This window comes from Periplaneta americana, chromosome 1, assembly GCF_040183065.1.
Source record: "Periplaneta americana isolate PAMFEO1 chromosome 1, P.americana_PAMFEO1_priV1, whole genome shotgun sequence".
NCBI classification, from domain to species: Eukaryota; Metazoa; Arthropoda; class Insecta; order Blattodea; family Blattidae; genus Periplaneta; species Periplaneta americana.
The window spans coordinates 160,140,771-160,284,949 of record NC_091117.1 but is presented as its reverse complement, the minus strand read 5'-3'; the positions used below and the strand labels follow the sequence as shown (position 1 = coordinate 160,284,949).

The 144,179-nt window shown below is 35.1% G+C and overlaps 3 protein-coding genes and 2 long non-coding RNA genes across 14 annotated transcripts in view; 3 read left to right on the top strand and 2 right to left on the bottom strand.

Annotated features, from left to right (window-relative positions):
• Window positions 1–24,396, top strand: part of rg (A kinase anchor protein rugose) — an 809,394-nt gene extending 784,998 nt beyond the window's left edge. For all 7 annotated transcript variants that reach the window (XM_069830427.1, XM_069830419.1, XM_069830410.1 and 4 more), the window contains 11 exons: window positions 15–167; window positions 5,342–5,414; window positions 5,974–6,068; window positions 8,409–8,498; window positions 11,621–11,798; window positions 12,981–13,061; window positions 15,696–15,863; window positions 16,072–16,335; window positions 18,439–18,635; window positions 20,748–20,899; window positions 23,336–24,396. In XM_069830427.1, the coding sequence (XP_069686528.1) occupies window positions 15–167; window positions 5,342–5,414; window positions 5,974–6,068; window positions 8,409–8,498; window positions 11,621–11,798; window positions 12,981–13,061; window positions 15,696–15,863; window positions 16,072–16,335; window positions 18,439–18,635; window positions 20,748–20,899; window positions 23,336–23,426 (1,542 nt within the window). In that variant the 3' untranslated portion in view covers window positions 23,427–24,396. The remainder of the gene's footprint in view (window positions 1–14; window positions 168–5,341; window positions 5,415–5,973; window positions 6,069–8,408; window positions 8,499–11,620; window positions 11,799–12,980; window positions 13,062–15,695; window positions 15,864–16,071; window positions 16,336–18,438; window positions 18,636–20,747; window positions 20,900–23,335) is intronic.
• A 658-nt stretch (window positions 24,397–25,054) lies between these two features.
• Window positions 25,055–31,028, bottom strand: LOC138702999 (uncharacterized). Its single transcript, XR_011332936.1, has 6 exons — window positions 30,590–31,028; window positions 29,470–29,626; window positions 29,113–29,363; window positions 28,725–28,850; window positions 28,291–28,498; window positions 25,055–28,093 (listed from the first exon to the last, which is right to left on the bottom strand). It is a non-coding gene; the product is annotated as an uncharacterized lncRNA (long non-coding RNA).
• Window positions 31,029–44,721: 13,693 nt separating this feature from the next.
• On the top strand, window positions 44,722–69,684 carry LOC138702958 (uncharacterized). 2 transcript variants are annotated; one of them, XR_011332927.1, is made up of 4 exons: window positions 44,722–45,044; window positions 61,025–61,262; window positions 65,392–65,546; window positions 69,592–69,684. It is a non-coding gene; the product is annotated as an uncharacterized lncRNA (long non-coding RNA). The 2 variants fall into 2 exon arrangements; XR_011332926.1 differs by lacking the exon at window positions 44,722–45,044 and adding an exon at window positions 54,404–54,575.
• On the bottom strand, window positions 69,555–83,313 carry MCTS1 (malignant T-cell-amplified sequence 1 homolog). Its single transcript, XM_069830382.1, has 6 exons — window positions 83,119–83,313; window positions 80,263–80,415; window positions 76,573–76,673; window positions 74,977–75,110; window positions 73,302–73,369; window positions 69,555–69,911 (listed from the first exon to the last, which is right to left on the bottom strand). The coding sequence occupies exons 1-6, from the start codon at window positions 83,127–83,129 to the stop codon at window positions 69,830–69,832; spliced, it is 549 nt and encodes a 182-aa protein (XP_069686483.1). The 5' UTR covers window positions 83,130–83,313; the 3' UTR covers window positions 69,555–69,829.
• A 6,383-nt stretch (window positions 83,314–89,696) lies between these two features.
• Window positions 89,697–134,287, top strand: LOC138702938 (WD repeat-containing protein 18-like). 3 transcript variants are annotated; one of them, XR_011332925.1, is made up of 7 exons: window positions 89,697–89,892; window positions 113,925–114,106; window positions 116,499–116,801; window positions 119,371–120,001; window positions 120,644–120,791; window positions 122,035–122,372; window positions 130,572–134,287. XR_011332925.1 is itself a non-coding variant. In XM_069830365.1 (6 exons), the coding sequence occupies exons 2-6, from the start codon at window positions 113,958–113,960 to the stop codon at window positions 122,133–122,135; spliced, it is 1,332 nt and encodes a 443-aa protein (XP_069686466.1). In that variant the 5' UTR covers window positions 89,697–89,892; window positions 113,925–113,957; the 3' UTR covers window positions 122,136–128,556. The 3 variants fall into 3 exon arrangements, 2 of the variants coding, with proteins under 2 accessions (XP_069686466.1, XP_069686456.1); XM_069830365.1 differs by lacking the exon at window positions 130,572–134,287 and having other exon boundaries at window positions 122,035–128,556; XM_069830355.1 differs by lacking the exons at window positions 113,925–114,106; window positions 116,499–116,801; window positions 119,371–120,001; ... (1 more) ...; window positions 122,035–122,372; window positions 130,572–134,287 and adding an exon at window positions 90,309–96,267.
• The last annotated feature ends 9,892 nt before the right edge of the window (window positions 134,288–144,179 follow it).

Genomic DNA, 144,179 nt, shown 5'->3' with positions numbered 1-144,179 from the left:
TTGTCTGTTGGCAGGAACTGATTCCTGAGTTCTTCTTCCTACCGGAGATGCTGGTGAATGCAAATCGGTATCGCCTGGGTCAGCAGGAAGATGGAACAGCTGTTGGAGACGTCGAACTTCCACCCTGGGCTTCATCTCCTGAGGAATTTGTTCGAATCAATCGTATGGTATGTGAAGTGTTTCAAGAATACTGTTCTCTGTCATTAGAACTAAGCTAGCAAATGCATGTTGCATTTGGCCTATTTCATATTTCGTTTCAAATACAGCACGAAAATAATTAAAAAGTATCGAGAACCAAAGCTAAAGCATAGGTTTTCTATGCTGGTAACTTGGGTTCGAATCCCGGCGGATCCAAGTGGAATTCGTGGTGCCTGATGGTAAGCCTTCATGGGGTACTCCTCTACCGATATTCCACTATTGCTCTATTAAACACCATCATTATCATGTAGTGGTATGTAGATCGCCTCCTATGGTACACTGAGGACAATGCTATGACAGAAAAAGATCTACAGTTACGGTGCATCACTCCTAGAAGGGACGCTTGGGTGAATGATGTTAAGTCAATCAGTACACACCATTAAATTAAATAAAAATCATCGTGACTTTCTTCTTTGTAGATTGTATCATAATGGAATAGCACTCTCTTGTGGTTAGAGTTAGAAAGAGAGTGATTTATTTATTATTATTATTATTATTATTATTATTATTATTATTATTATTATTATTATTTGGAATAGCACTCTCTTGTGGTTCGAGTTAGAAAGAGAGTGATTTATTTATTTATTTATTATTATTATTATTCCACACCTGTGGAGTAATGGTCAGCGTGTCTGGCCGCAAAACCAGGTGGCCCGGGTTCGAATCCCGGTCGGGGCAAGTTACCTGGTTGAGGTTTTTTCCTGGGTTTTCCCTCAACCCAATACGAGCAAATGCTGGGTAACTTTCGGTGCTGGACCCCGGACTCATTTCACCGGCATTATCACCTTCATTTCATTCAGACGCTAAATAACCTAGATGTTGATACAGCGTCGTAAAATAACCCATTATTATTATTATTATTATTATTATTATTATTATTATTATTATCAGGGAACGGATTTATATGGACTAAAAATATATGAAATATGTAAATATATATGTAGTTATTTTTACCAAAATATGGAATTAAATATGGATTTTTACCAAAATATGGAATTAAATATGGACTTAAAATTATAAAAAAATGACTATGTACGTTAAATATTGGTACATTTTAATCAAACTAAACAAAAAATATAATGGACGTACCTTATCTTCCAATGTAGTTTCAACAAAACACAATTTTTATTGTCTGTTACCATAACAATAGGTTACAAACATTTCTTTCAAGTGCTGAAAAGTGAATCTTCTTCTATTGTCTCTGAGGATAGATTTATACTGACTAAAAGAGCGTTCGACGTCACAAGAAGTAACTGGTACATAATTCAATTTCACAATGTCTGCTGGGGATAAGTCCAAGTTAATCTTCACTGTTGATTCACCACTCATCACAGCAACAACCTTTTGTAGTTCTTCATATCCAGGGTTTTTTGAAAGTACAGTGTCCACCTTAGCTCTTACTGCATCTGCAACTTTACCTCTACCACGATTCAGTTGTTCCACAGTACTATTTATAATTTCAAAACTTTCAGATAGTGAAAGGTGCCTATTTTGGAGACTTTTGAGCGTTTTTATGATGCATGAAAATGTATGCTGAATGTGAGCTAAGTCATTCTTCACACTTATGTCACAGGTAACTGTTTTCGCAGTATCAATTGAGACTGCATCTTCAGAGTCCAATGCAAGGAGAACATTGTTAATAGAGTCTATATGTTCGGCATAATATTCAACTGCTTCTAGCCATGTACCCCATCTAGTTAAAATTGGCTTTGGTGGCAATGGAATTTCAGGGTACATTTCTTTCAACACGTTAACTCTACTGGGAGCTTTGAGAAATACTTTTTTCACTGATGAAATCAACAAATCTACTTTAGGGAAATTGTCTCTGACCACTTCTGCCACACGATGAAATGCATGCGCCACACAAGTAAAATGAGTCAATTTAGGATATACAACAGATAATGCTTGTCCAGCTTTGACCATATAAGGGGCAGCATCGCTAATAAAGAATAACACATTATCGTACATAATACCCTTTGGCCACAGGATACCCATAGCTTCGTTGAACAGTTTAACTATAGTTTTGTTATTGCACTTTTCTAGAACATCACAATGTAAAAGAATTCGTTCAGAATATTGTTCACTTAACAAACCGATAACTACATTACCAACAAGTCTACCTTCTTTGTCGGGAGTCTCATCAATGGAAACCCAAATTGAACTATCTTTAATTTCATCTCTTATCTTCTGTATTGTCTCATCGTAGATGGATGGAGCATACGTCTTCCTAAGTGTTGACTCATCCGGGATTGTATGTTGAGTATATTTTTCAAGGAATTCCCTGAAGACCTTATTCTTTAGTTTGTAGAGAGGAATATCAGCAGAGATGAGAGAACGGCACAGGTCGATGTTAAACTCAGATCTTACATTCGATGTTGTTGGTTGTGTTAAAAACAATTGTCTCTGCTTGGAATTTAGTTGTTTGTTGGCCTGATGTTTACTAGTTGTAATGTGTTGTTGCACCAGGAACTTTTGTGTAGATGATACTGCACACTGACACAAATTACAAAATAATATTTTATTGTCAGTTGATAAACCATCTTCTTTAAATTCTGAAATGTAACTTGTTAGTTTTGATTTTAAATTGACTGAATGACGTACTTTTGGCATATTTACCGTCTTTATAGTATGATTTACAAAACTGAACCTATGTGTACTCTGACTGGCATTTAACTGTTGAGCTGCACAACTGAAGTCTGTTAAAAATTTTAAATTAAATTAATACAGTTTTGTAACTTACTTTCCCATTGTTGATAGGACTGCTAATTTTCAAATAACTCTGATGTTAAAGGGATTACTGAACATGTGTTTAAATCTCTATTGTTGAAATGTATTTTTAAAAGTTAATGGAATTTTGTTTTGTTTTATTGTTAAACCTAATATAATATGGACTGTTTTATATGAAATATGGAAAATATATGGAAATTAACGAAAATATGTACTAAACTCTAAAATATGGAAAAATATGGAAAATAAAAGTAGGATTTTTCAACCCTACACATTGTGAAACATAAAGATAATGCAAAATATAAATTATATTAGCTTTATAAGTAAATATGTATTTACATATAAATCCTTTCCCTGATTATTATTATTATTATTATTATTATTATTATTATTATTATTATTATTACATTTTGTATTACTCGAAAATGGTTCGGATGCAACAACTATTGTACTGTTAACAATTACTTCTTTCGTGTTGCAAGTATTCTAAGTAAGCAACAAAAAAAAAAAAGGAGAGAGAGAGAGAGGATAACTTACGTGAAAGAGCATGGCAGAATACTAATGTGATCAAAACATATGATTGTCTATAAACCTCTTATCACATTAATAGTTTAATGCGTGTGACGAGCCAGTGTCACGAGAATGAGATAAGCACACGTATTTTCTTAGACACAAAAAATGACCGATATCCTGTAGTGTGAGTCTAAGTCCACTTCAGGCAGCGCTTGGTTCACACAACTAGAGAAAGAATGTTTAATTTACTCCTTGATTATATCTTTGTTGTAGAATACTTATAACCAGAGATTTGTAATAAAAATGGCTAAATATGTACATGCATATGGGATAAACATTTTCAAAATATGGACAAAAATTTTATAAAATTAATGTAAAGAATATCTGTATTGTATCAGATTTTCATACTTATAAAAGATCTTTCATACTTACATGATTACAACTTACGATCTGATGGCATTTTAACTGCTTAACACTCCAAATGAACAAATATATAAACCACACTGAAGACGCACTCTAAGCTCATGCACGACTATTGATGGTTCGTGAACTACTCATATAGAGCAGAACATGTTACTCTTAAAACAAAATCCCTCTATCAATGGTAAATGAACTTGACCAGGCGACAATCGTAGATTGATTATTGTTAGTTACAATTGTTGCATTAACTCGCAATACGCAGGAAGAGCATTTGACTATTCTCGTTATACAAAGTAAGAGTTTCACATTTAATAAATATGAATTTATTTGTAATTAATTACATATTTTAAGGAGCCGGGCTCTCGTCAGAGGGTCGCAACTTCAAATCCCCAGAATACCAGAATCTAGCTTTGAAATACTGATGCTAGTAAATTAAATTTTAAATATAATTTTCTGACAAGAATAACTTTGAAACCATAAAATATGGAACATATTTAAAATAAAATGTTAAATTATGTCAAGATATGTGAGTTTTCCTCAATTATGTAAAAATATTCACTATACTCGGAAATATGGACAAAATATGAAAAAATAAAATATATTTTAAATTACTCCAAATATCTTAACTTGCAAACATATGGAAAGTCCACTGTAAAAAGGGGGAATATCGAATATATTGCATTTTGCAGGAAATGCAATTTAAACTTTGACATTCCCACTCTTTGTGTGGTATACCAATTCATCAACACTATGTAGATCTGGAACTGTCATCGTAATTGCAGTCCAACAAAGTGTATTACATTCTACTCCCTAAATATTGGAGTGCAAGAGGTCAAATGACTTTATTGTCAAACGCCTGGCATTAGAAAACAACAACAACATATTCTACTCCCTTTGATCTATAGTACTGAACCTTCATCTCATTTTTCACAAATTTACGACATTCACCCTTTTTGCAGTGGACTCTTCATATGACAAAATTTTAACTGTAGGTAATGAAAAAACAAATAAGCATTTACATACACAGAAATCCCAGCCCTGCTTATAACACTTGATCTATAAATAGACAGAAAAAACAACAAACAAACAAAATAAAAGAAAAACAGAGCGGAGTCTTGCATAGAAATTCGTTCATGTGTAAACCTAAGCAAGCTCTCATGAAATCAACCGAAGCTTTTGAAGGGGACTTAACATATGGCAACTGGTAATTTTTTTTTCGGAAATGATACCGTACAGAAACAAAATTTATTCGTTTTTCATTTTGTAGAAAAAAAAATTACACTGTTTTTTTTTTTTTTCAGCATGCTTGTACTACCATCCCCTGCCCAATATGAATGTCTTTCCTACAGTCTGCTATAATTCAGCAATCTGCCTTCGTCCATCTTAAAGTAGAAAATAAATAAAATGTGCTCTTACAATTTAGTCGCTTTTTTACAGTGCTAAAATGTCACATTTTCATGTAATTAATTTTTGTTTTATTCAGGCACTGGAGTCAGAGTTTGTGTCCTGTCAACTGCACCAATGGATTGATTTAATATTTGGCTACAAACAGAGAGGTGAGCTCATATCTAAAAATAAAATATCAGACTCATTACTTACCGTACTGGTATATCTGGACATAGCTACTTATATGAGGCCTAAGTATAGAGCTGGTTATTTCTTCAGAAAGTACTATTATATGTGCTTTTCCTAGGTTTATAAGATCTCCTTATGAGAGTGATGTACTGTAGGTACATCAATCATCCTACTGATGATGTTTAAAGAAATACTACTGTACACAGTCTTCAACAAGAGTGTATCTTGGTTTTGAGGTATAGACGTTCAGTTTAAAAAAAATAGGCTTAAAGATACTTCTCCGTCATGCCCACATAACACAATAAAGACATAAAATTTGTCATTAAAATGTTTCATCTCTCCAGCAATATTGAGGTAATTGGTTTCAAAACTAAAATAATATATTTTAGAAATAACGTACAACCGCATAACCAATGCAATTTTAGCCCATATAATCACCTTTTGACGAAAAAATAAAGAGGCTAAAACAAGAGTCCCCCCTCCCCAAAAAAAATTATTTACTTTTTGATTTGCTGATTATTTTATGATTTTTTCTTTCAGGTCCTGAGGCTGTCAGAGCTACCAACGTGTTCTACTACCTCACATACGAAGGCAGTGTAGATATGGATAACATTTCTGATCCTGTCATGAAAGAAGTAAGATTATGTTTTTCACACAATTTATTCACTGTGCAGTATATATGGTTTATTCGGTTTCTTTTCCATTTTTATCTGAACAAATTCCAAACTTTGTGCTACCATCCAACTCTTTGGCTCACAGTTCACATCATTACGTTATATATCAGTTTAAAATAAAATTAAAGCGATAAGATATGCCTAGAAATTCGCTCAAAAATAATATTAATAGCGGTACATTGATTATACCACCAGATCTGTTCTGGTTTCTCATTTATAAATTGGTCAATCCAGAATTTCTTTGGTCTTATACTATTTTCTCGTCCTATTATGGTGTAAAATAGTAATTCATGTAACTAATGTATAATTTTGGGTGATTATGGCATGAATGAATGTTTAGTGCGGGAGCATAAGCGAGCATGGTAATTTTCACGCGTGTTTATAATGAAGATTATATACCTGTTACATACAACTATTCTAACATTAAAATATGTAAAAAAAAATATATTATAAATTTACAAAATATAATGTTATGTCGTAGATAGTAGAGACATGAGTACTGGATATGACGTAATATATTGCATGGTTGCTAAGTAACCGGTTATAAGACAATGTTATTTTGTTGTTGTTTTGAAGCTTTTTCTTACAGGTACGTTGTATAAAATTGTGTTGTGAAGACAGTGATGACATCATGGAATACTAGTTGCTAGATAATCTTTTCTGGCACCAGTTCCATAATTAGGCCAATTTTGCACGATTTATAGCATCCATAACAAGCGTGTTTTAATGCTAGGATTGCATAAAGGAGATTTTTTATGTCTATTTAGTTCCATTTGTAACAATTAAAAACGATTTTAATTAAATTACCGTATCTTTTAAGATGTAAATTAGAGCAATGACTGTGGAATTACACTAGTACTGTTTTTAGGACTTGCATTCGATGCCTGTTATAAATATAGAAGTTGAAGACCTCAGAACAATAAGTGGGTTATCGACCAAATGTGGCATTTTCGGATTTTCTAACTTTCTTACTATTCCCGCCTCATAGAATCAGAATCTGTCATTGGTTCCCTCATAAACCCATTTGCAGTATTAGAAACTAAAGTTCATCTAATATGCTGTTCCAAAAAATAAAGTGAATAGAAACTTTGTTTTTGCTCTCCTGAAAAGTTGCCTTTTGGCTCATAACCCACTTATTGTACTGAGATCTTCATGTTCTATAGCCTTTGTTCGTGTACACATTATATGTACCTGTGTTGTATGCTTTAAGAGAATGGCCATTGGTCAAGTTCTAAGCTGCATTAGATATAAAAAATATCTTTCTATAGAGTATGGGTGTGTCCCTTGTCTTAATGTTACACTACTTCTTCATGTCTTAATTTGCTTAATAATTTTCACAAGGGTCCATACTTTCATGAGTAATGGAAGGATGCCAGTACTATAATGACTAGATAGACAGGTAGATAGATAGATTTATTCGTTCCATAATATTCTTACATTTGCTTTATAGCATAGAATAAAGAACATGTCCAATTCTTATGTTTAACATATAAAATGAAAATATGAAATATGTACAGAATTAATATCTTAATAACATATTATACAATGCAATATGTTTACCATTTAATAGTATTAAAATATTTACACAGTACTGTGAAATGTCAAGAATTCATCTATAGAATAGAAAGTGTGAGATATTAAGTAATTTTTTAGTTTTACCTTAAATAATGCAGGGTTCTGGTTATGATTCTTAATGTCTTCAGGAAGACGAACATTTTTATCGCCATGTAACGTACTCCCCTTTGATAGCATGATAAATTTGATGATGGCATATGAAAATCATTCTTTCTGCGGGTATTTGTATTATGTATGGCTGAATTAGTTGGAAAATTTTCTTTATTACATAATAGAAAATTTATTAAAGAGTATATGTTCTGATTTGTTAAGGTCAGAATCTCCAATTTTTTTTTAAATAATCTACACGATACTCTAGCCTTTGCTCCAACTATTATTGTAATAATAACGAGATGGAGAAATAGAAGGGTAAGAAGAAAGATAAAGAGAAGGGATGAGGAGGAGATGAATGAGAAAATAAGAAACGAAGATAAGACATTGATCACAGCAAATTCAGTATAGTTTTGTGAATTTGTTAATTCAAGGTGTTGAATCTATATTTTACGTACCCGGTACCGGTACTGTAAGTTATCTTCGAAGATTATGGTTACATTTCTGATCCAGGTGAAGTATTAATCTTAATTGAAATATCATAATCAATAAACTTGTGTTGATTGCCTACTGGTTCCTGAAAATAAGTTCTTGTAGTATGGCAATTATTTAATTTTTTATATTTATCTCTTACAGGCCATTGAAAATCAAATACGAAATTTTGGTCAGACTCCATCACAATTGCTAATGGAACCACATCCTCCCAGAAGTTCAGCAATGCACTTGGTAAGTAATAAGATACATATTACAGTTCAGTTCATTCAGTATAATAATAATTACGATGTAAGTAAATATCCCACATGTCTCTACATTTATTGAGATTGGTTATTAACCTACATAATAGTGTACTGTACGTATTACAGTAAAATCCCTCGTATCCAGCACCCAAATAACTGGCAATACCAAAACAACAGCACTTTTGGCTAGGCCAAAAAAAATTGTCATTCATGCGAAAGGGAAGAGTCAGACAAAGATGTGGGTAGTTTTCGTGGATCACACATGCCGCATATTGTGTTTACTCTTTACATTGTTCACGTGTGAAAACATAGACAGAAAACCCTGTTATGTCCCTGGAGTAGATCGGGTAGCATTGGTAAACTGTCACTTGGGCCTTGCAAACAATGCGCAGAGACAATATCTTTAAATTTACCACTTTAACTCGCCCGTTTCGAAAGGTGTTGGATGAGTCTAAATAGAAAAGTGTGAAATTCTTTGTTACACTGTAGTGTGTAAATGTTTCATTGGAGTGATATATATAAGCAAGCAGACATTAGAGATATGTTGAAGACGTTCAAATCATTGAGCGTCACTTCATGATCTTCATAATTGTGATGTTGGCTACACTGCTCTTCAGGTCACATGGTCGCCATTTAAAATTGTCATAAGGTGACGAAAACTTTTAATATTTTTTACGCTATTATGTATTACTGTATTGCATGAACTGATGAATGTACCTACGTTACTGTATTCAGTACAGTACTAAAAATAAACATTGTACATATTTCAAAACTTTATTTTTAAATATCTATACGAAAATTACTAAATTTCAACATGGAAAAAAATGTTTGTGCAGTACAGTATGTTTTTACAGAATCTATAAACATATTTTCGAATTATCCGGCAAAATCAGTTATCTGGCACTGGCTTTGTCCCACAGTTCCCGGATACGAGAAATTCTACTGTATATGGAATTGGGCATAACGTCAGATTTAAATCGTGCAGAATGATCTGTATGACATCCCATATTTGGTCTTCGTTACTATTAGTATGGGAATAATTTATTTCAGTTATTGTTTGTAAGACGTCAAATCAGGGGCGGCTCTACAATAAGAACTACAGAGCTGCAGAACCGCCATTTAAATGGATCTGAAAAAATTAAAAATATAAAACGTGCTTTCATGTAATCTAGTTCATTGTTTCATTTATTTTTCCAATTCATTCTCCTTCGATTCGAGATTTTACTGTCTGTAGGAGCCTTGAACTGCTCGAGAATTTTAGCTGTAGTGTACTTTTCGGATCTGTGATCGGCAGTTCCTGAAGCTCAACGTAAGGTAGTCGGCAGCAGAAAACTGGTTTTCTTCACCCTCCCATAAGACTACATTAGAGCTGCAACCGAAGCAGCTCTCTCAGAATATACAAAAGAACCGTCAACACCCTCATTTCTTTATGACCTGCGATAAAATACATAGGCTTCTGGACTATTGTATATCATTACAGTTCCAGTGTGTTATAGGGTACTGTGGGTGGTGCAATGTGATTAATCAGTGTGTCTAAGGAAATATTTTATATCAAAAATGAATGAAATGAAAACCTAATCGACCAACCCTTTTCGAAATTAAAAGAGAAATTGCATGTTAACTTAAAAAATTAGGACGTCCTACACAGAATTTAAATATTGAAATTTCTGGAAAAAGTCGAGGAAATCATGTAGCCTACTAGTCATTTTAATACCGAAATGTGTAATGGAAACGATTGGTTTTTTCTGCGCTCATGAAAACGCTTTCTCCTCCCACACGTGTATTCTGTTTAGAGGAGAAAATACATGGACAAACACCGGAGTGAAGGATTTAGTTAATTTGACTTAAAAACTAGAAAAGCATGTGGGGCACATCTCCACTATGTGACAAGTTGTACCAGGTGGGAGAGGTGTAGCGCCCGGATGGTTGGAGTACAATTTCGGGTACACAATCAGCTTCGAGAAGGCACTGTAATTACACGCATTATCTGATTTAGATGCAATAAACAGCATGCGTTTGCACTCTTTTTCATGCAGAACTGCCAACCTTTGTAACTGTGGGCCGCTACTGCGTCAAGTGGACATGTATCAGAAAATGATGTATGCTATACTGAGGAATAAAGAATGTTCGTAGTGGTACTCACATGAAGAGCAAATGACAGAGATGATTCTAAGGACAATTTTATAGAAAATTTACAGTTATTTCATGCAGACAACCAATCTTGCACAAGATACGAGGTATACTCCAAGAGGGAGCCGTAAGTTGAAGTATATTCGAAGGCTATTTTATGTCCAGAAAATCGACCACCAGTTTATTTGGCAATGAAGTATCACTTTACACTACTGAGGCAACTGTGAATCGGCAGATAAACTTCATGTGAAAGGAAAGTCATTCACTTGAGTAGTTGAAATGTAATTCCTCATATAAGTATTTATTTTATCTCTTGAAACAATTATAAGCTAGTAGCAAGATGATTACCGTATCAAAATGTAATATAATTTACAGAGCATCTAGAATTTAGCTTTATAGTAATGCAATGATATAGGCCTATATAACGAATTCCGAATACAATAGCCAAAGAAACTTCAAAATTGTTACTTGTCCCAAAGAAATTTGAACGAAGTAGCTCCATGAACAAAATAAATAAATAAAAAATGTGGATACCGTTGTGACAAAATTGTGCTTTCAGAAGTGTATTGCATGTTAAAAGAATTCAACATTCTGAGCAAAGCAAGAATTGGACATACAGTAACAGAACTCTATCTTTACAGATTTTACATAGTCCACTTTATTATCAAATAGGAGCCAAACTCTCGAACAATATAGGCCTACTATTGAATGCTCAGTACAAAATATTCACAGAAATATATAAAGAAGTTAATTAACGTAAATGAGCAAACCAATTTTATTTCGCTTTTAACTAACCCAAAATTCTGGACAGTAACAGCAGTGGTATGTAAGGAATAGCGTGATATCATTTTCATGATCAGAAGTGAAAGCGTACAGCAAGAAGAAACAAACTAGCAAAGATTTATTATACTGATATTGGTAATGTTGTGCAGGTGTTGTGACGTACGGTACCATATTTTAATTGTGAAATCTTATTTGCAGTCTCCGATGATGTTCTCCAGTGTGCCTGAAGATGTGTGTATGACCATGAAGTTCCTGTCCAACTCCCCAGTTTGCCATATCTCAGCCAACACTTACCCTCAGTTACCACTCCCGTCCGTGGTCACCGTCACCACCAGTCAACAGTTTGCAGTCAATCGATGGAATTCCAGTTATGCAGGTATGTTATTACTTGTCTCTACTCATGTCATTGCAAGAAATAGTTGAAGTACAGTTTAGGCAGTGGTTGCGTACATAAAGAAATAACACCAGCCAGTGTGGAAATTGTTCACGTATTATCAAATGAGACTAAAAGTATAAAAAAGCTGATTAAAATTTATCGTCATTCTGATAAAGTTACAGAAATTAAAATTTAATTCTTTCACGCACCTAACTCTCACTATGTCTATGAGTGCGATTACATTACGAAGTTATAATTGCTTATGTACAGAGTATTCAGCTCAGCTCCTGGCCAGGGATACGTGCATCAGACATGCTTGCATGGTCGGTGTAGACTGCGTCATTATCAAGCGTATTTTTACTGATATAACTTGCACAGTTATCGTGATACTCCTGAATCTTTACTTCATTTACCCACTTAGCTCTATAAATTAAAAAAATGAGAGTTACTATTGTTTTTCCCCATGCTCTTCTTGAATTGTGATTGTGTTACATGACTAAAAGTGTTAAAAAAGTTTCGTGACATAATTTTTTTAAAATACCTGTTTGCTTGGTGCTTCACATTACATTTTGGGAGTCCACACCTGTGGAGTAACGGTCAGCGCGTCTGGCTGCGAAACCAGGTGGCCCGGGTTCGAATCCCAGTTGGGGCAAGTTACCTGGTTGAGGTTTTTTCCGGGGTTTTCCCTCAACCCAATACGAGCAAATGCTGGGTAACTTTCGGTGCTGGACCCCGGATTCATTTCACCGGCATTATCACCTTCATATCATTCAGACGCTAAATAACCTAGATGTTGATACAGCGTCGTAAAATAACCCAATAAAATAAAAAAAAAATACATTTTGGGTAAGTTCCCCCTCCTCCCAATTCTTTCATGATGTCCTGTATTTTGCTATTCGTGATCATTGTTCTCCCACTGTCATGTTGAAGACGTTTGACCTATGATGTCTTATATTTCCTGCCTCCTCTTTCCTGTCCATGGATGTCACAGTGTTATTATTGTGCAACTTCATCGTTGTGTCTCGTGTGTACTTTTTACTCATATGTTTTCCATTCTTGTCGCTTAATTATCAATATTATATTCAACAAATAAAAGAGACATTGTAGTCTTTCTCAAATACACATTGATAGTTTTTGTATTGAAGGTCTGAATTTGTTACTTATCACATCACTCATTTTCAGCTTCTGTCCAGTCGCCGAGTTATGCTGATACACCACAAACACCAACGGCCAATTTGCCACTCTCAATGGACCCAGTTCTTTGTAAGTATAAACATAATAATCTTTCGAGTACTCCCATTTTCCATTCCTACCGCATTCTAGCATTATCATCTCTTTACTATTCCACTGATTATGAAAAGCCTCGATTGTTTCAAATGATCATTTATATAATAAAGTATTTATTCATTAGGTACTCTGCACATATCTTGCTTACAAATCATACGAGTTTTTTTATAAGTAGAAAAATTGTTTCATTTTCTTATATCTGCATACATTTCAAGCATTTAATTGTACATCTTGATTACACAACTTTTAACACTATATCACTTCGGAATATGTATTATAATGAAAAAAAAATCCACAACACTCCTCACTTTTCACCTACTTGCGTTTGTTGTTCTTTTTGTTTTCCTTTTTCTCCCAATTAGTTTTATAAAAATTTTCCGCAACATCTTTCGAAGTTTGTTTCCTGGTTCCTAACATCTCCAGACAGTCAACAAGTACTCTCCGGTATTCTGCTGGGCTATTGAGGTAACGTGAAGAATTCCATTTCTGGGATCGGGCATACACATTCATGAATTCATAACTCCGATGATCTGCTGAATAGGCAAATAATGATTATAGAGCTTTTCACACGACTTAATTCATCCATCTCATCTTCTTCGTGCATCCAGTATTTTGTCTGGACGCATGTAATACTTAACTTATTATAATTAAAGGCCAGTGTTTGGTCTCTGAGTGCAGAAAACAGGTTAGCTGTGCTATGGAGTATAGATGATAGCACACCCAAACAGCACATTCGGTTAGCTTTCACGTGTTAAATATTATAGTACCTGGTTGATTAGTTTCATCCTGTTAATGGCGAAAGCCAAATAATACATATTCCATTTATTTGTCTTTAATCGTCGTCGTCATCGTTATCATCATCACCATCATCATCAATCATCATCATAACTTTTATATTTGACAAGCGAAGCACTACATAGTCGGCTTTGAACTTATGAATTTGTCTGCAGTATGCGTGAAAAGAAACAAAAACAGTTCACAAAAGAAGATCCAGAGAATTAATAGTACACAGTATGATAATTAAATTGGAGAAAAATTAGAATAAAATAACATAATATCGATAAGAATAAAATGATTGTAATTAATTCAACTGAATAAATGAGCTAAGAGACAAAGAAAAGTTTAATAAGCATATTCAGTAGGATAGTGCAACCAATTAAGTAGTACACATACTGCCACTAAATAGTAGGCCTACACATACTGCCATCTATTTCCTTTGTGTCGGAATATGCTTCAGATCATAATATGTAGACTTTCTTTTATCTGTGGCGAGATCTGAAATGCAGTGTCTTTAAAATAAACCTTCACGCATTGCAGAATCTACAAAAACAAAATTTACAATTAGACTAGTTACTTAGATATGCTTAGCTGCAGCTTTCTCTATCACTGACAGCTGTCACCTTCAGTAGTTCCTACACTCACTTTTCATATCAGTCCTACCATTCTTTTTTTTTTTTTTTTTCAAGTAATGTTGAATTCTTTTCTATGTGTTTTAACACTTAAGTTAGGGCAATGAATTGTACATATAGATGTTACTCGTACATACCCGACCATCACACACCACAACTATAACAACAACAACAACAACAACAACAATAATAATAATAATAATAACAATAATAATAATAATAATAATAATACCAACAGCAGTCACCACCGGCAAGATAGTGGAGATTTACTACCCTCTCATTGGTATGTGTCCCTTGTCATGTAAGACAGCTTGATTCAACGTTATTGGCTCTTGTCTTTTGTTGTTTGGCTAGTGTTAAATGTTATGTTTTATTTAACGATGCTCGCAACTGCAGAGGTTATATCAGCGTCGCCGGATGTGCTGGAATTTTGTCCCGCAGGAGTTCTTTTACATGCCAGTAAATCTACTGCCATGAGCCTGTCGCATTTAAGCACACTTAAATGCCATCGACCTGGCCCGGGATCGAACCCGTAACCTTGGGCATAGAAGGCCAGCGCTATACCAACTCGCCAACCAGGTCGACTTGTTTGGCTAGTGAACGAGCCGTATGTTGCATCATAAGAATGAAAATAACATCTATGCTCGAAGCTGAGGGACACTCATGTCTAGAAAATATGTCATCATGACATTGTTTAGTCAAAGACTTAGTGGTTAGTGACGAGATGTGTGGAAGAATATTGTGTTTTAAGACTGAGTGTACTGCGACATGATAAGAAGGAAGTGTTAGTTGTTATGACTGTGCAGCCATAACACGCGACCCAGCCCACCAGTAGTAATGAGTAACTCGCTGTTAGTCTATTTACTTTTTACAAGGGCCAAAATCCCTGAATCAAGCTGTACGTGAGTTGTCTTAAGTAGTGGCCTTGAGTCACGCTGACAACATGACCAAGGAGTCTCTAGTTACATAATTGTCCGAGTTAGTTTATAATGCTCTATGAGATTAGAATGTGGCATAAGTCCTGGACCTTGAAAGCAGATAATGATGATAGTTTGAGCATAAATGTAGCCAATGTAATGTATAAATGTCTTATTGATGTACTAACAAATTTTTAACCCACTATATTTCTAGAACATGGTGAATATTGATAATGTTTCTACTGAAAAATAATTACATATCGGTATATTTTCTTTTATTACAGCCCAGACAGGAAACAGTTCAAATCCCACACAGCGGCGTCATCTAGGCGATAATTTCAGCCAAAAGATACGAATCAGGTCCAATTGCTTTGTTACAACTGTTGACAGCCGGTTCCTTGTAGCATGTGGCTTCTGGGACAACAGCTTCCGGGTCTTCTCTACTGAGACAGGTTTGCAAATAATACTCATTTACATACGGCATACTAATTTGTCTGTTTGCATTAGAGCAACATATCATTAACCATTGGGTTAAACAAAGAAGTGTATAAGTGACTATCGATTAATAATAGAGACAAGGCAAAACATGTTACGTTGAATTCTTATTACAAGCAATAGAGCTTTGCTGTTACGTCATACGTATGTATTTTCTTGTTGCAGCTAAGATCGTACAGATAGTATTTGGTCACTATGGAGTGGTGACCTGTCTGTCCCGATCGGAATGCAACATAACATCTGACTGCTACATTGCGTCTGGCTCTGCTGACTGCACAGTTCTTCTCTGGCACTGGAACGCCCGAACCCAGACTATTGTAGGCGAGGGAGAAGTGCCCACACCTCGTGCCACCCTCACAGGGCATGAGCAGCCTGTCTCCAGTGTTGTCATTTCAGCTGAGCTGGGACTCGTGGTTTCTGGATCACATAGTAAGTTCTGTTTCCAGCTTCGTCTTCTTCCCCTTCTCTTCCTCCTCCATCTTCACATTCTTCTCGTTCTTTTTCCTTCTCCTTTATTCTGTTCCTTTTCTTTCTTTTCCCCGTCACTATCCATCTTCTATTTCTTCCTTTCCTTTCTCTTCCAATTTTTACCCTGATTTTTTAAATCCTGCTTCTTCGTCGTCCTAACATATATTAGACTCCAGGGGCTTGTTAGTCTCGTTACACCTTTCATTAGGTCTTCTAATTACCGTCTTTGTTTGGTACCGGTATATAATTTAGAATTTAATGTGAACCATCCAATCAAAGCACATGCTTTTTTCCTTTGAATTCTATATTCATATAGTATATGGCAAAGTGGTGCAATTTTTAATTCCTGAAGAATGCCATAATTCTTTATATTTGCCCTGATATTATGTTTTATAGTTTCCTTAAGAATTTAATTTGAAATTGAAAAGGGAGAAAGTTGTTGCAAATAGGCAATTTTCAATCTAATGCGCTTGGATTTGCAACATAGAATACACCATTGAGACTGTACACTAGTACAATACACTCACTAATCAATTAAAGCACAATAGATTCAAAACTACATACCGGTGGCTGACAACGTTTTTCACCTTTTTCCGTTTTTCGCTATCTGCACTAATAACCGAGTTTGTCTATGTCACCGGACTTTTGAATCGCTTGAAAATTACTATAATGCTCATACTACATAATTATGTACGCTTATAAAATGCTATATAGTAGACCCATACCGATTGTATAAACTCATTTTCTGAAATACGAATTTTCTGATAATTGTTTAAAATAGTTTATTTCAATCTCCTTTAAAGCCTATTAATTTTATTTATTGTTGAGAGAGTGATATGATTCCTATTATATCCATGCGCAATAGAATTGCGAAAATTGTAAGAAAATATTCGATGGTTTCGAAGGCAGCTGGCATTCTCCTTGTTTATTATTATTATTATTATTATTATTATTATTATTGTTATTACTATTATTATTATTATTATTATTATTATTATTATCATCATTATTATTATTACTATTATTATTATTATTATTATTATTATTATTATTATTATTATTATTATTATTAATTTTTGTATAATTATTTATTGTCGCTTTAACTTATATCTAAAGTCATATCGCGACTATTATTATTATTATTATTATTATTATTATTATTATTATTGTTATTATTATTACTATTATTGTAGTAATAGTAATTTTAGGGAGGGTAGGCCTACGTTCCTCTACACCTAATAATGCCGACCTCCCATGAGTGAATCTCAAACTATATATACAGGTTGTTTCCGAGGTGGTGTTACAAACTTTCAGGAATGATGGCGAAGGGTACATGTATCAATTTGAGATAAGGAACCCTGGTCCGGAAATGACCGAGTCGAAAGTTACAAGCAAAAATAGTTCTGTGGAAATGAAATAATTTTATTCCTCTGTACACCTTATTTATGTGTATTTATCTGTACACCTTACACATACTGTATTCATCTGACATTGTTTACGTTGTCTGTATTCCATTCAATGCGCTGTCTGAGGGATGGGGACAGGAAACTACACTAATGCAATGCAGATAGCGTAATGTGTAACGGACATGGTCAGTCCTGATATGCATGTCTCTAGACAGCAGTGTATGTGTACAAGTTGCAGTGTCCAGTCGATCAGTCCTAGTGAAATGGAGGAGTACACGAGAGCGGAATAAACAGACCTGATTTTCGAATACCGATGAGCCAATGGGAGCAGTAGACAAGCTCACAGATTGTATCGGGCCAAGTACCCACGTAGGAGACATCATTTTTCCACGACTGTTCCAAAAGTTAAGGGAAGAATGGCACGTGGTGCAAAATTACAATTCCATTTCCACACAAGTATTTTTGCTTATAACTTTCGACTCAATCATTTCTGGACCATGGTTCCTTATCTCAAATTGATACATGTGCCCTTCGCTATCATCCCTGAAAGTTTGTAACACCACCTCGGAAACACCCTGTAGAATGTGATTATGTAATTTCTTCAGATCTCCTTATGTTTATCAAATGAACGTTAATACAATATATGTTACTATTTCAGATGGACCTGTTCTCGTGCACACAACATTTGGGGACCTTTTACGATCTCTTGAACCACCTCCCAGTTTCTTGTCGCCAGAGAACATTGCCATGTCTCGCGAAGGTGTCATTGTTGTCAACTATGAACGTGGCCATGTGGCAGCATTCACCATCAATGGCAAACGATTGCGACATGAGTCTCACAACGACAACTTGCAGGTAAGAAAGACTGGAGATCTTTCAGAGAAATGTCTATGCTATTAATCACATATTATGTAACTTCATGTTACGTTAATGTTAGAGTTCTGATTTGAACCTAGGCAGCATTCTTGAGAAGCGCCGTTAATGAATGACTAGAGTATTAGCTTTTCTTGTCAAAGACCCAGGTTTCAGTGAAATTGATGGAATTTTTGATAGACAAAGACAATATTGAACAAGTTTTCTCTTGGTATTCCCGTGTCCTGTCATCTTTTGTTAATCATTATTATCATCCATTCTTAATTGAGAAAAGAAAGAAAAGTATTTGACCTAATGTTAAATTGTACATGATTCCAAATTTAGACAAAATTTACATGTTGCTGGAATAATTGCTATGTTAGTTGTTAGATTAAAGATTAATGAATTTAAATTGTGCTTGAAGAGTGATAAAAATTGTTGACAGATTCCTTCGGAAGGAAGTAAAACTTAGGGTTCCATGCCATAGATTTACGGTGTGCAAAAGACCTTTGTTCTTCAATAAGAGGGGTCTAGAAAAAAAATACACTGTATTAATCATCATATTAGACTATTATTCTATCATTGGAATAATGAATTTCGCCTTACAGGTGTCCCACCTCAAAAATAAAATTCGGCACTGCCAGACTTAACAGATTGCAGAAAAATCCTAAATGAGACATTGACATAAACCCACCTGCCAGCTATAGGGGAACAACTCAAAAAACTCCGTTGGTCTACACATGCGTCAAACTTAAAGAGAGACACAATTATACTATTCACCTCCTTCTTCCTAATTGTCAGCCAATAACGGGAGAAGGCGTTATTTACATAGGCTTTCAATGAATCAGAATATTTTCGTATTATTTTATACTTAATAATAACTCAAAAAGTAGTAGTCAAATTCTAATAAGGAAAAAAGCATGCTGAAGAGTATTGTTTGCAGATTTTTAAGATGTTTGAGTCACTGTAATGTGACAAATGTAAGACTTCTTAATTGAGGTTTGTTTTATAATACTGTAGTATGAGAAAATATGTTTTTGAAGTAGAAAATCGATCAGCAATAAACTTTTTTTCTTGAAGAAATAAGTGGATAGTTGCAGTGTATGAAATCGTCTAAATAGATTCTACTTCATGTTGAAAAAACCCCATGTTAATAGAATGAGTCAACAAGATATCATTACTTGTTAAGTTTATGTCTGACTGCTCGCGGTCTGTCAAGTAGCACATACATAAACATTACTTATCTTCAAAACCCAACCAGGCTTTAAAAATAAGCATTTATTGTTTTGATTCGTTTCATTTACTTAAAGGGACAGACTGAAATGTTTAGTCAGTTGTCTCCAGTTTTTTAAATTGGATTTTTTGTAACAGAAATTGGATCTCCACTTAACGTAAAGGAATGATTGTGTTGCCGCCTTTTCGCAGAATATGAAAAAGACAAGTGGAAGAAAAGTATTGAGCACGCTAAAAATAATAAAGAACAATATTTTTCTAGTGCTAATGTAGTAGACCTTGAAACTGATAGAATAATTTCGTTAGAAGAATGTTTAACCAATAGCATTGATGCATCAGATGATTTGTCAATCAGTAGCAACAATGATTTAGATTAATGGAGGGGAAACTCCGACTTCACCCCTAGCACAGTTGTAGTAACCTCCTAGAACGGAGTTTTCCCAGTTGTTAACCTATAGCATAAACTGTTAAGGGGGATATTATAATACAGTATTACTATCTGTGCCTGGTAACTGTAGTCCTAAACAGAGCAGCACTGTGAGCTCACTATTTCACTGATTTTATCGGTAGAAGGATACTATTGCTACTGTGCTACTAGTAATGAAAACAATTCACTAATTATTGTAAAATAATGGAGAAGTAGTGAGTTACTAAACAAATGTTTTAGGTAGATTTTTTTTTATTATTTATTTATTCTGGTGTAGTTAAGACCATCAGGCCATCAGATGTACACAACTCTGAATGAAAGACCATAAAATCTCACATTGAATGCTACTACTACAAATATTCCTAGAGTGTCTGTTTCCCCTTCTAACTTGTTCCAGCTGCTAGGGCTGCATATCCCAGTGACATACACTAAAATGCATATTCCCTGTTTTGCAGTGTTTACTGTTGAGTCGCGATGGAGAATACCTGATGACTGGAGGAGACAAGGGCATTGTAGAAGTGTGGCGCACCTTCAACCTGGCTCTTCTGTATGCTTTTCCTGCTTGTGACAGCAGTGTGCGCTCTTTGGCACTCTCACACGACCAAAAGTGAGTATTCACATAAAGAGAAGAGAGAAGGATTCAATTTTAGTGGAATCGTGACATTTATTATCAGTTCTCTCTATATTTGAAATTTGAAATCTGAAATTTTGAAATTTATTCATACATTACATTTGAAATGGTTCATTTTAATAGATACCCGAAATGAGCATATGCTCGTGCTCAGGTACAGTCCAGTAGAGTCTACATAAATTTTAGAGACATCAATAATAATGTTAATGAAAGAAATAATAGTAACAATAATAATAATAATAATAATAATAATAATAATAATAGAATAACAGTGACGGAGATAATACAAAGATAGTAATACAAATTAATTAATTAATAATAATAATAAAACATAAATATTAACAATAATAAAACTAATAACTAAGACTGATAAAATACCACTTAGCGAGAGTTAACACAACTTATATAAGCATATAATAATCAGGAAAAAAAAATAACGAACTCGAAAATCAACAAAAAAGTTCGTTGTATCTACTCATTTTATTTCCTTCCACTACATCGTCCATTTGCCCGCTTATCCATTTCTTCCTCCTCCTCATCATTGATGATGATATAATAATAATAATAATAATAATAATAATAATAATAATATAATACAATGATGATGATGACATAAAGATATTTCTGTCGTTGTGGATCATTTCTAAAGAACTTCTTCCAGAATTCTCTGTCTTCATGTGCCATTTCTTTTTCAGTTACCCTCCTATTTCTTCCTCTACTGTCCAACGTGTTTTTGATCTTCCTATGGATCTTTTCTTCTTCTCCTTTTTTTCCTCTTTCAAATCATACGAATTCATTCATTCATCGTTTTTTGCCCAAGGAAAAATCCTTCACTGCAAACTCATTATTCACCAATCTTCCTTTTTTTCCACCATCTCCTTTCATCTCTATATACTGTCCATATTCATTCATTCATAGTATTCTGTCCAAGGGCAAGGCTTTCACTGCAAACCCAACATTCTCCAATCTTTCCTATTTTTTGCCTTCCTCTTACGATCCATATATCTCAATGTTATCTTCTGCTCCGTACTTTTTTCCCATCCATTCCAGTGCATCCTTCAGTAGGAGTTTGTTCTTAGCCAGTGACTCGCCAATTTCTTTTTCTTTTCCAGGTCAGTTTCAGTATTATTCTTTCTTCACATGCTCTGTTCTTCTCCATATTCACATTGTAAATGCCTCCAGTCGTTTCTCTTCACTTCGTCGTAATGTCTATGTTTCTGCTCCACACAATACTACATTACACACAAAGCACTTCACTAATCTCTTCTGTAGTTCCTTTTCCAAAAGTCTTTTAACAGCTACCTTTGTTATTGCTCCTCTTTTTGACTTCTTGGCAGCAGCTCATGCTACTGCTTAATGTATACTGGGTGTTCATTTCAAAGTGTGTCATGACGTCACTGTTGTGAATCAGTGATTTGAAGCGAGTTTCAGCTTTTATGTCAGAGAAGTTGCCTATTAATCAAGGCGTTCAATCTGAACTTGAGAACGTGTACGGTATAACTTGAACGTCGTAGCAACAGATGGCGGTCTGTACGGTCTGTGTGCTACCATAACCTCTTTCGAACTGTGTTTTGCTCGGGCAAGTCGTATGCAGGGTATTTGTTATCATCAGTTGCGTATGGCAACATTCCACAATACAAATCAAATGCTCCGTGTCCATGCTGACTGTCGAAGTTAATGTCAACAAATACGTAAGTAATCGTCTTAACCCTCTCCACATATCCCGACAGTAAGAAAAAAAGTCACCTCAGTACGTGTTTCCAAACAGATCACATTCCTGCCACTACAGGCGTTACCATATGTATCAGTAAGTACTTTTCAGTATGAACGCCATACTTGCTAGGCAACTTCTCTGGCACATAGGTAATACGCCTCTGCAGAAGTGTAGGAAGATTGAATTCTCTAGGCTCATCGACTAGCCACATGACGACATACAGCGACCCATGACACACTTTGAACTGAACACGCAGTAGTACACCCACACCCCAAGTACTGTATCTGAAGCTGTCCAGTTGTTTCACTGCCTCATCTCGAATTCGCAAGTTTACCTTCTTTACTTTTCTTCCTATGACCATGGTCTTCGTCTTGTTTGCAATTATCTTCATCCCATACTGCTCAGAGCTGACATTTAGCTTCAGTAATATGTCCCTTAGTATCATCTCTTCTGTTGAAAACAGCATATCATCAGCAAATCTTATTCTTCTTCCTCCTACTATCACTCCGTCTATATTCTGGAATTGTTCTTCATTAAATCCTCTAAGTAGATGTTGAACAGGGTAAGTGATTATAGATATCCTTGTCATACTCCTTTCCTCTCCTCTCTATTCTACATCATATGAATAATATGACTAAATCGTTTTGACTTATTTTTATGGAAATAGCTTACTACGTGCTTTTGTTTTCCTCTCACAGGTTTTTGCTGGCCGGCCTTGCCACAGGATCGTTGGTTGTATTCCACATTGATTTCAACAGATGGCATCACGAGTTCCAACAAAGATACTGAGTTGCATGTATTGGGTTGTGCATATTCAAAGCGATCGTCATGGAATGTAGGAGACATATGTCTGTGGGAGAAGAGAAATTTTACTTGAAAGGTGCTCTTTTCAGAAATTGGAGCTGTCCTTTGTTTGACCGACTGATTCAGGTGCTTATGTGTGGATTTGTATGGATACTTTTATAATTTGAATGCATTTTTAATCACACTAGTCAGTAATATCTTGGGCCATGTACTTCATTTCTTGTGCGTTGATTCCTTGTTAAGAAGTGAAATATTTTCTCATTCCAAGGTACCAGTAGAGATAAAATATTTGACAGAAGAAATTATCACCACAAAAAATTTTGTTCATTGACTTTGCTAACATTAATTAGTATCTTTGTGTACTGATAAGTTAATGAAATTTGTCATAGTTATGGTGACAAAACATACATTTTGAATAGTTTTTATTCTCACTCTTGAAACAATGAAACCTGCATTTGTTGACTTTCCATATTCCACTTACATGCAAAGAATGTTTATATTTCCGAAGTTTCCGTAACATTGTATATACTCGTAGACATGTTACATAGGTAATTATTTACATATTACTATTCATACTTAAAAATGTGGTATTTATAAAATTAATGTAACTTACTGATAAATTTGTTTCCATTTAAAACATATGCAATTATCTTTTAAGTAAAATACAAATAATTGATAAGATCTCTGTTTTATAAGATACATTGCAGCAAAGAGTAATTAGGTGCTGTAACCTGAAAGGAGAATGATGTCAAAAGATCTTGGAACCGGTATTTATCTGTTAGAGATAGTATGCCGTCTAATATGGTTTTTTGCACTGAACTAAAAGAACATTAAATTCATCTTACATTTCTACCTGCCAAGAGTTGCAAAGAGCAATGTTTTGTTTGTCAATAGTACAGTTAAACCTCTATGTATACTATTCATGCACTTAAACAAGCTCCATGCAATACCAGTACTATAGTGAGGATCACGTAAGTTCAGTTCCCAAACAGCAAATATTTCCGCCTTGTCAGTGTTGCCAACTGTTACCAGATATCACCACATGTAGTAAAATCACGATCCTATGTACTGAATGACTTCTTTACTCACCGTACTTTACCTTAATGTTGGAAGGTTATTCTAAATAGTTTCAATAATAATGAGAAATGTATTGCTATGTTCTATTCTTTTATTCCTTTACATTATTATTAGTATTAGCATTAATAGGTTACTAGACGTAAATATACAACAAAGTATAGTATATAATATTCAAGAATCAAATCTGTTCCAAGACCAATTAAATTATTGTCACTTCACTTCAAAGATTCCAGCGTACATATACTGTACTTCCTAAAGGTAGATAAATTAATAACCAATTGACTTTTGGTTGGAATTCGAATGAACTTCTGATTATCTTTTGAAATTAGTAAGGAAATGGATAATACAACTATGCTAAAACTGAAATAATAATAAATCAACTTACAAAAATAATTTTGGTCCTTAAAAGCCATAAGTAATTTCACTTCTAGATACCTTTTTAAAGATTTCATTTGTTTGTAAATTGCTTAATAATGCTACACTTACACTTATTATTTCTGGAACTCCACGTCTGTCATTGAAAAAATGTATGATACATAACTGTGAAGTCTCTTTTTGGCTCTTGTGTCCTAAATTTAAATAAGAAAAAGCAAATGATTCAAGAAATGTGAGCTGGTGAAAATTAAATACTCAATTAATAAAATAATTACTACCAAAAGAATATTTTATTAATTCTATACAAAAGATGGATTACACAGAACAGATGGCCCGAAATCATAGATTTATACACAACATACAGCATGAAACGATCATCAAAAAATGCTTTTTGTACACAATAACATCTTTCAAACGAAGTGAAATAGCCAATAAGTTCAATAAATATTATGCTAATAAGTAATAACTATAATTAATAATTATCTACAAGCTGTAAAAGGGAATAAAATAGTATATTGTTGAAATTAGGGGGTTATGGTTTATTACGTGAATTTATAATTTTAATTACTTTTACTACATTTAATTATATTTTAATTTCTATTAGATTAGTTGGTGGTGTGGTTGTTAGTTTTATCTGTGTACGTCAGACTATTAAGGAAAAACTGAAAGAAATATTAAATCTACTATCTACTTTATATAACAATATTTAATCAAGAACTGAATATTACTATTAATTTAATAACATAAGACCCAAAACATCTCCAAATCCAGACAATACACATGCTGATTTTCTTAAATATGTTGGCAAACAAGCAAACTCACTACTTTTATCTTGTAATCTCATCTAAAATACAATATCTGTCTGGAGAAAATCTATCATAACATCAATTTTGAAAAGCAATTATTCAACTAATATCTTTTCGAGTTATCGACAGATACCACTTACTAGTATGATAGCCAAAATTATGGAAGAGATGATTTCATAGATTGAATTGGTTCCTGGAATCTAGTAACTAACTTTCATTTTATTGGGTTGACTTTAGAGAATTGCATTCAACAAATGGACAGATTTTAAATTTTAGTCAAGATATTAAAGATATTTTAAACAGAAAACAAAACAACCTAACAATTTTAATTTATTTTCAAGGATCATATGGCTCTGTAGATATAAATCACTTAAGAAATTGCAAACTTAGGGTGTCCATGATAAAGTGTTACACTGGGTCAGTGACTTGATTATTTGATTCATTGTCACAAATATGTAAATAGAGACAGATTCATCTGGGCTTCCCACATTGTTGTTTTCAGGAATACATTTTCCAATATTAATGTCGATGGTCTAACTAAAGAAATAGATCTTATGATAATCTCATAATTTGCAGATAATATGGTTGTCTAGAACAAAAAATCACAGTCCACAAATATTAATAAACTGAGCCAAAATCCCAACAGACTTTTTGACTCTACTTGGAGAACTCAAACTTGCTCAATTAAGGGAAACTTTACTAATAAAACACAATCCCAAGTTATTTCAAAATGAATAGTAAATAAGTTAACTTTAACAGATGATGTTAAGAAATGTGATACTTCTCCAGACATTTTAAAAATCATTAGAAACGATAAATGATCTGGTCAGTGAGTGACTACATACAGTATTTTTTATAGATGGATCCTGTTTACCAAGCCATAGATGTAGTGGTGTTGTAGTACAATACCAGTATATTCCCTTTTACAGGGAATTATATTCAAACACTTGTTTGCCCCATTTTAACCGTGACAACGCTTTTTAGCTTTTTAAACATTCTGGTTATTGTATTGTGTTTGTGTTTAGTGAAAGATTTTAGATAAGGGCGCAAATAGCCATAGTAGCTGACGCGCCCTTTTTAAACGCCACTAACTAACTAACTTCAAACACTGACTAATTTTGATAGTGAAAATTTAGATACACTTTTAAGCTTACAAAATCTCCAGTATCGACTTCATAAATCTGAGAAGGCTGTCATACTATCAGATTCAAAATCAGATGTTCTTGCTGCAGTAATGGACGTAACAGCATGAAATCTCAATATTTTACAGTGTTTTAATATTTTAAGCAAAATGGTCGAATTACATCGACGACTGGTACTTCCGTGGATCCATGAACTTTATGGAGTGGGAGGTAATGAGGTAGCTGAAAGGTAGCAAAATTACTTAAGGTTATCTATACCTGCATCTTACCACACTGTTAAAAGAATAACAAGATCAGAACATGACAATGTGGTAACAAAAATCGGAATGATTCTAAAGCAAATGAAAAAATTGCAATAGGCCATCCGGCGTCTGCTCCACGATGGAGGAAAATCCTCAGAAGAAACCAACTAATCAGACCAAATGGGGGATCCAAACTACCCTCGAGTGCAGCTCTGAATTTGCAGGCCAACGAGTCTACCGACTAAGCTACATTGGTGGCTCCACTAAAAATATGAAGTACATGGCACTCAGATTATTAAATTGACAAACCTAAACAATTATTCATCAGTTAAGCTATAAAATATAATACATAGCAAGCAAGTTAATTCAATTTAAAAGTATAAACAATTCAATCAGTTGAAATATACAGAAACTGATAATAAATATCATGCAAATTACTTCACATTACAAGCATAAACAATTCATCACTTGTGGTATACAGCCTACTATTTAATTTACAGCACATACAATTCATCAGTTAAGCTATAGACCTACAGTCTACTATTCAATTTACAGCATATATAATTCATCAATTAAGCGAAACAAAAATATAGTACAATACATAGTAAAAATAATACACCTAATTTAATAACTGAACTTCTATGAAAATCTACAGTGGCAGTACTCATATTATCACAGGCCATGATTGTCTCAAATATTTACAAAGAACTGATATTTCAGAATCTCCCCATGCCATTTCTGAAATCTCAATGAAGATATGGATCATTGTCTTGACTGTTTAACTTTACACAGCTTTCAATCATCTGGTTAAATATTGGAGTGCAAGATAACAAATGACATCAACTGCTGAACACTTGGTATCAATCAACCAACAACTTCATTGCATTAAAGGGGAAAAAAAACTGAAAGAATTAATTGTATATAGACACAACACATAAGACAAGGCAGCTTCAGAACAGTAATTGGCAAGGCTCTGTTGTTTTAGGATTCTTATGTAGATTCAATTTCACCTGAAAGAAAAAAGTAGCATCTATAAGTAGTAGTAGTAGTAGTAAAGATAATAATAATAATAATAATAATAATAATAATAATAATAATGACTGTAAAGTATGGAAATTAATATTGCAATGTAATATCAAAAGGTGATTTCACACCATCAACTCTTATCATTTAGTACAACAAATCTATTATATTCAGTTGCAATCACCAGTAGCTGTTCTTTCCTCCATTTTGTTGTTGGCTGATTTTTCACAAGTCTGCTATGATATGCAGCACTATCCATGACAATAACGCATTGCCCTAATGTTCTCAGGTCAACAACTGTGTTTGCACCCACTTCTCAACTACAGGGCTATTCATAGCACTATGGTAGTCCTGACTTTTCTTTCAATTGCATGAAAAAATTAAATCAGCACCTGCAATAAAAATTATACCTGGGCATATAATTACGTCACATGAATTCACAGCATTTAAATAAAGAAAATAAAACATAACATAACATAACATGACATGACATGAGATCCTCTTTGGTGAAAGGCTTTCCCACGTTTTTATTTAGTCACCAATTTTTATATTTTTGTACCCTGATTTAAAAAATTACTCTTGCCAAATTTATGTAAAATATAAATCAATATAACTTACCGAGTATAAATCCACCTTTCGTTCCGGCATCTAATCTTCCACCCTCATTTGTTGGTCTATGAATAACACCATTCATGTCACTGGAAACTTCACCTGGTTTATTTCATGAATAAGTGGGTGATCATACTTAAAAAAACAGAGAGAGAAAAGCAATTCACATTGACACTCTAAGAGACACAAAAATTTTAAAGACAGGAAAACCGTTCAAGAATTTTATAACTAACCTCTAGTTATAATATGAAACTATTAATTGCAAAACATGTTGTTCCCATCTGAATTCATTACTAGTAGCCTATATTAATTGCAATTTCATATTCCACATAAGTGTTAATCTATTTGTTAGTAAAAAATTCAATCACTCAATGTCTCACAATACATTGAAATTTACCATTCATAAAAATCCAAGTCTCATCCAAGAATACTACGGGTTTAGAGTTCTCATGCTCCACATTTCTTATATATTCTCTTAAAAACGAATAACATCACTTTCTCATACATGTGTATAAGGATCCCCTTTGCTCCATAGAAATTTCATCTCTTTCAAAATTTTTTTCACCGATGATAAGGATACTCTAAATAAATATGTTTCATAATCATCATTCATATGTTCCAGAACTTTTGCTGCTGTTAGTACTTCCCCTGTAACAGTAAATGAAAATTATGCCATATTTTTATACATAGGCCTATGACTAATATCAGAATTACATTGCATAAATCAACACAATAATTCCTGTAACTTCCCTACCTTTATGTAACTTGTCATAAATAAATCTCGCAATTGCATCTTTCGTAAAATCATCAGCATCAGTCACTGGATGTTTACGTAGTCTATGTTTTCCTGGTGTCACGAGTGGGGTCCCCTTGTGTGAATTGATCACTTTCGTGGCTGTAGTTAAGCCAAGCTGTAATAACAAACAATAACATAATACTTCTAAAAATTGTTATATCATAAAATTCATGCATAATACCAACATTTACAGCTATATGAATAGAAAATGATCAACATGTTAGGTTGGGTCTACGATAGGTTTAAGTAGGCTAATATTTAGGTAATTCTCCAGAAAAGCTACACCAAAGAAGGCATAATTTTATTTTGTTTAATTGATTTCTGTGATATTTACATAGTGATGAACACGTGGTTTTAGTGCACAGCCACAAATACTTTCAGCACAAAAATCCTTTGACACTTACCTGTATATTCTAATGCATTGTTGTAGTCCCTCCCTCAAACTTGTTACTAATTACCAATATAACATGCGAGAGGTCCAGGACGAAGAGAAATGGTTAGTTTCCCAGTAGTGCGTCCTCGTCCTCTCGAGTGTTATATCTTAACAAGTACTTTGGGTGGGGTAGCTTTTCTGAAGAAACACCATATTTAATATTACTTAGACCAGTCATGAATAAATTATTCAGCCAGAGTCAACGTTCCTATGCTTTATAGAGTATGTTATATAGTTATTATATAAAACTGAATTATTTTTAAGCACCATAACAGGCCAACATTCATGTAATATTTGCTGCAATATCAAGTTAATAATTACAATATGACTTGTATTTTCTTCGGCCGATGTTGCATGTAAATTGTGATCTGAACGGTTAATTTAATACCAAAAGAGAAAACTGGAAATTTACTTTCGTGCTGTTTGATTACTTGTTCGTCTAATTTGTAAATGTATTTAAGCTATCACCTACTGCAGTATTACAGTATCTTAAATGTATTTAGTTTGGCAATATGAAAATCACTGACTTGATTAAACATTACGCCTAACCTAAAAATTTGTTTTGTTTGACCACAATCATGAAATTATTAGTGCAAACTCCTAAAACTGAATACCACTTTGAAATGTATGCTTAAGAATACTTACTCCTAATAATTGTCCTATTCTGGTTGTAATTGCTGTCTCCGTTAGCATAATTCCTTCTTCATTATCTTCTTTCTTCAACTCATTATACACGTGAACTACAGATTTCTGAAGCGTACTCTGAATGCCACACATTTTCTTCCTTGGAGGAGTCACTGCAACACTATTTCATTTTTTTGACATAGTAATAAAAATCTAAACACGAAAGAAATTCATTAAAATTTGAAATAATATTTCTATCCATTACCCACGTGCATTATCACGCCCAAGTATATTATATTCATTCGTACTTATCTGACTATTCTTGAATTATAACCACAACGCAACACATAACATAACTATTATGTATTAATATTAATACTAATATTAATTAATTATGAATAAGTTCGAATTTCACTACCTTCCAGTAACCGGCTGAGAAATCTAGTACAATTTTAATTTCATGGAACTCCAGTACCGGCAAATATTGTCGATATTTGCCTCAGCTGCCAACATACCGGTTACAAAATCACTACCATTTATAGTATTTTTCAGTATCGAAATTCGAAACGAAGTTGGCAAAAGAAAATTCAACCTTCAAACTAGAAAATCACCATAATCCACTAGCATTTGTAGTAATGGGGGAAAAATGGTTAGGTTTCACCCTTAGGGTATCAAGTTACCTGGTCTTCCCTTTATAAAGGTTACTGCTGTCAGCTTACAATTTACTTAGTATAGCCATTACTACGAACATCGTTGAAGGGTTCACAAATGACGAAGTAAAAAAAATAAGATTACAAGCGCGTCAAAAACAACAGTACCGGTAATTGACTATCATCAGAATTGGTTTATGTGTGTGGAATAATTTCAAAGGTGGCCAACATTACAGGTTTCAACATCTCTTTCACTTGTAAAGCACAGTAGAGTTTAATAATATCAGCAAGTTTCATGGTCAATGAACAAATATTTTTATATCAGTTGCCATAACTTTAAATTGTCATATATTTTCATGAAATAAGCTTCTTAGCTCCGAGACATTGCTTTATGGCATAGTACTTGATTACTAAGTGCCCCAGATATCTTCATACGCAATTGATGATTAAGTTTGTGTTCTCGTTGCCAAAAAGGTGATGGAAATGATTATAACATATTATGTATTCGTATGTTTGTTTTATGGGGCCTCAATTGATTCTTGTCTCTTTATGGGGTACCATAATTTTTGTAAACATTCAATATATTTTAACTTCTGATTTCTTAAAATTAATTATAAGACAGTAAGAACTTATTGTCAAATTGCAACGTAATATAAATTGTTTTATTTGTCAATAAATAAGAGTGACTATAATTGTTACAAGAATAATGGAACAAATCAGAGTTGCATCTCTCTCCCATTACTACCAGTATGGTCCTACCAGTATATTCTTTTTTCCATGATGCTTAAAAATATATAATTTATATTGGAATATGTTTATTATGAATTATTTTACGTTAATGGATAATAAGTGATACTGCTTAAATTAAAATAGATGGTAAAACATTTACCGGTACTAAAAAGGAAGAAAGAACGTTTTCATTAAGATATCGAAATTGATTTGTTGTATTTCTAGTTCTAACATGGAATAAATGTATATTAGATAATGAAATCCCGTAAATAGTGACAATATTATAAGTTAGAACAAAATTTCTTAGGAAATGGGATGAAATGCAGTGCAGCTAATGTACCATTTGAAACAGAATATACAGTATAGTCACTCTTATCACAAAATGAAGTAATTTTGTATACATATTAGCATAAAAATATCATACACTCGTATAATTATTTCAAAACAATATTTCTATTATTATTTAATAGTATGAATACAAATTAAATTAATTACGTATTTGTGACTTCTACAAAGATGCACTATTTTTATGATTATTTTCGCCCATTCTTATGCAACAACCTGTGCTTCCTGTATCAAGTTTTGTTACCTTAATTTGGGCGTAGTACCTAAGACACTTACTAAGTATTAGTATTATCATCTTATATTTGATAATGTTTATTTTGAAAGTAACTTGCTACTCACGGATTGTTAGTTTTGTGTGTTTTTATTTCAGTTTATTTAATTTAGATTTCTTTTTGATGTTTAATTGTTTTTCAAACATAGAGATGGACCCATTAAGTTAGGGAACACACACACATAAACATAAGTGTATGGTTGAAGACTTTTTTAAGTTACCACATAGTTCTTGCAGTTTTATTCTAGGTTGTACTGTGGTAACTGAAACCAAGTGATGTTTATACATTCCAGATACTGTGATTTCTTTATCAAGTCTGACCAAGAGTTCTTATTATAAAGAGTCTGGGAGATGACGATGCTTGACAACCTGAATGTGATGAAACATGTAATATCCAATAACCCTTGTTCCACATTTCATCACTTCGTTTTAAATATATAATATAAAACACAAAAAAATTATAGACTTTCTAAATCTTTGAATATATCTGTGTGACCCTCATGTTAAAACACCTGTTTATTTCTAAACGTCACCTTTGTTAACTGAGTTGCGAGAAGATTGCCTTAAATTTCTGTGTAAAATTGCAAAAGATTTCCATGTTCCATCATGAGTTTTGGTTTGTCCTTGCTGTATGCTATGTTATTTCCCTTGTAACATCTGAATATTTGAGGTTGGAATTGAAGAGTATTAGTAAACTACTGTACTTAAAAAAAGCGAAGTTATTGTCTGCCAATGTACATAATTACTGTTGCTTAATTTTCAGAAACATCAAAATACTTTTTATATAGAGACTGTATATTTAGCCACCATTTTCTTCTCCCATGAGATGATACAGATTAGTGACAATGTCAAGGAAGATGGATATGAAATAGTATTGTTTTATAGCGGCCCTTTCCCTTTCATTGTTAATATTGGTACTTAACAACTGCAAGTTTGTTGTAATAACGTAGATAGAGATCTCAACTCATGGGTTCACAATTTGTTATAATAGATTTCATAGCACATTAAACATGGATATGAAGAAAAAAAGTACTTAAACCATTTTGTGATTTTTAGAGGTTGAATTTTAATTAATCAACCAAATTGTTTGCTCAGAAAAAAAATTGTAAACAAAGCACTATATTGCATTATGCTGCTATGTATAACTGTAGATCTATTCCCATAACGTCCCGCCAGGGGGCTGGGACTTGACTATCCACCCTGCTAACAACTCTGCGGCGCAAACAGTGTGACGTCACCACAGTGCGCGAGCGACCATTGAGACTCGACGGCGGAGTGGCAGGTGTCAAGGACTATTCACCCACCTGCCGGTTCAAACAGCCGCGTCGTTCATCTAGTCATATAAGTCACTCTGATGCGCACGCACTCGCTCGGCTTCGTTTTTGAGTAATTCCCTCCAGACTGAAGAAGAATTTATGTAAATTATATATTGTCCATTTTACATCGCAAAGAAAAAGAGAAACTCCTTATTGTAAATAAGAGAATGAAAGTGTCTATCTTAGAGTGCAGCACAGATTTTCTTTCCCAGTTTATTTTTTTGAATTATTATTTTGTATATGTGAGTTTGATGTTGGCAATAATTGAAACTTAAAAAAAAAAGTAATCCGGTCCATATTTTGTCAGCTAAGTAAAATGATGATAACACATTTTGAAGGACTTGATGTACATGTTATAATCTGCAGACATGACTACTTGTGTGCGCTGTGTCTAATCAAGATAAGAAAAAGCTTTTGTTAATCAATATAGCAACACTATCTGTTACAAATTATTACCTGATTTTTTCTAGACGCAAAAGGAGAAAAAAATATAACAACTGTAGGAACATTAATAGTCTTGTAGTTTTGAGAGATTAGCAGGAAAAAGTAGCCTTTTAACATTCTTTTTAGTAGTGAAATAACCTCTGGCAAGTGAGACACTTGATTGTAGTTTGACGCAAGGCAAGTCGGGATTCTGTCTGCTCATATATGCAGAACTGGAAGAAAAAAAACCTGACATTTGTTTGCAGACAAGGAAATAATGATAATTTAAGGCTTTTCATAAAGTATGTGTGCAATGTTTCCTAGCTCCACATCATTGTTGGTTCAGGTCCTGCCTGTACTTAATACATGTAGTTGTACAATTTATGGAAATTAAGAAAAAATATATATATTGTATTGGGGAACCAGATGCAATTTATGTGCACTCATTGTCACCTTTATCACACAGTACTTATATGCATGCATGACTTGCAATTCGGACGTCCAAGATTATACGTACAAAGTGTAAACATAGGTTTGTTGGTTTGTATTGTTTACAGTAAGATTAATTGAAATTATTATTTTTTAAAGGGATGTAACTCACCGTTTCATTTTTTTTCTCCCATATATATAGTAAAACCCCAATAAGACGCTGTTCAAGAGACTGCGTGTAAACCGCATATTAACCAGGACCATGTATTGGGCGGGCATAGGCCTACTAATTTTGACTTATATACAATATCTAAGTTATTAGAATTTTTCTTTACTGAAATACATGATTCATGAAAGGTAATGCAGTATTACTTCATTATGTAATTACTGTACTGTACGTCAAAGGTAAATTATGTACTGTACTTAATTCTTTCGAAAAAAGTCATACTGTACTCCAACCAGGAGAAAATCTCAGGGGAATGAGACGCAGCGGGGTAATGCTATGAATGAATGTTGATGTCGTAAGATGTCATAAGTTCACACACGTGGGTACACGCATCTCCATTGGCTAACTGTCAAAGCACAAACGATAACACTGATACACACAGAAAATACCTAGTTACAAAATTAGATCACGGTTAATTTCCTGGTCTTTTAATCCCTCCATACAGGAAATAACATATGCAGGAGAGCGCATGTTTTTTAAACTGACGTTATAACAGTAATATTATCTATCTACTTCGCTCCAATAGATGACACAGTAGTAAGCACATTCCTTTTACGGTTAATCTCCTGGTTGGAGAACAGTATACAGTTGTTTGTCATGTGCGTGTTCTCATGTTTATAACATTTCACTTTCCTACGCTTGCATCCTTCCAATGTCGCAGCTGCAGTGATTGAGTCGCGATTTCTTATTATCGTCCTTAATATCGATAATGGGATTCCTAATGAATCTGATTAACAGTACTATTTTCATTGTACTTTCGTAAGATATCTAATTTTTCCGACATAGAAAACGCTTTTCGTTTAACACTCATTGTAACCACACTCACAGACACTTCAGTACACTAAAGGGCAACAAACTGACCAACAAAAAGTTCCAGAATTTTATTACAGCCGAGTGAGGAATACTGCTTGAGATAGAGGGTTAGCAAGAAGGTGGAATATTGTAACTGTATGTAGGCTTTAAGCGCGCAGGTAAAGAGTCGAATTAGAGAGCGTAACAAGAGGGTGGGGTTTTGTACAGTATGAAGGTTTAAATGCGCAGGTAAAGGGTCGAATACTTTTCAGGTTAATGGTACCAGTCAATGGCCAAAATCTTTCATTGCTGTTACATTGCTGAAAAATACGTAGAAAATATTCCACAAAAATAGCATATTCTGCAGGACTAGAGCGCAACAAACGGGGTATTTCATAAAGGTGTTATATAATGAAATGTGCAGGGAGCGGACTAAAAAGCATATTACACAGGATAGCGTAATAAGCGGGCGCATCTTATCGAGGTTTTACTGTAGTAAGTACATAGGCTTACTGATTAGTGTTAAAAGGTATTTGTCATGCCTCCTATTCAGTGAGTATTGAATGTCAAAGTTTACAGTTTTTTTTTTAACTGGCATATATCACAAGCTAGCAGGACTGTGAACTGCCTAATGTTACATTTTGGCGCTCATTTAGCACAATGGTTTACAAGTATGCTGCATCTTTTTTCTATGAACATCAAAGTGATGCCCGTAATTTTCATAATGAGTGATATTGATAGTGCCTACAGTAATGTTGATCAGGTCATTAGACGTCAGAGAAAAAGTGAAGGAGATTCTTCTTCTTATAAAGGAATAAAATAAAAGCAGTCTGATTGAAAGCTGAAGGTTATATCGACAACAGAGGTAAGGAAGTTCAGGCAAAGAAACAGAATTCTCTTGCAGGTAAGCTTATTTTTTGTTATACGAGGCGTGTCTTAAAGCAAGTTCTGTTTTCAATTATAGCCATCGTATCGCTGCAATCATTATTTTGCACATGCGTGTTTTCTTCTTCAGTCCTCAAGCAAGCTGTGCATGCAGTTTCAGAGCTTCAGTTCGTGTGTGTGGTTAGTTGTGATCAGTTGAAATGTTTAAAGTGATCGAGCACCCCACCGACTGTGAGATGCGGTCTGTTATCCGTTTCTTGAATGCGAGAAACATCAAACTGGCTGACATTCATCGTCAACTTTGTGAGTTGTATGGTGATGATGCCATTAGTGATGAAATGGTCAGGAGATGGGTTAGGAAGTTCAACGAGGTCCGTGTCTCTGTGCATGACGAGCAGGGTACCAGTTGGCCATCTTTGATCAATGACGATTTGGTGCGTGCTGTCGATGAAAAAATTCATGAGGACAGGAGGTTCACAATTTCTTCGCTTTCCTTCAATTTTCCACAAATGTCGCCGAGTGTTCTCTACAAAATTGTGACAGATCAATTACGATATCGAAAATTGTGCTCACGATGGGTACCCAAGATGTTCACCGAGGAACACAAAACCAAACGAGCTTCCAGTGCGTTGAGCTTTCTCACGTTACATGAGCAAGGCGATGAGTTTCTTGACCATATCGTGACAGGTGACGAGACTTGGGTGTCTCACATGACACCTGAATCGAAGCAGCAGTCCATGGAATGAAGACACACTGCATCGCCAAGGAAAAAGAAATTCAAACAAACCATGTCAACACGCAAGGTTATGTGCACTTTTTTTTGGGACAGAAAAGGAGTCCTACTCATCGAATTCTTGCCTCGGGGTGAACCATTAATAGAGGAAACTATTGTCAGACCTTGAAGCTCCATCGCACAATTCAGAACAAGAGACGTGGGATGCTGACCGACGGAGTTGTGTTGCTTCATGACACACACAGCTCGTGACACCCAAAATCTCATCCCGAAATTTGCCTGGGAACAAATTGACCATCCCACCTACAGCCCGGATTTGGCTCCGAGTGACTTTCATCTCTTCCTGCACCTCAAGAAGTTCCTGGGTGATGAACGTTTTGATGGTGACGATGAAGTGAAAACAGCAGTGAGGGAGTGGTTCACATCGCAGTCGAGCGAATTCTACAATGAGGGGATAGAAAGACTTATGCCACGACTCGATAAATGCTTCAATAATGGTGGAGATTATGTTGAGAAGTAATTGAAGTGTGGGGAATACATGCAACAAAAATGGTTTGTAAATATCTTCCTGTTTACTTTCTACACCCTTTTGGAACTTACTTTAAGAACACGCCTCGTAATTGTTTTATTAATAGGATTAATTAATATGATTCACAAAGCAATATAGGCATTTTAACTACATAATCCAAACAAACGTAAGCCTTAGTAATTTTCCAAGTGAAGGTGTTTGTCTGCGATTGATTTAGATTACACATGAGAATGTTAATATTGCAGTGCTAAAAATAATTTTCAATCATTATGTTTCTTTTACTGAGGATGTCCTTCTGAGTCCTGAGAGTATAGTATACTATACTATACTTCATATTGGTACTTAACAACTGCAAGTTTGTTGTAATAACATAGATAGAGACCTCAACTCATGGTTCACAATTTGTGAACTTCATACATTATTATGATATAAGATATATGTGCAGAGACCCGAAATACAGTTCGTCCCCTAACAGTAACCTGCCGAATTTTTTCAGCATTTTTCCTCATGTTAGTGACTTTTCTTGAAGTGTAGAATTATATTGAACTTTAATAATAAAACAACAAATGTCTCAGGACTCAGGAGGTTATGCTACTGGAGCTAAATGTCAGCTGTAAGCAGTATGGGAAGAAGATAAATGCAAACAGGACGAAGACTATAGTTATCGGAAGAAAAATAAATACGGTAAACGTGCGAATTCTAAATGAAGTACTGGTAGTGGACAGCTTTAAATACTTAGGGTGTACTATAAGCAGTAACATGAGCTGCTCTGCCAGGAAGTCAAAACGAGGATAGCAATTGGCAAGGAAGTACCAGCATTGTTGTTGCGTTGATCTGGTAATGATTTTCTATGGGCTCATATTTAATATCTTTTTGAAGTGTTTGAGAGTTTTCTAGTGATTATTTTTCTTGAATTGTGTTGTGGAAGTAATTATCTTTCCAAATTAATGTTAGGAGCGAAATACATACTCTATTTTTAGAATATTTTAGTGCTTTATTGCCGTTCTTGCTATCTTAAAATTATTTATTCTGCATAGCAGCGCTTATTTCTTTTAATCTTATGTAGAGATACGTTTAAATTAACTTAATATATTGAGACTCAGTTGGTAGAGCAGCTGGCTACGTACTGGAAGGTCCGGGGTTCGATCCCAGGTGGTGACAGGATTTTTTCTCGTTGCCAAACTTTCAGAACGGCCCCGAGGTTCACTCAGCCTCCTATAAAATTGAGTACCGGGTCTTTCCCGGGGGTAAAAGGCGGTCAGAGCGTGGTGCCGAGGTCATGGAAAGCATGGGGCTCTACCTCCATGCCCCCCCAGTGCCTTCATGGCATGTTACGGGGATACCTTTACCTTTTTACCTTTTACATGCTATATAGGATTATACAATATTCTTACCGGAAGATTTTCAAGAAGTGTGATATAAAATTTGGTATGTATAGACATGTTAGTGACTATTCTGAAGAAATTAATAAAGAGAACGGATCCGATTGAAATCTGTGGCGTTCAGTGAGTTAGGAGAACTAACCAATTTGCTTCATATAACAAACAGATAAGTAAATTATAAATACCGGTATTGCTTTTATACTTTTGCAATCTTGGAATCTGTGATGTTGTTAACTGTTTTGCACATACTAATTTCTTAGAATTTATGAACATTATACAGCTGCGTTTTTCTTCATTAACGAAGGACCAAGTATTAAAAAAGTGTACATAATAACGTACACAACAACGATTGAAATCTGCACATTCATTATTATTTTATTTTACAATATAGCTAACTATCCAATTTAGTTAATATGTCAAAATTAAGAGATCCATCCACGTCTTCTTGTAACCCGCCTATTAAAACTATGTGCAAGATATGCAATAAGACATTCACTTCATGTGAAATAAATATACATATGTAGGCTGACCAGACGTCCCCATTTTGTCCCTGGAAATTAATTTTGTCTCCAGAAGTTTTGATTTTGTTTCAATAACATTATACACATGAATATTTAAGTATCGTGATGAAACTGCTGTGATTCATGCACATTTCTGAACGGTTCTCAGTATGAGACACAAGAACCAGCGAGCACAGTATGAGATAGTCACTCTTTAAGAAGAACAGCATCTTCGTCTTCATTCGCGTTGCGTGGAAGCGATAGAACTGCCACAGCGTTCATTTCTAAGTAGATAAAAAAAATGAGGAGTTTCGTGACAAACCAACAGGTGAAAAGTGGTATGATATTTTCAACATTTCAAAAAAAAAAGTCCATTACATTTGAAAATCTTCTCAAAATAGTGCCATTAATCATGTGTCTTTCAGTCAGTAATTAATCAGTTGAAAGACTTTTCTCCACATTGAACTCAATCTGGACTGATGAAAAGTCAAGAAAGAAAATTGAAACATGTTTGTTACAAGTGAAAACAAACTTTCATTTCTCATGTGAAGAACTTAGTTTGAAGCTGTATGGGAATGAACAGATCCTTAAAAAAGATACATTCTTCAGACAAGTACTTGTAAAATGTGTATGTTAGAGTTCAGTGTGTACAATATTATGTAAAAGACTTCCATGTTGCGTCAGTACTGAAATTGAATTCTTAGTGGATATAATTATGTATAGAAGTTACGTGTGTTTATGCATTTAGTTCAAAAAGTTAAGATACTGTACAAATTTAGTGTGCAAAGTTCTATCATTATACCTATCTACTGTTACATGTATTTTCTGCAACATTTCAACGGAGAGTGACTAGATAAGCGTTTGTGTTTTTTTTTTAATTACCGATGTTCCCTGCTGGACCATAAAAAATCTGGTCAGCCTATACATATGGTTAGAAATCATCCATCTTTCCAAGATTCTGTTAATGACAGTATATTTCAAATTAACTTCAATTTTTCCATGGTCACTCAAGCTGATGATGATACATTGGGGGACTCTTACAGCATTTATGGAAAATTTTTTTAATCTCTTTCAATTCTTATAAGTAAGGCACATTTCAATGCTTATAGGAAAACGTTAACTTCTAAGAATGACAATCCAAAACATAATGTCTTGAAACCAGAGGAAACAAACAAATTAATGCCAATAGTAAGACTGATATCAACCATGATAGAGTTCACAATAAGATCAGAAAACAAATGAAAAACCACAAGCTATTATAGAATTTGAGAAAAGGTTAACAGACATATTACTACATTCTGACATTGATTCCTTACAGTTATTCTATCAAGAATTAGTTGAGTACTTAGGGGATGCAATACCTTATCTTCATGGTCCGAAACATCCTGCCATCCGATATTATAATCTTAGGAAAAAGACACAAACAAGGCATATCAGTTCATATATGCCTAATAAAAACTCTGAAAGATTATCAAAAAATCTGCGAGAGTATAATAGAAGAAGATATCAATACGAAGTCTCCCAATATCTTTACTATAACCAGCACCGTAAAGTAGTCAGGAATATAATGAAAAATCAGAATAACATTAAATGCAAACTCCCGAGTTCTTCAGTTTACCATCATTTCCAAAGAATCTTTGAGGATAAAAATGATTTATCTCCTTTACCAGAAATAGTACTGAAGATGATATAGAAATACGTGAAGAAGAAATTAACTCTGCTCTTATTGTTAATCAGATCAAAATAAACACATCAACAGGACCGAATCGGATTATTGTTCGAGTTTTGAAGTGCGTACTCTTATAGGACTGCGCGCTCTTAGAGGAAGCTACCATATTTTAATACGTTTTGCTTTCGCCAGTTTCCCTAGGCCTATACCTATTGGAAACCATTGCAAGAGCAACGCTTAAGTCGAAGAGCACACTTTGTAAATTATAATCCGACAGTTAACTTCTTTGCCAGAGTTCATTTTTTGTAATAAAAGTTGCTCATAAACGTATGCGAAGCCAAAATATATTCAGCATCTTCGCTGCAAATTTATACAGGGTGTTAAAAAAATATCCAATATTTTAGGAGGTGATAGCATACATCAAAACAAGAAAATAATGTCTAATAAACATGGGACCTACAACACATACTTTCTGAGATCTGAACACTTGTTCATAGGAGGTGCTTCAATGTGATGTCCATTTATGACAATGCATTTCTCTGCCCTACAATACAGCAGACTACCAGATAATCATACCGTAGTTGACACCTCTGGCATGGAATAATGGTACGTCGCAAGGAATACTGAAAACAAAAGACTGATTGCGGATATGAGTGGGATTCAGCAGAGATGGTGTTGTGAATTTGCGTAATCAGCATGAAAACCCCCATGCAGTTGAAGAAACAAGACATCAGCACTGATTCTCAATCAACGTATGGGCAGGCGTTCTTAGTGATAGATTAATAGGGCCATACGTTCTACCACAGAGATTAACTGGGGATCGTTATCAGGACTTTCTTATTAACGTATTAAAACAAATTTCAAAGAGTGCGTGATTCCTTACGCCGAAGGACAGAGGAATACATTGCCATGAATGGACGTCACATTGAGCACCTCCTATGAACAAGTGTTCAGATCTCAGAAAGTATGTGTTGTAGGACCCATGTTCATTAGACATTTTCTTGTTTTGATGCATACTAAAATATTGGATACTTTTTTAACACCCTATATATGCGAGAAAGTCTTTTTACAGGGACGTTTCAGTGAAACTCCCACAAACTGGTTTTACGTAAGTTATTTGTATATCCAATCTCTAGTTTTCCATATTATTTTGTAGATCAATTTGCTCTAATTGCAGTTCTGAAATAATGATATCTAAATCTTTCTGTAACCGATGGCGGATACTTGACTGTTCGTCATTCACTCATAAGAAATCAGTTGTGTAGATAAATTTACCGACAAAGTCGTTGACCAAGGTGCGCCATAGGAGGCTGGTCTACGCTACATCTGTGATGAGGTGAGATGAGATGGTAATGGAGATTTATTAGAATGTCACAGGGAACGGAGCTTCCGGAGAAAACCCTTATGTTACCTGAACCACGGGCTTGCCCAACATAAGTTATACCGGGGATCGAATCCGGGTCCACAAGATTACACATCCAGCACTCTAGTCACTAGACCACCGTGGCGGTATATCTACTGAATATGATGTATTAATATCATCATACAGAAGTAGCTCGCGTTTATTATTCATAACTTGTATATTTTTCAATTTGAAATACCGGTACAGCTTCTTTCAGATATTTCGGAGCAACAGGAAGGGATTTCCTTCTTTTCCTGTACATAGCCATTGGAACGTTAAAAGTGACTGTCTAATTCTTTCTATCGCCCTGAATTCCTGTAGTATTATCTTGCTGGGTTTCTCATATAACTGGCCTTCTGCTTTACGCTTGCAACTATTTCATAAAACATGACTATCCAGTACCTTTAGTATTCAGTATCTGTGATTTTGTCGTTAGTTACAATATCGCACTTTTTTAGAAAGGAACTAAGTCAAAATCTGTTCTTTCCAGGAAAGGAAAAATCTTCTTTTCATTAATAAGTACTAGTGTACCAGTCTATAAGGTTTTTTTTCCAGGAAGAAATTCCGAACTAATATCGAACTTATTTCAACGCATGCGCTAGTTGTGTACGGTCCCAGAACTAGTTCGGCATTTTACGTTGCTGGAACGTTTCTTGAATTCTTCTTTCACGGCCTTCGGAGTTTCTTCTCATATTAAAATTATATTCATCTTCCGAACTTAATTCTTCGTCAAATATATCGCTATCACCTTCCAAATCACTCATGATGGACTATTTTTTTTAACCTGCCTAGTTTCGAAGTATTTTAATCATTAATTTCAAATTAACCATCTGCGTATGCGTCAACAGTTCAGAATTCCCAGTTAATCGAGAGCCAATTTCATCTCGTTCCGAACGAGTTCTGAAGGACGCTGGAACAGGTAACTGGGAGTTCAGTATTGGTTCCGAATTAGTTCTAGTCTTGTTGGAACGCACATTGAGCTATTGCGCATGAGCAGGCAGTTCAGAATCGATTCTGAACCGTGCTGGAACAAACCTATAAACGTCAACTTGATGTTAGAGATGCAAAGAAAGGTTTAAGTTCCTTTCTTTAACAGGCAAAGCGTTTTGGAAGTATTAATCACTTAATCAGTAAAAATAAAATTGACGAATGTTGACTTAGTTCTTTTCTAAAAAGTGCGATATTTATTCTACACGAATGAGGTTTATAAATACACCTCCATGATATTTCACCATCGCCCATTATAAGCATTTTTCGACACTTGTAAATTTCTGGCACTATCCACAGCGCAATTCTTTTTGTAACTGTTGCCAAATGTTTGTTAGGGGTGCTTTCATTTATCGCTATTGTTATGCTGAAGTTGGTGCTTTAGCTATGTCGTCATTGGCCCTTATAATAACTCTTATAAACAATAGTTGGCTTAAACATAATCCACTGTTCGGTCACCATGCCGTTCTGCTCTCTGGACAGCATTTCCCTTCCTCACGCGCTCTAACGAACGCTCCATAGCTCTGCTCTGAGAGGGGAAACGCGTTCCAATGTCGTATGTTGGCTAGTTGGAAATCACTTGACTAGGCAAATCAGTATAACTTACAGTTAGGCCGCTTTTGTAAGTTAGTAGTCGAGTTGTTTCTTTTGTGCAGCTGGATTTGCTAGTACAGTACTTGCCTACTTCTCTTCACACTGCAATATCCGTGCAGATGGTATTAAATTATAGGCTCTTATCTAATATTTCGGTTGTTAATATTTTGAGTGTACTGAATTTTGAAACAGCCTGTGAATTCTTATTTATACTAGTAAACTGACATCAACGCCATCTATACACAGAGCATAGGTATGGTTTATAATATTGAGTCTAACACACAATTCGTGGTAGGGAGGTTCTTTGTATCCGTTTCAGTTACCTTTCGTTATAATTTTTAAATTGTATGGTCTATGTATTGAGTTTATTTCAAAGAAATTACGAGTTACAAATTGCTGTAGTGTTTGCGCTGATGAGCTCAATGAAAACCAATTTTTATTTCAAGTTGTGAAGTTAAACTTTATTGTGTGGTTAATACATATCCTTAGCAGTGCTCGTTCGTTGAAATCTGTATGTATGCACGTAAACAGTTTCTGTGGATGAGTTTCATTAAGTTTTAGTGTAAACTTGAAAAAATGAAGAGATCTTTCGAAGGAATAGGTGCAATATATTGGTAAGTTAAGTCACATAGTTACTGATAATTTTTCAGGAGGGACAGTGTTTTATATTTCAAATAATTCTATAAACCGAATGTTCTTTTGTCACGTTTGACCTGCATCTTGAAAAACTTTATGTTGTATTTCGTTAAGACTCGTATGATAATATTGAAGTTGGGAGTTGAAACGTGCTGTTCATTTTATTGTAAGAGAAATGTTACATATAGAGTCGTGGCTTTTTTTTACGATAAGTCTACACAGAAAAAGTATTTACATATTAAGGTAGAAACATGTACACGTTTCATCTGACTTGAATTTTGTTGGCTATTTCTGAGAATTCTTGTTACAGTTTATACGACAACGAAAACAATGAATATTTGTTTAATATTTATTAAGTTGTGGATGTAGTCTGGGCCACCTCTCCGACAGAATAGCGACTATTTCTCCTATTATCATCATGCAGATTTTATTTAAAGCTCAGATAATAAATACAGTAATTAGCTCACATTATTGAAGAATATGAAAATACAGAATGAAGGGAATGTGATAAACTGCTCGTTTGGAGTCAAACTGCAATTTAGCTACCTTAACTTTAGTAGTAAAATCACTGTTTGGAGCGTTGCTTACGGGATTATACAAGCTGGCGCATAGCATGATCAAGAGTAGGTCTCGTAGCGTCATTACAATTTCTGCCGCTAGGTTCGCCTCGCAGTTCTGTTAAATGGTGAATAGTTCCATTATTAAGCATTATGTGTCGTGAAATTCTTTGATTAATTTTGCATTGCTGATCGAGTACGAAGATTATAAATATGCCAAGCATATTACAGTCTCTCATCGCAGCTTCAATCCGTCAGAATGCTTCCTATGAGGTTTATGAGGAGGTTGGTTGCGTCTCTTCTGATGGCTCTACTAGACGGGCTGATATCATCATAATTGATCGGCAGAAGGATAAGGGTGTCATTCTTGATCCCACAATCCGTTTTGAGATGCATGAGCAACAGCCACAAGAGGTGTGTCGTGAAAAACAAGTCATATATGAGCCTTGTTGTCAGCATCTTGGAGCACAATACCACATTACACATTGGACAGTTTTTGGGCTCATGTTCGGTGCCCGTGGCACGATCCCACGTGAAACTTTAAATCAACTTAAACAATATAAAATTTCTGATGCAACGATTGATGCCATAGGATCTCACGTGTTAAAATCATCCTTAGCAATAATTAGTAATCATTTGTACCCAACAAAATTTTTATTGTAAATGATTTCCTATGTTTTCTTACCTTAATGTTTTTTCTTTTTCTTTCCAAGTGTCACAAAATTGTTTTGTTTACTTATTATTCTTTGTGAATTGATTAGTAGGCCGATCTATCGAACCCTTATTTAGGGCGGCTTTTGTTTCTACAAATTATCTATCTTGAGATTTATTGATGACTTGTTAAATAACAATATGCAGATTTTCAGTGTGATTTAATGGAATTTACAATTTTGTTTCCCGAAAGTCTGAATTTGTTCAATTAAAAATTTTGCTTTCAAACTACATTCTTCATCGGTTCATTTGCTTTGTCAAGTTGATTGTTTTCAGTTCCATGTTTTTCCTTCAGATTTCGTTCCCTCTAATTTGTTTTAATTACTGAAAGTGAACTACCGGTGTCTTCTACTTTCAGGCATTATTATTATTATTATTATTATTATTATTATTATTATTATTATTATTATTATTATTATTATTATTATTGTATGAAGCACATATAACTATTCAATATATTCTTTTCCTTATAATAATACACCAGGCCACGTTCTCTTCACCAGCATGTGTTTACACATATACTAATATTACGATGAACTGTTGCCATATTAATAATGCAGAGACGTGGAAAACTTTGAATACAAGTCTGAAGGTAAATTAAAAAGGAAAGTAAGCAGACCAATGGTCTTGTACCAAGTTCAAGTGTCTGGACATTAAGTTTAATAAATTATAATATATTATCGACAAATAGCAGGTGTTTAGACAATCAGTGAACTTCATTATACCTAGGAACAACGTAATATTACTCTTATTATGCTAGATCGAAAAAAAATCACAATATTTCCCATGACAAATCTTTATGCGCGTATGTTAGTCAACAGAAATCGACTGCGTTCGTCCCAAAGTCACGTGACTCGTCCGTGTTTCCCTCAGTAGCCTTCTGCGCAGCTATACATGCTCTCTGTATTATACTAACTCTGAGGCCAATTCGTCTTTCTTGCAGGTGCCACGAGTTTATGATCGGACTCTACGTCTGGTGATTTTGTAAATGAAAATCGTTGAATTTATTAGGGATTTTTTGTGGAGATGCAGTTGATCGTATATGCAAGACATAAAAGCCTAAACTAACCGAACCTAACCCATTACAAATTCGTATATGCAAGTAGTACAAAGGGAACTACTCAGCGTTAGTTTAGCCAAAAGTCTGTATGATGAAAGGATAAAGTTATGATAAACTAGCGCATAGGTACGTCTGGTAATTTTAGAAGTGAAAATCGTTTCATTTATTAGGAATTTTTGTGAAGATGGGATTGAAAATGTGAGGATTTTATAGCGATGTATTTGGAGGAAGAAAAAGTGTTTGAAAATGTAAATTAAATTTGAAATGAGAAGTGTGTCGTAATAGAAATGAATATGAGAATGTAAAACATAAGATGTTATGTGAAATACGCATAATTTGTATTAATGGAATAAGCACTAACAATAGTAGGCTAAAACAGAACAAATAACAAAATAAACACGCAGTTTTCGTAATGTGACTTCGTTTTTTATATCCGCCATTAGAGTAGCTTAGTACTGGCAACCGTGACGTCAATAAAAGAAATCGCAAGACTTTCCCAGAGCTTGAAAATACCCGAACTCAATAGCTGCCATCCGAATCTTCTCGTAGAGCAGGCGTCGTTCAGCACAGAGCACGCTGGGGCTAGTCTCTCTTACCCGCGGAAAACGCAATGCACTAGGGTGTACTCCGTAGCTGCTAGCGGGTATGCTCTCTATCTCTCCCTGTTGCATGAAAGTGCAGACGGGACAGCACCGCGTACCCTTTGCACATTTCTGCGAGTGCTGACGACCACTGTCGTAGAGCATTCTAGTGTTGGAAGTTCAAGACAATCCGTATATACAGGCGTCACGCCGTACATTGGTGATTGACGAGTTGCATAAGTATCAGGCATTAATAGTACTCCAGATCACATAATAGATTTCTCATTCCTATGTTAAAATCGGTTGCACTTTAAAGAGAACAACCACCAGGATCGTCACCCGTCCGCCGTAAACGAACACGAGATGACAGTACAGTCGCTAATGCAATTCAAATGGGAGTTATGACGTGACTCCTTATGTAACAACTAGATGGCAGCATAGTAAACGTGAGAAAAGTTGTTACAGTCAAAGCCTATAACGCAGAGTAATCTGGGTATATATGATCTAGGATAGTACACAAAACTTGAATTAAAGCAAATTAATGTGTCTTACATACGATTGCGAAACGTAATTCGCAACGTATTATCTTTTTCTACCAGCTGCACCGATGGTAATTAGAGGCGGGAATATGACAGAGTTCCCTTGTAAGTGTTCTATATCCATTGTGTTGACGTGAATATGTATAAGTTCGGTCCAGTAATAGCATGCGATCCCAGAACGTCGACCGACACATTTTCAGACGAGTTTTGTAGCGCCTTTAATTTTATTTCTATACTACACGACAAATTCGAATGAAGTATAGGGTGATTGACAGACGAAGAATCAATGTAACCACCTTAACCTTGAGTTGGAGCGGATGACGTCATCTAGCAATACGCGGGAGGAGGGGTGATTTAAGGCACGAATTGGCGGATCGCGCAGCAGCCGAGGCAGTGTAACTCGAGTCTCACAATTCAATTTGTCATAAGCACGTTTATGTTTAACAGTACTTACATGGCGCTTTACGTTAAACTCCTAGAACCGTCACATAACGTTTACAAAATTTGCAGAATAGTTTGTTTTAAATAATAAATACACCATCAAATTCTGAAATACGTGCTCTTAATTTTGTATACACTGTACTCGTTCTTTTCTTCGGCATATCTCTGCAAGAAATGTGCACGAACTGCTGATTGACATACTTGAACACAACTGCACTGTTTACTAGTTTATACTCTGTCAGAGCAAGTACTGTGCCTGTTATGAAATAATTTTGCAAAAAGTTGCGTATAATTTTCATTGACTGCACTGTACTCTTGATTGATCAGTGCTGTAGCTCGATTCAAGTTTACAACTTTCGCTGTATATACAATACCGTCATTTCCCATAACTATGGTCCTGGAACACAACTATAGTCCATTCAAATTTTGTGTTCCATAAAGTAGTACCTCGTTTATCTATATTTTTGCTGTACTGTAGTTTGAAGTCAAATCCTGCAGCTATCTACGAACTGTCTATATTACTTCTACAATGTTCTTTGAATAGTTGTATCGTGAACCATAGTTGTGTTCCAGGACCATAGCTATGGGAAATGACTGTATTTCACCATTACTTTATAGTACTCCAAATCCCTTGCCCTGGTAATAAACAATGAGGTTAGTTTGTTTATATGTACTTTACTTTTATTATACAAAATGTATAACACAATACACTAGGAGTATATAATTTTTTGGGGCACGCGGTAGCGCCGCGATTAAGGCGTAACGCTACAAAGCCGGAAGGTGGCGGGTTCGATTCCCTGTGGGGTCATAGATTTTTCCAGCCTCACTATGGCTCTGGGGTCTACTCAGCCTCTAACAGAAATGAGTTCCAGGGGCATTCTTTAAGGCAGGCACGCCTTTATCTTTATATATAATAATAATTTGTTCCCTCATTGGATATCATATAACTTAACAATGACTTAGGAATACAACAGACACAATATAAATTAAATTGAAGTTGATTGGTCAACCAGAGTGGTCTTTTAATTTTGAAACGCGCCCTATAAATTCATTAAAGTTAAAAATTCCGCGCTCCCTCCACCATACTCACATGTGAAGTAACTCCATCCAAGGAGGACACTAAACTTGGTGGTTGGAATAGTTATGGTATCCCAGAAATTATCTGGAGATTTTCAGACAAAGAAGTTGAGAACCGTCCGTCAGAAACTCCGACTGTTATTTCGGAACAGGGTTTTCGAAGTGTTATTATTATTTTTTTTATCGGTTTTTTTTTCTCGTGACTATTCCGAAAGTACTGATAAGTTATTTTTCTCCATCTCTAAATCGCGCCTCAAACAGCATTCAATTGGCTTATCCCATGTTCAGAACTGTTTTGTGTTGTACTAGAGACCGCTGTAATAAAATGTGTCATGATACTTTTAATGGATGCTCGCCTTAGTTTACTTATAATTCTTCTATAAAAGATATTTCACATAATTTTGAACGTTAATAAAAATCATTTCTGCCACTTATAGTGAAGATTCCGCATATACGCCATTGAAGCCTACAGGAGACTCTGAAAGTTGGAGCTTTCGCTCCTTCTGGACCTCGCATAAAAACGAGTTGTGTTCAGTACCACACTCTGGCCGTTTTTCATCCTATTACTCATTTTATAGGAACCTGAACAGATTCTAAAGTAGTTGTGAGGAGAGGGGATCTAGGCTCTCTCATCCTGTTGTCAGTCGCACTGAGTACTTTGTTGCTTTGTACCCCTCACGAAATTGTTGGAGGACTTTGCTTTCTCCTTTCTCAGTCAGTTCAGAGTGTACGAATTTCGCCATATTTCTCTTGTTGACAGACGATGGACTACGTTGATGATTTACGTCCTGAGAGGACAGAAAGACAGAGGGAGCAATGCTTGAAATCGGTGCGACGGATATGACTTCAAACTATGCCTTTTACGTCCCATAATTCTCCGCGAAATACCGCCAAATATTCAATTGCAGCTATAACCGATAGCAGCAATTAGAGATAACAGGAGTATTAGTAGATTATTATATCGATGTACATTTCACTGTATATTCGAATCAGTCATTCAAGAAAGGGCTTAATAACAAAAAAAGTAAAATTTTCAGTAGAGTGAGAAAACATTTTTTCTCTTACAATATATTATTTTTAATTTATTTTTTCTTAGTCTAAATTATTGTACTAGAAGGAAGTATTAGTAGATTATTATATCAATGTACATTTCACTTATATTTGAATCAGTCATTCAAGAAAGGGCTTAATGACAAAAAAGTAAAATTTTCAGTAGAGTGAAAAAAACATTTTTTCTCTTACAATGTAGTACTAGAGGGGTTTGATATTTTTATGCTTAACCTTTTGTTGTTGTTAATTGAATACCGGTAATTTTAGGGTGAAAGTCGTGGAGTTGAACCCTTTCAAAACTGACTGCACTGAAATTTAATATGATGGGTATGGTTCAGTTTATAATATAAGTTTTCGTAGCAATTACAACGTTATTAAATAAAAAGACATCAAAATTAGTTCAAAATGTTCAACAAAAGAATTTGTATCATGGAATTAACTTCAGTCTCACACTTCCGAAGTAGACACACTTAAATGAGTTCGCTCATAACCTCTACACTGCATGTATGCCAATCATCATCATCATTGGCATTACGGCCCTTATAGTTTAGCCTTAGCCTCCCTCAGAACATCCGACCAATCACTCCTGTCTAATGCTCGTGTTCTCCATCTTCTAATTCCAGCTTTTGTTAGGTCAGCCTGAACGTCATCCAGCCATCTCAATTTAGGTCGTCCGACTTTCCTTCTTCCTACTGGCAATGCATCTAGTAGAGATTTGGGTGTGCGATTGTTTTCCATCCTGGCTACGTGTCCCAGCCACTCTAGCCTTCTGAGTTTTATGTCAACAACAATGTTGTTGTCTTTATATAATTCATATAACTCAGCATTTGTTTTAATTCGCCAAAACCCTTGCTCATAAGTAGGCCCAAAGATTTTCCGTAATACTTTCCTTGCATGTAGGCCAAGCTAAAATGTATTCATAGAAGCCTCTGTACTCTTGTGGGATATAACACATATGTCTCTTCAAATCTATCTTTTTAAAATGTATAGGCACTTTGCTGTCATGAGCTTTATGCGTTGGAAGTTGAACCATTCTTGATTGAGCCAAAGTCCCTCTCAAAAGTATTAAATGAGTGCCCTCTAAGAGGAAAGAAATGTTATTTTGTTACACTTTTGAGTTTCAACTAATGCAGCACGCATTCTAACCTTAGATAGCATTATACCTATTTTGTCCAACACATCCGTCCGAGTACAAATTAAGTTCAGTAACACTTCTCGGCACGTGATTTTTTGTAGTTCAAAATAAATGAACACATAATATTATAATTTCCTCCTTTCTTCTTTAATCCTTCGTGATAAACATATATGACACAGTGGCCAGCTGCAATATTGTGAATGTTGAATACATTAATCCAAAGCTGTCTAAGATAAAATACATCTTGTACAGGGATGCGTGGAAGAGCCAATTATTTTGCATGATATCAAAGCACAGTGATAAGATACAGGCACCTTTCTTTTCTCCGCTTCATATGAAAAACTTCTGGACTCTACGTTTATTAATCATAAGCTCCGCTGCTGCCACTTTTCTAGCACGATCATTTAAAATAGGGCTTCTGATTTTAACGAGAAGCTCTTCAAAGTTATGCAGGTGTCAATTTGTGGCCTGTTAAAATTGTCCTGAAAATAATTTAGATAGTACTTGTATTTAACAGCAGTATCGAGATATTTCTTCTTAAACATCTCGTACGTTTTCCTGGCACTGAGTCGAGGATCTTTTTTGCCTGAAGAAACATACACTTCTGTAACTGTCTCCATTTTGCATTGCATGGCTTGAACATAATCTCTGTTTATTATATTCATTACTGTCAGATAAAATAAGTTCCTGAATGGTGCCACAAAATGTCAGGTGAGTTCAGTTTAGAAATGTGTCTACTCCAGGAATTGAGCCATTTCTAAAATGAACGATGTACGGGACAGCTTGATTCTCCAATACTATATTGCGGAATTGAGCCCATTTCATAATGATGGGTCTACCGTCTAGGAACATATAGACGTAGAAAATTCAATTGTGGAAAAACATGGAATTGAGCCGTTTCTTAAATGACTGATTCATTTTTAAAAATTGTTATGGTTGTTACATGGACTGAACACTTCATTTCCACTTTCTTTCATCAAGAAGAATGTTGGCACCCCTTCATATGTTAAAGCATAGGGAGACATATTCTACAGTTGAGCCGAACCACCGCCGCCGAACAGAATATTATCTTATTAAAAAAAAATAACAGCTGCTTAATTATACTGCATTATTGAAATATTCACAATACGAAACAATTCGTAGTCGTAATAATACGAAAAAAAAAAAACAGCTGATTACCGGAAAAAGAGATTAAGTGTGGGTAACTTAACGGCCATTCTAGTACACCTTTTTTATTCCCGTTCCAAGCTTATGCTCCCTTCTGTCTTTCTATCCTCGCAACATATCGCGAAGTAATAAAATACGACTTCAACATTTTCCCCATTACTTGATCACCAGCTTAAATCTAGTGCGTTTCCAGTTGCCAAGTTCACTTCACTAATGGCAACACTTACTCCCAACATCTGCATTTTATAGATATAACAATAGCTACCGGTAATCATTTTGTAATTGTTAGGTTGATGCATTTGGAAATATTATTCAGACCAGGCATGCTACTCAAATTTAAATTCACCAATTTTATGCAGACGCAATATTGTGTGTGTTTTATTTCGCGATTTTATTATAATATGGTATATTGCGGGAATTGCGAGTTCCTACGTGAAGTTACCGTTTTCATCTTATCACATAATACAACTCTGTGGAGCAGATATTTTCAGAATTACCGGTATTATGTGTTTCTAGGGAAGTAGAAATTTTGGATTATTGGTCATAATATTTAGTGGCTGAATATTTGGGTCCGGACAAATTATTTATAGCGGACAATTTTCTTTATATGAACAGTCCCTATAAATAGCATATTCTTTAGGTGAAATAGAAATGAATATTTGTTCGGATATAAGTTAGTTGTCCCCGGCGGGATTAATTATTTCCCTCGAAGAAAAATTTCCCTATTATCATCCAACGGAAACAGCCATTGCATACACAATTATTTTTCTGTATTAACCTCAATCACATATTCTGTAACTTAAGATAAATGTTATGTGTAGTAATACAGCCATCTATGTTAAAATCTAATTTATATTGGCTAGTTGTCCTATTTGTATCTAGATGTATTAATAATTTTAGTTTTGGGAATTTTATTATAGTAGGCCTATTATTTATCTACAAGAAATTGTTTAAGAAATATTGCAGAAGGCTTTGACGAGCCAATAAACAATATTAATTTCAATTGTTATATTATTTTATGAGTTTAGTAACGTTTGTAATTCAGTGATATAAATTGAAGTATTACGTTACAAAATTATCGTATTTTGTAATCAATGGGAAGATGTCATTTGAAGAAAATACTGAATTAATTCAATTAATACAAAAATTGAAAAGTGTTGGTTTTAATGTTACAAATGAAATTATTCACAGGTACAATAATCTCGGATTTAATGTAACTTTGCTTTCATGAAATAGATAGGCTACTCTTTAAGCCTATAAATATAATTTACATGCTTGTACAGTAATTTGAAGTTTAGTTAATTGCAGATAGTAAACAATTTAGTTCCTCAGATGACATAATAATGAAAATAACTATTTCTTTTATCTCTGTTAAAACTTGCAACAGTTATAAATTGAGCTTAAAAATGCGGGAATTTAGAATACCGCATAAGTACTATACTAAGACTGTGCAAATTAACTCATTTATGCCCAGGTGGGTCGTTTTCGACCCACTGATTAAAATTATTTTCCACGCAAAATAGTCTAGGCAACACTACGTATCTACTCTTCTTAGATGCACAAAGGTACAATGCACTTGTGGAACACGCGGGAAACCAACAGACCACGTCATTATTGCGCGGGAACTTGCCGAATAAATATGACTCAACTACCGTCTGCCTTGGAGAAGAAAAAGTGAGTAAAAACTCTGTTCAATCGGTGAATTTTATTAACAATCGGTGTTTCCTGCCAAGAAGATGCAGGAGAATATGTATCTTGTATATTTTTGTCAATATTTACGCTGTTTGCTGTACACTAGGGCTTAGAATTTAGTGTGGGTCGATAACGACCCACTAAGCACTTATTCGAGAATTACCTTTCACAAAGCTTTTCATTATGAAATCATTTTGTTTTCTTATTATTTTCGTTTGAGCGATGTTTTTACGAACAACTACCTCAATAGAAGTTTGTGTAAGGATTAGGAGTGCTTTTGGGAATAATAATTCTGATAACACTTCTCAGAATATCTCAGGCTTATTACCGCTTTCGTTTACAACATTGTTTTATTTGTGTAATGTTATATCTCACTGCTTGGGATGCACTCTGGATAGTCTTTGACGAACTAAGTAGTTCATAATTCTCGGCACTAGCGGCACCTATGAGAGTGAGAGCCGAGTGTGAATAACAATCAGAATGACCCCGTTTTGTCTTTCTATTATCTTCATGAGCGTTCCCTTTTATTATCTTCATGAGCGTTCCCTACTGGCCCCATCTGAAAACTGAGATCCTTCATTACAGTTTCCATAATCATAATTATTCCCTCTTTTCAGACTCACTAGTCTGACAGTAATCTAAATTCTAGGATAGTTGGAGAGATCTGATTCTTCCGAAATTCCAAAATACGGTGCAGATAATATATTCATTGGTCTGCCTGAGGATAACGTTTGCAGATTCTGGAGATGAAGATTGCAAAGACTCCGACCGAGCTCAACTACAAGCCACAGCAGAGTTAGTGACAGAGCTACTAGACATTGTTCAGCCTTATAAAGAGGAAAGGGGCACCGATATTAGAAAAGATTCCGATCTTATCAGCAATGAAATTGAGAATTCCCCTCCACCGACACGTAGAATAAAGCGAGAAAGAAATAAAGGTGAGCATCACGTCTAACGAACATGAAGTAGCTCCTTTACGAGAAGAGGAAATCAAAGTTCGTCTGCCTTATGTTTTCCGTAAATATAATTGCAATATGAGTAGAGTAGATATTTCTGATATACGTGGAAAAAATGGCACATACCATTACTTTCGTGGTTATTAGATGTGTGCATGAACAATGCTTGGCTTCTCAGTCAGTCGATCATATGGAAAGTCTTTGGATGCACTCGCCTTCGGCCACGAAATAACGCAAGCCTAAAATATGACACTTCTCCAAAGAGTGGAAGACGAGTTCGTTCCTTCGATACCATCAAAGAACACCGGAGGAAGGATCACTGTGGGCACTATAGCCCAACAACAAAGACGGCGATACAAGATTTGTGGTAATGTAAAAGCATGTCAGAGGTGCACCATATCATGAGTAGAACTAAGGACTTATGTCATGTATTTTAGTAGGTTATTTTACGACGCTGTACCAACATCTCATGTTATTTAGTGTCTGAATAAGATGGTGATAATACCGGTGAAAAGTGTCCAGGGTCCAGCACCGATAGTTACCCAGCATTTGCTCATATTGGGTTGAGGGAAAAACCCGGAAAAAACCTTAACCAGGTGACTTGCCCCGACCGGGATTCGAACTCGGGCAACCTGGTTTCGCGGCCAGACGCGCTAACCGTTACTCCACAGATGTGGACCTTATGTCATGTACCATAATTTATTGTGTGTTTCAAATTGTTTATTTCTTTAAGTACAAGGTTTCCTTTCAGATTTGTGAATGTAAAATACGTGTGAATGTGAATGTAGCTCTCAGGGAAATTATAATTATTATTCAATAAATATTTAAAAAAATAGTATGCGTTTTAATATGGTAATGATTTGTTTATACATCACTTTTAAATTTATCAAGTTGCATACTACGCAAAAGCATAAATAAAACAAGAAATCATCAAAACATTATAATGAACAAATTCTCGAGGAAGTGCCTAGTGGGTCGTTATCGACCCATCCCATAAATGTTTACCGAAGTAACAAAATCAGTATTTTCATGGTTCCTCATGCTTACAACGTCCCTCTGACTCACTTAATATGATATGTGAAACAAAAATTAAAAAAAAATAATCTGGGCATAAATGGGTTAAAAATAATTAAAACACATGTTTTTTTTATTGTTGGCACAAGGGTAGATAAATAAGTACATAAAAAAGATATGGATCAAAAATAAATGATTCAATGAAGTAATAACGACTGGGAGGCCGAGACGTAGATGGGAGGATAATAATATAATATTAAAATGGATTTGAGGGAGGTGAAATATGATGATAGGGACCGATGGCGGCTTATGTGAGGGCGGCAATGAACCTCCGGGTTCCTTAAAAGCCGTAAGTAAGTAATAACGAGATATGTACTTACGCGGTATTCTGAAGTCGTTCCAAAAATGAAACATTACTGAAATTTTATTAATACTATTATTTCCATTACCTACTGGCAATCCAAGCGGTAGATAACTAACATTACTGGAAATATCAGCTGTTTATATTATGTTATGATACAGGTGCGATATATTAGAAGAATTGGGAGGGGGGGGGTTCAAAAGGACCTTATTGCTCCGCTGTAAATTGCAGTACAGCAACAAAGGATGAAACCCAGAATTACATTTTTTTCACTTTCCCCTAAGATCCAGAGAGGTAACAAAAATTCGTACATTATTTCAGAGCAGTAGGCTTTTGTCCACCCAATTCCCAAGACCAAAACACCGACATCTTATAACGACTACAGACCTATCAGCATCCTACCTGCCCTATCCAAAGCATTGGAACGCATTGTAAACAAGCAACTGACAGAATACTTAAACAAATACAAACTTCTCGACTCTTATCAATCAGGTTTCAGGGCCGGACATAACACAAGTACAGCATTAGCCTACTTAAAATCACGGAAGATCTACGCGAGGCCCGGGACGAACGTAAATTGACAATAATGACTTTACTTGACTTCAGCAAAGCCTTCGATTCTGTAGACATTGACTTGTTAATATGTAAACTCAGAAGACTACACCTAGAAGAGCACATTGTCCTGTGGTTTGCCTCTTACCTTAATGGTCGCCAACAAAGTGTGATAGCTGGAAATCGTTCTTCCTCTTGGCAAGCAGTGACGTCAGGGATCCCACAGGGATCAGTTCTTGCCCTTTACTATTTACAATTTATATCAACGACATATCAGAATCTCTAAAGTACTGCCGACACCATCTCTATGCAGACGACCTTCAAATATATATAAAATTCCACACTGACGAAATAAATGATGCAATAACTAAAATTAATGACGATCTGGATTCAATCTGGACATGGACACGGAAATTCCGACTTAAACTAAATCCAGAAAAATCACAGTCAATCATTGTGGGTCATTCACGTTTGTTAAGCACTATTACCATACCAAATTTGACCCCGATTAAAATACACGGCACCGAAATTGCGTTCAGTGAATCAGTAAAGAATCAAGGTATTTATATGGATAAAAGTTTAAATTGGAACATTCAAGTTGCAGAAACCTGCAAAAAAAGTATTCTCATTAATCCACTCGTTTAGACGATTGAAGAATTTTCTACCCTTTCCCATGAAAAAAAAAAAATGTTAGTGCAAACACTCGTGATGCCCCACTTCGATTACTGTGATATTCTGTTTACTGACCTAAGCGTTACTTCGGCGCAGAGACTACAACGTGTTCATAATATGTGCGTCCGTTTCGTCTGCAATATTCGCCGGGCTGATCACGTAACACCATCCCTCGAAATGTTGTCCTGGCTCCGTCTAGAAGATCGTAGGAAAATCCACTGTCTTTCCCTTCTCTTTCACATATTGCATTTCTCCACCCCTGTCTATCTTGCGTCTCGTTTTCAAAATTTATCCACCCATCATAACCTAGACACACGATCACAACACTCCTCAATATTATCCATTCCCTCCCACCGAACATCCTCATATTCATCTTCTTTCACTGTGGCTGTTCCTCGACTTTGGAATTCCCTACCGAGTAATGTCAGGGACTGTCAGACATCAAACCAATTTAGGAATAGGCTAACGAGATATTTTTCTAACAATTCTTGTTAACAATAATAGCTGTTTCAAGTTTCTCAATGTTTAATTGTTACATATATCACAGATAAATATCTAAATTGTCTCATTATTATTATTATTATTATTATTATTATTATTATTATTATTATTATTATAACTATTTCTTACCAATGTTTATTATTGTCACACTAACATTAGTTATCCAATTTTCATTATTTACTTTCATGTTGTTTTATGCAGGGGCGGTTATTCAGGTAAAGTAGGTGAAGTGCGACTTCACCTATTTACGCGTAAAACACAATTTTATCTCGTACTAATAATTAATTATAGTTATTACCGGTACCATATTTCTAAAATAAAAAAAAGTTTTATTTTCAGTCGTTATGAATAATGTTTAGGTATATAAATAGTACCTGTAACCGTCCGCTGAATAGAATAATGTCAACTGTTACGAGCGCCGAGCGGTGTCTATTGGAACTTACAGTACTGTAGAGGTGAAATTATTTGGGCTCCCATTCTCATACAGCACTTGGTTTCCATGGTAACGTGACGTCACGCACTAAAGAAAGATTTTATGAGTGAAGTGCATTTCTGAGTCTTTCAGTTACGGAGAACTGTCAGACTTGTTGTAGGTGGAGTAACCAGTTTGCAGATCTGACGATAGAGAAGGGTTGCAGCTGGTCTCCAAGGCCGGGGGCTATTGTTTAAGGGCTGCGAAATTTTAGAGCATGTACCTGACTCGAGAATACTATCCTCATTCCTTTTGTCGAAGCAGCCACCCCTGCTGTGGTAAATTAGTTAGCTCTATGTTATTTTATCAGAAATACACCCCACATACATTCGCAAAGTTTAAAAGTTGTTTTCCGCAGCGTGTATTATATCTTACCATGCGCTTGCCAGTTTTGTTCCAGCTCTTGTATTTGAAAGTTTAACGCGCGCGTAAATATACACATGTAGTTTAATACTGTGTACGTATATATTAACTTATTATTTAATGTATTTAGAGAATATTAGTGATAAGTGTATATAGTGCATTAATCCTACATCATAGTGCATATTATATGTCTAATCACTACAGTGCTATTATACAAATACTTAGATACCAGTACATAGAAAATATTGATAAATGAGCGCGAAATATGTATTCCGAAAATGACACGTTTTATTATTTATTAGAAATGCCGTTTTGTAGACTTAAATATGGGAATAAGAAAGATGTTTTAAATTCTGGACGACCCACAGTTCCTTGTGTTCTTTGTTTTAAAAAGTGCTAAGAAAATAGAGAAGTTGTATAAAATAACTTTAAAAAAATTTTCGATGAAAGAATATTTTCTGTTTGAAGAGATTAAAAATTTCACTCGGAATGCTACATCACAGGAGATATTTTTCTCATTAGCCCCATAGCTTTGCATAGAGATATACTGTCCACCCTCAGTTAAAGTCAGACATTTTATGAAGACATCGACAGGTTTACTGCTTTAAAAGATAGGAGGATTGACTTGGTATGCAAGAAATTGAGTGAGTCCTGAAATAAATTAATTTTCCTGTTTGCATGTGTTCCATACCTATTAAAATTGCACGCAGTTTACGAATAGTAGGCCTACTCTTTATATTGGTAAAACTGTTTATGCATTTGTGTATGTGAACAGCTCTTCACCTATTTTTTTTTACGGCGAGCCGCTACTGGTTTTATGATCTAGATATTAATGTAATAACTATGTAAGCAAATGTATTTAATTAGAATTAGAGTCTGGCTGGGCGGAAGAGAAGGCCTACTGGCCTTAGCTCTGCCAGATTAAATAAATAAATAAATTATTATTATTATTATTATTATTATTATTATTATTATTATTATTATTATTATTATTATTATTATTATGTTAAACAACACTGATTTTATTAATTATATGCATTTTCTTTGTTCCGCACAGAATGGATTCGGGTAATCCTTGGACCTTTGTTTCTATATATCAATACCTTTTCTTCGATTATGAGGAAAGTATAAAGCATAATATATGCCATGGGATTTCTCCAGAAGTATTTAACGAGAAGAAGGACGAAACGAGAACGTCCATATTTGGGATATATAGAATCTTGAAAAATGTGTTCGGATACACTCCTAAACTAACACCGGAGGAATTTGAAATGAATGAATATGCAAAATCTAAGGTAGGCCTAAATGTTTCACTCTGGAAGCTATGTTAACAGTTATACATAAAAAATAAATAAATAAATAAACACACACACACACACACACACACAGTAATTATGAGTTACGAAATCAAATTTCATATTTAGCTTTCGCTAAATTCTAGAATACAGGTAAGCAAACTGTTCCAGCATTAGCTCTGTTGGCTAAGGCGCTTGCCTACCGATCCGGTTCGATTCCTGCTTGGGTTGATTACCTGGTTGGGTTCTTTTCCGAGGTTTTCCCTAACCGGAAGGCAAATGTCGGGTAATCTATGGCGAATCCTCGGCCTCATCTCGCCAAATATCATTTCACCATCACCAATCACATCGACGCTAAATAACCTCGTAGTTGGTACAGCGTCGTTAAATAACCAAGTAAAAAAAATGGTGACTGTGCCATGTCGAGCCCAGTGAGCTGGAGACACTACTTACTGCTTTAAAGGCGTGACACGAGTGCTGTGCGCCTGAACGTATTGCTATTTGTTTCTAACAAAATGTTGTCCTTGTCTCTCTTGCAGTAAATGTCATCGTACACAGTATCAGTTTGCGAAATTCTAAACTACAGTATTAACGTTTTCTATGTTATTTCATTCCACATTATACAGGATGTCCTGCAGCGGGATGTCCATAGTTTACCTACGTATTCCTGCTATTGTTTTGAGTGAAAAAGTTCTAATCAATATGACTCCGAATTGCAGCGGTATCTACAGAGAACACAATTCTAATTTCATGATTTTATTACTTGTTATTGATTTATAATTTTGTTTTGAGAATACACATTCTGAATTGTCGCATTTGAGGTTCGAAATGATTACTATGGTTGTCGAGGCATCTTTGAGCTCTGTCTGTAAGAGAGTTTATTACTCTCAATACAACACTGCCATCATTTCTCGAGCCTTCGCTGCACTCCATTATTTTCCCGAGAAGTTAGACCCTTATGTTCGATTGAGCAGCATATATAACTGATTCCATGTGGCCCCAAAGGAAATAATCTAATGGACGCAGATCTGGTGATCTTGGTGGCCAAGCACTGTACTTTCTCTGCCAATCCAACGATGTGGAAAATGCAGTCACACATCTGCATAAAGTGTGAAGGTGCTCCAACTTGTTGCAATCACATGCCTTATCTGATAAGGAGAAACGTCCTCCAACAGCAATGGTAACTCTGCCTTAAGAAAATGTAGATCATTTTGAGCTGTCAAGATATTTGGAAACTCAGCAGGTCCGACAAATTGGTTTCCAATCATACCACACCAAATGTTTACCGAGAACTTGGTTTGGAAATGTGTTTCCTCGGATGAATGTGAATTCTCTAACCAATTAGCCCATACATGTGCGTTTCTTGTGTTTGTGGTGTCACCTCTGTTCAAAGTTGCTTCATTTGTGAATAAAATATTCAAGCAAAACTCTCAGTTTCGAAGAAGTCAAGTGCAGAAGTTTTTACATGCGATGTAATCATTTGTTTGCAGAGCCTGGATACTTTGGATGTGGAATGAACATAAACCAGTCATATAGCTGAGCAATTCTGTGCGTGCATTCTGTTCAGAATTAACTGAACTACACCCTTACGATGAGATTGCATACTGTTAACAATAAATCACAAGTAAAATCATTAATTTAGAATTGTGTTTTCTGTAGATACCATTGCAATTTGGACTTATGTTGACTAGAACTTTTCCACTCAAAATAATCCCAGGAACACACAAGTAAGCTATGGACATCCTGCTGCGGGACAGCTGTATATTTTAAACTAAGTTTATTAGAATAAATGAAAACTCAAAAGTAATATTAAATACTGGTAGGTCTATGCAGAAAAGTAATTCATGATTCCGAATTCGATTACTGGCAAATTTTCAAGATACTGGATTTTTATTGGTTCTTTTAGTACCGTACCATGTTGTCCTCAGAGAAAGGTCTGGCATAGTAATGTTCACACGAGAGTCTTAATGTGAAAACACAGGGTGTTAAAAAAAAAGTATCCAGTATTTTAGAAGGTGATAGTATGCATCAAAACAAGAAAATAATGTCCAATAAACATGGGTCCTACAACACATACTTTCTGAGATCTGAACAATTGTTCATAGGAGGTGCTCAATGTGACGTCCATTCATGGCAATGCATTTCTCTGCCCTACAATATAGCTGACTACCAGATAATCATACTGTAGCTGACATCCCTGGAATAATGATATGTCGCAATGAATACTGAAAACAAAAGTCTGGTTGCAGATATGAGCGGGGTTCAGCAGAGATGGTGTTGTGAATTTTCGTAATCAGTATGTGTAGGCTGATGAAAATCCCCATGCAGTTGAAGAAACAAGGCATAAGCACCGATTCTCATCAACTTATGGGCAGGCGTTCTTGGTGATAGATTAATAGGGCCATATATATTACCACAGAGATTAACTCATGTTTATTAGACATTATTTTCTTGTTTTGATGCATACTAGCACCTCCTAAAATATTGGATGGCCTACTTTTTTTTAACACTCTGTATATGACAGACAAAGATCTGGCTGAAAGTCTTTTTCAGTAAGGTACCGGTACTCAATCTTTGGAAACAGGTGAAAATCCAACTGTCCAAGTGTGGAAGCGGAGGGCGAAGAACAAACTCAGCACTAGTTTAACCTAAAGATGATTATTTTCCCTGGAAAAAAAAATTGTACACTACTTTCTTTCCCTTACGAAAAATCGAATTAAAGGTAAGATTTCCCCTGGAATGACTGAGCCTATTTCACAATTTTCTCTGTACAGTTGACCTTCATTTCTTGCGACAGTTTTTAGCTACTTACCTGTATTCTAAAGTTGTTCCTTGGCTTTTGTTTCCAGTGTCTTAACATTTAATTTATATAATATATATATATATTGCCACAGGGAGGTTGAAACCCTTGCCCATGTCCTGGGGGCCTGTCCACATGGTGAACTTCTACGAAATACGCGGCATCATACAGTAAGATCTATAATAGCAACTGCCTTAAGGAACAAAGGTTATTCAGTATATGAAGAAGTACACGGCATATCCAGTGAGGGCAGTAATCGAAGAATTGACATCAATGCATTTAAACCTCCCTCTCTTGAAGGTTACATCATAGACCCTACTGTGAGATTCGAATCGCACGAACACCAGCCAGAAGAAGTACACGAGGAAAATAGGAATATATATGAACCTTCCATCAGTTTTTATAAGGACAAATACCATCTGGAATCCATCGTCATTACAGGACTAATGATAGGAGCCCGTGGGACCATACCCCGGTTCCTAGTCGACTTCTGTAAATCTTTTGGCCTGCATAAAAGTATTTTAAGAGATCTAACAATTGCAGCACTCAAAGGCTCAATAACTATTTTCAGGCATCATACATATGGACCAAGACTAATTCGCATCTCCTTGACATTACTTCGTTTAACATCATGTGTTTCAATATAATTCAAATTGTTTATTTTTCACTCTAACAACAATTTATCACTAAGCCTCAAGGCTTTTACTCTATTGTATCATGGTACTCTTTGTCGATGGCAACCTGTAGTGGTTACAGGAAGAAATTAAATTAAATTATACATATATATATATATATATATATATACACACACACACACACACACACACACACACACACACACACACACACATTAGAGAATTTAAAGGCCCAGGGCTTGTCCATATGCTGGTTTTGGGCTGAAATCTTCAAGGGCTTCTGAGGTATGGGCAATTAAAAATTACATTTTCCATTGTTTGATACACTCTTTTAACACTTGCAGTGATAACATTTTCTATTTTTAATAAACGCACATTAATTTTTCACCACAAAAGAGAAGGGATGGGAAATATTTGTTCTATGCCTCTACATAGCAGACATAAAAGCTGTATATTTTATTTTTAATTTAATGATGCATCCAGAGCAACAGTACATCACACCAAACTAAGTTGATTAGGACACAATAATGAGTGACAACATGGGTTAGCAATGGCGACTGAGTAGGTATTACATTTTCATATTATGCAAATTGATTTACTTATTTTGTTGTGGCTTTGGAAAATGTTTTTCAGGGCCGAAGTAGGAAAGTAAGTCTTATTACTGAAGTTTGTATTCTGTCTTCTCACATTGCAGATATTAATGTGTCATGATGTTCTGAAACTGATTCAGGAAAGAGAGTGTCATTTAAAACCAAGTACGAGTATTTTCAAGAATCAGGACATGCACGGAGATCACTGTCAGTCCCTAAAAAATCAACATTTACTTGAGGAAGTACCAGCACTCAGTCAGTAAGCACACGAAATCTTCATAACCACCAACAGCACTTTACCATAAATATGTAGAACAGTATTCTCAATCTTCGTTTATATAATGTCAGCAAAAGTAATAGTAATACCGGTATATTAGTAATGCAATTTATGATGATGGTGATGACCAGAGACCAGAACTTTGGCAGAATGCCTTTTTAAATGTGTTAAATCTATCTCCATTTTGAAAGTAAATCAGTACAAATTATACCTTTGTGATTGAAAAGTCACAGTTTTATGTTGCCCTTTTCTGCCTCTTTAATATAAATGTCTAATTTACAAAATAAATGCTTTTTTTGCCTTTATTTGATTATTTATCTATTATTTATTAACTTATTTCTATAACCGCTACAATGAAAGTGACTTCACCGAATGTATATTATTGTCTTTCAGTCAGTTCATATTCTCTTTGCAACATGAGTGCTGCCGTGCAAAAGTGTGTAACAGTAAGCATTTCAATTATCGCTTGTGTTTATTTGACAAGGCAACAATGAGGGCAGGTTTAACGTTATTTTTCTTTCAGTTTTCATTGCAACGTTGTTGCAGCTAGCTAAATATTTCATATCACAACATATCAGTATAACCAAACACAAAAATGCACTTTCCAAGGCTACTTGGAAGAAGATTTCTTTGCTTCCAACAGTAATTGCAACATCAAGTCGAAAATCTCAATTTGCATTCGACTTATGTAAAGCTTTTCTTGCTGCCGAAATCCCTTTGTGGAAAGTGCAAGGTCGTGGGTCTAGTGCAAGGTTTTTGTAATTGCCTTTTATTGCGTATTTTAGCTATTTATGATGCCTTTTTGCCTGCCTATTTTGATGATTCATAATGCCTAAACTTCCGGTCTCTGGTTATGTCTATTATTTTCCTTTAGTGTGGAGTACACAGAATTTTGTCAAGGGGGGTGATTATTAAAACTGTTTACAATTTACATTATCGGTATTTTAAATTTTGTGTATTATTATTATTATTATTATTATTATTATTATTATTATTATTATTATAAAATATGAACTGTCAAATGCACAACATTTTAAACTATGGTTCCACTATGGCGATCATCACTCAGAGTACAACATTGGTGATCATCGCCGAGCGAACTTCAGCTGAGCTGTTTTCTTTACAGCGAACACAGTCATCTTTCCCATCGAAAGTATTAGGGCCTATGCCAACAGAAAATTAGATAGCACTAAGTTTGGATGCAATAATTTTGCTGAATCATTTAGCATTGGAGACAGGAGACAAGTTTAAGGCTTATTTTCCTAGTAAAGAAGTAAGAGCTAAATGGTATCAATGAGATAGCTTACATTGTTGTATTTATGCCACTTTAAACAGAAATGTACCGTATATTTAAATTATTTTGCGAGCGAGCGATCTGTGTCAAAATTAATTAGATCGTTTGTTATAAATTACAGTAGTTACAATATTCAAACTTTTGTCCAGGGTATTCAACTTAAAACTAGTTCTAAAATACACTTCATTATGATTTTAAAATGACCAAGTAATTGGTTACATTAATTGTCGTTATTAAAAGTTGGAATTTCGGGGAAGATAGCCTATTTCTTTGACACACTATATATAATATACGTTCCTGCTGTAACAACACTAAATTCAGTTTTTTTATATAAAAATTGTCTTAAAATAGATAATATTTTAATTATTCTACCTCTAATGTATGGGAATATACATAGAATTAACCTCTGTTGAAATAGATACTTTACCAATCTTGCCTACAATTTCACCAACTTCCTTCCACAACATTTCCTTGTTATGGGTATCTCTGTATTTTTTGAACTCATATCATACAGGGCAGGATGATTGGATTCATGGTTAATTAAAGTTCCATAATTTATTTGTAAGAAATTGCTAAATACACAGTGTTTTGCAGCCATATTTGTGATATCGTCATTCGTTTGTTTTGTAAATGAATGACGATCACAGCTGTCAATTTGAAGCCAAGTCAATCCAGAGTGTTAGTTCGCCCATCAATATACTCCCAACCATTACACTTTGGACATAGGTATATATCAGCTGAAATCTATGTCGGTTAACTCATACTACATTCTCCTGAAGTATTTTACATTCCTCTTGGGGCACTGTACAGTAAAATCTCAGTATGACGTACATCAGAAAATAAAATCTTTTATACTTTATACTAAAAATCATGCCTTTTGACCTACTGTTACCAATTGTGATTAAAGTTCTTGTGTCATAGAAAAATTCAAACACACAAGTACATTTTAAAGAATTATTAAACTTTACAATAAAACACTTAACACTAACAATTTAAAAAAATAAAAACAAATGAAGAAAACTTTCTTAAAGTAAGAACTAGAATGGCCTGAAGAAATCACTTATTTTTGTTTGAAGTGTTTTTTTAAGTAGTAGTTAATTTTCCACAAATTGTTCTACTTCTGTCAAACACATCAGAATTCATTCTGGAACATTTTCAGTCTTCATTCACGCACATTCGATACTATCACTGAGCCATGACAAAGATCGTCAACAAGTAAGATATCACACTTCATGTTAAGGCAAATAAAACTTCAAAATCGATAAGCTGTTTAAGAAAGTGTTATTAACACTTATTAACTTCAAGATTCTGTACATAATAATGAAACCTTCTTAACCCTTTGCGGCATAGTGGTTGTACAGAAGAACCACCGTTTTCTTTCTTCCTAAATTTTCTGGCACAGATATTCCACCAAGGAACCACCTCTTGAGTATATATAGAGGTCCTATCTATGTTTTGAAATTGTGTGCAGAGTTAAAATGTTGAAAAAAATTGATCGAAGCTTTGTTATGATCCATGAAATGAAAAACATAAAAAAATAATTTGTGCTGCAAAAGATTAAGCCCAGAGAGAGTAAAAAATGAAATACCTGTGCATAGTAACATATTATGTGATTTGAGCAGGGAATTTGAAAATGTATGTTAAACTGAAAAATATGTTCTAGTGAAGTACGTCATTTTGAGATTTCATTGTATTTGTAATTTTGGTATTTCTCAATGTTGTTATTTTTAAATGTTATAGTAATTTCGGGTGCCTGATGGCATACTATGAAAATTTTAAATTTTGTTTTGTCTGTATTGACTGTCATATTGTTCATTCTGCACCATTCATCCAGTTGCTCTAGTGCTTTGTTCATTTGCGAGTTTAGTTTTTATGGTTTTTACAATTTGTGGAGATCTAGATTACTAAGTCATCAGCATACAAGGGTGGTTAATATTGATTGTTGTTAGGTGAATTTTAATGGAGTTAGGGGAAAGTGTATGAATTTACCAATTTTTTTATTAGTTGAAATTAAAGCAATGAAGTTTAAGATGTTTTTTGCGGAAGTATCTACTTCTGTTATGAGAGATGTTGTTTTCTAATGCCAGGCGTTTGACAATAAAGTAATTTGACCTCTTGCACTCCAATATTTTTCAAAGATATTATCATGGTCAGCCACTGAAGCACAGATTTTGAGGGTTCCGAATCCATTTCTTGGTTTGAGTTGCACAATGGACAGTTAGGGGACTGATATATTCCAATTCTATGCAGGTGTTCGGCCAAACAATCATGGCCTGTTGCCAATCTAAATGCAGCTACAGACGATTTTCATGGTATATCGGGAATTAACTGTCGATTATGATACAGCGAGTTCCATTTTTTCCCTTGACATTGTGTTATCAAATTTTGTTTGTTGAAGTCTAAGTATGTAGATTTAATACATAAATCTTTTCACAGAGTAATAGGTAGATTTAGTAACAGGTCTGTAAGTAGTAGTGCTGCCCTTCTTTACTAAAGCATCCATATTCTCGTTTCCCAGGATTCTGCAATGGGATGGTATCCATTGAAATACAATTCTTTTATTGAGTGTTATTAATTGAGAGAGCATTTTAGTTATTTCGGCTATTTGAGATGAAGGTGTGTTTCTGGAGACTATTGATAGAATAGCTGCTTAAAAGAACTTTGGAAAATATTAATAAGGAGACAATACAAGGGTATTTATGAACTTTGAATTCTCTTATGATTTTATTTCAGAACCTTGGAGATGCCAAATACAACCTCACAAGTGCAACTATAAAAACAAGTTTTAACAAAGCAAAGTGACAAAAAAAAAAAAAAAAAAAAAAAGGCTACAGTAAACTGTTTACTGCAAATTTTAGTTATGTGCTGTCAAATTATAATTGAATTAACAGAAATAACACACATTTATTTCTTTTTTTTTTCTGCGTCTCATCATAGAAATGCTTGAGGAACTCAATAAATGTTTTAAGGATTACTTGACTGGTTTCATCTGCCATAATCCATCATTCAGATAGTGACAATTCTCGATTCCAATCCCCTTGTTGACTTTTGCTCTGTAACAAAATAAGGTCACATCATTATAAAGATTTGAGTATCTGCACTGAAAATCTGGGTTAATCTTGGCAAGTCCAGGATAATCTTTGGTAGATAAAGATAGTACTGATGTTGGGTTTTACAGGGTACATCTATTTCTTTTTTCATGATTTCACCATTTCTGCATTTATAATTATAAATTATCCTTTGTGCATCCCAAGGAGGAAATACACTGGTTCACGATTATATTATTGTGCCTGTCAAAATTAAAGGAATTATATGAAGTCAAACAGTATAATGAAACAAAAAGATTTGGGGGAGGGTGGGGAGGAGAATTGTTTTTGACACACAGAACTAATTGTGATTTGTAATTGTCATTGATTTCTTATAGGTTACATTCTTTAAGGCATGTTACTAGAACTGTGGTGTGTGTATACAGTAAAACCCTGATAAGACGCTGTTCAAGGGACCGGGTGTAAAACGTGTATTAACCGGGACTGCATATTAGGCGGGTATACTAATTTTGACTTATATACAGTATCTATTAGCATTTTTCTTTATTGAAATACAAGATTCATGAAAGGTAATACATTATGTAATTACTGTACTGTACGTCAAAGACATTTACAATATGTACTGTACTTAATTCTTTCGAAAAAAAAAAAAAAGAAACCATTTATAGTTGTTTGCCATGTGCGTGTTCTTCAAGTCGTCATGTTTACCACACTTCAGTTTCTGCGATTACATCCTCCCGATGTTGCAGCTGTAGTGATCGAGTCGCGATTTTTTATTATCGTCCTTAATGTCGATGGTGGGATTCCTAATGCATCAGAGAGTCATTTCTGAGTAAGAGTACTGTTCTCATCGTACTTTCGTAAGACTTCCAATTTTTCCGACACAGAAAAGGGTTTTCGTTTAACACTCATTGTAATCACATTCACAGACACTTCAATACACAAAAGGACAACAAACTGCCCAGAAAAAATTTCCAGAATTTTATTATGGCTGAGTGAGGAATGTTGTTTGAGAGAGAGTGTTAGCAAGAAGGTGCGGCTTGTAACTGTACGTAGGCTTTAACTGCGCAGATAAGGAGTCGAATAAGAGAGCGTAACGAGGGTGGGGTATACTAAGGTATGAAGTATGAAGGTTTAAATGCGCAGGTAAAGGGTCGAATACCAATAATTTTCAGTTAATGGCACCAGTGAGTTCCATGACCAAGATGTTTCATTGCTGTTACAGTACTTTGCTGAAAATTACATCGAAAATATTCCACAAAAACAGTGTATTATGTGGGACTTAAGCACAACAAACGGGATATTTTATAAAGGCATTATATATGAAATGCACAGGGACTGGACAAAAAAAAAAGCATATTACACGGGATAGCATAATAAGTGGGCACGTCTTATCGAGGTTTTACTGTATTTGCTTTTGACAATGAATAATGTAACAAATAACTCTTAATTCATCTGTGGCTTTCTGTATCGATGTCTTTAAATTCTCAGGCATTCTTAACTGTTACCAACCGTCTATAACTTCATAAAACTTGACTGTTTAAATTATCACGTAAATTATGAGAGAATACCACATTTACTCATAAAACCTACATCCTAATTTTGGAATATACCGGTAATATAATTTGATAATACAGAAAACTTGCAGATAAATTAAAAATAACATTTCGCAAATACACTGGTGGACAAAAAATTTGGGACACTTGAATTTTACTTTGTACTTTGTACCAACATGTTTTAAATGGTGATTAATTTAATTATACGATTATAAACGTAACACAGACTGAAAACGAAAATGATTATGACCTCATACCACCAAAGTTACCAACAATAACATCACAATCTAGATTTGAACAAAATTTTGCTTATGCGGAGTGTGACAACAGTGGGCACAATTGTTGGTGTTATGAAGTCATTTTCTCTTTCTTTGTATCCTAATATTATAATCTTATTAATCACTATTTAAAACATATTGGTGACCTATTAAACACATTTACAAAATAAAATTCAAGTGTCCCAAAGTTTTTGTCTCCCAGTGTACTATTGTGAGGAATTTAAATAGAGATTCTCCAAAAAAGGTTGAAAGTTGTTAATCATTGTAACAAGAAGTAGGCCTACACAAAGCTGACACTATATACCAGTAACGAAAACTTTTTTAGATACAAACAAAATATTAAACTGTGAAAAACAGAAAGGCTAAGGGAAAAAACGTGTACACCAGCTGTATACAGTATCATGGGGTTGGGGACAACTGGCCACAGAGGCAACTCGCAACATAATTGAAATTCATATCAAAGGCAATTAGCCACATAATTTAAATTCATATCAAAGACAATTAGCCACACATTAAAATTCAAGGCAATACTCAAATTCGCAACAATTTAAACTATATTTCTATGGTATCACAAGAGAAATCCAGAAGCTATAAACTAATTCAAAATTATGGCGGAAGAAATTCGCTTCACAAAATCAGAAAGAGGCTCTGACAAATTAATATATCTTGGCTACATGTACACGAGACTTAGAGAAAATAAGAATGGAGTTGTTTGGCGCTGTGACATGCATGGTGGGTGTAATGCAACAGTCACGTTATCAGAAGATGGAAGCAGTGTCATCAAAGAATCGTCTGAACACAAGAATCATTCTGCAGACTGGGGAAGGATTAAGGCAAAGGAATGTGTAGAGAACATGAAGGCAAGGGCGGGGACTTCCCGAGAACCAACGTCTGTCATTATTCAAAATGAGTTACAGCTTATTGCAAGCGAAGCCAATGTGAATCTACCAAAGAAACCATCCATTAAAAAACTGTGCGCCGTGCCAGGAAGCTGCACCTACCACCTGAACCAAGGAATATTGACGAACTGAACGTTATAGCTGGCAGATACACTAAGACCGTACAAGGAGAAAGGTGGTTGTTGTATTTTGAACCGGAGGACAACGTGAAAGTTATCATATTTGCCATTAATTCACATTTAAATAAATTGTTACAGTCCCATTTTTGGATAATGGACGGTTTGGCAAATTGTCTATCTGTGACGAATTGTCCCTATTACCAATTTTCTGTGGCCAATTGTCCGGAACCGAGTACCATGATGTTTAACAGCACACTTCGACAAAAGATAATTTCTTTCACTGTTGAGTCATCAGATCAGCACAAAGAAGAGTGGTCAATCATACAAAGTTCTACTAGAATGCAAAACACCTTAAGTTAATGCCACTGAAATAATGTTATAAAAATTAAATATGTAGGAACGATATTACAAATCTAAAAAAAGAAAGAGTACTGAATCTTTAACTACAGCTCAAAATAAATCTCTAAATGGACAGCAAGCTCCGTTATTCTAGTTATTAATTTAAATAAGCAGAATTTAAACATGCCCCGAAATGTATACTTACATATCTTCTGTTGATAATGCCGTCATTCCCACAGCTAATGCATGTTGTTTCCCCTCTGCCATGACTGCCTGTTTAATAGCTAAGGAAATTTTTCCCAACTTAGGTTTCTGTATACACAAACAGTGGTTGAGTTCTGACCAAGATGCAGGTTTGCCCAACCAACAGCTATTTGAAAATAGTGGTTAATTTTATTTCATGACTATTTATTTATTGATAACTATATTTTACAAAGTGTCATTATTTCTCTGATACTGCAATGCCAACAGCTTCCATGCAGGCGGTAAGCCAAGCTATTGTCCCGAGCACAATAAATACAGCAACCATAGAATACACACACACTTAATAAGAATAAGGAATTTAAATAAAATATAATAATAGTACCGGCCTAGATCATATATGTAACAGATATGTCAGGGTTATGGGCTTTGAAGTTAACAACTTTTGTCAGGTTTACTACGCTGTGATCTAGTTGTTACATAAGCAGTCACGTCATAATACCCATTTGAACTGCATTAGCGACTGTGCTGCCATCTCGTGTTCGTTTATGGCAGACGGGTGGCGATCCTGGCGGTTGTTCTCTTCAAAGTGCTGCCGATTTTAACGTAGCGAGGAGTTATCTGTTACATATATGATCTAGGGTACCGGTAATTATAATGTTATAATACTGAAATAATAATGTAATATAATTATATTACTTACTCACAAAATTTAAGAGAATCTGGAGGTTCATTGCTGCCCTCACATAAGCCTGCCATCAGTCCCTATTCTGAGCAAGATTAATCCAGTCCCTAGCAACATATCCCAACTCTCTCAAATCCATTTTAATATTAACCTCCAATCTATGTCATGGCCACACCAAAGGTCTTTTTCCCCTCAGGTCTCCCAACTTACACTTTATACGCATTTTTGGATTCACCCATATGTGCTACATGCCCTGCCCATCTCAAACATCTGGATTTAATGTTTCAAATGATGTTAGGTGAAGAATACAATGTGTGCAGTTCTGCGTTGTGTAACTTTCTCCATTCTCTTGTAACTTCATCCCTCTTAGCACCAAATATTTTTAAGCACCTTATTCTCGAACACCCCTAACCTCTGTTACTCAAAGTGAGAGCCCAAATTTCACAACCATACAGAACAACCAGTAATATATCCTTTATAAATTCTAACTTTCAGTTTTTTTAAAGCAGACTAGAAGGCAAAAGCTACTCAATCGAATAATAGTAGCCATTTCTCATGTACAGTCTGCGTTTAATTTCCTCTCGAATGTCATTTATATTTGCTACTGTTGTTCAAAGATATTTCAATTTTTCCACCTTTTCAAAGAATAAATTTCCAATTTTTATATTTCCAATTCGTACTAATGTTCTGGTCACGAGACGTAATCATATACTTTGTCTTTTCGGGATTTACTTCCAAATCTATGTCATTACTTCAAGTAAAATTTCCGTGGTTTTCCTAATAGTTTGTGGATTTTACCCTAACTTATTCATGTCATCCGCATAAACAAGCAGCTGATGTAACCTTTCAATTCCAAACCCTCTCTGTTTTCCTGAACTTTCCTAATGGCATATTCTAGAGCAAAGTTAAAAAGTGAAGGTGATAGTGCATCTTATGCTTTAGTCTGCAGTGAACTGGAAAAGTATCATGTGTTGGTACGTCTTATGAAGGATACAACTACTGTTCCTTTAGCAACAGGAGTCATTTTGGCACCTGGTGATGTGAGGCCTGGACACATGATATTGGCACCACTCAAAACAAACCGAATGGCTCCCTTATCCACTTGTTCCCATGGTAAGAAGAATGGGTCTGAAAGTATACAAATCATGCAGTTAGTCAAAATAGCTTTTACTTCTTTCTATTTACATCTTTACTGCTCTTTGATGGATTTTTTTGTAAAAACCGCGAAGTTTATCCTGCAAGTATTTTAGCGATGTATATTTGAACTTGGAAATTTTATAGATTTCTGATTTGTTATACAGACTGTCCCTTCATTTAATATCTTGGCTCTATTTGCATCCTCACAAAATCTAAATGATTGTTTGCAGAGCTAGGGAACTTCAACTTGAGGTATGAAATAGGAATTTTGCTTCAAAGCTGTTTTAATAAAAGATTCTTAAAAATTTTCTACATAGGAGTACTATTATAGATGTTTAAACTGCGTCCCTTCTCTCAAACACAAACCTGGAATATTTTCAAGAGGTTTTGAAACACCGTTGCTGAGGACATAGTAATATCTGGAATATTTCTTTTCACCTCTACTAACGTCTGGGGATCATAATGAATCTTGGCTGCCCTATGCTTGAAACAGAAAAATTCGTCACACATACTGCAATGCAGAGGGAGTTACCAACAACCATTATATGAAACTATACAAATATTAGAATTAAGGTATCATCATCATGGTTCGAAATGGACTGGAGTTGACCAGAACAGCATTCTAGTTCGTGAATTTCAGGAACCTTCCCATTCCGTCTCATAAGAAATGGCTATGGTCTGTTCTGATTAGTTTTAATCGAATATGATATTTCAATGCATTTTTCATAGTGTGACTGTTAAAAACACTGACAACAGCAGCACTCCTTTATTGTACTAAAGCAGCATTTGTATACTCTTGCATTTGCGTCTATTCAAAATCTTATAATTTTTGTATAAATATGAAAGGATATAAAAAAGTTATAGTAAGTAAAAGCCTCATAATTTTGATTAAAATTAAAATAAATGAGGAAGTTAGAGGGATTGGACCCAGATTCTATGTCTATAAGCCAAAATTCTATTCATTTACCCAAACAGTATCACTGGAGTATTGTACTCCTTGGAGCAATATCAGTAAAGAATATTATTTTATAGTGTTAGTATACCTTCAATTTATATCCCTGAAAAAAATAAGCAAGATATGGAATTTATATAAACGAAAAAGTCTTCCTTTTCTGTAAAGAATTGCATGCTGGAGTGTTTGCCAATTTTTCTTCACCCTGAAGGTAGGCAAGTGGTGAGTTTCTGCACGAGAGACCAATGGCAAGTGAGAAGAGAACGCTATATATCCAAGGGACACACTCTGCATACATAATATGCATAGTTAATTTTCAACTGCTATTCTTATTGAGGGAAGTCATGCCTAAGTAACATAATCAATATACAGGTTGTGTTACTTAATTTTATATTCTCAACCACGTGACTGTATTTATAATTAGTAATGTTACAATTCAATTTATACTACACTTTTCTTATTGATTACATTACTTTGCAATACAATTAATTTTTTACTTACACTTATGTAATAAGCGCAATGTAGGAATCCATGGCCCTTCTCTATGGCGAAAAAATAATAATTCTCCTGCACCATTTACTAGGATTTCTATGTGGTCATGACTGCAACACAAGGATCAGCTTTTGTATAATTTTAATAAGTACAAAACATAAACTCGGATTACACAAAAATGAGCTACAGAGTTCCTATGAAAACCAGTTTCACTCAAACCTCTACTTAACAAAATCTGTTGTTGGGTGGCAAGCAGTTGTACACCGGCATACAGACAGGTCTGTGCATGCTTCCCTACGCAGATTAGTCCCACTTCACCCCTCACTGCTTAGCTTCCTCTGGCAAGACGCTTCACACTATCATCATTAAGCCAACAGAACATTCTACGTAAAGATTAATTTTTTTTTTGGTCCTACAGAATACATCTGTTACGGTAATAATTAATAATAAAGGAGAAAAATTTGCTCCAGCGCCAGGGATCGAACCCGGATCCTTGGTTCTATGTACCAAGCACTTTAACCATTAAGCTATGGCAAAGTTCAATCCATAGCACTGGATCGAATCCTACTCCTCCAGTGTTTTTTCCTTTTGTGGCCTGACTCCAAGTTCGACATGTTGACATTTTTATATTAAATATTACAATGTACTTCGGTACATCATAATATGTAATATGCGAAAAATAATCACTTTGTGATTTAAGATGGCGCTTATTCTGTCAGATCCCGGCCACTTAGTCACTCATAACGAGTGCACCTCTTGCACATGTATGGACATTGTGCCACTGTCATACATCTATGATGTAGTGCATGAGGTAGGCCACTAGATGGAACCCAAGAGGTGGAACTTAAACTGAGAGGATTCGATCCGACATCGGGATGGGAATCCAGTGTGGCTTAATGGATAAAGCATCAGCACATTGAGCTGAAAACCTGGGTCCAAATCCCGGTGCCGGAGAGAATTTTTCTCTGTTCCACTCTTCCATCATATTTTTATATTAAGTCAACTGCCATTATACAAGGAGCGCACTCAGTTGAGTGACTTGATGGCCGGGATTCCACAGTAATATGCATCATGGAACATCACCGTGATCCGAAGTGAACTTAGAAAATATTCGCTATTCACAAGTGCGGCCACTTTTTTTTTTTTTTACAGCTGTACAATATCATTTTTGTACATTAAATCTGAATTTCTCAGAAAAATCCAAGTGTTATGGTTTTTTTGCTCAGCAGTGTAATCATGTCTAGATATTTAGAACAGGTTTGGTGTCTCTTATTTGGAGCCCTCATGTCTCGGAAAGGTTAATGATAATCATAGGCCACAATATAATTACGATGCTTCTAGTTGTTTGCTCATTTCAGGTTTAAATTTTCCTTGTGCAACTATGCAAAGACGTACTACAAAAGCAAAAGCTTCCCTTAAAATTAATATGGCAATGAAGTTTGCATCTTAAATACGAAAACTGAACATAGCTCAAAGGCGATTCTTATGATTACTATCAGTTTAGTCATTAAGGGGCTCAGTTATGAAAAATCAACCTGACAAGTAGAAATGTTAGAATTTTAGAATTACAAATCATGCATAATGAAAATATCATATTTATCTGAATATAAGCTGCACTTTTTTCACTACATTAAGATTGATGAAATATGCCTGTGGCTTAAAATCGCACACGAGTGTTCAAACAATAAATGCAGGCCTATATAAATAAAATTAAACTAAAAATTCAGGTATGGCTTATATTCAGATAAATGCAGTATGAGCTAATCTTAACTATGTGAATTGAAACGAGCAAGCAAAAATGAAAAGGGCATTTCAATTTCTTTCCACAATGAGGGCGATGCCCCAGAATCCTCTTTCAGCAAACACCACTGCTACTACGGCTAACAAAACCTAACAATGAGGGAAATAGACATTTGGGAAAAATACCAAGTGAACACTAACATGGAAGTTGTAAAGCTATATCAACATAATTGTCAACATGTACCACGAATGGACAGACTGGACAAATATCACTAATTGGCAGACTAGCATCAGACCTACAAAGATGAACAGATAAGAAAGAACTTAGCGGAATCGAACCGAATCGAAACAAAACAAAAAATCTGCTGCTGCTCACGTCTAGTGGAACCGAACCAAACAGTAATTTTGTGTTTTGTCATACAAAAGAGGATAATTCTATACAAGATTCATTAATTTTTCTTTGTTCATATTAATTTGTGATTTTTGTATCAGCAATAACTTTCAATAGAAAATTAAGCCACTATGAGTGGATATGGTTCATTTGTTTTTTCACAAAGGCTTCACGAGAACTCACAATCATACCTGAAACAAGAAATTCTATTCTGGCAGTGGAATAAATATTCTAGCTCCTGAATTCTGTTCTGTTTGATTCGCTTAGATTCGATTCAACGTGCTGCTTTCTGCTATCTTTCATTTAAATACACTGTGAAGAGAAATTCTGTTTGATTCGATTCCGCTACGTGAGAGCAGGCCTTTAGGCTCTAAGGAACAGGTTCTAATCTCTCAAAGCTCTTGATGATGATCATCATAACCATTTTCATAATTATGATTATAGTTTAAATGAACACATAAAAGTATTACGATATAAGAGGAGCAAAAGGAAAATGCATGTCATTGGAAGCAGACTGACATTATATTCTTGAAATAGCCTACAAGATGTCTCAAAAGTTTCGTTATTGAAAAGTTGCAAGAATACTGTGCTGTTGCAAATAGTATGACCCTTACACTAACATAATCAGTTTTTAATAACATGTGTTTGATAAGTTTCAATTTCAGAGCTGTTTTGAGAGTTGCATCTGGAATAGCAAACAGCAGCAGTTAAAGCTCTGTGTAAATGTTGGTAAAACTGCTACAGAAGACTCGATATGCTAAGTCTTATGCAGAATCATAATAATGTTTACCAATTATATGTCTTCATCTATGCAGGCAGATAGAATGACAAGGAAACTACTGAGTTGTCAATGCATAACGAAACAACTAATGAAAGTATGTCCCGAAAGATTAAAACATTAATCCAAAACTCACAAGAGACGTATTTATATGCTGCTATAGAAAATGAACAGATTGAGAAATCCATGCATCAATTCTACAATTAATTCTTGCTGCATAGCAACAACAGTTTATTGTGTATAGAAGGGATAACGTATGCTATATTTACTTTGTTGACATCCTAGAACAAGTTTATTACTATCTTATGTATCATTTCGGCTGCCAGGAAGTCCAAAGGAGAATAGCAATGGCATAGAAAGCTTTTAATAGAAAAAGGAGCATCTTCTTAGGACCTCTGGAACAAGAAAGAGAACTAGTGAAGTGAAACAACATTAAGCATTTGAAATGCGGATATGGAGAAGAATGGAGCATGTGAAATGGACAGAGTAAGAAATGAAGTTGTGCAAGAAAAAGTGGAAGAAGAAAGAATGATGCTGAAACTGATCAAGAAGAGGAAAAGAAATTGGTTGGGCCATTGGCTAAGAAGAAACTGTCTTATGAAGGATGCACTGGAAGGAATGGTGAAAGGAGAAAAGTTTGGGGCAGAAGAAGATATCAGATGATAAGACAACATTAAGATATATGGATCATATGTTGAGAGTATGAGGAAGACGGCAAATAGGAAAGAGTGGAGAATGCTAGGCTTGCAGTGAAAGACCTGCCCTTGGGCAAAAAACTATGAATGAATACCATTTCACTATTCGATATGTATCCTTCTTGGGGAGAATGCTTTCCACATGACTTTCTAAGTGTGGGTACTGCTCCAGCAGCTTCGTGCGAATTCCCTTTTGGACAGAAGACTTCAATTGCTGCACCCCTGAGACACTCTCTTTTTCTTCAAACCTGAGGAAAAGAAATTAAAGTCAAATCAAGAAATTTTATAACCTAGTATTAATGACCTTGTACTAATAACAATTATTTCACTGGCATTAATCTGGTGTAATAATAGACAAATTAAGTGGTTAAATATAAAAGTAATTAAATTGGCCTATATACTATTATTGATACACATTCTTATATTTGTTATTTATATGTAGTCTTATTGATTTACAATTGTCATAAAATTTGCTTCACATTGATCATTTAAAACAAATATATGATTTACAGTCTTTGTTGCAGTCTCCCAAAGTATGTTTAAAATTACATCTTAGCAACGTTTATTATGAAATAAAATGGAACAAATATTTTCATTTGAGTCCACTGCTGTGAAGTAGTGGTCAGCATGTTTACGAAACTAGCGAGCCTGGGAACGAATTCTGGTTGGGACAGGTTGCCAAGTTGAGGTTTCTTCCACGGTTTTCCCTCAACCCATTACGAGCAAATCCTGGTTAACTTTTGGTGCCGGACCCTGGGTTCATTTCACTGTCATTATCACCATTTTCATTCATCCTGCCCACTTCCATACTAATATGTCATCACATCATATGGGACTAACAGAATCCGACCTAATGGTCGCCCCCAACCTCAGAACAGGATTCTTCATTATAATCACCAAAAATTGGCCAGAGGCGCAAATGGGTACACGTTAAAATGCGCAGCATTAATAAAAAAATAATAATAATTCAATTGAGTGTACCTACATAAAAAAAACTGTTGTGTAATGCCCGATTGGACAAACACAAGGAAATACAATCTTTTAATGCAGGAAACTTAATAATATAATAATAATAATAATAATAATAATAATAATAATAATAATAATCCGTGGCGCTACAGCCCGTGAAGGGCCTAGACCGACCAGCCGGCTGCTGGCCTCACACCCACATGGCGAAGCAGAGGTGGACGTTCATCCAACCAGAATGGAGGTATCGTGTGGTTAGCACGATGATCCCCCCCAGCCGTTATAGCTGGTATTCACAACCGGATTTCGCTACCTATCGTAGCTCCCCAAGTGAATCACGATGTTGGGTGGACACCGGTCCCATACACTGGCCGAAATTTCATGAGAAAATTTCTTTCTCCATGAGGATTCAAACCAGCACGCATTCCGTAACGCCAGTCCTAGGCAGGATGCCTTAGACCACGATGCCACGGCGCGAGACACAGGAAACTTAATAGGTATCTTAAATGTCGGTTATTCAATGATGCTGTATCAACTACTAGGGTATTTCTGTGTTGAGTAAAGGGAGATAAGTAGTAAAAATGAGTTTGGAGATAAATGAAAATTAAACTTTGGACCATTTGCAAATAATTTTCTACACAAAACACATCAAATGCTAGTATTCTTTTGATTTTTGCACACCCACTTGTATAGTTGTGTGTTCATCTGGGGAACAAAATTCCATCTGCACAAAAAATGACATTCCCTTTTCCCAAACACTACAGATTTAGTGCCACTGATATGTCCATTTTTGGGTACCATGACAACAGGCAACATTTTCATAATAACATCCACACTTCTTGAAAATCAACACAAGACTGATGGGAATAATATAAGGAAGAATCACTTCCAGAACAGATGGATAATGGACCTGATGTTCACTTATGCCATTCTATCTGGAACAGTAAAAGTATCGACTGAGCTGTAATCTTTCCACAATAGAGGTTCAGTTAACATAGGCCTACTTTCCTTTTAAGAATGTAAAGAGGCTAACATTATGTCAATAATAAGAAAAGTTGGAAATGTAGTTAAAATATATTATATAAGCTATATTTGGTAATGTATGTGCCCTGGAGTCCCAGATCTCTATTTCCGAGAGATGACCATGGCTGATGTCTACTACAGAATTACCTCGGTTTTATTGAAAGTTACAATCAGTATATTTTACTTTTATAAGGGTAGAGGACACAGTTTATTTTGTCGAGTGTTGGTTAATTTCAGCATAAGACGTCCAAAAATACCTAACCTGTCATATGTCAATTTCAGGAGAGACTGAATGAATGATTGTACAGCTCTGAACATTTTATTTCTATTTTATATTTTATGGACTAATGTTCTTCTGGTACTGCTGTTCTCTAATTTGCTTTGCTAATCACATGATTAGCAATTAGGAAGATTCTTTTCTTAACAAAATACCGATTCTGTGTTAACTATGAGGGATGACATTGTTGTTTAGTCAACTGTCCGAAGACAGATCTGAACCTCACAAGTGATACCAAGAAGGCACCACTTACGAGGCAACTAGGCCAGGAGATAATCTTTCCACCTGGGATGACATTCATGTGTGTCATTTCTCGCGAAGTACTTGTTCCTAATATATCTCATCAATCCCTACCTAACATTATGACAGTTCTGACCCTTCAAAACCTTTTTAACCTTAACTGACGCTGTATAGGGCTTTGTCACTAATCTGTCTTCTCGTCAAACCCTACCTAACCTTACCACCTACAGTGAGACTACTGGTCACTTATGTATCTAATAAAATCCTGCTTAACTTTGTCACTGGAATTGGGATTACTTGTCACTAAGGGTGAGGATGTGAAGGAAGAAGGTTAGAGAAGACCCAAAACCGGTATATAAAAGTAAATTGGGCACATTTGTACGAGCTTGGCTCTGGCTCTGACATACTACCTATGATACGTAATTGGTATTCGTAATTTGCTTACTTTTTAAACATTTCCTTTGTGTTCTAATTTATTTACAGACTATAATGCTAAAATTAATAAATCGATTAAGCTACTATTATTATTGTAGCTTTTAGTTTCAAGAACCAACCAAACAATCACAACTATCAGCCGACAGTACAGCACGATGCTCGTGCATCAATTTTATACCACAGTTTATGTTTATATCCGGTATCTATTGTGATGTTGGCAACCGTGTCTCACTCCATGTTTGCAACAGTGTTGTCAAACTTTCTGAACATTCCCTCTGAAGTGTGTAAAAAGTCCCGTCCTGGCATAAAAAATCCCGCCTTTCTACACTTCAATACTATAAAATAAGGGCCTTTTAGATTGTTTTGAATTGTCAAATCAATGCGTTTTTGAGAAACAATGCAACAATAAAACAAATAAACAGACATTCGTAATTTAATTTTTCTCTTATGTTACAGTGGAAACAAAACAGATATTAACAGAAAGCTTTCGTGTTTTTTTTTCTTCGCTGTTCGTTGTGAATGAAAATTCCGCACAAACTTGTAAGACCACCTTAAATATTATTTTGCTTTCCGTCTTTCACAGTGGACATATTATTAAATGTTCAATAAATTATTCACAAAAATGTTTGGTGAAACTTCGATATCCCTCCCACACTACACACGGGAAATTGTTATCTTTTCACATTCCTCGGCTTCACATCAACGTTAAACATATCATTAACAACTCACTAACCTTGTCATTACGTGGAATGTCCTGTAATGTAGAAATACGTAGAATTGCTCTGTGTTACGGTCAAAGGAGAAAAGTTACTAATATAAAAAGTATATAAAACTTAAAAAAAAAAGCTAGAAGTAAAAATTGATACTACTGTATCGTCATAGTTATGGCTTTTAAGGAACCCAGAGGTTCATTGCCGCCCTCACATAAGCCCGCCATCTGTCCCTATCCTGAGCAAGATTAATCCAGTCTCTACCATCATATCCCACCTCCCTCCAATCCATTTTAATATTGTAACTTTTATTCTTACTTTGCCACCACACACCCGTCAACAATGTGACTTTTATTCTTAATAATCCACCCTACAACAATGAGTATTCCACTCAACACAATAGTCGTTATTGCACTTCACCGAAGGCAATGACAATACACGTATATTATTGAGAAGAACAACAATGTACTCTTAATTTCAATTAATGTTCACAATGCACTATGTGCAGAACAAAACTGTCAGTTCTCAATTCACAGATCGCTCGCCTTAGCTAGTTCTTCTAGCTCACTGTTTAAGTTCACTGCACATCGAACTCAGGTCTTCCAAACTACGTCGCACTCGCCTGGTGCACACTGTCACAGTTACGGACTCACTCAAGTTCACTGCACGTCGAACCCCGGTCTTACGGCTATGTCGCGCTCGCCTGGATACTGCCACAGTTACGGACTCACTCAAGTTCACTGCACGTCGAACCCCGGTCTTCCGGCTACGTCGCGCTGGCTTCCTTGCTCGCTCGAAGACTCACTCGTAGACTGAAGACTGACTGACTGACTGATCGCTTTTATTTATTAAACCACATGTTCTCGGATCTTCGATTCGAGTAGCTTTCTGAATCTTCGAGAGGAATACGTTCCAGATGTTTCCCCTGCACTCTCCGCTCCGCGCCGTCACCGAAGTTCTACTCTCCTTGCTTCTTACCGCGCTGTAGCTCCTACCGAAGATCGAGTTACCGTTTCCCCGCGCCTTCCTTCTCGCTAGATGCGCGCGCAACCCCTGACGCGACAAGAACGTTGCAGACGGATGCCACAATATTATCCTCCCACCTACGTCTCGGCCTCCCCAGAGGTCTTATTATCTCCGGCTTCCCAACTAACACTCTATATGCATTTCTGGATTTGACCGTACGTGCTACATGCCCTGCCCATCTCAAACGTCTGGATTTCATGTTCCTAATTATGTCAGGTGAAGAATACAATGCGTGCAGTTCTGCGTTATGTACAGGGACATCATTTTATTTTTACTTCAATTTTTATTGTACCTGAGTTTTTTAATGTACTTCACTCCCACCCCTTCTACTAAGGAAGTTCCAACTCCACACAGAACCAAGACCGCAGATAGTAAGCAGTACTGAGTTACTGAGTATAGTACGTTCCAGAAATATGTTCGCGTTTTCCAGTGACGAAAGAGCTTTCAATATTGAATCATATTTTCGCACAGGTACTGTCCGTTTGCCTACGTCGCATCCCGATTTCCCCCACCTGCTTCTGCTCGCCCCTCTGTAAAAGCTGGGCTGTCTTAGCTCTTTTCTGAAAACATTAATTTCTCTTAGGAATTGGACGTTTACGTAATATTATACAGCTGTTTAATTTAACTTAAATAAAAGGGCCTCGTTAAGTAATTAACTGTCAGGTGATTTCCTCCCTTTCTACAATCCTGCGGCATAACCACTTGGACGGACAGTAGATAGCATGTCTGAGTAATTTTATATTTTCGGGTCGGGCAGAAGTGAAGATTGAATTTACAGTACGTAGAGTAGGTACAGAATTATTTCAACATGAGTTACTAGTACGAAGGACGAAACTGGCAATTGGAATTAGATGCAATAGTCTATAGTGCGATAATATGCACAAAAGAACTGAAGCCTGTATCGAAATGAACGGCCACCATTTTCAAAATTGTGTTTAAATATTCATATTATGATTATTTTTCAATTTAACTTCTTTCTCTATATTGTACGCTAATGTGCTGTAGACAGTATAATATACACTGCATAATGAATACGTTCGCATGGATAACTCACTTCGTGAGTAAAAACACTTATTCTTAATACAGTACTGTACTTTGATTGAAGAAAAACCTAATGAAAATTATCAAACTCAAAATCGCGATATTTCCTAGTTTACGTAAATGGATGAACTACTTTTCTTCCATCCTATACCTAGTAGAGTGATTTGTGTTTTACGCAAGTATCATCGAACTCCAGTCTTGGAGGGGGGAGCAAGCGGTGTTTCCGGTTCTCTAAAGGTATAGACAGGTTAATATTAAAAATGTTAGTAAAAATAAAATGATGTCCCTGTATAACTTTTTCCATTCTCCTGTAACTTCATCCCTCTTAGCACAAATATTTTCCTAAGCATCTTATTCTCGAACATCCTTAATCCTTTCTCAAAGTGAGAGTCCAAGTTTCACAACCATACAGAATAACCGGTAATATAATTGCTTTATAAATTCTAACTTTCAGCTTTTTTGAGAGCAGACTGGATGATAAAACCTTCTCAATCGAATAATGATAGGCATTTTCCGTATTTATTCGGCGTTTAATTTCCTCCCTAGTATCATTTATATTTGTTATTGTTGCTCCAAGATATTTTAATTTTTTCACCTCTTCAAAGGATAAATTTACAATTTTTATATTTTCATTTCGTACAATATTCTAGTCACGAGACATAATCATATACTTTGTCTTTTCGGGATTTACTTCCAAATCTATCTCTTTACTTGCTTCAAGTAAAATTCCCGTGTTTTTCCAATTAGTTTGTGGAGTCATGTCATCCGCATAATAAGGAGCTGATGTAACCCGTTCAATTCCAAACCCTCTCTGTTATCCTGGACTTTCCTAATGGAATACTCTAGAGCAAAAAAAGTAAAGGTGGTAGTGCATCTCCTTGCTTTAGCCCGCAATGTATTGGAAAAGCATTTGACAGAAACTGGACTATATGGACTCTGCTGTACGTTTCACTGAGATACATTTTAATTAATCGAACTAAATAGTTTCTTGGCAATGCCAAATTCAATAAGAATATTATATAAAACTTCTCCCTTAACTGAGTCATATATCTTTTTGAAATCTATGAATAACTTGATGTACTCTACCCTTATACTCCCATTTTTCTACAATATCTGTCGAATACAAAAAATCTGATCAATAGTTGATCTATTATGCCTAAAAACACGTTGATGATCCCCAATAAATTCATCTACACGTGGAATTAATCTCCTCAAAAGAATATTGGAAATGTCACTGCCCCTGTACGGAGGCGCGCCCCAAAATTTTGTACGACGTCAACAAAAGTGATATTCCTCGAAAGTTACTACAGTTAGTCTTGTCCCCCCTTTTAAAGATACCTACAATTATGGACTCCTTCCATTATTCTCGTACAATTTCCTTTTCCAAAACATTAAGTAGAAACTTACAAACTTCGTTCGATAATGCTCTTCCACCCTCTTGTATTAATTCTGTTGGAATTTGTTCGATACCTGGAGATTTGTAATTTTTAAGCTTTTCTATCGCGATTTCGACTTATGAAAGTGTGGGTTCGGGTATAAATGGCTCAGCAGTTAGTATTTCAATTTCGTCTCGACCATTTCTATTTGGCCCATGTACATTTAGTAGTTGCCCAAAATAGTTTTTCCATCTGTTCAGGATTGAATGAGAATCTGCAAGCAAGTCACCATTCTCATCCTTGACCACATTTAACCTTGCCTGATATCCATTCTTAAATTCCTTTATGCCCTTATGTTTTTATTCTTACTACTTGTTTCTACCGCATTGAGTTTTTCCTTCAAGTAATGTCTCTTTTTATTCCTAAGTGTACGACTTTCTTCCTGTCTTTCGTTGAAATATTTTTATTCGCCTCACCTGGATCCTGTAAGAATTCAATAAAATTTTGCCTGTTTCCTTCTTTCTACTACCGTGCAACAATTTTCATCAAACCACGGTTTTTTTTCATAGTTTCGTAATACCCTAGATCATATATATATATATATATATATATATAATATATATATGATCTAGGGTAATACCACAGTCTACTATATACAGTCGCGAAGCTTGAGGTGTTTTTTTTGCAAATCTCGTGATAAAGCGCTCCAAGCGGTTAGCAACTAGAAACAATAGACTGTCCATGGTCGACTTTGGACTGTGTCGTATTTCTATCGAGTGCTAGCTCGTTGCGTATTTCACATTGATGCTTGTGAAATGTTCGTTATTGGTTATAATGAAAATGTTAATGGCTAAAATATAATAATTAGAATAATAATATGGGACAAGGAGGAGACGTTTGTAGTGCTATAAATTGTAGCAACAGTAAGAGAAAGAGGCCAGAGTTATCCTTTTTCTGATTTCCGAAAGATTCAGAAAGGTTCCTGGGTTTCCACAAGAATTCTGTGCAGAAACGAAACTGTTAATTTGAAGTTCTTTGTGACTGTTAGAATACATTATATCCTTAAATTTCACAATGAAATGTTTCAGTCTAACCGAAAGGACATTAGATACCGGTCAAAGTTCTGTCACTTAGGCTGCTAAATTTCCAGAGAAATAAAGGTTAGGTCTACTTTTTTTTCAAAGGATATATTTTTAATTGTAGCTATTAATTTTGTTATTATTTTTGTGTGTTATTTTACTAAAGACGTAGAAAAATTAAGTTTGTTTTAATGACTTTACTGATCACGTTTTATTTTCAATTCTGGTGGGATTATTATTGCTTAGGCCTAATTTTTTCTTCAAAGGATATGTTTTTAATTATAGCTGTTAATTTTGTTGTTATTTTTATTTGTTGCTGTAACTAGAGACGTAGAAAAAGTCTGTTACAATAAAATGTATTGATCACGTTTTATTTCCAATTCTGGTGTGATTATTATTGCTTAACCTCATCCCATTTTGTTAACTACGTAAGCCTACACTACAAGTACCGGTACACGTAAGTTACTCCATTAATTCATATTTCCATTATCATTGTTGTAAAGAGAAATGCAAATTAATATTTATTGGTTTCAATTCATAGTTAATTATCGCTATAATCTTGAATGAGTGAAGCTATTATAGTAAATTTCAGTTCGTTTTGCACAAACAAAAATTATATTAAGTTATTCAGGTATCTTCGAGTTTATGGTGGAATTTAATATACTTCATTAAAATAATAAATTAACTTTATGCATTTAATATTTCAATAACGGAAGGAAGGTGTTAATTTTTCCAAAATAACACGACAATGAAAATGTAACATATTTTGTCGGCTGCTAGGAGAGAGATCTGCGATGATGAGGCGATAGTAGCGATCCTAGTGGTGGGAAACCATCCCTGTTTGCATTTTTACTACATATTGAGCTTCGCGACTGTATATAGTAGACTGTGGTAATACCTATGCTCTGCTCGGCTGCAATTTTGATATTATCTGTGATATTTTCCCATAGACTATTAACATCTAATTTTTCCTCAACTTCGTCGGAACTTCCTAAAGCGGCAAACCTATTTGAAGTTTCGACCTGATAATGTTGCTTAGTCCTCGTCCTTTAATTTCGCCATTTCGGAATATTGAATCTCCTAAAATATTAACCTGTTGCTTTACTCGCTTGGCTACTGGTAGTCTTTCTCTTAATTCTCCAATTACCAAATAATTGTCAGAATTACACTAGCAACATTTTAAGAAATAATAAAATAAAATAATATAATATAATACGAAACATCCAGAATTCGAGCATTTATTTCAAAATCTCCCGCCATCCCTCCACTAACCTAAAATTCCCATCTGAAAACACTGGTTTGCAAAGAGTGTAAATGCCTCAATTTTGGTGTATTCCCGTTCGTTATATTGGCAATTTTCAGCCATTTATATGCTTGACGAAGCCGCCAGCCGGAATAGCGCAGTACGGAAACATTTTGTTTTGTGAACATACTAATTAGTTACATGTTTACATCCGTAGTTGGGAAAGGTGGATATGTATTGGTTTTCCATTTTGATTAATGTGTGTAAGAGTAAAAGATTGCGTTAGTTCCAGCATCGTGTGTATACAAAGTAAGTAACTAATGTATCCCAATAGTTTTATTTGCTAGGCGTGTGTGATTGTGGCCATTTCATTGTCGATATCCAGAATTTTCATACTGGATTAAAATTTATTCATGTAGAAGCATGGTTTCAAAGTAATTAATTACTTGTTTGATATTAATCGTTCTGGAGTTTATCCAATATATAATTACGTTTCGAGTTTGTAGACACTCAAATGAAGTTCAAATTTGTGGATATCCAACTTAAAAGAGTATTATTATACATTAAGATCTTATTTCAGTATCATTTGTAATTGGGAACCGGGATAATATAAACACAATTGTTTTTGTTGATTTGTACAGATCATTATCATTATTTTTGAAATGACATTACGATTATTTCCGTTTTATCAGTTTGTGTTTTTCAATTGTTTCTTTTTGTTTCAGGAGGACACTTTTAAGTTGGATACCCGTTAGGCTACAACGATCTGATAATCTCAAGTTTTAGAATACCTAATTCTTTGGAACTATGAGTAACTCTGTTGAAGTTGTAATAACGAGTGAGAATTCTGGACAGCTATGGAATGCGTGTGTGTGGGATCCACGTGTAGGTACATCATTGATGACCTATAAAGGTGGTGGTGTAGCTTCACCACACTCGTTATGTTTACTAGGAAAAGATTACTTGGTAATGGGTGACAATTCAAAACCACTATTACACGCATGGCAGCTTAATAGTCAACAACCAGTTTTGGCTAAAGGTATTCGATTGGTATGCCCTGGCCGTGTTACTTCATTGGCTGTATCTCCTGATGGATGTTACTGTGTTACTGGAATAGCTGAAAACTTACATGTATGGCAAGCAGCATCTGGATGCCATTTGACTGTGGCTGTACGTCATTTCCAACATGTGAATTGCATTCGCTTTACTGATGACGGTTCGCACTTCGTATCAGGGGGAGAGGATGCACTCGTTCTTGTATGGTCGCTAGCATATTTACTATCAAATAACGGTGGTGATGTCATTGGAGGACAAACTGAACCACGTCACGTGTTCTCAGACCATTCTCTGCCAGTGAAAGATCTGTATTTAGGACCGGGAGGTATAAGGGCTCGATTAATTTCAGTATCTGTTGATAAAACTTGCAAAGTTTATGATATGACATCAGGAACTGTTCTATTAACTGTTGTATTTGACTTAATTTTGACTGCAGTAACTATGAGTGCAGCAGAACTGGAAGTGTTTGTGGGTGGTGTGAATGGTAATATTTACCAAATTGGTATACATTCTCCACCTCGTATGAGAGATCATCATCTGACTAAGGAACAAAAAGAAAAGGTATTTTCAGGTCATGAGAAGGCCATCACTTGTTTATCTGCCTCAGTAGATGGCTTAACATTACTTTCTGGCTCTGTGGACACCCGAGTCATGATCTGGAATATACCCAGCAGAATGTGTATCAGGGTCATTCATCATAAAGGTCAAATTACTAATGCATTCTTCACAATTGCACCGAAGTCCATCTTCTCAGAAGAAATGAAACCATCGATAGTGTTACGAAGTTTCCAGAAAAGAACAGATGCAGAAGAAAGCAGCCTGGAGATTAGCATCAGAACTACACAAGATAATTTGTATGAAGACGATGATAAAGATTTTGAGGATAAGCAGCAGAGCGATATTATTGGCAGTAACATGATTGATGCTGGAGGTAATGGAATGGTAGAGCAAATTAATGCTCTTAAAAAAATAAATTCTGACCTATATAATTATACAATCGAGAAGATCTTGCAACCTTTCAATGATGTTCAAGTAAAGACAACGACCAAGACTAAGCCAAACATGAATCAGGCAACTTCAGTTTCAGCAATGAAAAATGTGAAGTTTAGTAAAATTAAGAAGAAAAGTAAGAAATTGAAAACTAAGAAATAATCCGGACAATATATTCATGTATAATTACGGGGTTTTCTATAGGACGCGGCACTGAAGGTTTTTTTACGAAAAAAAAAGTGGAAAAATGGTCTAATTTTTAGAGGGAAGGTATATTGGAATGTGAAGAATTCGTATAGAACGTTAGTTGACTTGAAAATATATTAGAAAATAGGTAAAAATTGGAAAGAATTGATCGGTGTAGATAATCTAAAAGTGGTTATTTAACACGTGAAATAAAGAGGTAGCACATTTCACTTCACTTAGTAAATGCAAGGCATACAAAAAGCCTAAAACCTAATCTGCTACAGATTCGTATATGCAAGGTATACAAAAAATCTATAAACTAACCTAACCTGTCACAGATTCGTATATACAAGGCACACAAAAATAGGGTGACCAGATTCACATTGACAAAAATAATACACAAAGCTTCAAAAAGGAGGACATTGTTCGAAAAAAAAGAGGACAGAAAATATGTACTTAGATTTAGGCTTAGGAGGACTATATTATACTTTAAATTACTATTACAGAGTACAGTGTGGCCAATGAAATGTCTCCATTTTGTTTTATGAATGCAATATTTATTTGCATAATAATAACGTTTTACAGAAAGGTATCACAACATGGGCTGAAGTGTGCATGGTTACTGTCGGTGCAAAACATGCTCAATATGTCGTCCATCTTGTCGTAGGACCTCCTCAGACAGACTATTGTTGACATCTGTTGTATCAAGATAGGAATCCGGCCTTCTCTCTTCAAAGTGTGGATATTTTCTGCCTGAAAAGAGAACTGTTATTAATGATTCTCAATGGATGACATTTTTTTGGCCACACTTTATTTACAGTACAGATTTAGGCTTATATCATACTTAAAAATATGTAAATATTTTATTACTAAATAATTATGATAAAACTTGATAATAATGATTTTACAGGTAGCTACATTATGAAAGCCAAGGGAACTATAATTATTATCAAAATACATATCTACATTCGCACATCGACCTCTCAGTTTACTAGCTACCTGTGAATAACGACCATAACAAGAGAATTATGATCATTGGCAGAAAGTATATTCTGTCGATGTTGCTGCCACTTATAGGCAAATTACATGAAAAAGACGTCAAATCAGATAATTTCAAAATATCAGGCAATAAAGTTATGAAAAGGAGGACATTTCTTGATTTTTTAAAAATCCGCCCAGACCCCAGACAAAGGCTAAAAGGAGGGGAGGACATGTCCGCACAAAAGAGGATGTCTGGTCATCCTATACAAAAAGCCTAAACTAAGCTAATCTACCTAACCTGTCATAAATTCCCGCACCGGAGAACTTAGAAAAAAAGTCAAGTTGGAAGTTTCAGTGTCGCGCGTTATAGAAAAACCTAATTAGGCCTACCTATGTAAAATTATTTATAAAATTAATTTTGAACATCTAGATAATTTGATTTGTTTTTTAGCATTCGAGAATAAGTTCATTAATAAATGTAATTAACTTTTTTCTGTAGATATTTTGTATTAATATAGATCTTGACATATAAATGAGATATGTAATCCAGTATAATAATGATAAGAGCCAGTGTTCGCAAAGCATTAGTCTTGCACTTCCCTAATGGCTCCTCTGCTGCTGTAATCCTTAGTTTGACTGAGCTGGTTTTCATAGAGAGATAACAGTTTGAACTTACACTGGCAGTGTTATGAATGATAATTCTGTGTTTTGGAACATACAACTTTTGTTAATTGTGTTATTCACATAACATTTTAGAATTTGAGTTTTTATAGTAATATTTTAAAACAAATAATATTGGTCTCTTTGTACTGTGGATTTACAAGTCATGAAGGCATAGGGAATATCGTCTTTTCAATATTTTAAATGATTATTTACATTTTTCGGCATTACACATTTGTAGCATGGAAGTTCTAAACCAGCTAAGTGCCAAAATCATGTTTTCGAGTTATTCAAGAAAAGCTGTTTAATTTTGTAATTGTGTTATACATGGTACACTCTCTGTAGATAGCCATAGAAACGACTTGCAGAAAACCTAGAACTTTGCTGGTCTTGCAATGCATTAGCATAGGCATATAGAATATTTTGATATACAAAACTACAAATTAATAAAAATGGCACTTAGCTGGTTTAGAACTTTCATGCTACATTTGTAGAGTGTTTTGTTCATTTTTCGTCTTTACAAAATACATTTCTTTAGAGAATAGAAGAATATTGATCCTTTATATGTGGCTAGGATATGATGTCTATTGTAAACAGTTTGGTAATTACAGTGAAACCTGTTCAAATCGGAACCTGAATAATCCGGAATCCTGTCTATTTCGAAACAATTTATTGGTCCCTGCGAAATTCATATGTATTATGTGTAATTTTTCCTGAATAAAACGGAAACTGTCCAACGCAGAAACGGAAACTGTCTGCTACTGTTCAAAACGGAAATAATATTTTGGACACACTACTTTAATGTAAACTATATTTTGAAACAGTATGTGCTTTCAAGGAATGTACGAAATTCGTAGGTCAGTAAGATAAAAACAAGTTTTCTTTGTAAAATTTTTGAGGGTGCGAGAGTGTGTTGGCCTGGTGGTCATAAATTTTATTATTGACTAGGCAGACGAGTCCCTTCAACGATGTTCAATTCTTCACTCGATGTTCAATTCTTCACTCCTGTATACTGTCGTAGCTGGGTAGAACGCAAGTAGTGATTTCGTGATAAAAAAAAAGTTGCGTAAAAATGCTGCACTATCATTAACTGATGAAGTAGAAGTTATGGAGCAAAATGAGAAACTAAGAGTATGGTAAATAATGTTGAAATTTATGAATGGAAAATTCAGGTGTAACTTAACACTTTCAAAAATAAAGACTGTATGATGAGTGAGTGGCTTGCAGTCAATAATGGTGTCATGAAAGGAAACAGAAAACAACTGGTTACATAGAAATGAATGAACTGTTGTGGGAGTGGATTTTTCTTGCCCTTTCAAAGATCGTGCAAATTTCTGGACCTATTCTGCAAAGAAACCCTCGAACTGGCAAAGAAATTAGATAATCCAGAATTCAAGGCTTGTAGGCTCCTAGTCCAATTAAATAATGTGCTGTGATATACAGTACAGTATTATAGTGTTAGATATTAAATTTAGTGTAATTAATAAACTTTATAGTGTTTAATGAGTGAGTTACAGTACAATTTATACAGCAAATGAGATTTTCATCAAGATCATTCACCAATTAAATAAGTGACAGGAAGCTGATTTAATGTCAGTAGCATTAAACAGAATATTTTATAATTCTTACAATTTGCGGCATGCCATTTTGTTTTTCATTTATACAAATGATAAAATATTCCAGTTTAACTTCACACCTGAATAACACGGAAACCTGTCCACAATGGAAAAAAAACTAGGACCATGTCACTTCCGTCTTGAACAGGTTTCACTGTATTTACTTCTGTGTCAAAGTGAACATTGATTAGTATGGCAGACATCATCGAGGATCAATGACAGGTTAGGTTTAGTTTGTTCAGGTTTTTGGTTCGCCTTACATATGATACTTTTTTGGTAGGCATACCAAAAGCCTGAACAAACCAAATGTAACCTGTCACTGATCCTGGATGATGCCCGCCTTACTGTTTGGTACAGAAGTGAATAAGTAATTACTGTTTCTACACTTTTTTCTTTTGTTTTGTTTTTTTTTTTTTTTGTACCTATAAGTTTAAGTGACATGTGCTGTGTTGTATTGTGATTAAAGTCATTGTCCAACTCTTAGATGAGTTATTTATTTTCCTTTGCTGTTAAATGATTTTTTTTTGTAGCTGTGGCATTGGAATTAATATGGCAAACAAAGATCTCTTGTTTACTCTACAGTCTGTTATGAGAGTATTCTCTGTATCATTGAGTATTCATAAAAAGAAGGCATATGTACAGCTTATTGCACATAGTTGTACAGGACACATGAATATACACCAAAGGGCAAACACCTTCAGACTATTCTCATGTCTTCCAGTTCTGGTTTTCGTTTTACTCTTTTACTTTTTTCTTTTAAGTGACAAGGAAATCGGTTGGTATTTGTCTAAGAGCTCATAGCAAGACAAATTAATACAAAATTCTTTAATGAACTGAAAGCAAGCACAAATTTTTTTTTCTACTGTACAATAAAAATATAAATGCATTTTAAATAATGTTATTGCATCTAAAATACAACTGAACACCATTTAATTAAATATGTTTTATATAAAATAGTCTGTATAGGATTTGAATGCACCTGACTGAGGTGTGTTGTATTAAATATATCCTTCCAATTGAGTTAATTTTGAATCTTGCTGTTGGCAATCCTACAGTAGCAGTTGAACAAAACGACTGTTGATTGAGTTCAACTAAGATTGATAGTCACTTTTACAATAGTTTTTTAAAATCTACTATGTAATAAATAACAGTGACATTGGAGTAAAGTGATAAATATAATACCATTTCAAGATAATGTTATAAGCTGGTCTATTTATAGTATACCTACCTATTCTTCTTATACAGATTTCTACCTTTTCTTCTCCAAATCTTTTCAACTCCATTTCAGTTGCTAGCATAGGTCTATTGTATGAAACTAGTGGGAAAAAATTAAATTTTAATTGTGCCAAGTTTTTTTACAATACAGATGTCTGAACTTGCTTCAGTTTTAATGTTTGGTAACGCTAGAACATTACCAAAACTGATTGGTGCTGTCTTTGTGCAACTTATTTTGTGTGTATTTACAGAATATAAATGGGTTGTAGACACATTTCAGGCTGCTTTGCCTGAAAATGACCCCATTTTGAAGGAAAACTAGATGTATATTATAGTGTGTTTCATGACGGACTTTTAAACCCATAGCAAGTCAGTCTTGCAGGATGACGTGAGGACTACGAAACATTTCAAAAGAAACTTCTTAGTTCTGGTAGAACACTCGTGTATGTTATTTTATTTGATGTGAATATTTAGATTGTTATATTAACCAGTAAAAACTAGGTCATCACATAGGCTGTCAAATGGATACTAATCTTAAATATGTTCTGGATTTGATGGTACATTTTGTGTGAAATGTATTGCTTTTTTCGTTTTGAATCAATCATAATATACAGAGTGATAGTCAGCCTAGGTAGCATAGTCGGTATAGCGCTGGTTTTCTGTGCTTGAGGTTGCGGGTTTGATCCGACCCAGGTCGATGGCATTTAAGTGTGTTTAAATGCGACAGGCTTATGTCAGTAGATTTACTGGCATGTAAACGAATTCCTGTGGGACAAAATTCCTGCACACCGACTGTGCTGATATAACCTTTGCAGTTGCGAGCGTCGTTAAATAAAACATATTTTTTTTACAAGGTAATTCAGAACATCATAATGTACAGGGTAATTCAGGAGCTCTGGAGCAGACTCTGAGGATTGATAGATTTCGCATTGAGGATAATTTTTTTGTAAAACAACCCATGTTCTCCGATGCCTTGTGTAGGAGCTATGCTACATTGAAAAACGACAGGTTTTAGTGACATTTACAGTTAATTATTTTAACTAAGTGAACGAACAAGCGAACAATTCCGAACATATGCTCGTTTGTTTGGCTCATGTTTGAAAAGAAGAAATAAAGCCACGTTTACATTGAGCGAGCAAGAGAGCGAATAGTTCTGCATATATTCTCAATATATCTCGAAATGTCAACATCCCAGCTGCAATACCCAACACAGAAGAAAATTATTGTGCGTTATGTTCCGATCCACCTTCGTATGAATCTGATGCATCTTAACCAGAGGGACACGCTGCTGTCAATTCCATGACTCGCCCAAAGACGTTATAATAGTATACTAGACTCACACAGAGCGCTGGTGTGCTGTCCAAAAGTGAAACCAATCTGCGCATGTTTACGCCGCCATGCTACTGGTAGAAATAGAGCGGTAAACACGATTGTCATACTTGTCCTTTGTTTTGTCTCGGGTGTTTTTAGTGAATAGTGTGAAAGTAATGGCAATATAATTTTGAAAGATATATTATCGCCGCGGACTCATGGTTAACATGTCGGCATCATACAATAACGTTCGGTGTGGTTTAAAGAAATAATTTTGCCGACCGATTGTTGCTCTGTAGGTTTCACTCTAAGCGTCACGTTGTCACGTCTACTTTCTCGATAAGAATAAGCACTAGTTTGTTATATTGTTAAATGGCTATTATTATTATTATTATTATTATTATTATTATTATTATTATTATTATTATTATTTCATATACGAGTACGTTGGCTTTCTTAACTCTTAATAATAACTCTATAATAATAATTTTTAATCACATACCTTAATGTTCGTCCTCAGCACAAGACATTGCAACCTCGGGTTTAGTCTATGTGGATTAGACAAGTAAGTGTCATTTAATAATAATTGAAGCAGCTTATTGGTTGCATTATTGAAATTGAGGCGAGTGATTGGTGCGGCGACACAAGAAATTGAAAACAATAATACAATTAAATTTCAAAGACCTGCCGAACGCATGAGGCCGCTCAAAGACCTGCCGAATGTTAACCATGAGAGCGCGGCGATAATACCATCCCTGTTTAATTTTCCAAGCTATTTGCAAAAGGTACGATATAATATTATCTCTGTTGTTACAATATCAATATCATTAAAAATCAATCAGTAGTTTATGACAATAAAGAATACTTAATTGTTAATACAGGTATATCAGACTGTAGAGAAATCCCACTGAGTGAATTATTTAAATTTACACATCAGATGTTAAAACATTAGTGGAAAGATAACTTTTTGTTTTTATTATGTAAATGAATTTATCTGCAAGATAATAAACTTTCATTCAAGATCCATATATGGATAAATAAATATACACATAATAAATAAATAAATAGCTATAATAGCTAAGCCTCCTTTGTGAATTTATGATTCAGAGTTCACCTATAAATAACTCTTTTACGTTTTGCCGGATATATTTTATTAACAAAAGCAAGGAATGGCATCTTATTGATATTGCATATGTGCATAAAAATTATGTACCATCACTCCGCAAGCAATGATAATATATCTATTTTATTTATTTAAAATAAAAATACAATATGTAAAAAATCCACACATAAAAAGTATGTGTGTTTTTTTTTTTATCTTGCATAAAGTGATTGTTTAGTTTTTAGGTCTTCACATTACCTATTGTTTGCAGTGTATTAGGTACCGATACTTTTTATAATTGATAGCATTCCCTTTATTAATTGAAGAATGAATTCAATGTAATTTGGCTACCTTCGCATATAATATTTTGCCAGATTACCTATGTCCTGTGGTCTAAAAGTACCGGTAATATAATTTATTTTTGATTCTCTAAAACTTAACAAGTCTATACTGATTAGCGCATATTTATTTCACTTAGGAATTTGATTATAACAAGAACTTGTGTAATCAAGGTGCATGTATTTATGTCTTGTGATCTAAGAGTTAATATGTTAATATAATTTTAGATTCTCTGAAACATAACAATTTGCTGATTATCGTAAAATTATATAATCTATAATGTGTATTATGGATGTAACAGTATGTTTTCTATAAATTGCTGCATACGTATTTTCTTTTCTTTAATGTTCTGACACATATCAATGAAACTTTGAATATGTTTATTTCGTCCTAATTTTACGTTAAACGTCGAAAATGGCCATAATATGTCAATTTTAGATCATCACAGCGTTAAATTGCGTGATTTACGCACTGCTATTATTTGTCTGCTCTCCAACAATATGGCGGCAAGCGCAGCGTTCAATTTGCCCCGGTTTCCTCGTTTCGCGCAGCCGAGACTGTAGAGGCTTGGACTCACCGAGGTGCCATCTATCAGAGGGAGCTACACTCTCATGTCTACTGCAGTCCCTGATTGAAGCCCCTGCAGCTTCTCTAGGATATGTACAGATGACACTTGTAGGTGAATCTTGGAACCATGTTTCCATGTCATGGTCAACCTATAACTATTGTAGATGTTTAATGAAATGATGGTAATGAAGGTGAAATGAGTCTAGGTCCAAGCAATTCTGCTTCAAGTAGTTGAGGGGAAAGCTCGGAGAAAACCCCAACCAACATTTGAACCCAGGCCCACTCGTTTCATGGTCAGGAGACTAACCGTTACTCCACAGCGGTGGATCAAATTTATCTCTTAGCTGACACAAAAATTCTGATAATAACTTCTTAGTTGCAAAATTTTCTTTTGTTGCAGAATCTGATGTCAAATCATCAAGTATTCATACTGCTCTGATATCAGACATGGTGGCTTTTTTTGACACAGCAAAAGTTTAGCCACCAGTGTGGCTCCGTTGGCTGAGGTCCTTGCCTGCCGATCTGGAGGTGCACTTAGGTGTTTATTCAATTCCCACTTGGGCTGGTTACCTGGTTGGGGTTTTTCCGAGATTTTCCCCAACCGTAAGGCGAATGTCAATCTATTTCGAATCCTTGTCCTCGTCTCACCAAATACTATCTCGTTATTACCAATTCCATCGATGCTAAATATGTTAAATTGTCCATATAAACAGAACCTGCCAAACACACTAATGCATGGCCTCCTGCATTGTTCTAGCAGTTGAAAAACTCGTGAGCCTATAACAAATAAAACTCATTTGTTCAGAGCCCCGAAGTCAGCACAATCTCACGGATTACAAATGAAGTCTTTGTCCAGAATTCTTACCGAAATTGTAGCTCATTGGACAAGTTGTTTGGATTTTTATTATTTTTTCCACAATTTTGAGAATGCAAGCATTAAAGTGAGTGGTAAAATATCACAATCGAAGCTTTCATGTGCTCACAATTTAGTTAACAGAAATCAGGCTCACAGAATTGAGTATATACACAGTGGTCTTAGTAGTTTAATTCACCAACATTTTGATTTTTCAGACAGATACATACTAAGAAAAAAACATGTAATTACATAAAAATCCAGACTCTACCGATAAGTGGTTCCACCATCATTGGCACTTTTGACATCATCATTAAAAGTTGTACCTGTGCGGAGTCTTCCTCATTTCCTAGATGCAAGAGTTTCCACATTACTTGCTGAGGAGACCAGTGATTCAAGATCTTCTGGACGAATGCTTTTTCCTGGTGGAACATTTAATTTCTTGAGGCATTTCATGTTCTTGCTACTAAACTGGTATCTTCTTTGTGTGATATGTTTAATAAATGTATTGCTAATGACATTTATATTGACTTCTTATCCTGGCAGATGCTTTAGAAGTTCTTGTTTATTACATGGAATTGTAGCACATTTTCTAAAGCCTAAAACCAAGTTCTATGTTTTACAACAGTATTGTCTTTAACAGTTTTAAAAGAGATGGAAACATCACAAGGACAGTTTCATAATCATGATCGGTATTATACTAAAAAAAAGTTGTTTGTACAGAAATATTAATATTAATTAGAATCAGCTAACTGCATGATCTCCTTGATGAAGTTGTCTGGACGAGTGAAAGATTTTCTTTGCTAAGGCTGGGCGCACACTTATCTAGCAAAACTGCTTTAAGCGAAAACGTTTTTGCTTAAACATGCTCAAACATGATTAATATAGGAATGCTGCACACTTATCTAGCACGATACAAAAATGCTGTACAGCATGTGTAAGCAAGTTTAAACATAATTCAGCAAAGCGTAAGAACGATATATAGCATGATTAAGCAAGTTTAAGCAAAAAGTAAAAATGCTGTACAGCATGATGCAGCAAGTTTGAGCAGAGTTGGGAATGCTTGTCGCACAAACAGCATTGTTTGAACGCAAAACATTTTGTTGTGCGCATGAGTTTGGAATATGCAGAGTAAATAGGGTAGAGTCCAAAGGGGCGAGGTACAGCTGATAAAGTTGTGAGATGTCACTCCAGTCAGAGCATGAGAAAGAGTAATTACCAGTCTGCCAGGTAAAACAATCAGTGCTCTGAGTCTATGACAGTAGAGATGATACAAATGCCATTACGAATACAAAGTCGAACTAAATAATAACTTACCGTACCGGTAGTTTACTGTTATGGATGGGTGTTGAGTGGATATCTAATTGTGAATGCATTAAAATCTTATTTTTTTAATCAATAATTCGCGAAAAAAAAATACAGTGAATCCTCTCCTTAAGGACACCCCCAAGATACGGACACTCCTCATATACGGACAGATTTTTATGTCCCAACTGAAAAAGAAATAATGATAAATTGAACTCTCGTTTACGGACCTCTCAGACACGGACACGGACAGCTGTTTGCCAGTCCTAAAGCTTGCTTTACCTCCTGACTATGGACAGAACTTGGATTTCAAGATCTAATGTATTACAAAAATGGAAAATTAACTTTTGTGTACTGTACAGAAATTCCTTAACATGAAAGAAGACAATACCATTAGTTGGAAGCGGGTGAAATTCCTTAACATGAAAGAAGACAAGGGTCTCGCAGGCTACCACTAGTCCAGCCAGCTACTCCTTGTTAGCTGGTAGCGGATGGATATGGAAAAGTCAAAATTTCCTTTAAAGCGTGAAGGGATATATACATTCATTCATAGTGTTCTGCCGAAGGGCAGGTCTTTCACTGCAAATCCAGCATTCTCCAGTCTTTCCTATTTTCTGCCTTCCTCTTTGTCTCCTCATCTGAAGGGATATATAATGCATGTTATATATACACCTCCCAGATGCGGACAGATTGTTACGTCCCTTCGATGTCCATAAATGAGAGGTTTCACTGTGTATATATATATATATATATATATATATATATATATATATATATATATATATATATATATATATATATATATTTTCGTTTCTTTAGGGTCCGAACCTGACAAGCATAGTGAATTTCAACCCGAGTCCATCCAGTGCCATAACACTACAACCACATCATCCTCCACCGCCATTGCAACACTGATTTATGTTTCTGCTTTTTAGTCTACCATGACTCTAATGTTCCCGGAAAAAACAAACGTTTTTATTTCCATCAAAAACATTTTAAAGCAAAATGCTTTTTGGGAAAACAAAAGCAGTTTTGCTAGATAAGTGTGTGCCCAGCCTAAGAAAACTCATCAGTATTGTTGCAGTGTTACCGACGCCAACAGCATCATGTGAAAGGAGATTCTGTGTTATGAATCTAGTGAAAAATAAATTTAGATCTTTATTGCAGATGGCATAAATTATGTAATGATGATTAAGATGAATGGTCTAAAGTCTTTATTATTTAATACAATATTAGTTTTCAAATAAAGGGATACAGACACATTAAGAGAAACCAACAAGAAGGAAACCATAGACCTACTAGTAACCTGCTGAATGTGACAAGAGTCAACCAGATTGTGTTCTAGAAGATAGCAAGTGAATTTGAAAATTATTGTATAGTTATTTGGCTCCTGAAAGATTTTGCTGGCGGTCAATTTGTCCAGCCCTGAATATAACCAATTCAGTGCCTAATTTGAAGAAGTTTTCCCACATTCCTACGCATTTTTCTGTTCAGAACAGTATTTTCTTCTTATAGAGAGATTTACCATGTCAGAGAACCCCCCCATTTTCATTCCAGTCTGTTGTCTAGAATAAATGTCATTCAAAACTTTTAGCAATAATGTTTATGACTTATTAATGATTTCGTTTAACCGTAACCATATTGCAAGTTGTTCGATGGAACTGGAGTTTTTTTTTTTTATTCTGTTTAAAATTGAATTTTATCACATAACTTCTTTATTATATCTGGAAGAATCTGCAAGAGCAATTTCTATGGTGAAATGTAGGTGAAGTATAGACTTTGTTAGCAGTGTGCTTGGTGTCAATGTTTTTACTGTCGAGAGTAATATATTCCAAAGGTGCAGACAACTTTCTTTAAGGGACCTGGAACAGCCATTAGAAGAAAAATATCTATCATGGACGATCAGTATGTCTGACTAAAAGTTTGTTAGGATTGCCATATGACAACTATAGAAACACGAAATCATCTCGAAAATGTGTTGGAGGGCCTATATCAGTGTGAGAATAATAATAAGACTGTAAAAGTCAGACAGATCTCGTCTTTAGAAGTTTGAAAAAGGATCTCTTGCTGACACAGCAACATTGGACAGAACACCTTTGCTTCACTTGTCAACATTAAGTCAGAACAGAGGAGCCTTGGTGAACTATTCTTTTCACTGATTAGTTGAGATTGTCTAATATTACTCAATGGGAAGAAAAGGGTATAACAGTGGTGGCTTGTGTCTCTAATAGCAAGTGAAGAAGTACTTACAGGCTTGCAAAAAGAAAATACGTGTTTAGAAATGAAATTTGAGCACATTAGTAAGTCACACATGCATAACACTTTTTTTTGTAGATTAGGTCTGTCCTATCCATTAGAGCAGAATACTTGTCGATAATGTTGCTGTAAAAGGTGTGAAGTTCAGTAAATTGAGCTAAGAATTCCTTTTGGATTGCAATGTTGAAAGTCGACCCTGTTATGTCGTGTTCCTTGCAGGAGTTTTATTCTTTGTAAGTAAGAAAAAACTCCTTTCACTGATGTACTAGTTAGGTGAATTGTCACTGCAAGATAGGGGACACACGCATCGAGACATGCATGCATGGCATAGACTGAGTCATTATCGATCCGTCAACTCTTCCATATTTTTACTCATATATATAGTAACTTTGATTGCACACTATATTCTTATTTTGTAATAAGTACTAACCTATGTTATAGAAGTTGTTAAAAGTGATGTCCGTCATCCCCGAATGGTACCATGCTAGCAATTGGTTCAGAGTTTCACATGTTCACTTTATTGTTGTTATTGTTATAAGTATCATGAATTGCTTACGTTAAGCTAAATGATCTGTTCCTAAGAAACTGAAGATAAATACTCCTTAATTGTCCCAAGTCGGGTTTTATAACATGAAACGTTTATACTAGAGTAACAAAATGAATAAAATGTTACGAAAATTTCAACAGCTGAAGTCAGTTGCTTAGAAATGGCAATGAGTTACATCACACTGTTTTAACGTCACTTACCTAGCAACAGAACAATCGAATGAAACGCAATAATTCCATTGTAACAATGTGTACACTTTTTGCATTATTGGATATCCTGAAATCAAGATTTGTACATAAGAAAACTAAATTTCGAATCTATAAAACAATGATTAGAACGGTACTCTGTTATGGATGTGAAACTTGGGTAATGAATAATAAGATAGAACCAGCCTTAGGTGCATTTGAAAGAAAGATATTGAGGCGGATAGTTGGACCAGTTAATGAAAATGGACAATGGAGGATAAGGTATAACCAGGAAGTAATGGAACAATGTCGAGATATGGATGTAGTGACACACATCAAACTCCGAAGATTGGAATGGGCTGGGCATATCAATAGAATGGAGAACCAGAGGATACCTAGGAAAGTAATGGAGGGAAGGATATATGGTAAAATACCTATAGGCAGACCGAAGGATAGATGGGCCGATGCAGTGAGAGAGGATGCTAGACAAGTTTTGGGAGTAACGGCATGGAAGAGAACATCACTGGACAGATCTGATTGGAAGAGGAGAATAGAGGAGGTCAAGGCCCGATTTGGGCTGTAGTACCATAGCAGAAGAAGACGAATGTGTACACTTGGTCAAAACGAAAGTGGCCGGCATTTGAGAGACTAAGTTCGAATCGGGTATTTCTGTGAGTGCTTGGGACAAGCCAGCTTTGTTCAGAAGATTGCGTATATTCTTCTAGTAGTAATAATGGGGAACACAACTATTAATCACTAAAATCTTTCGAGAAAATAATTCATATACGAGATTTAAAACAGACAGATCATTCAGAATGTTTAAACAGTGAACATTGTAACACAAACACTATATACTGTACCGTATAACAGGTGGAGTACAACCATTGCGTGTTACAATGCCATTTTGACTGCAGTAAAACTCTTATACTAGGGGCACGAGAAATAGGCGGGTATGGCGAACCCCTCATTCACTACCCCGACTCCTACACCCTCAGAACCTGCTTGGTGTATGGTCCTGTCCCAAATAACTTACTCATCCATTCACACGTTTTGCACTATCGGAAAACTTTAAAGAACAACAAATAAAATAATAACGTGATTTCTAGTAATTACAAATACCTGATTTACTGAATATTGTTGTTTTGTTTAGCCAACTGTCCGAACACAGGTCTGAAACTCACAAGTGACAACAATAAGGCATCACTCATGAGGTAACTAAGCCGGGATATAATAGGTTATGACGGCCAGTTCTCTTTCCCCCTCCATTGCATACATCGCTGAATAGTAACATATTACACTAATCAGACTTTAGATGATATTATCATTTATAATATTTAGCAAGTTAGCCATTTCACAAATGTAATAATTATTATAATGTAATGTAAACTTAATACGAGAATCAAATATTTAGCATCACACACAAGTAGACCTATTTTGTTTTTATGTGTTTTCAGAATATTATATTGAAATAGTAAATACTAAAATATAATGTTTATACAGTTATCAACTTTGTGAATCATGAGAAAATAAAAAATTAAAGTGTAAAAAATTAATATATTATTTTGTACTATGTGTAGAAAATGTACACGTTATTATAACATGAACGGCTTAGCTTAACAAAAGAAATAACACAATAAGTATGACTAAAAAAATCGTTTTGTAAATAAAATTAGGCACTCAACAGTACTCCAAATCTATACGATGAGTTTCGTTCAGTCTAAATTTGTTTATGAGTCTGTATTATTGCAATCCATCAACAATTAAATACAAAAATAATCTGTGGATATGCATTATTAAACTAGTTGGTCCACATATAAGTTACACATCGCGGAAACAGTAAAATGTATTGATTTCAACTCCGATCAAGGTAGGTAGAAATTATAAACAAATAAAACATTCAATGTAATAAGAAGCACTGCCATTAATGTGTTTGTATCATTTAATTATATGATTATAACTTTCATCGTCGTCATCATCTCAGTCTGAAAATTTGTCAATTTTGTCAGTAATTATACACGTTAGGCCTACACAACAAATTATTCACTTCTTCACATTTAAGGGGATATTACTTATCCGGTATAAGCAAAAAATATTGTCATTATCAACTCCACATACAGTGAAACTTTTAGAGAACTGATAAAAATACAGGCATCATAAAGTTCAATTTGTTCATTGTTTAAAAAAAATCCACTACTTCGAAAACATGTCAAAATTCACCGTCATTATCACTGTCTACTTCAGAACTGTCACTTCCTAAATTTACTACAATTCTTTTCATTATCACATCCCTGGCCACTTCTTTCATAAAATCCTCTTCCTGTATTTTCTCAGAGTGCGTCACACATTTTTTCCAGTCATGCACTGTTACTCTGTCCAAAGCTTCTTCCAGCAACATTCTAACGTCTTTAATTTTAAATGTTTTATTTTTTTCTGCAACCTCCCCTTTTACTGTCGCCCATATTAGTTCGATTGGATTATACTGACAATGGTAAGGCGGTAGACGAACTACTTCATGACCCATCTCTGCAGCAATGTTGTCTAACTCGTACACTTTGGGGAACAATCCTTTATATTTATCCACAATCTGGAGTAATTCAGGAACGGACTTTTGAGATCATGAGGAATTTCTTTACTGGCGAGCCAGGACACAATTTCTAACTTTCTGGAATTTGTTGTGGGAATTTTCTCAAACACGCATGAATGGTACGATGCATTGTCCATGACGATGACACAGACTCCGGAGAAGATCGATGAACCACTCTTTAAACACATTGCTGTTCATTTGCTGATGGTAGTCACCACTGTTGCTTGCTTGAAATACCATCTTTGCCCCTTCAATAAATCCATAGTTCGATGAGTCTGCATGACAAACAATTAGTCGTGACCCCTTTCCAATGGGCACCGTAAGACCACCAGATGATGATGAATCAGTCCATATATATATATATATATATATATTTATTCTACTGTGGTTTTGGTTCACCCACGTTTCATCTATATAAATTATTGGGTGCGGAGTTTCTTCTTTTCTGATGTCGTGCATTTTCCTTAAGAAAGAGATTCGTGCTGCAACGATATCATTTCGTTCCACAAGAAAACGTCTGCCATCATTGCTCCTCTTGTATGTATATCCAAGTCTTCTCAGAATTTTGCCCATTGAACTCTTAGAGCCTTCGAAATTAACAGCTTCCATCACTTTTTCCCGCGTGGGGGTACATACCTTGGTCATAAAATTCTTGAATTTTACGCCTAATGAGATCCTTCTGTAAATCGTCTATATCAGTGACAGGCTTCTTATGTTCTACAGTCTTCTTCGGAGACGAAAAAGATGGCTCCGCAGCAGTTTTCTGCTGTTTTCCCTTCTGCATAAATTCTCTGAACCGATCGCAGAGAAACACCACACGCCTTGGCAGTAGCTGTCTGCGTTGATGATAGTACACTTTTAATGTCCTCACAATCTTTAAGTTCTTTCAAGAAACAGTAAACTTGATAAATAACGCCTTTAGTATGACTTCTGATATCAGGGCTCGACTGAGACATGATAGCGATTACTTGAATTATTAGTATTTAAAAATACTGTTTGTAATCAGTAATTAGTATTTAAAAATACTGTTTATTGTTGTATATATTTGCGAACAAGCTATAACACAGTAGTATCACAGACAAGCACTTGTCAACAACTAGCATTCGAACGCAGCGACAGGAAGGTCTCTTTGTTCAGGTCATAAACTGCTAGGGAAAGTGTGGAGTGAGTCGTTTCCGCACAAGACCAAAAACCCGCCTATTTCTCTTGTCCTTACTATAGTGTAGTTGGTAGAGCTTTGGCTAAGAGTTCGTAAGGTTGCAAATTCAAATCTTTGTGGAGTTACTAAACTTTTTTTTTTTTTTTTTTTTTTTTTTGCCTTTTAAATGCATCAGTGAAAATATAACAGGTTTTCGTCATTTTCTTTTTATCCTTAGAATATTTTTCGCTTTATTATTTCTTTCGTGTTAATAGAAACTTTTGACGCTAGATGGAAGTAACACTAAAGACGACAATTTGGGGCTTTCATATTAAAATACTGTGTTAATTATTTTATTAATCCCTGCTGCTTTGCACTCTATTGCCTAAGGAACATTCAGTAAATATGTTGACGGTTAAATACTTGGTAATAATTAATTTGCAAGTTGTGCTACAGGGAATATGATTATTATACCAGTGGCGTATACTGGTTTAAGGGCCTGGGCTACCACTGACCCTATTATTACACAAAATATATTTTAAAGTCCCTATAATAAAATTTCTTACCTATTTATATATGAATTCCAGACGTCTTGATTGGGACGAAAATACTTTGATGACTTCATCATTGAAATTACAGTTGGGCCGCTTGCGAAGTTTCTGTAGAAATGACTTTTCAGTGGACATCAGTGCCAAGCCGGATAAACGTTCTTGTGTATGAGTTGGTCTACAGTAGGATTTTATTCTCTTCAACGCAGAAAATGTTATTTCTACTGATGCTGACGTAGCTGGTATTGTCACAATTAATGTTGCCAATTTAAGGACTTCAGAAATAACTTGGTTCAGCTGGTTTTCATATATGGCAGATAATATTTCATGGATAGGTTTGTTCGAAGAATCAAAGACTTCTGCTGAATATATTACACTTAATTCATTTTTCAAACGTACTTGATCAAAGTGACTGTTATAGGACTGAAATAATTTGTTTAGTGCCTCATTCGGGAAATTTTCTCTATAAGCAGAAAATTTTTGAGAACCTAGAAGATATGTGAACTGAAGCTTTCCATAATCAGAAAATCTGTCAGTAATTTCCATGTTCATTCGATCTAGTATGCTGTAGTACAGCTGCCTGTATTTCAATTCATCATCTCCTTTTCTTCGCTTTAATGGTGGTTCCATTGTATTGGCTGAAGAATGTTCATTTTCCATATTACTCCATATGGACGGAAACCCACTACGTATGAACTCGAATATAGTATTTTTTAACTTTGATACCTCTTGCAAGCAGTATGCTATGTCTAGATTTTTTGTCTGAAGAATATTGTAGAGCACATCTGTATGTGCGAACACTCTAGCATAGACTTCAAGAAGAAATATATTCTGAAACTGTGTGAAAAAAATACAAATATCCTTGAGCCTGCACAATTACATCATCAACCCAGTTTTCTTCAGAGTCATCACAAATGATATTTTCAAAGAAAGCAGTCAGTTGTTCTCTGTATTCCTTTACTGAATTTACAAGCCGAGATGTAAAATTTCATCTAGTTGGTGCTACTTTTGGGAGTTTCTTTTTCATAAATTCTTGAGTTTTTCTGATCTTTTAGAAGATGATGAGAAAAGTGCAGCTAAACCCGACAGTGTTTTGAAAAAAAAATGCGGCATTCTGGAATGGATGAAGTAGTTTGTTGCAAAACTAAATTGAGAACATGGCTGTAACAATGGACAAATAGTGCTTGAGGATACTTTCCTTGAACTTTTGTTTTTAAGCCATTAATATTTCCCGCCATAACTGAAGCACCATCGTATGTCTGTGCAATTAACTTATTGCCGACATTGTACTCTGCTATAACACCTTCCATATGCTGAAACCAAGCAGCAGCAGTTTTGCCCGAACTGACATTTGTGAATCCGTTAAACCGTTCTTGAACATTGGCAGTACTATCGACGTATCTTAAAACAGTGGACAATTGACTCTGATTAGAGCAGTCACTTGTTTCATCAACAACAATGGCCGCTAAAGGTGCTTCTTCTATTTCAGATTTTATGTTCTTTATCATAACCCCACTTATAGCAAATATTAAGTCATTCTGAATTGCGGGAGAAGTACCACGAAATACTGTTGAACTCTCAAGATGATTGGCCAGTAAATGGTCAAATTCACTTAAGGAACTTAAATATTCAATATAATTTCCTCTATTGTCTGATTCCACACTCATTATGATCCCGAAAAGCCAATTCTTGTTTTCCTAGAAAGCAGACTGTGTTAATAAGACGCAGTAAAATCTCCCGATTTTTTTTCCACAGGAGCATTGTGTTGGTTGATATGTAGAGCTTTTTGCTTATCTAGCTGTAAATCAATTCTTGTCTTCCCAAAGTTTGCAAAGTTCATGCTACTACAAATATGAGCTTTTGATTTGTCGTGTTTTAGGACTGCCGTTCGAAGGGAGTTGATATTAGAAAACCCTCTTTTGACCACACATTAGTTTCGCGGCTAAATAACAAACATGGCCAGCAAAATAGTTTAGACAGTTTAGAACTACCACACAACCAATTCCACTTACCATATGATGTTGAAGTGAAATGGCGTGTGTAGTCACGCTGTTTTTCTTTTACGTCCATGGACAAATTTAACTCAGGAGTTGGTCTTTCCATTTTCACAATTTCAACTTCCTCGTTGTATGTACGACGGTTAAAAGGCACTTTTAATAAACCTTCTATTACACAGTCATTTTCAACACAAACCTCTCCAGAAATTTGTTCTGCCATATTTTTCACAATATCACTTAATTGGGAAATTAAAAACTTAATAATTCACAATTAATATAGCTCTTAGACACTCGAACAAATCACAAATTTAAAATACTGCACTACAAGAACACAATTACATTTATGAGCTAGCGTGCTAAGCGTATTGCTGCTTCGCGCCTGCGAAGAAACCGATCACGAGAGCGGCAACTCACCCGGCCTTACACTGCACGATAGAAACAGAAGGGAGAGGGGGACGGGCAGTTGTGCGAAGGACAGCGTAAGCGGAACAGTCACAGGCTACCTCACGTAGCAAGCGGTTTCTCCAGCGATGCCGCCTTGACAACTTGTTTCTTTTCGAGAGCAGAGAGCGCATATAAATCTAACAATTACTTTAATTTTAATTACTGTGGTAAAACTAATAATACAAAATTATTACATTATGTTATATTATAAACTTTTTCTTTTGTAATTTCCTTGGGCTACCGCCGGTAGCCCTGGTAGTCCGCAAAATACGCCCCTGTATTATACTAATCTAAATTCGTAATCATCAGGGCCTAAACATAGTAATTGTAAACAAGAAGAAAAACCATAATTCTGATGACAAAATATATTCTGATTTTCTGGAATTGTTACCACAAATTTTCACCAATTTTATAATTATCTGTAAATAATATGAATTAATATAAGCAAAATTATTTGATTACGCTAAAAGGAGTTGTAAAAAATAAAAGAAAGGATAAAACAAAAAATTCACTATGGAGATTCGAACTCGAACTGTCTGCATAGAAGTCAAGTAGCCTAACCACTGCTCCACGTCAAACATGCTGTGGAGGTATTAAAATGCTGTGTTAATTATTTTATTAATCCCTGCTTCTTTACACTCTATTGCCTAAGGAACATTCAGTAAATATGTTGACGGTTAAATAATTGGCAATAATTAATTTGCCAATTGTGCTACAGGGAATATGGTTATTATACTAATCTAAATCCGTAATCATCAGGGCCTAAATGTAGTAATTGTAAACAAGAAAAAAAAATGATTCTGATGACAAAATATATTGAGATTTCCTGGAATTATAACCACTAATTTTCACCAATTTTGTAATTATCTGTAAGTAACATGAATTAACATAAACAAAATTATTTGATTATATTACACTAAAAGGAGTTGTAAAAGATAAAAGAAAGGACAAAACAAAAAATTCACTATGGAGATTCGAAGCATGCTGTGGAGGTAGCCCAAATCAGTGCCTTGTATTATGGAGTTAACTAAAGTGGCATACGAAGGTTACAGTTGTGAACTGCGCGCTCACCTGAAGGGACTTAGAAAATTTTCACTGCTCAAGAGACCAGCCACTGTCATTTTGATCAAGCGTACAAATATACAGAGTGAACCATTATCTCCTGACTTAGCTGCCTCATGAGTGATGCATTATTGGTGTCACTTCTTAGGTTCAACACTGTCTTCAGACAGTTGACTAAACAATAATAACAACTATGATTTTATCTCTTGGTAGACAATATTTTTTCAGTCTTGGTTATTACTGCACAAGCTTATACAGAGTGCGAAAAAAAAAAAAAAAAAAAAAAAAGGCAATTGAAAGAAAGAATCAATTTGTACAGCTGAGTAGCTATATTGTAGGACCATAACATATTTAACATATCTCCCTTCATTACGAACAACGTATTCCATGCATGTGACCATCGCTTTGATCATGGCAGGACACTCATCATGTGTCATAGTCCTGACGATAGACTTAATATTGTTACGTAAATGTTACAGATTTGTGGATGGTAGTGTGAAGCACTCCTCTTTTAACATGTCCCACAGATATGCGTCATATAACGTGAGATTGAGACTACGGAATGAGTAGGGAAAATATTTCTTTTTGTGACATAATAATTATTTCACCTGGGTAAAGTTCGTTTAGCAGTGCTATGTTACCATGGTCCACATGTGGAGTTGCTTCTTCTTGCTGGAACACCTGTTACTGTAATTCCAGACCAAGAAGGTCACAAAAAAACTGCAGATCTGCCTGAAAATGGTTAATCATTTGTTCCCTGTACATGCCAAATGCTTTTCTTGGTGAATTACAACACTTTGTCCAACACATGACTGACATTGTCATTGGTTCTGATGCTTCTTGGTCTTCCCGATTGCTCTGCATTGTGGTTGTTTACAGACTTTGTGGTTCTAAACATTTCAGCCCAACTCAGTATGGTTTCAGTTGAAATTATGTTCTTCAAACCCATGCCTTACATTTCCCAAGGATGGATCACCTCCATATCTGTACCGTAACTTCGGAAGTAATGCTACAAACTCTAAACACAGTCCCCCACAGTGTACTTCCGGCTTGCTGGTCACCAAATTATTCACCTGCTGATATATATTATATTATAGTCATTATTACAGATACAGTTCAGAGTTCAGTTAGATTCCCCCCTGCATCTTGTACTAGTAGCAAGTTTGGCTTGTGGACTTCAAGGTGGAGGTTGTTATTGTGTTTTAAATCAGTTCATAAGAATTAGAACACACTAGAAAATTCCGAGAGTGGATGTTTGAGGGTTCGGAAAAGAAAACAATTTGTGAGAATATAACTGTGAATGATGGCTACCAGTACTTTTAAATACTGGGTGATTTATTTAATGAAAAAGTACATATAATTTAATAAAATCAATAAATTGTTTGCCTTTATGTTGCAGCTGCTGCATTAATGCGAAGAAGATAAAGAGATCATGGCAAAAGTTCAAAGCTCAAGAGCTAAGATCTATGAAACGAAAGCTTCTGTTGCTGAAGAACCAACAGAGCATGTTGAATCAGAAGGAGAAAGACTTATAAAGCAGCTCGTACTTAAGCAGATAGATACTCAAGTCACTCTTGCAGAGTAAGTATCGTACTTTAAGGTTGATTATTATTTCCATATTTCACAGATGTGTGACACACATATACAACTGTTACAGTCAGAACGCGAAATCCGTCAAAACCCGAAGTTTCTAGGAAATTCTAGTTCTAACAAAGCTCTTTAGGAAATTCTAGTTTTCACTTACGCAATTCAGTTAAATCTAGAAATAACTATGGCTCTTTAGGAAATTCTAGTTTGACTAATATAATTAAGATAATTAAGTTAGATCTAGAAATAACTGAAAGTTATTAGTAAAAACCCGTTGTAACGATTTCAGAACGCGAAATCGATCAAAAACCCGTGGAAATTCTACTGTAGTTTTCACTTACATATGTAATTCAGTTACATTTAGAAATAACTTATTATTTAAAAGACTTTAGGAAATTTGTACTTTCACATGAACATTATTATTACTATTGCTATTGTTGTTATTGTTGAAACACAAAATAGTTTTATTACACAAATAATTGTTATGGGTTCCTTAAACATTACTATTTTTGTTATTGATTTACGAATAATAATGTTACAGAACTCTATATTATTATTTTTTGTCTGACAAGTCACTTGTTGCGAAAAGACATGCTATTGAGACATTTAGAGTTGCAGAGAATTTTCTTTTTCACACAGAAGCACCACTTCGAAACCCGTTTTTTTTTTCAAGTAGGCTCAAATTCGGATCTGAAAGAAAGTGTATGTACTGGGTGGTGATGAAATTAACTACACTATCAGTTTTTAAAGTTCATTGAATCTAGCTGCAATGTAGATTCAAAATTCCATCCTTTGTTCCAATTCTGTCCCATTTCTCTCAAGCACGACTCCTATGATGTTTTGCAAGTCAGACTATCGACATCTGGAATAAGTATTATGATGAAACCTCCTATATCAACTGGAGGATGCATTGCATTGCAAATCAGCTTCATTCTTTTCTCCTGTTTCTTTAAGTTTTCTTGGGCATATACATTAATTATAAAGTATAATGATAACAGAGACTGATAATAGAAAGTTATTTAATTTCTCATTAAAATATTTAATTGTGGCGGCCGGGTAGCTCAGTTGGTAGAGCAGCTGGCTACGGACTGGAAGGTCCGGGGTTCGATCCCAGGTGGTGACAGGATTTTTTCTCGTTGCCAAACTTTCAGAACGGCCCCGAGGTTCACTCAGCCTCCTATAAAATTGAGTACCGGGTCTTTCCCGGGGGTAAAAGGCGGCCAGAGCGTGGTGCCGACCACACCACCTCATTCTAGTGCCGAGGTCATGGAAAGCATGGGGCTCTACCTCCATGCCCCCCAAGTGCCTTAATGGCATGTTACGGGGATACCTTTACCTTTTACCTTTACCTTAATATTTAATTGTATTATATTATTACAGTATTATTATTATTATTATTATTATTATTAGGCTATTATTATTATTATTGTTATTGTTATTATTATTATTATTATTATTATTATTATTATTATTATTATTATTATTATTATTATTATTATTATTCACGTGAAACGTTTGTGTTTGAATGTCAAATGAATAAAAGTTGACGAAAGTTTCAACATCTTACATCACTTGCTTAGCAATGGCAGTAAGTTACATTACACTCCACACTAAAATTATATTATGATTGAATATGTCAGTGCAGTGCATAATAGTTAATTGCAGACTGATATTCAGAGCTGAAAGGAAATTAGTTTCTACTAGAGCAACCTACTCATAAAATGGTTTATGGTTGGTACAAGTTCAATATTTCCGTAATAAAACCTGTTTACCTATTTTCGGGATAAAAAGCTTATTTAATACAGTCAGTTCACGCCCTGCAAGATCAACCAAAGGCAGTTGGATTCCGTTCAATAGAATGGCCATTGACAAATATTTTGAACGTGTACCTGGGTGGTTGCTCATGTTTCTATGCAAATAATACTTAATACCGTTACAGTACTGATTTCCTCTGTGACAGTCATTTTTGGAGACATACGGGCTATACATTTTCATTTGTCACTTTAACTTATGCAAGAAAGATAGAAAGAAAAATACGTTTTAGCCATTTTTGGGTAAATTATCTTTTTGTAATGATAATTTGAAATGAAGACGGTTTTTTAAATAATAGGTATGTTTCACATATATCATTCTTTGCTGAACCGACTCGTAGATACTGAATATGTACAAAATGCATCCAATAGATTAAAAGGAAACATACCGATACATAGACGAATATAGACATGACTAAATAGATTACATGTCAATAACAACTTTCTTTTTTATCAGGGATGCTGAAAACGTGTATTTGAACGTTTTACATGACAATGAGTATTATTTTTTGTTAATTCTGTCGTAAAAATTTAAATGCTGCATCTTAATATAAACTGTTTTAATTTCTTTTCAGTCAGTTGAAACAAAACAAGAAGTTTGAGAAGTCAGTGGAATATGTACCCCTGACCAAATATACATCTGGCCAAATTTCTCTTCAAGAATTTGAAGACTGTGCAAACAGAGCATCTCAAATAGAGCAGCTTAAGTCGTCTGGTCTCTCAAATGAGGAAGTGGAATTGATACTTGACCATGGGAAAGGCGAAGAATTTTTTTCTGAGAAGTACAAAAAATTGGAAAGTTCTGTTTTAAATTCACGACTCCAACAAATTTTTTCAAAACTTCAGACTGTTGAAGAACAGAGTCAGTCCAAGCAAAGGTGAGTGAAAGAGTGTAATATTCTGTTCTCTGTCTATCATGTTAAATGTTAAATATATATATTTTATTTAGCATAACTGTTTAATCCTCTGAGGATATACCTTTGAATTAGTACACCAGTTCACTTATTCCATTGTCCAAATGAACAGTGATGTTACGCAAGAAATCAAACAATGGGTCAAGATGGCCAATAGATGTTATTTTGGTCTGATTCAACATATGAAGAGCAACATATTATCAAGGCTTCGGGGCTTCTACCGCGTTGTCTTGGTGTTGGTGGCTGACATTTCGACCGCTGTGTTGTGGACATCTTCAGAGGAGTTGTTGGATAAGGAAATAGTCTATAGTAGTTTCTACTATATATATATAAATATATATATATATATACGAGCTCGCAGACTATTTCCTTATCCAACAACTGCTCTGAAGATGACCACAACACAGCGGTCAAAATGAGCTCACAGACTATTTCCTTATCCAACAACTGCTCTGAAGATGACCACAACACAGCGGTCAAAACGAGCTCACAGACTATTTCCTTATCCAACAACTGCTCTGAAGATGACCACAACACAGTGGTCGAAACGTCAGCCACCAACACCAAGACAGGCGGTAGAAGCCCCGAAGCTTATCCACAGACCATGTACACCAGCTGCGGAAGCCTACACGAACACTTAACATATTATCAAGATCTGTGAAGGTCTCGTTATATAAGACCCTCATAAGACCAGTACTACTGTATGCCTGTGAAACGTGGACTATGAACAAAAATAATGAACAAATTCTCCAGTGTTTTGAAAAAAAAATATTGCGCAGAGTTTATGGCCCAGTGTGTGATAGGGGTGTATGGAGGAAAAGGTATAACCAAGAATTGTATTCTCTTTATGAAGATGTGGAAGTCTCTAACTACATAATGTTAACCAGGCTAAGATGGGCAGGACACCTGATAAGGAAGGAAGAGGCAGAAATCCCAAAGAGAGTAATGCTAACACAGCCGGATGGGACAAGAAGGAAAGGAAGGCCGAGATCAAGATGGATTGATGGAGTGGATAGTGATGCAAGAGCTCTTGGGATGAGGAATTGGAGGGAGGATGGTAGCTTTGGATCGCGATGGCTGGAGACGAGTCCTTGAGGAAGCCAAGACTCAGCAATGAGTTGTAGAGCTACTGATGATGATGTTTAATCCTCTGATTTCATGGTTTCCTGGATCTGTATACAGAATAGACTGAATATGAATGAATTCATTCATTATTAACGAACAGAGGAAAAGGTAAGGAAATAGGTACCAACACTTATAAGGCAAGTGGAATGTCTAATCAGTCATCTTCACTCACTTTTATGTACATAGTATGAATCAGTACATGAAACATTATTATATGTGTGGTTATCAAGTCCGCAAGAATTAAATATATGTCTCCATTATTAAAAATGTTTCAGAATCTTCTAACATGCTTTTCTCCAAACTAACAATGTCTCATAGCCGGTTGATGCATATCGCCATTCAATTTAAAGAGCATGTGCTTTATTGAGCAGTAGAAAACAATTCTGAAAGGGATTACATGAAAATGTACAATTTGATATATGAATAAAAATGGTCTGTGTGAAGTAGAGGAGTATTGACGGAAAAATAAAGTATTACATTTTTCTCTATAACCATAGTTTAATCTTTAATGAAAATAAATACATTTAATATTCTAATTAAATGCCATTAACATATTTCCAACATATTTTATAAATCGTCATTGATTTATGAAACCTCCTATGTGACAGTATTGAGCATAATTTTTCAGGAGGAAGAAAAAATTAATTAAACATCAATAGGCCTACACTGATCCTTGATGATATCATATTCACCAACGTTTTCTACCGAATTATCTAATATTCTTCTGTAAACCTAATAATATTTAATTACTTTTTTCTTTCCTGGAAAAGTTATGCTCTGTACTGTCATATAGGAGGTTTTATAAAATCAGCGACGAAATTCTACATAACTGAACATAACTATCACACCTGTAGAAAAAATCATTTTTGACACTCGAAAATATGACGAAAGATGAAATTGAGAAGAAATGCATGGAAATGGGAATTACCAACTGGAAGGAACTAGCAAAAGACAGAACAGAGTGGAAGCATTTTGTGAAATCGACATGGAGTCGACATGCTCCATAATGTTCTTTGATTGATTGATTGATTGATTGATTGACTGATTGATTGATTTGAAAATATGACTAAATTATACATCAGTTCCCGGGTTCGATTCCCGGTTGGGAAAGTTGCCTGGTTGAGGTTTTTTTCGGGGTTTTCCCTCAACCCACTATGAGCAAATGCTGGGTAACTTTCGGTGCTGGACCCTGGACTCATTTCACCGACATTATCACCTTCATCTCATTCAGACGCTAAATAACCCAAGCTGTTGATAAAGTGTCGTAAAATAACCTAAAAAAAATATATATATACATCAGTTCGAGACAAAGCATTTTCACTCCCTTCCTAACTATTACCCTGAGCTAGCCACTCTCTTCTTTCCTTCCCTTTCTACTTACTAACTCACATATCTCTTTTGATTGCAGTGGTGTCAGCAGACATGAGCAAGAGCTTGGCCTATCAGTGAAACCAAACAGCGAACATACGAAACTGCTGCAGTTCGCACTTTCTTGTCAGCAATCCGCAAGTAGCACCGACCTCCGACCATTGAGCCATCCAATCAATAAACTCAAAGATCTTGAGGAAGAGTTATTTGGTCATCTTAGAAGAAAGAAGAAACCAAAGAAATCCTTAAACACAGCTTCATCTCCGAAGTTCAAGTCCAAAGAAGGCACATCCACATCTTTGAATATAACATCCAACAAGCCCTCATCTTTGTGGGACTTGAAAGACACATGTACAATTAAAAGTGCTTCTTGTGGTTTAGCACAAACGGACAAACCTTCTCGTGTGTACACGTGCAAACCTGAGACCTTTTATACTATAAAGGACAAGACAATAGTGCCCATCAGTAAAGTCCCTCCACTTCCTCCTGCTTCTAGAAGTCCGTCTCAAAGCTCCAGTGGATGCTGTGGTCAGCCATTTGTAGTGTCAGATTTAGAGACCTCTGATGTCAAAACTTTGTGCAAAGAAGATATAGAAAAGAACAGATTGAGTGTTGAAGAGATAAAATTGCTTCCAAGGTTTCAAAACTATGAAAAAGGAACTCCAACAGAGGTAACAGCTAATATTGTATGTCCATACTAGTCTGTAATTAATTAAATAATTAATTATTTAACTAATTATTTTCAATTCAGATTTTAGAGATGAAATAAAGTACTTACAATCCTTAAATCACAGTAAGATGAATAAAAAGAATGAAAGAATAAGAGAAAGTTCACAGTTTTCTTTTCCTGGTTTGATTCCTGGTGGCCCTGGTTCGATTCCCGGTCGGGGCAAGTTACCTGGTTGAGGTTTTTTCTGGGGGTTTCCCTCAACCCAATATGAGCAAATGCTGGGTAACTTTCGGTGCTGGACCCCGGACTCATTTTACCAGCATTATCACCTTCATCTCATTCAGACGCTAAATAACCTAAGATGTTGACAAAGCGTCGTAAAATAACCTACTAAAATAAAAATAAAAAATAAAACTAGGGCTCTATTTTTTTAAGTTTTAGCAGATTTTGTGTTCTTTGATTATAGACAAGATTCCCCACTTCTCTTGATATGAGATTATCTAGATGTTAAAATTGAAGGGTAATGAATAATACTCCAGTTTTATGTTATACACGTGAAATTGTATGATTTTTCATTTCCTTTTTATGCTTTGCTATTAATTACTACAATATTTTTAGCTTATTTATACGAATTCATTTACAGGTACTGTTTGTGAAGAATTTGTCCAATAGGATTAAAGAAGCTGACCTTGTATCTGTGTTTGGCCACTTGGATAACCAACGCGAAAAGAGAATAATTTACAGACTTATGACGGGGAAAATGAAAGGGCAGGCCTTTATTACCTTTCCAAGTATGTATCATGTTACTCTGATATATCAGTTAAACCAATTTTACTTTTATATTTGTTATGAATACATTTGGAATTGGACATAGCATATTGTTTTTATATTTTGAGATAGATACTGGTTTTAGTTTTTTATATATTATGAACACATTTGGAAATGGACATTGTGTGTTATTTTTATAGTTGAGATAGATAGTACCAGTAGTACTGGTTTTTCTTTTATATTTGTTATGATTAATATATTGGGGAATGACGTAGCATGTTGCTTTTATAATTAAGATAGTTAGGCCTACTTTAATAAAGTGTATAGCATGTTATTTTTACATTTAGTAAAATACGTAACCAATAGAAGATAAGGCTCTTAATACATAGGCTAATAGGCGGAGCTCAATTTAGGAGTAATATTATTCTATGTGTGTTTTCCAATTCAAGTGATCATCCAATCCCAAAACACATCTAGATTCAAGTAAATTTTAAATACTGAAATGTATTCACTGTGTTCTACGGAGTATTTACTCTTATACATAGTTGATTCCCGATTTACCACACAAATCATCTGTAGCTGCATTTAGATTGGCAACATACCATGACTGTTTGGCCAAGCATCTGCATAGAATTGGAATATATCAGTCTCCTAACTGTCCATTGTGCAACTCAAATCAAGAAATGGATTCAGAACATCTCAAAACCTGTGCGTCAGTGGCTAACCATGACAATATCTTTGAAAAATATTGGAGTGCAAGAGGTCAAATGACTTTATTGTCAAATGCCTGGCATTAGAAAACAACAACATAGTATAACATATTACACTAATCAGACTTCAGATGTATACAAACAATTGTTCTTCCTCTGACACATATCGTCAAGTGAGATGTAATAGATGTACAGACCAGAAACAAAATTTGGGCCACCTGCTCATTGAACATGCGCAGTGTGTTATAACTGGATCTTGGAAAATTCAGGTGGCTCAAATTTTGTTTCTGGGTCTGTACATATCAGTCAGAACCTCATCAGAAGCAGATAATGTCGATATAATTATGATTGATAATCAAGAAATCTGCTCACAGTAAGATTTCCATATTGAAATTTAGCAGTCAGGATTTATATCTCCTCACTTTCATGTCTGTAGAAATTTTTCCCAAGTTTATATTCGGAAAGGGTTAAAAATGTTAGATAAGGAATCAACTAAATTACTTAGTTTTGTATTGCAAGTATTATATTATTTATTTATTTATATGTTTCCTTGCAGGCATTGAAAAAGCAACAGAAGCATTGGATCTGGTGAATGGTTTCGTATTGAGGAAGAAACCTATGATAATACAGTATGGGCACACCATAACTTCAAAGTGATTTACACAGATATGTAGATGCAACCAGGCGTCTAATATTCGAGAGCTGTTGTATTTCTGTGTGTGAATTCTGTTGCCAGAAATGCAGGAAATATGTTTCGAGTTCAGCTTGTACCTGTTATGAATATGCTTACAGTGTGCTATACAGATCAGGGAAAGTCAAGTCAAGGGGTGTGGAATTCATAAAGATTTTAAAGATTTCTGTGTGATACTAGGTCTTATTCCACTAGATGATAAGGTCAGTCCCAATTGATGTAATTTACTTAGTACTGTCATATTTTATATTTACAAGACTGTATCGTTGTAACTTACAGAATGTGATGTGTTGTTGTATTACTTAGCTAATACTGCTATTTGAACACATTTTTTCTTATATTTGGTACGTATTTATTATACTAGAGGCAGAAGAAATAGGCAGGTTTTTAGTCCTGTACTGAAAAAACTCACCCCACACTTTCTCCAGCGGTTTATTACCTGAACAAAGAGACCTTCTTGTAACTACAGTCGAATGTTAGTTATTGTCAAGTGCTCGTCTGTGATATTACTGTGCTACAGATTTTTTCTCCCTTTTAAACGGAAAAAACATATTTTCTTAAATACGTATGCACTTGTGCTGATATAAATAATTTATATAATGTGTGTAGTAGCAAAAAATTACAAATTTTGTAAAGTGCATGGATAATTTTATATGTTTATTTATTTGAAGATATACTCGTAGAGTCCACGCCTGTGAAGTAACGGTTAGCGCATCCGGCCGCAAAACCAGGTGTCTCGGGTTCGATTCTCGGTTGGGGCAAGTTACTGGTTAAGGTTTTTTCCAGGGTTTTCCCTCAACCCAATATGAGCAAATGCTGGGTAACTTTAGGTGCTGGACTCCGGGCTCATTTCACTGGCATTATCACCTTCATCTCATTCAGATGCTGAATAACTTAAGATGTTGATAAAGCGTCATAAAATAACCTACTAAAAATATATATGTACTCATAGATAACATGGAATTTTACATTAAAATTATTTTTTTTATATTGTAACATTTTATTTTTTATTTTATTAAACTGTTTATTAAAGGCATTAACAATGAAAAATTATTTCATTGTTGAATACTATTATTATGTTAATTTCATTTTTTAGAAATTTCTCATGGAATAGCTTAAATTCATTAATTGGTATGCCAATTACATCTGTGTCAAATGGATAAATTGTGTTATATTGTATTAACACACTCTTGATTTCTGAATTTTTAGGAGCTCCAGTGTTAGTTACAATTAGGTAAAATATATTATGTTTGGGGATAAATTATTAGGATCATAAAATGAAATATTATTTAACAATTTATTAGCAATACATTAACTTATATAGATACAACTGTAACTGACGACTTTTTCTATTTTTTTTTTTTAATTGAATAAGTTATTTCGACACTTCTTGTAGGTATGTGTTGATGGATTGCAATATACAGACGCATTAACCCTTTGAGGTATAGTGACTTCGTTTGAATCATTCTTTACCACATGTAGTTCTGGTATTGTTCCTAGGTAAAAATCTGAATTGTTTTAATGTCGTGAAGTTGTGCCACAGTGGCTTCAAATAAAGCCACCTCCTAATTTGTATGCAAATTTATGAAAATAGAAATTGTTTTAAAATTTCATCTCTATTTTATTTCATTTATCCATCTCAAATTTTTTAATTAAGAGTTCTGTGCCTCAAAGAGTTAACAAATTTAAACACTAAATCAGGTATTTTTAATTACTAGAAATGACGTTATTATTATTATTATTATCTTTTTTTTTTCTTTTTTTTTTTTATAGTGAAAAACATGTGAATAGAGGAGAAAGTTATTTGGAACAGAATCATACTCCGAGCAGTTTCTGAGGGGTGTAAGAGTCGGGATTGTGAAGGAGGGATTGGCCAAACCCGTTTATTTCTTCTGCCTCTAGTATAGTGCTTTCATCTAGTACAAATTCATAGGGTGATGGAGTAGTAGAATATTTTGTAGCAGGGCTGTATTTACTATTGAACAACCTGGAGCGGTGCCACATACGTAAAATTCATGATTATTGACGAATATAATTGGCTAGATATTCTGTTTTCTTCTCAGAAAGCAAATTATTAATGAAAATGTGACGTAATTAACTCTAATCAATGCCTTGATCCGCTCCGTGTTGGACCAAGAGTGGGCACTTTGTGGCCTGTTTGAACACTTATTTCAATCTTTTTAGTCCTTTTAGTTTTTAACCGATAAAAATGGAAATGTAATGCTTTTCTTGATGCTTTTTAAATTAACAATACAATGAAATGTTATTACAATTATTGAAGAAATAATATAAAGGAAACCTATTACAAAGGAACACAAGTAATAAATTTTCATCTGCATTTCAACTATTTTTCGATACACACTTAGGGATACAGTATCAAGTCTTGAGTCTTTGCTTTTACATCTTAGACAAATATTTACTCTCTCTATGTGACGGCTGCATACACTGTTGTGACATTTACTGCATATAATAGAAACATTTATTTCTTCTGTCTTCTTTGTTAGATATTAGCCAGCACATTTAGCACTTTTTCTTACCAGTAACACTTGAAGTTTCTTGAGCAGAGTAGTCTTCGTTGTCCGCAACAGGTAGCTTGATTTTTATTTTTTTAGGATATTTTCCATAGTAATCACTGCATTGGTTTTCAAGCCACTAATATATTTTTCCCGATCTTGCACCTTGTGTTGTATCAATGTCAGTCCAAGTTTTTGCAAATAAATGTGATGTCTGTATGTTCTTGTCTTTTTCCAGTTTGGTTCATTCATCAAATACAAACAAGAACCATTGATTGCTGTTATGTCTGTAACAGTGAAAAACACCGACAGAGGTTGTCTTTTATTATACCTTTTTGTTGAATATTTCCTGGCCATGTGGCCAGTAGTATCGATTCTGTTTTTGGTTTCATTGTAAAATATATATTGATACCGTATATGATTTGTTGTTCTTTTCATCATTTCAGCAGCTGCGTCTTTAATGATGTGTAACAGTTTTTTGGGCTGTTCATAATTGATATAAGAAACCAAAGTAACAGGAGCATTTACTGTGTTGGTATCGGTGAAAGTGAATTTGCTCGAGTAAATCTCCCAGTCTTTTGTGATTTTCAATTCCTCAGGAATATGTTTACATTAACTCTACATTGTACCAACAGGTATAAGTCCATAATCATAGTTGTTCAGCCAATTCAACTGACATGTAATATATTCTATTTGTTGTGATATTAATCCTTGAATTTTTTGGAGGCACTGCAAGCCTCTTTGCAATGGATTTAGGATCCCTGGATTCTGAAATATTGTCCTCTGTTTTGCTGACATATGCAAAACATAGCCTATCTTTTTCTGCAGTCATTGATGAAATTTGAATATGGATATACCACTTCGAAACTCGTAATGAAATCACTCAAATAACCTAGAAAATGCAAGAGGGTAGGCCTACTATAAGAAAGAAGAAATAATAATTGTGAAAGCTTCATGACCACCCAACTGCCCCAAATAGCGAGCTTTCTTGTTCAAAGAATGTCATCCAACACACTTACTACTATGTAATTTCCTCAAAACTTCCGAGATATTTTACAGCGCATTTGCAGGCCTACCAATCTATACAGTGGACATTTTACTATAGTCGCGACGTTGTTATTTCCGGCGTGACTCCTCCTCTTTGCTCACCTCTTAGGAAGTAAAGGCTCTATAAAGTCTAGGTAGGTAGTATCGTTCGCCATTTTTGTTCTTTCGTTGTCGAGCTACCATACAAGGAATCTATTTGCTACACCATTAAACATTATCATGTTGTAGCTCCTATGATAATAAATCAAACTCACTGTAATTCAGAAAATAATTGAGCGGCAAATAACGTCTTCGTGTGCTTTCTGCGAACGCCAATGGAAGAGCCAAAATGGCGGGGAATTATATTAAGTATTTATCGAGCCTTAAGAAATGAATAACGCCTTCATCAGCGAATCACAAGACACACACATTTAAATGTCGCTGACTTGCAACGCGATTGGCTGCCGGAAATTAGAGCGATGGGACTATACATGATTACATATTGAATAATACTAATGCATACTGCACAACAATTGATCCTACATTCAGACAGAATAGAGTAAATTTTAATGAAAACAGTGGCGTGAATGTTGTGTCAGCTGAAATAATAGATAGTAACTACCAATAGTGAATCACGATACTTACAGAATGTAATCCCAGCGAATAGGGATTATAAAGAATGGACACTTCGCGTCGGTACCTTTGATGTAGCCGGACTGATTTCAATGACCTTCAAGCCAGCTAAAGCGTGAGATTCTGCTTTCTCCCTAGAGTTGGCGCTGACATCACACCAGCTAGAAGTCGACACAGCGGAAATATAACACATATAATTAATACATCTAGGTATATTATGTACTCAAATAAAATAAATTGGATCCATAAAATAATAAATCCGTCATTAACTGTAATGTCTAGACTCTAGAGTTCCTTTATAATGAGAGTTGAGACGTTGACCCCAACAACAATTAAAATATATAATGATTTGATAGCACTGAAAATGGAAAAACAAAACTCTTATGAGAAGTAAAACCATATACCTATATTATATTATATACAAATATTAAACGAATTCGATACTTAATTATATAATGTATTATAGTATTTTATAATATAATTTATTATATCTGAAATATAAAATATTATTATTACAACTAGTTTGTCACTGAGAAATAAGAAAAAGCTGTTAACTTGAATTTATTTGAAGCAAAGCATTACTGGATTATGCAATAAGGTAGGCGATGTTTGGATCCTGTGTCTCAACTCTATTCTCAATTATTATCTTAGCGTATGCTCGATTACACTAACCTCTAGCGCTTGAAAGTGGAACTAAACGCTGGCGCACAGAGAAACAAAACACAGGAAAATTCGCTCAGTGTCCATTCTTTATAATCCCTATTCGCTGGTAATCCTACTGACTGTAACAATCATCCCTATGATAGGCGTGATAAACACAATAAGCTTCAGGCTGCGTGGTATTGTTTATCTTGTATGACCATTTAAAAATTAAGCACTGATTAACTTCGTAACTTCTTCACTGTGTTAATATAAGGAATTTACCTGGCTGACTAGTTTCGAAGTGATATTCTTCATTGTCCAAAGCTTTGTGAAGATACAGCGCTATCTTCTGGGACCTTCCAAACAGTGAAGAATATCACTTCGAAACTAGTCAACCAAGTAAATTCCTCATATTAACACAGTAAAGAAGTTACAAAGTTAATCAGTGATTATATAAGTGTTAAAAGTGTAGGGGAAAGGCTTGTACCTTGGACCAACTTGTACCATGAACCATTGTATAATATATCTCTCAGAGATGCAGTCTGTAATCTCTGAATTTTTGCCAGAAGGTTTGCCAACTTGTCTGTTTCTCCCTTATCTTAATTTGTTTTGTGTAATAGCACGTGCAGTTTTGTTCAGAAAAAAGAAGTGTTTCCTACTGCTCAGAGTAAGTTTTTATGTCTTCTTTGTTTTATGGGAATTGAAGAAGGAAATTAGTAAGTTAATTGTAATATCATGCAAACATTATCTTTAGAATGTCGTAGTTATTCTAAGGCAGCGTTTCTCAAACTTTTTTGAAGTGGGGACCACTTTTTTAAGTGAGAACAGTTCCGTGGACCACCTTACTCTTGTTCCCTTCGAAAGCAAATTTAATCATTTTTGTAGCATATTTTAATACCAGTATACATATATTTTAAAATAGAATTAATTAATTAATTAAATTAAATTAAATTAATAGAAGAAAATTCATTTTTGTTTCTTTAATAATTCAAGGCTATTAGAGTTTGGATAATCTTTAACTTACTTACTTACTTACAAATGGCTTTTAAGGAACCCGAAGGTTCAATGCCGCCCTCACATAAGCCCGCCATCGGTCCCTATCCTGTGCAAGATTAATCCAGTTTCTATCATCATACCCCACCTCTCTCAAATCCATTTTAATATTATCCTCCCATCTACGTCTCGGCCTCCCTAAAGGTCTTTTTCCCTCCAGTCTCCCAACTAACACTCTATATGCATTTCTGGATTCGCCCATACATGCTACATGCCCTGCCCATCTCAAACGTCTGGATTTTAAGTTCCTAATTATGTTAGCTGAAGAATACAATGCGTGCAGTTCTGTGTTGTGTAACTTTCTCCATTCTCCTGTAACTTCATCCCGCTTAGCCCCAAATATTTTCCTAAGCACCTTATTCTCAAATACCCTTAACCTATGTTCCTCTCTCAGAGTGAGAGTCCAAGTTTCACGACCATACAGAACAACCGGTAATATAACTGTTTTATAAATTCTAACTTTCAGATTTTTGGACAGCAGACTGGATGATAAGAGCTTCTCAACCGAATAATAACACGCATTTCCATACTTATTCTGCGTTTAATTTCCTCCCGAGTGTCATTTATATTTGTTACTGTTACTCCAAGATATTTGAATTTTTCCACCTCTTCGAAGGATAAATCTCCAATTTTTATATTTCCATTTCGTACAATATTCTGGTCACGAGGCATAATCATATATTTTGTCTTTTCGGGATTTACTTCCAAACCGATCGCTTTACTTGCTTCAAGTAAAATTTTCGTGTTTTCCCTAATCGTTTGTGTATTTTCTCCTAACATATTCACGTCATCTGCATAGACAAGAAGCTAATGTAACCCGTTCAATTCCAAACCCTGTCTGTTATCCTGAACTTTCCTAATGGCATATTCTAGAGCGAAGTTAAAAAGTAAAGGTGATAGTGCATCTCCCTGCTTTAGCCCGCAGTGAATTGGAAAAGCATCAGATAGGAACTGACCTATACGGATTCTGCTGTATGTTTCACTGAGACACATTTTAATTAATCGAACTAGTTTCTTGGGAATACCAAATTCAATAAGAATATCATATAATACTTCCCTCTTAACCGAGTCATATGCCTTTTTGAAATCTATGAATAACTGATGTACTGTACCCTTATACTCCCATTTTTTCTTCATTATCTTCTTTAACTTATTAACTAAAAATAAAACAAATGTTTGTATTCAAATTAATAAGATGGATGAACCTGCCGATTCTTGCACAGTTGTTATATATTTCGACTATGGTGGTAAGCTTAAGTCGGAGATCGTCACATACATCTAGTCGATTTCGGTAACCTACTTTGTTGATGAAAACCCTTTCTCATACAGATACGTAGAAACAAACTGATTTATAATCTCTAAAGCACCATTGTACAGTTCACTGTGCTCTCTTTTCACTTGTGATGAGATCCAGAAATTAACCATACCTTCCGCTTGAAATTTCATTTTAAGTCCGTTCTCATTCGATAGTTCAACTGTTCTCTTTCACTCAATCAAAGTTTGTCAGTTTCAATATTGCAAAGAAAGTGATCACGAACCCATGAAAATTCGTCATATTTACTTGGAAAATAAGTTTCAAAAAGTGACCTCAGAGTTGTATTATTGGTGTACGATGTACAGTATATGACCTCTTCAATGTGCAGACTGGGTGTCGACAAAACTGTTAAGAAAGTCATAAATACATGAAAAATTTCGGTCCTCTGTTATGAATTCGGGTGGTCCCTGGCTGGGTTACAGGCGCGGCGCCCGATGTACAGGGAAAAGATGGCGAGAAATACCATGTTCATAGTGCTTTAAATCCCTCTTTTGTTGTTGAAGGTAGAGTGGGAAGTCGGTAGACGGATAGGGTAATAAATTTCATAAAATGTCAGTACTGGGAGAAAAAGTGAAAGGTGATTGCCGTGTGCCATTTCCAAACTCTGAGATTTCAGCTGTAGAGTGATACGCAATTCGTTTGAATTTTATTTTTCTTCTGCCTTTTTTGAAGGACCACAAGGGCAGACCTCGAGGACCAAAGGTGGTCCGTGGACCATAGTTTGAGAAACGCTGTTCTAAGGTATTTAGTATCATATTATATTATGAATCCACACACATTTACTTCTGAAAACTACTAGTCATGTACCTTGGACCACTGAATGGTATTGTACAGTACGATTATTTAGTTCTGACAGTCGCCGGAGATGTGTGCCTGGGTCAGGTGAATCCATTTAGTTATGCCAAGGCGTGTTTGGGTTAATCACTTGCTTACCTTTGGAGCGATCAGATGTCATGCGTGCGGTACAGCGGTATGTTTCTAGTACCATTAAGCTGTACTGCATTCCTTTACCGACCGCTCGCCCTTATCTCTACTCCGGAACTCTCCCCTCTACTCCTATTATTTCCTCTCTTTCGTGTCGCTGAGCTGTCAGGACTAAATAATCGGTCTGTACCATGGACTGATGGTACAAGGTAAGCTTTTGCACGCTGTATTATACTGAGATATCAAATTAAGTAGTTTGGTAAGTATTAGATTTCATTTTTAATTTTGGATTTCAGATGCCAAGAAGTAAGTCAGTGGTGACAAGGCCCAAATTTGATGAGTAGAAACTTCAGAGAATAAAAAATGCAGTGGAGGAGGTACAGAAAGGAATGAACCTCAGAACAGCAAGTAGAACTTACTAGATAACACGTTCAATTTTGCGAAGAGCAGTAAGTAATACAGATCATATCAGTGGCGGCTGGTGGTTTGAAAATATGGTGGTGCACAATGGATATCGAAGAGGAGTTAAACATACTTTAAAGTTTAAAACCGTGTATACCTGAGGGTGTATACATATAAAGCATAATTTATATGCAATTAATAAGTAAAATAACTAAATACAACCATACCTATTTATACAGAAAGTCCAAAAGTGGAAGGGGTCATGGACGGAGCTCTCTTTATTGCGATTTACCCTCATGAAAATCATTTGAGCACAGAATCGTCATCAGAATGCTACCAAGTATCAAGTGCAACGTTTTCGTTCATAAAATTGAAATGCAGCTTTCGTAGGCTGTCGGGAGATAGCAGCACTTATTGTCAGAACGACAACTCTTAGAACTTTAAAGCAAAATATAAGCTCCTTTATGTATTGTGCCGTTTGTGTGCATGTAGATTGAGAAAGTAATATGCGAAATATGCGACTGTTCGTTGCACAAGCCGAATGAATACATTTTTCATGCTCATTACTTCGGACAAATGTCTAGTTGAAACAGATACTTTCCCAGTGAATTTAGTTTCTTCTGCACTGACGTTGGTGTCCATGTCAGGGAGTGCTACAAACCGTTCTCAATGAGGAAAGCAGTAGACCACTCCTCTAATTCCCCTGTCCCCGCATTAGCCGAACATCTCTATAAACTACCTTCCCTAGGTTTTCAAGATCTTTGCAAACCAAGAGGTTCGGAGGCTCCTGCAGAAGTACAAAACAAGACGCCAGCTGCAGATAGTCATGAATGGAAATTGTAAAATAAAATTATATTTTTAATAGTAACAAAGCCGGGAGATTAGGAACATTACTGGGGAGTGTACAAACCTGCAACCCCCTTGAGAAGCTGCCACTGGATCATATGAAAATTGTGCAGTGAAGAAAGTGTTCGATGAAAATAAAGAATTGGAATTAGTTGATTACATTCAGACTGCATCTGAAATGAACTATGGACTATCACGGCAGGAATTAATGAAACTTGTCTATGATTTTGCAGTAGCAAATCGTAAGAAAATTCTGGAAATCTGGGAAAAGAACTAGTCAGCTGGCGAACAGTGGTATTATGGCTTTATGAAGCACCGCAACAACCTGAGTTTGCGAACACCGGAATCAACCAGCCTGGCTTGTGCAACAAGTTCCAGTAAGCACAACGTGTCCCTGTTTTTTTGATAATTTGTATTCATTTATGAACAAATACAAGTTTAGTCCTGATAAGATTTATAACCTTGATGAAACTGCAAACACAACTGTTCATATGCGTGATAAGGTCACTGCATGTAAAGGAATGAAGCAAGTCGGAAGTATCACTTCAGGGGAAAGAGGCGCTAACATAACTGTCATTGCTTGTGTCAGTACATTAAGTAATACAATTCCACCTATGTTGTGTTCTCTAGAGAGAATTTTAAACCTCACATGGTGAAAAAAGGTCCAATTGACTGTATTGGTACAGCACACCCTAATGGCTGGTCAAATTCCTCAATTTTAGTTTCTCTCTTTGAAACATTTCATAAAATAATATACTCAACCTCCTGCAACTGATGCAGTCCTCTTCATTCCCGACAATTACGAGAGTCACTGTTCTGTCGAAGCTGTGAGGTTGGCTAAAGAGAATGGCATTGTTTTGTTAACTTTGCACCCACACACAAGTCATAAGCTGCAGCCATTAGATCGTAGTGTTTTTGGCCCATATAAAACATTCTGTAACACTGCCTGCAGAGAATGGATGCTGTCACATCCCGGAATTCCAGTTTCAATTTATGAAGCAGCTGCAAAACCTGGTAAAGCCTACCCTAAGTCATTCAGCCCTGTAAATATTCAGTCACGCTTCAAGTAGACTGACCAATTGTCCCTGATTTCCGGGGACAGTCCCTGGTTTTGAATTGCTGTTCCCGGTGAGCAATGTCCCCGTTCTTGTCCCCGGAAATTATTTTTGTCCTCAAAAGCTTTGATTTTGTTTCAAAAACATTTTACACGTAAATATTTAAGTATGTGATGGAACTGCTGCAATTCATGCATATTCTGAACGGTTCTCAGTATGAGACAGGAGAACCAGTGAGCACAGTATGAGATATTCTGCACTCTTTGAGAAGAACATAGCATCTTTGTCTTCATTTGCGTTGTGCGGAAGCTATTAGAACTGCCGCGGCATCCATTTTTAAGTAGTTCAAAAAATGAGGAATTTTGTGACAAACCAACAGGTGAAAATTGGTATGATGTTTTTCAACATTGAAAAAAAAAATTCCATTACATTTGAAAATCTCAAAATAGTGGCATTAATCATGCACCTTTCAGTGAGTAATTCATCAAGTTGAAAGACTTTTCTCCACAATGAATTCAATCTGGACTGACGAAAAGTCAAGAATGAAAGTTGAAAAAGCTTTGTTACGAGTAAAAACAAACTTCCATTTCTCATGTGTAGAACTTAGTGTGAAGCTGTATGGGAATGAACAGATCCTTAAAAAGATGCATTCTTCAGATTAGTACTTGTAAAATTTGTGTGTTAAGAGTTCAGTGTGTACAATAATATGTGAAAGATTTCCATGCATGTGTCAGTACTGAAATTGAATTCTCAGTGGCTATAATTACATATAGGAATTACGCGTGTTTATGCATTTAATTAAAAAAGTTAAGATACTTTACAAATTTAGTGTGCAAAGTTCTATCATTGTATCTACTGTTACATGTATTGTCTCCAGTATTTCAACAGAGAGTGACTAGGTAAGCGTTTGTGATTTTTCTTGAAATTGCCGATGTCCCCTGCTGGACCATAAAAAATCTGGTCAGCCTAGCTTCAAGGCTATGGGTATCTAGCCTCTCAATAGGAACATCTTCACCAACGAGTTAGATACTATAGAGAGGCTAAAGACCTCTGATAAGCGCTCCCTGCGGAGGCCAACAGTACTATGGATCGTTCCCTAAAAAACATGGCGGTCTATAGTACCGCCAGCCTCCACAAGGAGTGCTTATCAAAGGTACACTGTAACGAGTTGGTACATGTATTATATTTTTCAGATACATCAATATTTAATTTAAACATTTCGCTATAGGTTTTGTAAAAAGCTGATTTATAAATGAAAAAGTAATAATTAAGACTTTAAAATTTCCAAAAATGTCTCATTCCCTCGGATTTAAATGAAATGTACCGTAAATAATAATATTCGTTGCTGGATAATTAAACCCTCTCAATACAGGTACCACTGCCGCAGAGAATTATAAGATAAGACGGACTGAGCATAAGCGAAATATCTGTATTAATAAGTTTGTACCATCAAGAGTTTAGTATTTATTGTGTTTATAGGGCCTACTCCAATTTTCTTTTTATTAATGCGTAGGGCTCTTTTTGTTAACAAAGAGGAAAGTTAGCACTTGCATCACACACAATTTGTCATTATTGTTCAAAATAATGTAAGAACAGTTTTATTCTGCAAAAGCCTCTGCTTAGTTGCGAGACACATGTGAGATCAATGCTTGTTTCAAATTATATTAGACTACACGATGTCTCCATCACGCGACAATATTTGTTTCAAATTATATTAGACTACATGATGTCTCCATCACGCGAAAAGAAGTGTAGCTAGCTGTCCTGTTGTTTCTGATAACAATGTTAATCGTAAGTATCTTATCGTTTCAATAAATGTGATGAGTTATGATCATGAGTAACTTCCTATTAGTGTCATTCTTTAATTATTATGTTGCATGCTAAGAAATTATTTGTAGTTTTAATAATTTCAGTTTTCAAAAGTTCTCTGTGTTAATTCCAATTTCAAATGAATTTTTCTCAATAACTTAATTATTGGATATTTTTTTAAAATTTCGCCACTACCTTTCCTATATTTTACTACTATTAGTTACATACATTGTCTCTCTTGATATCACCTGGTGAGCACTGAATTACATAATTTCATATTAGGTTAGATTAGCTGTAAGGTAATTAAATTTGTGACGAAGTCAAAAAATTATTTATTTTTCTTCTGCCGATTAAATTCATCCGTCTTTAGGTGCTTTGCTTTGATTGCATCGAGTATAGCTTGTCATTTAATATCTGGGATATATTTAGTGAAACTAATAAAACATAGACCTACAGCTGTTATAAAACGTAAAGTTTTGTGTGTATTTTACTTTTTACTTATTAACATAGTCTTAATATGTAACTCAATTCACAATAATACTAACTTCATCACAGTCATTTCCTACAACATCCGAGCCACGCCCCTTTGTTTTGACTAACCGAAACATGGCGGACCAATGTTCAATTGTCTTCAACTTTCTGAGGTCTTTGTCCTCTCTATAGTATCTAACTCGTTGATCTTCACTGATGAAGAATTTATGTCATCCTCAATAACAGACAGACCACCTCCTTCTTTGCCAGAAGGTTCAGAAGAAGTTATCTCTAACTCAGAAAATTGTCCTTCTACTCCATCAATGTCTACAGACAGCTCCCATATTTCTCCACGTATGATCCATCCTCATCCTCGTCCTGCACCAAGAACTACTTCAAATCGAGAATGAAGGAGAGGCTGGTGACCCATTCTGACTGACATGCCAGAAAAGATTGAGCTAGAGCAGCAAGCAGCCATGAAGCTACTAAAGAAAAATGCAAGATCACGAAAAGGAGATTCATTTTTAGAGATTCTTCATCATCATCAAACTCATCAATTCAGTAGATTCCAGAATCAGATGATGAGTTGTCTGATGTTTCTATGGAATCTGACACAAATTTGAGAGCAAAAATTAATATTGGTGATTTTTGGTTAACGTCAATGATGAGTCGACCTGGTTGGCGAGTTGGTATAGCGCTGGCTTTCTGTGCCCAAGGTTGCAGGTTCGATCCCGGACCAGGTCGATGGCATTTAAGTGTGCTTAAATGCGACAGGCTCATGTCAGTAGATTTACTGGCATGTAAAAGAACTCCTGCGGGACAAAATTCCGGCACATCCGGCGACCCTGATATAACCTCTGCAGTTGCGAGCGTCGTTAAATAAAACATAACATTTAACATTTCAATGATGAGAAAGAAAAAAGAAGCACTATTATGTTGCAGAAGTGACAGGAATTAGTGGAGATACTATTAAAGTAAAATACTTGAAGAGAGTGAATAAAACGAACAAATTTCTGAACGGTGGAGATGAAGTCTATGAAATTGAAAAAGAAGATGTAATTCTCAAATTGCTAAAGCCTTCAACCGTTGGAGGCTCTGAAAGAAGATGGAATGGTATCAAAGCATCAATGTTGAATAGTTAAAAAAAAAAAAAAATAAACTTCTATATCAAATGCAAGAAAATAATTTCTTCTCTGTATTTGTTGTGAAATTAAATTTGTCATTTCACTGATATATCACATTTAACTATTTGTCATTTTATTCTTATCATTGTAATACTTGATTAAAATAAAATAATTTAGAGTTTAAGCACCTCATTCATATCATCCTACTGCTGATCCATGGTACATTACTGCATGATCCAAGGTACAATACGTTAGTTCTGTCTTGTACCTTGGACCACAAAAATAATTTTTAATATTACAGGCTGTTACAGCTGCAAATTGTTGAATTTTTACCTGTATGTAGACTACAGGTAAGTTTATGTTGTGACACATTCATACTTACAGCTAACTGAAAAAATATGGACCAAGGTACAAGCATCTCCCTTACTTACATATAACAATTAAGATAAAAATTAAAGTCTTCAACCTTCTTCCATTCCACAAGAAGAAGGAGAAAGAAAAATAGACATGTCCAAGTGTGTAAATTTCTTAAATACAGCTCTGTATAATACGTAAGAGGAGAAATGTAATTAAAATGGCAATACTTTATTAAAAATTGTAATTTAATACTAATACGTAATCTGGATGTTATTTTTTGCAATTAAATACGTAAAGAGATGTGATGTTATGTAATGCTAGGCCTATATGGTTTGGTGAAACATTGAAAGTTGTGTCTCCATGTTTTGATTATAGCTTGCATTATTCTGAACAACCTCAGAAGAAATTCTTTTGGTAAATCAGGGTAAATTTAGGACTACTGTGTGATAAAACACCAAAGTAACTTAAGTCATTTGAATTGTAAAATGTGATAAAAATGTGTGCATACCTAAATGCATGCCTACGTGCGTACATACTTACATGCAGACCTGTCCCAATTCAACTTCTACCTAATGAAATCTGCTGGCGGGTGGCAATGGTAGTAGGCTGTCATATGTACAGGCTTCCCTATGCATACCGTCCCACTCCACCTTTTACCTTTACTGCTTAACTTTCTCGGGACAGGTGCTTCACTCTATAGTCATTAAGCTAACAGAACATCACTACTTGGGACCGGTTTGCATAGGAACTCATGTACATACATACATACATACATACATACACACACACACACACACATACATACATACATACATACATACATACATACATACATACACACATACACACACAAACAAATATACACACATCTACACAATACTCAGATACACAGACATGCAGAGACAAATACAGTACAATCCCACTTATCTGGCGTCAAGGGGACCAGGCTAGTTCCGGATACGAGATTTTGCTGGATAATTGATTAAATACTGGTATATAAAAAAAAAAGTTCGTATTTCATGGTGCCAACTGCAGCCATGTGAAGTTTATTTCTCTATCACTTGCTCATAACTGAATAAAAATAAAAACTGTGTGGATTTTCTTTATTAAAACACATCACACAACACAAATAATACACTAATTTTAGGTTCGAATATTCACTGAAAATTACAGTTCGTGCGAACTTCCTAATGTGGCAACACAGACGGGTCAAACGTAATTAAATATGGTAAACATAAAAACTGTGTGGATTTTCTTTATTAAAACACATCACACAACACAAATAATACACTAATTTTAGGTTCGAATATTCACTGAAAATTACAGTTCGTGCGAACTTCCTAATGTGGCAACACAGATGGGCCGAACGTAATTAAATAAACATAAAAACTGTGTGGATTTTCTTCTTCTTTTTTTTTTTAATTTGAGTATGCCCCAATGAGTATAACTCATATGTAGGAGCTATACAAGAACACATACATATGTTACACAATATAATTGAAAAGTTATGAAACTACAGTCTGTGAAAAACAAACAATAACACAAGAATTTATGAAAGAAAGAAAGCAAAATAAGAACAAATAGATAAAATAAAGTTTTGGGCAGAAAGAAGAAAAAGTTTGAAACCATGAAATAAATAAATCAACTGAGAATTAAAATAAATTCTTCCCAAAAACGTATTTTTAAACAATTCTTGAAACACTGGCAATCTGGTAAAAGTCTGTATTCTAAAGGAAGTTTGTTAAAAGTTGTTAAAAATGGTTAAGTCCTTTCGTTCCATAAGTTACTGAGCTATGCTGAGAAAAAAATATATTGTCTTTTTGTCTTGTTAAATAAGTATGTATGTTTTTATTAAACTGAAATCTAATATTACTATGTATTAAATTGTTAATAACTTTGTACATGAAAATAGCAGCACCTAATTTGATAATTGATTCAAATGGTAGAACGAAAGAAAATTGATATAGATATTTGACTGGAGTCAAATAATGAAAACCCAATAAATTTCTTAAAGCTCTATTTTGAATACAAATACACTAATTTTAGGTTCGAATATTCACTGAAAATGTAAGTTCGTGCGAACTCCCTATGTGGCAAAACTGACGACCCAGACTGTGGCAATGTGGCAGATTTAAACATTTTTTTTTGGCCCATTCAAAAGTGCCGTTGTTTTGGTATTGCCGGTTATTTGGGTGCCAGTTATGAGGGATTTTACTGTACACATTTGTGTGTATGCACTTACAGAATAAATATATTGGAGACTTTTCTTGGTGCTAAACATGGATTATATAATTTCACTTAACTTGAGGTTAACTGAAAAATGCAAGCAAAGAGGAAAAGGGTAAATTAGAAAATCCATATTCATCATTTTTTCATTCTAAGAATCCTAAAATCTAGTCAGATAAAATATGACATGTATTTTTTTTATTTATTTTGTAAAGAAAAGTTAATAAATGGTACAAATATATCGAACATTTTTGTTGTTATTTTATGGCTGTTGCTGCTTCCCAAACTCCAGATTTGCGTTAAAGGACATTTTGGGAATGAGTATTTTGTATGTGTAAGTGTGTGTTTTTACAGTTAACGAAGTGCAGGACTGTCGCCACATCTCCAAACTAACAATATATTACCAGTGGCGTATTTCAGGTCTGACATACCTTGGCAGTACCAAGGTACTGTACTATTATTCTAAGCTGGGTGGCACCAAGGCACTTTTGTGTTTTTTATATACAGCCAATACAATTGCTGGACATTAACATTATTGAGTGCTACAGGACCATCTTTAAAAAATATATTTTTAAGACTACCAATTGGTACTCAAATTCCATTACTATCGTCAAATTTTGCATTTATAAAAAGTCATATTTAAACAATTTCATAGTCAGGTCTACTCCACAGACCTAACAACCTCTATGTCTAGATTCGAACCATGTATTTTCGTCTGACATTCCATAAGTATTCCTACTATGATGATGATGATGATGATGATGACGATGATGACTAGGGACCGGATTTTTAGGTTTTTAAAAAAGGTCATTTTAGGTTTTTGGAATAGGTGAAATAGGTTTTTTTTTTTATGTCAAACCTGTGAAAGAGGTCGCAAGAACTGCCTGATCGTTAAAAATGTAGGCTATATATATTGAAAGACACTCTTTCAGCTTTCCCAATGACGGGACTGCCTCATTGGACAAAGCATAATAAACATATTGAGTGAAAACAAAAACAGACCACAAAAGAGAAATGAGGGGAACGAACAAAAGGGAAAATTAAATACAGGAAAGATGATAGCATGCATATAACAGGCCTAAACATAGTAAACAAACGGATTAGACATTCGAGGAAAAGTATCCCTTTTAGGAAACGAAGTTCAGATGGTATTTTAAAATGGCAAGTGATCCTCTGATAGCGGCAAGGGAAACATCACGAATGAAGTCATTGTTCAGCTGGAACTTCTTGCAAAAACTGGCAAAGAGGCGAGGTATTGTGCCCCTAGCGCCAACCATTAGCCCAACTACTTCAATGGAGGTGAGGTGATATTTCTCCAAATAGAATGGAACTGTGGGCTCATAAATTCTGCATTTTTCTGCGTGGACGTCAGTGGGCTGTTGTTCCTGTGCCTCGAACCTGACTGTTGGGTCGATAATGTATGCTGATGTGGAGCCTGGTGGAATGGCAAGCATGTCAATTCGCCGACAGGATCCCTCTTGAGAGATGCCATGGACTTCTTCGTGCACAGTGAGACCTTTCTTCCTCAAGGCTTCGGCAATCATGGACCTGATTCTGTGATGTCTAGAGTTTCGCAGTGTCTCGCTGAAAGGACAGGCACCCAAAACGTGGCCAAGAGTTTCAATCTCACTGACGGAACGACGACAGTTGTTTCCGTCTCGGGACCTTCCTGGTATAGCACGCAGCGGAAAAACATTAGTTGTCATTTTAAGAGCTTGTCTCCATTCACTGCTAGCGAGGCGATCAGGTTGTCGGATCCATTTATTGGCGGGAGTGAACTCCTTATAGAGGATGACACCTTTCCCTTTCCCTTTACAGTTATTCTTAAAAAATAAATATATATTTATTAAGGCAACATTGACCACGAAACTGACCTTTTCAAGAATGAAACTTTATCAAAATTTATAAGATTCGAAATTTTTGTTCCTGCCCCTTTAACATTATTTGTAGTTTGAATAAATTACTGTAACAATTAACATTTTGAGAGAGAGAGAGAGAGATAACTCGTCCGGCCTTAATTAAGGATGATCACGAGGATCCGGAAATTAATAGCAAACAAATATAATCAATTAAATATGAATATTGTTATAAAAATAAAATGTAATAATTAAGCACCATTGATTATCATTTATAAAATAACATCTTAGAAGATGACTATAAAATTATACTTATAAATAAAAGATTTTATTTAAAATTAGCATATCCTTAATTAAGGCCTTCTGAGTGGTATAAATGAAACTATATAATCTGCAGGGAATCTTTAAGAATTTGCGAGATGATTTTTTGAATTTCAAAAGATGATATTGATAATTGTTTTAAAAAAATTTTATGTAAATTTTGGTAAAGAACTCCGAGCACCAAAAAATAAACCTGTCACTGACCAATTGAAGAGAGGGATGTTATACTTGGCACTAAGGTAGGGAATACAAGGTTCATAAATGGCCCCATTTTCCTGATCAACCTGATGAGCTTGGTTTAGATCTCTCTCCATGCGTATAGTTGGATCTATGATAATAGCCTTTTGTTGTTGCCTGTTTATTGCTATTATATCCGCTCTTCTGTGAGAGTCGTCTTCAAAAATGCAGTGGACCTCTGCATGCCTTGATATAACTACATAAATTTCAATTTTCAATAGATAAAAGGTACTGCACACACAATTTTTAAATTAAATTTGTTCAAGAATTATTTTAAAATGTAACAAACACACAAACAAAACAACATTATTTACTGGTACTATTCCTGGTTGCAATATATGACGAAATACTTTTCAAGATTCTAGACTGAGAAGTTTTTTGTATTTTCTCTCAAAATACATTTGAAAGACGAAAAGGTTCTTTTGACAGCACATGACGTCTTAGGTGCAAATTTCATCAGGAATTGGGATATGGTATTTGCAAAGCAAAAAGAGGTGCTCACAGTGAGATATACTGAACTAGGTGTAGAACTTGCCGAGTTTTATGTACTGTAACACTAAAACAAATTAATTACTTTCATGGTTAAGTCAGGTTTCTCTTTTATTTTTTGACACCTCTAGCCTAGACACGGTATATTTATCGGTATTGTACTTTCGAGTTTAGTAGTCCTTTTAATTGTTAATGTTTGGAGGGAGTGAAACAAGCTAAAGCCTCGTTCACACTTTTCAAGTAACTTGAATTCAAGTCACTTGAAAAGACGAACTTGAAAAGTGTGAACTATGTTTCAAGTTGACTTGAAATCAATTAACGGCTTGAATTCAAGTTTCAAGTGAAGTTGGATCCCTTTCTACTTTTTACTTGACTTGAAAGGACACTTGAAAAGTGTGAACGTCACTTGATAACTTGAATTCAAGGAGAAAAGCGCGGGAATTTAAATTAACATCTGTTTTAAGAGCGTTAAATTAACAGCTGATTGTTTTTCAGTTCTACTGGAACGTAAAAATAATAAGAAACAGCAGTAAGTGAAATAATGACCAAATATTTGAGTTTCTGAAGTTGTATAAAATTCACGAAGGCCTGCGGATTATAGAAACTCCAAAGTTTCGTAATAGAAATGCAAAGGAAGCTGCAAAGAAAGGAAGAGTTCATTGAAGAATTGAACAGCAGAGATTTTAACGTGGACACAGATGAGATAGCCTATGAAAAATAATAAACAACCATTAAACTGTAGATAGAAAAGAAGTGAGGAAGATAGGAGGGATTAAGAAGAGAAGAGCGTTGCTTGAAGGGATGACATTTATCGCCGAAACTGGCATGGTTCAATGTGGTTGATAGATTTTTGTGGGGGAACTGTAACAGCTTCAAGATAATCATTTTCAATTATGGTAAATCAGACTCGCTTATATTTTATTACATTTGCAATAAGAATTATTAAATCTGCTTGAAGATTTCACTTATTCTATTTGTAATAGTCAGTGGTCGTGTATTTCTCTTACTAATCTAATTCCTAATCCACACTGAACAACGTGTTTTCCATTTCTTCAATATATTTATCATTTCCCTGGCACGGAGACATGCTACTACAGAAATTCCTAATTGCACAACATCCATGGACGCCATTTTATCCTACTTGAAAACAAAATAACTTGAATATGTCTGAACGGCGACTTGAATTCAGGTACTTGAAATCACGTGACTTGAATTCAAGTTACTTGAAAAATGTGAACGAGGCTTAACAGAGCTGCCGTTATTTGAGTGGAGGAAAGGCGAAAGAGATAGAGAGAGGGGAAGGAGGGTGGGGGAGTGGAGAGAGGGGAGGAACGGATATATATAGTTCTACCACTCACAAGATCTTTTTATTTGTTGTATGTGCTGTTCTAAGCGATATTTTTTTATTACGATTGTTATATGGTCATTGCCCTCTCGCTTGACTTACAACATATAGAGCCAGCCAGTTTTGATCTGCCTTGTGTGTTTTATATAGGGTGGAAGTGAAATAATCCTACATACTGAAAGTGACGATAGTTGCACTTAAATAAACACAAAATCTATATTACGTTTTGTGATTAAATGCACGGTTAATTAGAGAATTGAATTGAAAGTTTAAATAGTCTGGCAACATCGCCCCCTCTTTCTTCTCGTAATCCAGATGTAAGAGGTCAACGAGCTCAGGTCTGTCTGCCTTAGTGAACTATCTCTGACTACAATGTTGCAAGCTGATCGCATCGGTCAGTGGTTTCAAATTAAAATTAGTGGTTTTTTAATTAAATTTACACGAAAACCGTCCACGCTATTGAAATAGGCCAGAGGGATAAATGATTCTTTAATAGATTTTCTACCGATATAGACAAAAATTACGATCCTACTCACAATAATTACCGAATAGAGGGTGTTAAACATTTGGTAAAAAACATTTTTTCTAATAAAACTGGATTTTCCACTAATATACACTGTTACACTTTTTGTTACGTGCACCATGAACTATTCACTCTGAAAATCTGCAGGGTTATTTCACTTCCACCGTTCCATCCTTTATTTATAGTGATTCGCTTAATAGAGGAAATACAAGTCCACAGACTGATTTAATGTTCCTCCAATTTGTAATGGGGCTTCTTATTCTTGTTTCCTTTCATTTTACGAGAAAGTCGTTTTGTACGTGTGTGTGATAATGGTAGTATGGACAAAGAAAGAGAAAGAGGATCACAAATTACAAACAAAACTTCCATTTTTCATTTAAACTGTAATTTTACGGAACACGAAATTCCTCAAGGATCAATTTCATCCTCTTCCGCTGTTGTGAGGCATATAAATCATCTCTCTCTCTCTCTCTCTCGTCATTAACAAAGTACACTTCCAGTACATTTGCTGATGATACTAATATCACTTATGTGCATCTGGTCGTAGCATTAATAACGCCTTCTTTACGTCCCTTAGGCTTTCATAATAGATGATTCTTCATGGGATGCTACTATTATTTTTTGTTTCAAAAAGGAGAGAGTGAGTTTCTGTTGTCCTGTTGCTTATGTTGTAGAAGTTTTTAGGTCGATAGTGTAAAAATGGAGAGTTTTAACGTTTTAATTATTTAATAGTAAATAACATTTATGTTTAAATGAATTATTACGTTTTGAAGCAACAATTATATCTGCAGATTAGAAGGAAATTATGCGAAGCAACTCTTACAAATTTCAGGACAAAAATAA

Coding starts and splice junctions, on each gene's coding strand:
- LOC138702938 (XM_069830355.1), top strand. CDS start 90,391: ATGAGTAACTCTGTTGAAGTTGTAATAACGAGTGAGAATTCTGGACAG.
- MCTS1 (XM_069830382.1), bottom strand. Junction 76,674..80,262: donor ACATATCGAATAGTGAAATG/GTATTCATTCAT, acceptor CTTGTGTTGCAG/TCATGACCACATAGAAATCC. Junction 69,912..73,301: donor GCATTATCAACAGAAGATAT/GTAAGTATACAT, acceptor ATTTTGTTACAG/AGCAAAAGTCAACAAGGGGA.